Source organism: Hypanus sabinus, chromosome 5 (genome assembly GCF_030144855.1).
Source record: "Hypanus sabinus isolate sHypSab1 chromosome 5, sHypSab1.hap1, whole genome shotgun sequence".
NCBI classification, from domain to species: domain Eukaryota; kingdom Metazoa; phylum Chordata; class Chondrichthyes; order Myliobatiformes; family Dasyatidae; genus Hypanus; species Hypanus sabinus.
In genome coordinates this window covers 125,454,099-125,598,277 of record NC_082710.1, presented here as the reverse complement: position 1 = coordinate 125,598,277, position 144,179 = coordinate 125,454,099, and positions in this window count along the sequence as shown.

Here is a 144,179-nt window from a genome sequence, read left to right as displayed (position 1 = left end):
TAGTCTGAATTAATATATGAAGGAAAATACTTTTGGGGAGTTTCTATTCACAACAAGATGTACAGCAGAGAAAGCAAAATCGTTTTGTGTTTTCAAATAAATATATTTGAGGTTTATTTCCAGATCAGGAGAGAAATACAGTTTCAGAGCCATTTCAATGGCCAAGCAGGGCCAATGGACTAATTGGGAGAGCCTAGAAAAGAGGAAACTCAGTTGGCGTGACATCTGGAAGATGGAGAGATCTCGGCTAAGTTTTGTCATCAGAACCGCTCATGACCTCCTACCAACACCTCAAAACCTGAACCAGTGGTGGGGAGAAGACCCCACTTGCTCTCTTCGTCAAGCACCTGGATAACACAGGCACAGTTTAACAGGATGCACCATGAGCCTCAGCCAGGAGAGGTATATTTTGCAGCATAACCAAGTTCTCAGACAGCTGACATCAATCTTGGAACAGAGGCAAACCACCGTAAATGCTCTCCCACAAAGATTGGCAGGATATATCCACATTACATGATTTGTACCAGCAGGCCAACCTCCGGATAACCAAGTAACATCAAAGGATATAAGCATTCTGCATGTTGCTCAGGATTGGAAAATGGACTTGGACTTGGAGAAAAAGCTTGTGTTTCCCCCTGAAACTGTGGCTACAACACTCTGGCCAGACATAGTCCTGTGCTGCACAACAGCCAAGCTGGCATATGTTGTGGAATTGACAGTACCATGGGAAGATGGTGTTGAAGAAGCTTATGAGAGGAAAAAGACCAAGTACTCTGAACTGGCAACTGAAGCTGCTCAGAACTTCTGAGGGACCAAGATTTTCCCTGTAGAAGTGGGATGCGGGGGATTCATTGCTACATCTACGACCAGTCTATTGAAGAAGGTGGGGGTGAGGGGTGTCTCCCTCCAACAAGCAATCAAGTCCTTGTCAATTGCAGCAGAAGAAAGCAGCAATTGGATTTGGATTAAAAGGAAAGACAACAACTGAGCTGCAAGATGAAGACAGAGGGGTATGGAACTGAGGGGGGTGTATCTGGGACACCAGGTAGCACCGTTGAGCCCTCTGGAGACATCGTGGGCTTATCAATGAAGGCTTATCAACGAAACGTCAAAGAAGGAGGGTGCCCACCTGATGACTCTGATGACATAGCTACCCTCCTCGTCACCACTCCAAGCCTACTGACAACATCGAAAGTGCCGACTTTATCATTGGGATTGAAACATCAAGTCCTAGTAGCTCTAATCTACTGTTACATTCACTTCAAGTTCTGTCTGTGGTAGATGAGTGAATTCTAACTATTATATGATCACTAAACACAACGGAGCACTCTGTGAGAAAATTCATTGTGTGCTCAGTGAATATTATATAAACTTGCACAAACTATGAGGATACGGAGTTATGTAATTCCATATGTCATAGAAGTAGGCCATTTAGTCCTTCTAGTCTTTCCCAGCTCTCAGAGGAACCCAATTCTCTCTTATTTCCTTGTCGATGTTCAGAATCTGGTTTAATATCACTGACATGTCATGAAATGTGTTGTTTTGCAGCAGCAGTACAGTGCAATATATAAATATAATATAAATTACAATTTTATATATATATATATATATATATAAATTAATTTAAAGAAGTAATTCATAAAGGGAGTAAATATAGTGAAGTAGTTTCCATGGGTTGGTTAATTGTCTGTTCAGAAATCTGAAGGAGGGGAAGAAACTGTTCCTAAAACACTGAGTGTTTCCTCTTAGGCTCCTGGACACATATTCCATGCATGATTCAATGCAGTTGCACAGGTTTCTGCCAAGTATATATGAACATTTTAACCCTGAACACTAAAGCGATCCCAATTGGAGGTTTGAGATCTATCTCTACGTAAGCTAGGTGGGTTGTCCGCATCTGGGAAATTGTCAGAGTTTCGAAAATGCTGAGTTTGCCCAAACTCTTCTTTTTCAAATTTTTCATGCTTAGTTCCCACTGCCATATGCCGCCTTGAATCTCTACTTGGCACTGTATTTGCTCTGCCTCCAGCCTACAAAATCTCATGAGCAGTGTCACTTATTTCTAGTCCTTCCTGCCACAATCCAGTGCCCAATCCCTAGAACTTCTCACTGAGCAGATACACATACCCCAGCCATTCACCTCAGTGTTTATCACCACTTTTGGCATCATCTTTGGAATTACTCCAGAGCTCCTTACAATGACAGGACAGGGCAGGAGGAAGACATGATGGCCAATAGTGTTACACAGGACAAAAAAGAGGGAGAATGGGTGTTAACATATGAGGGAGAATATGTAGCAAGATACAGAAAGAGAGGAAGCATGGTTACTAGAATGGACACCCTGTAAAATGGCATTAACCCAATGGGCAATATGGCTTCCTTCTCTGCTGTTACATGTATATGAGTTCAGAGAAATGTTGTCTTATTTCTATATACATTATATATGTTATATACATGTATATAGCTAAACGACAATAAACTTGAATTGATATGGAAAAAAAAGGCATAATGAGAAATGTGATGCTAACAGAAACATCTCTTTACAACTTATTTATTGATTAGATTGAGCAACATACTTGTGAAAGATTGGCAGTGCTTTACCAATAGTGGCATTTTACAAGTGATGCACAAATGAATCTCCAGAACCTCTGCCTCCTGTTCAAATTGGCTCTGCTATACTCAACACAGAAGATGTATGGTCCACTTCCACTTCTGTTTTTCAGGTTCTGGTCTGAAACAAATCGGTGAAGGGCCATTAGGAGATCTATTCCTATGACTATTACCAATGGATGCTGGAAATTTGCTTTCACCGTTGATCATGTGTCCATGTACATAGGTTTAGTGCTGCTGTGCTATTCATAAACTCCTGTACATTAGGATTAGATCTTCAGAAAAATGCTAAAGCTATAGATGTTAATCTTGTTTGATTAATCATCTGCAATCCTGTTTAAGGATTAACAACAACAACTTCACCTTGAATATAGGGGAAGTCATCATTATTCATTCTTATTCCAGTGTTGTCTAGGGGCTAGAATTGATATGATGTACAGGATAGAAGCAAGTATGTTAACGTGGAACTGGGGAGGGCACCCTATGGAATATCCTTCCAGTTCTATGCACACATTATGCAAAGGTTTGCAAATGTAAGTGGCACAAATCCCAGGTCTTCATCATGATTACATATTGTAAACATCCATCATTTTGGAAATGACATTAGACATGTGTGGTGAACTATGTGCCTGTCTGGACACGCCCCTGCTGACTGCTCCTGTAGCTCCTCCCACAGGCTCCTGTATAAAGGCGATCTGAGGCCTGACGCTCGGCCTCAGTCTCCAGGACATGGTATGATGGACACTCACTCCTGGTTCCTTCTTCCAGTCAATAAAAGCCGATATCTCGCCTTTCGTCTCAGTGTGAGTTATTGATGGTGCATCAATTTTATTGACTGGAAGAAGGAACCAGGAGTGAGTGTCCATCATAACGTGTCCTGGAGACTGAGGCCGAGCGTCAGGCCTCAGATCGCCTTTATACAGGGGCCTGTGGGAGGAGCTACAAGAGCAGTCAGCAGGGGGTGTGTCCAGACAGGCACATAGTTCACCACATTCACCCCCCCTTTGTTTGAAAGAGTCCCCATGTGGCGAAGTTTCTTACAAGTCAAGTCTATCAGGTGGTCGAATCTGACGCTGCGATCTACGTAGCACCGGCTGTGATCGCATGGATGCCGGCGACATTGGTGATTGCACAGGGGACGGAGGTTGCGCTTGTTCCTGCCCACTAGGCGCCGGTGATCCCTCACGCATGTGCGAGGCGCCTGGTATAAATGCGTACGAAACGCCCGGTATACAAGTGTCGTGAGGAGTCTGTGTAGGGCCTGGTGAGCATGGTGTCACCTCTGGTGCAGGGTTCATAGTTACTGGAGAGCCTTCAGGGTAGTGGTCTGCTGCACCTGCGGGTGCCAGGTCGCAGATGGAGACCGTGTCCTCCCGCCCATCAGGTAAGACCACGTAAGCATACTGGGGGTTCGCATGTAGAAGGTGAACCCTCTCTACCAGAGGGGAGTATTTATTGCTCCTCACATGTTTCCAGAGCAGCACTGGCCCCGGGGACGTCAGCCAAACTGGTAGGGTGGTCCCAGTGACAGACTTCCTGGGAAAAGAGAATAGGCGTTCGTGAGGGGTGGCATTGGTGGACGTACATAACAGAGAGCGGATAGAGTGCAGTGCCTCAGGGAGGACCTCCTGCCATTGAGAGACCGGCAACCCTTTTGACTTAAGGGCTAAAAGTGTGGCCTTCCACACTGTGGCATTCTCCCGCTCCACCTGGCCATTACCCCGGGGATTATGATAACTCACCTGTATTATTTCCTGTCACAGCAATGTGGTTGCTCTAAACAGGAACTATTACTGTAGGTTACTTGGTGTTGAATCAGGTGACCAGATACTCATCATTCTGGGAGCCCAACGGGAGTAAACCCCTTACATGTCTGATTGCCTATTCACATCACAGAGGTTGCATTTGGGAAAGCAATGGAAATAGTTAGACATTCTCCTCCATAACAAAGTTATTAGAACTCTTTCATACTAAATGTGCATACTACAGCTCCTTCATTACTATAACAAAGAAAAATTAATGCTTGTCTCAGAGCTGAACTTGCAAACTTTAGTTAAAAACTTTCCTTTTAATTACACTTGAAGTATCTTTTCTCCTTTCAGTAGGTTGCTCCCTAAGTCAAGTTTCATCACGTGTGCCTTTGGAAGCAATGGAGACATCGATTCAATTTCATGTTGGGTGCTCATCCCTCATAAAATTAACAAACACATTTAATAATCCGTCCTGATGCAATGTTTGACTCAAAGCACTGGCAATTCCCCACATCCCTCAGATTCTCATTCACCATCTGAATTCTTTCTGCATATTGTTTGTGCTCCAGATTCCCACATCTGTATTCTCTTCTATCTACATTTAAGTTTTACTCTTCTATTCCAATATGCAGTACATAAAGCATATATCCTACACAGCTGAAATTTTCCAGGGCTCCGCCACTTCCATGTTGCGATAAGGAAGAATAGTGCAAATGTATTAAATCTGCAGGTTCAAAGATGCAAGCAAATTTCCAGCATCCATTGAATAGGAATACTACACCTGATAGCCCTTCAACAACGCAGTTTCAGGCCATAACTTAAAAAAAAAAACAGAAGGAGAAGGAGCCCATACATTTTCTGTGTTGAGTATAATAGTGTCAATTAGAAACAATTCACCTGCAAGAGGCAGGGGCCCTGGAAATTCACTTGTGCAGCACTTGTAAAATACCATTGATCCTTCCAAGAAGTTATGGTGCTTAGTGTAAAATTACATTGATGTGCATTAAACCGTGTGCATGATGTAGCTTTGTATGGAGGCCATTAGGAGCATAATGATGTCAATCAATATCACACTCTTAACATCCATTAATAAGATTATGTCTAGTCTTCTACTTCAAATGTAATTGCCTTCCCAATCAAGTAGAACACTCCTTCTGTCAATATCTTCTGGATAGATCATGAAACCATACATTTCATTTTTTTTACATGTAATTTTCGTCTTGAATGTGATTCTGGAACCGTTGGAGCGTGTGATTTTTAATTCAGAGATCATTTGTGTGTTTCAGTGCCCTGCACTCTCAAAGTGGATTCCAGGAGGAAGGGGCAGCATGCAGGAACTTTGTGGTGAGAAGGCTGTGAGCCGATGTTTGACTCCATTTCACCTACTAAAGCTTCTATTGGTCACCGATTGAAGCGACGAGAGTTATTGAAACATTGAGGTGAATGTGGAAGGTGTGCGTTGGCTGCCTGCCTTTTTAATCTGGGGAATTTGCTCTGCTGTCAGAGAGGGGAGACTACCTTTTTATTGCTGGTGAAATTGCTCTGCTGCCGGAGAGGGCTGCCTTTGATCACTGGGAGAATTTTTCACATCTGGAGAGGGAAAGACCCATTGCTATGCCTGGAGAATTTTACCCAGGTTTTCTACATTTCAGATATGGACTTTATCTACAGACTTCTTTCAGTTTTTTTTTGTTTTATAATTCCATGTATTTTGCCTCATCTTTTTCTTTTTTTGTGTGTGTGCACTGGAGGGGTTTTTGTGGGGTGAATATGCCTATTCAGTTTCATTAATTTTCTTGTGTGGAGAAGAAGGTTTTGGTGGTTGATGACCATGCTGCTGTTCTTCCCTTTCTTGGATTTATGGCTATCTGGAGAAGAAGAATTTCAGAGTTGTACAGTTTGATAATAAAGTAACCATTTTATAAACCAATAAACATTTTTCTTTAATCAAGTAGAATTCGGAATCTAAGTCACAGTTGATTTTACTTATTGCTGCAACATCCACAGCTCTGATGAAGAGAAATCCAAATATTCACAATCCTTAAAGGAAAGAAGTGTTCCATATCTTAGATCTGAACTGTAATTTTGAGAATGGTGCATCAACTTTTAGGCTCAGTAGTATCCACATCAATTTTTTTCATACATACATATACAAATTGATTAATCTTCCAAAATTGCAGTGAACTTTTACAAAATCTAAGTCTGTGGCATTTAAGATCCGAGATCCAAAACTAAACAAGAAGTCAAGGTATGATGTACAGGAGGTCATTTTAAAAGCAAAAATACAATTCTGACGGATGTTAGAGACAAAATCAGAGACATGTCTCAGAAAATGTGTTGCTCAGGTGGTTGGTGGTTGAGCTGAGTTGTTTTCCAATCTTGACAATCCATTTGCAAATGTTTCATCAGTGCGCTTGTGGTGCGTCCTCTGAGTGCTTGGCCTTTATATACTTAACAATCAATTAATTGATCATCATTAGGGAAACCTAATTGTGAAGTAGGGAGGGGGCGTGTTCTCATTGGGGGAGCTGATTGGTTGTGGCCGAACACAGGATTTTTGCCTGTTTTGGCTTAACCAGGATTGTGGTTTCCATGTCTGCTTATAGAGTTGTTTGTGGGAAATCATGCTTCCAGTTTTCTTTCATGCAGTGTGTTTGATTGCATCATGAATTTCACCAATGCCCATCGGTTTTGTGCCCCTCTCAATCTACATAAGTAGAACTCTCCCAAGAGTTTGCCCATGAAGATTGAGAGGGAGCACAAATTCAACTGCACGTAAGTTCAAGGACATCTTCAGTCTCTCACTACCACTGTCGGAGGTTCCCATCTGTTTCAAAATAATGACAAAAATAGCAATGTCCAAGAAGAGCAAGGTGAGCTGCTTCAATAACTGTTGCCCACATGTGCTCATATTTACTCTGATGAAGGGCTTTGAGAGATTGGTCATGGCCAGAGCATTGACCCACTGCAATTTGCCTAAAAGGGCTACTGTGGATGCAATCACACTCACTTTCCTATCAGCCTTGCATCACCTGGACAATAGCAATACCTATGTTAGAATCAGAATTCAGAATCAGGTTTATTATCACTGGCATGTGATGTGAAATTTGTTAAGTTAGCAGCTGCAGTTCAATGTAATACATAATATAGAAGAGGAAAGAATAAATAAGATGATGATGATAATAATAATAATAATAATAATAAATTAGTAAATCAATTACAGTGTACATATGTTGAATAGATTAAAAACATGCATAAAACAGAAATACTGTATATTTTTTTTTAAAAAGGGACAATGTTCAAGGGTTCAATTTCCATTTAGGAATTGGATGGCAGAGGGGAAGAAGCTGTTCCTAAATCACTGAGTGTCTGTCTTCAGGCTTCTGTACCTCCTACATGATGGCAGCAGTGAGAAAATGGCATGCCCCAGGTGCTGGAGGTCCTTAATAATGGATGCTGCCTTTCTGAGACACCCTTCCCTGAAGATATCCTGGGTACTTTGTAGGCTAATACCCAAGATGGAGCTGACTAGATTTACAACCCTCTGCAGCTTCTTTCAGTCCTATGCAGCAATCCCTGCACCCCCCACCCCATACCAGACAATGATGCAGCATGTCAGAATGCTGCCTCATTGTACGCCTATACACTGTACACCTATAGTTTTTTGAATGTATTTGTTGACATGCCAAATCTCTTAAAAATCCTAATGAAGTATAACTGCTGTCTTGTCTTCTTTATAACTACATCAATATGTTGAAAGCAGGTTAGATCCTTCGAGATCATGACACCCAGGAACTGGAAACTGCTGTCTCTCTCCAATTCTGATCCTTTTATGAGGATTGGTATGCGTTCCTCCATTTTACCCTTCCTAAAGTCCACAATCAGTTCTTTCATTTTACTGATGTTAAGTGCCAAGTTGTTGCTGCAGCACCACTCCACTGGCTGGCATATCTCACTCCTATATGCCCTCTTGTCACCAACTCAGATTTTACCTACAATGGTAGTATTGGCAGCAAATTTATCAATGGTACTTGAGCTATGCCTAGCTACACAGTCATGTATATATAAAGAGTAGAGCAAGGGACTAAGCACACAGTGTTGATCGTCAGTGAGGAGGATATCTTATCACCAATCTGCACAGACTGTGGTCTTCTGGTTAGGAAATCGAGGATCCGGTTGCAGAGGGAGGTACAGAGGCCCAGGTCCTGCAACTTCTCAATGAGGATTGTGAGAATGATGTTATTAAATGCTGAGCTATAGTTGATGAACAGCATCCGGACATAGGTGTTTGTGTTGTCCAGGTGCTCTAAAGCCATGTGGAGAGCCATTGAGATTGTGTCTGCCATTGACTTAATGCAGTTTCAGACAGCTGTTTATTGGTTACATCTAGCATTCTACACCATCATACCATCAGTACTAATCAACAATCTCTAAAACCTGGGCTTCTGCAACTGGATCCTTGACTTCTTCATTGAGAGATCACAGTCAGTGTGAATTTGAAATACCATCTCCTTGATGATAACCAACACTGGTGCACCTCAAGGATGCCTGCTTAACCTACTGACCTATTTTCTCTACACCCACAACCGTGTGGCTAGGCACGGCTCTAATGTCTATAAATTAGCCGATTACACAACCTTTGCTGGCAAAATTTCAGATGGTGAGGAGGAGGCATATGGGAGTGAGATAGATTAGCTGGTTGAGTGGTGTTGCAACAACAACCTTTCACTCAATGTCAAGCAATTGATTATGGACTTCAGGAAGGGAAAGTAAAGGGAACACACAGCAGTCCTCATCTAAGGATTAGCCCTGGAAAGGGTGAGCAAGTTAAAGTTCCTGAGCATCAAATTCTCTGAAGATTGATCCTGGGCCCAAAATATTGGTGCAATTACAAAGTAGGCACAACTGCAGCTATATTTCATTTGAGGAGCAAACACCAAAGGCACTCACATATTTCTACAGATGCACTGTGGAGAGTATTCTATTTGGTTGCTATACCATCTTGTATGAAGAAGCCACTGCACAGGATCAGAAAAAGCCGCAGAATGTTACAGACTGAGCCAAGTCCATCATGGGCACTAGCCTTTGTAACGTCAAGGACAACTTTAAAAAACATTGACTCAAAAGGCAGCATCTATCATTATGGACCCATATCACCCATGACATTCCCTCTTCTCATTGCTACCATCAAGGAGGAGGAACAGGAGCCTGAAGTTTCACACAATCAATGTTTTAGGAAAGCTTCTTCTGCTCTGCTCTCAGATTTCTGAATGGACAATGGACCCATGTAAACTACTTCTCTACTTATTTTCTCTTGCTCTTGTTTTGCACAACTTATTTAATTTATTTTAATATGCATTTCTTATTATAATATACAGTGTTTTCCAATATGCATATGCCAGTGATATTTAACTTGATTCTGAATGTGGTACTAACAAGAAGATGCAAGGGATAGCTCCTCTTCAATCGCAGTCCGGTTTATAGTTAGCTTATTGCAGCTTAGGTAATAGGTAGATATTAAACTCAACATTCTTGGCAAGAATGCAGCTTGAAACTGCTTGCTGAGCAAGGAAAGAAACAAAAAGTCATCAGTTTCAATGACCAAAGAGAAATCATTGTTCAGTATTTTATTTTCTTAATGACAGTCAGTGATGAGACGCAGAAAAGATAGCTGCTTGGGCAAAGAAATGGATGTGATATGTAAAGCTTGATTATTATGATTTATTATTTTAGAGATAGAGCGTGGAACAGGCACTTCCAACCCATTGAACTATGCCACCCAGCAACCCAACCCTAGCTGGATCATTGGAGCCTCCTCTGGGGGAGGTTTGACCTATACAAAAATGATGGGTTACACCTGAACCCAAAGGGGTCCAATATCCTAGCAGGCAGGTTTAATAGAACTGTTAGGGAGGGTTTAAACTAATTTTCCAGGGGCATGGGAACCGGAGTGATAGGGCTGAGGAAGGGGATAACAGAAATAAATTAAAGATAGCGTGCAACAGAGATGATAGAATGGACAGGCAGGAGATGAGTCATTATCACAACCAGTGGCTGAGTTACAGGGCAATAGAGGCATGGTGCGGTTAAAGCAGAAAGGAACAAATACAGGACTGGAAATGTTACATTTGAATGAACGCAACATAAGAAAGAAAATGGATGATCTTGAAATTCATCTACAGATTGGCAAGTATGATGTTGTGGCCATCTCTGAAACTTGGCTAAAGGATGCCTGCCATTGGGAGCTGAATGTCCAAGGACATACTGTGTTTCAGAAAGATAGGTTAGAAGGCAGAGGGGGTGGTGTGGCTCTGCGTATAAGCAATAATATTAAATCATCAGAAAGGGATGACATAGGATCGGAAGGTGTAGAGTCTCTACGGGTTGAGCTAAGAAATGGCAAGGGTAAAAGGATCCTAATGGCACTTGTATACAGGCCTCCAAACAGCAGCCAGGATGTGGATTACGAATTATAGCAGGAGATAGAAAAGGCATGTCAGAAGGGCAATGTCATGATAATCGTTGTGGATTTTAACATGAAAGTGGATTGAGAAAACCGTATGGGACTGCAAGAGATGGAATTTGTAGAATGTCTAAGGGATGGCTTTTTAGAACAGTTTGTCGTTGAGCCCATTAGGGGATTGGCTGTGCTGGATTGGGTGTTGTGTAATAATCCAGAGGTGATAAGAGAGATTAAGGTTAAGGAACCCTTTGAGAACAGTGATCACAATATGATTAAGTTCACTTTAAAATTTGAGAAGGAGAAACTAACTTCCAATGTGTCGGTATTTCTGTGGAATATAGGAAATCACAATGGCATGAGAGAGGAACTGGCTATGGTTGACTGGAAAGATACACTAACAGGAAGGACAGCAGAGCAGAAAAGGCTGAAGTTTCTTTGAAAAATTAGGTTAGTGCAAGACAGATATATTCCAAATAAGAAGAAATTTTTGAATGGAAGAAGGACACTACCGTGGCTGACAAGTGAAGTCAGAGTCAAAGTGAAAGCAAAAGAGAGGGCACATAATGAAGCCAAAGCTGGTGGCAAGATGGAGGATTGGAAAGCTTTTAAAAACTTGCTGAAGGAAACTAAGAAAGTCATTAGGAAGGAAAAGATGAAATATGAAAGGAAGCTGGCAACTAATATCAAAGAAGATACTAAAGGCTTTTTTAAGGGTAAAAGAGAGTTAAGGGTAGATATAGGACCAACAGAAAATGATGCTGGAGATTTTGCAATGAGAAATGCAGAGATGGCAGAGGAACTGAACATGCATTTTGCATCAGTCTTCACAATGAAAGACATCTGCATTATAACGGGCATTCAAGAATGTTGGGGAAATGAAGTATGTACTGTGAAAATTACGACTAAGAAGGTGCTCCGTAAGCTTAATGGTCTGAGGGTGGATAAATCTCCTGGACCTGATGGAATCCACGCTTGGGTTCTAAAGGAAGTAGCTGGAGATATTGCAGAGGCATTAACAATGATATTTCAAGAAATGATAGATTTAGGCATTATACCGGATGACTGGAGAATTGCAAATATTACTCCACTATTTAAGAAGGGTGGGAGTCAGCGGAAAGAAAACTATAGACCTGCTAGCCTGGCATCAGTGGTTGGAAAGTTGTTGGAATTGATAGTTAGGGATGAGATTGCAGAGTACCAGGAGGCACATGACAAGTTAGCCAAAGCCAGCACAGTTTCTTGAACAGAAAATCCTGCCTGACTAAACTACTGCAATTTTTTAAGGAAATTACAAGCAGGGTAGACAAAAGAGATGCAGTGGATGTGGTGTACTTTGATTTTCAGAAGGCCTTGGACAAGGTATTGTACAGGAGGCTGCTTAGCAAGATAAGAGCACATGAAATTACAGGACAGTTACTAGCATGGGTGGAGCATTTGTTGATTGGCAGAAAGCAGGGAGTGGGAATAAACGGATTCCTATTCTGGCTGGCTGCCAGTTACCAGTGGAGTTCCACAGGGGTCAGTGTTCGGTCCACTGCTTTTTACGATTTATCTCAATGAATTGGACTATGGTATTTATGGATTTGTGGCTAAATTTGCTGATGATACAAAGATATGCAGAAGAGCAGGTTGTGTTGAGGAAACAGAGAGCCTACAGAGAGACTTTGATAGTTCAGGGGAATGGGCAAAGAAGTCGCAAGTGAAATACAATGTTGGAAAGGATATGGTCATGCACTTTAGTGGAAGAAATAAACAAGCAGACTATTATTTAGATCGGGAGAGAATTCAAAATGCAGAGATCCAAAGAGACTTGGGAGTCCTTGTGCAGGATACCTTAAGGTTAACCTTCAGGTTGAATCGGCGGTGAAGAAGGCGAATGCAATATTGGCATTCATTTCTAGAGGTATAGAATATAAGAGTAGGATGTGATGTTGAGACTCTATAAGGTACTCATGCAATCACACTTGAAGTATTGTGTACAGTTTTGGTCTCCTAATTTTAGAAAGGATATACTGACATTGGACAGAATTCAGAGAAGATTCATCAGAATGATTCCAGGAATGAAAGGGTTACTGTATGAAGAATATTTGGCAGCTCCTGGGCTGTAATCCTCGGAGTTCAGGAGAATGAGGGGGATCTCACAGAAGCATTCTGAATGTTAAAAGTTATGAACAAACTAGATGTGGCAAAGTTGTTTCCCATGATAGGGATTCTAGGACAAGAGGGCATGACATCGGGATTGAAGGATGTTCATTTAGAACAGAGATGCAGAGAAATTACTTTAGGCAGATAGTGGTAAATCTGTGAAATTTGTTGCTATGAGCGACTGTGGAGGCCAGGTCACTGGTACATTTAAGGCAGAGATAGATAAGATCTTGATTAGCCAGGGTATCAAAGGGTATGGGAAGAGGGCAGGGATGTGATGGCTGGAAGAATTGGATCAGCCATGATTAAATGGAAGAGCATACTCGATGGGCTGAATGGCCTATTTCTCTATTTTATTTTCTTACATATGGTCTTCACCTGCGGACTCTAATGTCTTTGGACTGTGGAAGGAATCTGGAGCTCCTGGAGGAGTGCTTCATAGGAAGGACAAACAAATTTTCTTACTCAGGACACCTGACTTGAACTCTGAACTCTGACACCCCAAGCTGTAATAACCACTGCATTACCATGGCACCTTATTTCATGGACAAAAACAAAAAGTGCAGCAAATGACAGACAAATATTTGTAGAAGTTGCTGCCCAACAAGTGGCTCTGGTGAATAAGACTGAAAAAAAACTTAAATTAGGTGCAGAAAAGGAAGATTAACGAAAGACAACGAAGTTCAACTAAAGACAATGGAGTCATAGAGTCACTCAGCATGGAACTATGCCCTTCAGCCTAACTTGTCTCTACCAACTATCTTGCCTAGTGAGTTAGTCCCATCTGCCCCTGCTCATAGCCCCCTAAACTCCTTGTGTCCATCTTCTGATCTAGTTGTCTTAAATATTGCTAATGTGCCTATCACAACTATTATTTCTGGCAGCTGATTACAAATATGCACCACTTTTTGTGTGAAGCAGCTGTCTTTGAAGTCTGTAGTAAATCTCTCACCTCTAATCTTCAACCTATGCCCTCTTGTTTTCAGCACCCCCTACCTGGGTAAAGGTCTTGTTGAGTCATAGAGAAGTACAGCACAGGAACAGGCCCTTCAGCCTATCTAGTCCATGTAGAAACTATTTTAACTGCCTACTCCCAACAACCTGCACTGGGACCACAGCCCTCCATATTCCTACTATCCATGTGTTTAACCAAACTTCTCTTAAATGTTGAAATCAAACTTGCATGGACCAATTGTTCTGGCAGGTCGTTCCACACTCTCACAATACTCTGAATGAGTATGATTGCCCTCATGTTCCCCTTAAACTTCTGTCCTTTCACCCTTAAGTCATGACCTCTGGTTGTAGTCCCACTTAACCTCAGTGGGAAAAGCCTGCTTGCATTTTGCCCTATCTATACCCCTCAAAATTTTGAATACCTTTATCAAATCTCTTCTCAATCTTCTACATTCTACCAAATACAGTCCTAACCTATTCAATCTTTCCTTATAATTCAGGTGCTCCAGACCCAGCAACATCCTTGTAAATTTTCCCTGTACTCTTTCAACATTGTTTTCATTTTTCCTGTAGGTAGGTGACCAAAACAGCACACAATACTCCAAATTATGCACCGTTGTTTTACGCAACTTCAACATAACATCCCATATCCTAAACTCAATACATTGATTTGTGAAAGCCAATGTGCCAAAAGCTTTCTTAATGACCCTATCTACCTGTAAAACCACTTTCAATGGATTATATACCTGTATTCCCATATCCCTTTGCTTTACCACACTCCCACCATTCACAGTGTAAGACCTATCCTGGTTGGTCCTGCTAAAGTGCAAAACCTTGCAAATTATTGCATTAAATTCCATCTGCCATTGTTCAGCCTATTTTCCAACTGATGTAGATCCCTCTGTAAGCCTTGACAACCTTCCTAACTGACAACTACAGCCCCAATCTCAGTGTCATCCACAAATTTGCTGATCTAGTTAACCACAGTATCATCCAGATCATTGAAATAGATGACAAACAACAAAGGACTCTATTAGTCACAGGCCTCCAGTCAGGCAGGCAACCATCTACTACCATTCTCTGGCTTCTCCCACAAAGCCAATGTCTAATCCAATTTACTATCTCATCCGAATGTCTTCACAATATATGAAAGAAAATAAATATTTTAATCAAGAACTGACTAAGGTAAAGCCTGAACTAGTCTCTAATTGTTGTTATTAATAATATCAATTTAGTTATTTTTGCAGAGACTAAAGTCGAAGCAATGGTTCAGTAAAATTTATGTAATAACTAAAATACCAGATTCTCTTGAGAGCTAAAAAAAAATCCTCCAAAATGAATGAAAATAAGAACAAAAATAGAATCTCAAATATAAATCAGTGTTCTGGGAATAAAATAACATTTTAAGTGGTTCATAAATACAAGAAAGTCTCTTGATGCTGGAAATGCAAAGCAACACACACAAAATGGTGGAGGAACTCAACAAGTCAGAATTATGGAAATGAATAAACAGTCAACATTTTGGGCGGAGACCTTTCTTCAGGACTGAAAAGGAAGGGGGACGATGCCAGAATAAAAAGATGGGGGGAAGGGAAGAAGTCTGGCAGAAGGTGATAAATGAAACAAGGTGGGTGGGAAAGGTAAAGGGCGGGAGAAAAAGGAATCTGATAGGAGAGGGGAGTGGACCCTAGGAGAAAGAGAAGAAGGACGGGACCCAGGCAGGGTAAGTGAAAGACTAAGTTGCTTTAAGTGGTTGAATGTAAAACCCAAGCTAACAATAGCTCATTTCAATGTTATGTGCAGTTATGAAATAAAGCCTGCACTATTTGAAAATTATACTTTTGAAACCGTATGCAACTGCTGGTCACATTATTTTCCTCAAATTTTCCATCTGGTAATTACACCTGCCCAGTGCCAATTTTCTGATTCAAATAAATTTATAACTAACCCCAGTGACTGGATCATGAACTTCAACTGTGCAGAACTGGTCCACTTAAATGTGAATCCAATTTGCAAATTGACAAAAAAATAGCAATATTCCAGTCAGACAAAATGTAAAAAATGGTCAAGTATTAAATCTTCTGTTACATAAGCTACTTAATGAGTCCCCATTGTGTAATATTAATTTATAAATATTAATCATTATTTAAAAAAAATTCTGCTCTAATACATAGCCAATTTCACCATTTAACTAGTAAAATATAAACTTATTTGTTTAAAGTTTCATACAGTCAAAAAAAGGACGGCACAGAAATAAGCCTTTCAGCCCATCTAGTCCATGCCAAACCATTTAAACTGCCTATTTCCATTGACTTGCATAGGGCCTGTAGCCTTCCATTTCTCTACCAACCTTGCACCTATCCAAACTTCTCTTAAATGTTGAAATCGAACATGCATGCTCCACTTGCCCTGTCTACTTGTTCCTCACTCTCATAACCTTCTGAATGAAGAAGGTTTCTCTCATGTTCCCCTTAAACGTTTCAACCTTCACCCTTAACCCATGACCTCTAGTTGTAGTCCCACCCAACCTCAGTGGAAAAGGCTTGCTTGCACTTACCCTATCTATATCCCTCATAATCTATACCATTCATAATACTTCTACTCACCCAATTATCCTATGATAAATAATCTGTGAAAGGAAGCTTAGAGAAAAGAAAACATTTTAATAGTTAAGTATTTTCTTTGTTTTTTTTTCCCCCTTTGGTTTAGCTGCATTACTGCTGGATGAGTGTTCAGACAACCTGAATTAATAATCTAAAGGACTAGTAGACACCACAGGGATTGAAGTACATCTTGGATGATGATAACAGTCTAAGTTTAATAGTTCGATTGCTGGATGCATAGATTATTTATTGTGGGGTATTAAACCTGGAAAGAAAAATAACCATGTGGCATATTCATTAATTCATAATTTGTTAGAGTTATAGAATTTAAATTTAAAAGAGTAGAAATATTACAAGTAATGCGTAGGTCTGCAGAGAACAGCTTATACTATGGCACTGTCTAGGCTAATGCACTTGTTACCATTTCTTGGTTTGGCATGCATGTTCCAGTCAATAGGGTCATCTGTTCCAATTCAACTTTCAGTTATACCAAATTGTAGTTGGTTGGTCACAAAAGGCAGTGTCCATCTTCTCAATTTAATCTCTAGATCTCAGCCTTTCTAAAATCATCCATTTCCCAGGTATATCTTTTGGTAATATGCCAATAATTAAGCAATGCAGATTGAGCCTTGAGTCAGGAATGTTAAACACAGGAGATTCTGTAGTTGCTGGAAATCCTGAGCAACACACACAAAATGATATACAATACCTTTCATCTGCACCTAGTGAAGAATTCTGATGAAGGATCTTGGCCCAAAACATGAACTGTTTATTCACCTCCATAGATGCTGCCTGGCTTGCTAAGTTCCTCTACTATTTTGTGTGTGTTGCTCATGCTTGAGTTAAAAGGGTATTATTAATCTTTTACCCCTGTTGGCAACCGTGCAATTCAATTGGGCAGTGGATATTCCAACACACTCTTGATTTAAACTTTGTCAATAACAGAGAGTGTTTGGGGAGTAAAGAGGGAACCTAATACCAGCAGTATATATAATATCCCCATGAAGAGCTATGGCAATATACTCCTTTATTTCACTTTGTAAAATGATTATTGCATGGCCTGTACGTTGCTGCAGGTTGCCAAAGGAACATCCTTCACTAATCACAATGAAACTACAGTCCAGCTGGTACAACAATTACAAAGTATCCTCAGTCATTAAACAGATTTTATTTCTGTGAGGTGTTAAAGGAAGGAATAGAATATTGGGTGACAAATTGTTAAAGTGGAATTTAAAATAGCCAAAACCTTATTGTGGATTTCTGACATGGTGAAGGTAATAAAAGTCAGTGAAATTTTCTCCCCAAAGTATGTATATTTAAAGGTACCTTGTGCATTGAAGAATTTATTAATAGCACACATGTGATCTATGAGAAAATGCAGAAATATAAATCTCAATTCTGATTGTAAAATCATCTATTGTCATAGTTGCAATCTTTCCCTTTCCAAGACTTGAAGATACATGTGACGGCTATCCTACTCTCACTGAGGTGAATCACAGCAGTAATAGAGCCATTGAGTAAAACAATATATGGAAATAGGACCATCGGCTGACTAAATTGCCCACCCAAGCTAGTCCTATTTGCACACATTTGGCTCTAATCAGTGTAAACCTTTCCTACTCACTTACATATCCAAATGACTTTTACATATATATTATTGTTCTACCTGCCTCAAGTAATTGTTTCCCCTCTCTCCTTAAGTCTATGCCATCTTGTTTTTGATTCCCTTTCCCTGGAAAAAAACTGGTGTTTAAGCAGCCTATCAATGCCATTCATGATGTTATACACACTTTACAACTTTTATGGTCTACTGTAGCAAGAATGTTTTTTCTTCTCTGTTGCTACAACAGCTGCCATGCCACCTCCACCTATAAGAATATATAAAGCATTTTCTTCACTGTACAAACTATTTACAACAAAACTGCAAATTATTATATTCCTTCAAGAGAATGAATTGATTCACTAAATTTGCTTCCTTTTTGAATAGAACAGAAATAATGTTCAGCAGAATTAGAATAGTAATTTTTCGGTCCTAACCATACAAATACTACCAAAGATAATTACATGGTTCCATTTAAACTGTAGCCCCAAAGTGTTTTATGGAGTACTTAATCAACTGTGAGGTAAATTTTGCAATTTAGAGCACCAGATGCTGTGTTTTACTTATGGGAGTGCACATTGGGGACTTGAGTCTGAGGTCTATGAATCCAATTTTGAATCAATTTCATTTACAGACTGTTAAAATGAGTGAGTTCTGCAAAAGAAGTATCAACTGTGCCTAATATCCCAATGTGTGCTCCCTTTCCACCAATAAATTTAAATTATGAAGCTTAAACTTTTATCTTGAAATTATTTACAAAATAAAAAGAATTCTGTCCTTTGTTAACAAATCATAGAGTTACACGTTCAAGCTGGTTGTTGACAACCATACTGTGCTTAAGACCAAATTTATGGCAAAGTAATCTTTCCATTCTGGGAAGATCTTTATTAAGTTATTAATGGATGTACATATCATTTTTGAATTAAAAAAAGGTTATTATGAAGATAGTTCTTGTTTAACAGACAATCTTAGTCAAAGTTTTATTTTCACTTGTAACCAAAAATGTGAATGCAACATTCTTGACTTCTTTTCTGAGTTTGACGTGAATTCAAAAAAGCCTCACAGATTCTGGAGATGTAGATGCAACTGTTTTAATTTAAACCAAGCACACAGATAAGCCAAACCAAAAACTCATTTAGTTTTTGTACTTTCATCAGATTAGCAGGTGATTAAATACAACTTTGCTAACTTCAATATTTTGATTGTGGTTGAATGACTATAGAATTGTGTTTTTTTATAAATGAGATGGCATGTTAAGTGACCAGAATATTCAAAGACATTTATTGAGACTGGATAGTTCACATGCCAATATTATAAAAGCTTCAGACAACAAAGCAAAATCCAAGCATCTACAATGTGCTTCTTTTCCTTCTACAAAGTGAATAGTGGCTCTTTGGATACACAACTAACTCAAATAACAATTAACTAAACAAATATGACAATATTTGTGGTGTTAAGTAGCAAAGTAGGCAGTCTGGAATCTTCCTTGATCTTTCTTTCTGGACTTAAAGACATAGCTTCCTCTTCAGTTATTGCATCCCGTGGTCTATAGCACAATGCTGCACAACTCAGGATGTTCCGTTTCTGGTGCATGGTTGTATTGCCCAGAACTTAGTCTACTTAGTTTTCAGGGGTGTCTGAATTCTCTCTCAGAGGTTGTTGCTGGAGTTTCAATGTGATTTAATTAACCTACCGCTTGTTGTCTATATATTGGGACAGTGGCAAGGATGTCTCTTTTGCCTTGCCACACTATTAAGCAGAGTAACTTTATGTGTAGCGGTGTGCTACATGCAGCGCTTCAATAACAACACGGAGTCGGTGAGCTGCAGTTACAAAAGAGGTTTATTCAAACTTTGCGGCCTCGCTTTAAAGCCTTCCTGATCCCGCCCTCCCCGGGCGGGAATGCTGCAGGGGGTGCGTATTCACAGTCCCATCCCGCGCATGGGCTTTTCCCCTTGCTGGTGAAGCAGGCTTGGTGCCCTCTTTGGGACCTGCCTTGATGCCGGCATGCGCCACTTTGTGAGCTGGTTCGAGTGCGCTAGGAAGCGGGTCGCCACATAACCCTACCCCCCCCCCCCCCCCAATGTCCACAGTCTGGGTTGGAATCTGTTTGGGAGGTCTGCCTCTGCGCTGCAGTGTCTGAATCTCGACCGGCTGCGCCAAGTCGACATGGGCCGGATTGAGTTGGTCCAGCGTGAAAACCTCCTTTTCCCCCCAACGTCCAGCACAAATGTGAACCTGTTGTTTCTGATCACCATAAACGGCCCCTCATAGGGCCGCTGTAGCGGTGCCCGATGTCCGCCCCATTGTACAAAAACAAACTTACAGTTTTGCAGGTCTTTGGGTATGCAGGTCGGGTTCTGCCCATGCTGCGAAGTGGGTATGGGGGCCAGGTTACCGAGCCTCTTGCATAGTCTGCCCAGGACTGGTATGTACTCTCCTGGGACGACCAGGGTTGCGCTGTACACCAACTCGGCCGACGAGGTGTGCAGATCATTTTTGGGCGCTGTGCAGATTCCGAGCAGGACCCAGGGAAGCTTGTCCACCCAGTTAGGCCCTTTGAGGCGAGCCATGAGAGCCGACTTCAGGTGATGGTGGAAACGCTCCACCAGCCCATTCGACTGTGGGTGGTAGGCAGTTGAATGGTGCAGCTGTGTCCCCAAAAGGCTGGCCATAGCTGACCACAGGCTGGAGGTGAACTGGGCACCTCTGTCGGAGGTTATGTGGGCCAGTACACCAAAGCGAGATACCCAGGTGGCAATCTGTGCCTGGGTGCAAGATTCGGAGGTGGTGTCAGTGAGCGGGACAGCCTCTGGCCATCTTGAGAACCCATCCACGATAGTCAGAAAGTGCCGCGCTCCTCACAACACTGGCAGGGGGCCCACAATATCCACATGAATGTGGTCGAAATGCCGGCAGGTGGGGTGGAACTGCTGCGGCAGAGTTTTGGTGTGCCGCTGCACCTTGGCTGTTTGGCAGTGCATGCACGTTTTGGCCCATTCACTGACTTGCATGCCGAGTCCATCCCAAACAAACCTGTTGGAGACCATCCAGACGGTTGCCCTGATGGAGGGATGCGCTAAGCTGTGAATGGAGATGAAAACGCGCTGCCGCCAGGCTGCCAGAACGACGGGGCGGGGTTGGCTGGTGGTGATGTCACAGAGTAGGGTCCTCTCACCTGGGCCTATGAGGAGGTCCTGGAGCTGCAAACCGGAGACTGCTGTCCTGTAACTAGGGAACTCCTCGTCTGCCTGCTGCGCCTCCACCAGTGCTTCATAGTCTACGCCCTGGGACAGGGCTTCGATGTTAAGGCAGGAGAGGGCGTCCACCATGACATTGTCCTTTCCCGAGACATGCCAGACATCCGTTGTGTATTCAGAGATGTAGGACAGGTGTTGCTGCAGGTGGGACGACTGGGGGTCGGATGCTTTTGTGAACGCAAAGGTAAGTGGTTTGTGGTCCGTGAACGCAGTGAAGGGCCTATCTTCTAAGAAGGTCTTGAAATGCCAGATTGCCAGGTATAGCGCCAACACTTCCCGGTTGAAAGCACTGTACTTGAGCTCGGGTGGTCATAGGTGTTTGCTGAAAAACACCAGGGGTTGCCAGCGACCCTCGACGAGTTGTTCCAGCACTCCACTGACTGCCGTGTTAGATGCATCCACTGTGAGGGCGGTAGGGACGTCCGTTCTGGGATGCTCTAGCATCGCGGCGTTTGCCAAGGCTTCTTTGGTTTTAATGAAAGTGGCGGCAGACTCCTCGTCCCAGGTAATGTCCTTGCCCTTACTGACATCAGGGTGAACAGGGGGCACATGATTCAGGCTGCTGAGGGGAGGAAGCGGTGGTAGAAATTCACCATACCCACGATTTCCTGAAGGCCTTTGATTGTGTTGGGTCGGGGGAAATGGCGGACCGCGCCTACCTTGGCAGGCAGAGGGGTTGCCCCGTCTTTAGTAATCCTGTGGCTCAGGAAGTCGATGATGTCGAGCCCGAACTGGCATTTGGCCGGGTTGATTGTCAAGCCGTAATCACTCAGTCGGGCGTAGAGTTGATGGAGGTGGGACAGATGCTCCTGACTACTGCTGCTGGCTATGAGGATGTCATCTAAATAGATGAAACTGAAGTCCAGGTCACGTCCCACCACGTCCATTAACCGCTGGAATGTCTGTGCGGCATTCTTCAGGCCGAATGGCATGCAGAGGAACTCGAAAAGGCTGAAAGGGGTGATGAGTGCCGTTTTGGGGATGTCGTCAGGATGCATCAGGATTTAATGGAATCCCCGGACAAGGTCTACCTTGGAGAAGATCTGTGCAGGTTTGCTGCAAAGTCCTGAATGTGTGGCACAGGGTAACGGTCCGGTGTTGTAGCCTCGTTCAGCCTGCGGTAGTTGCCGCATGGTCTCCAGCCCCCTGTTGCATTGGGCATCATGTGCAGGGGGGAGGCCCATGGGCTGTCGGACCTCCGTATGATCCCCAATTGATCCCCAATTGTCTGAGGGAAGCCTTCGAGCACAGGCGTGGAGGGGTGATCCTTGTGTCGGGATGTGGTGCTGTACGTCATGTCTGGGCATAGCTGCCGTGAACTGCGGAGCCAGAACCGATGGGAAATCCGCCAGGACTCTGGTGAAGTTGTTGTCGGACAGCGTGATGGAGTCTAAGTGTGGGGCCGACAACTGGGCTTCACCCAGGGAGAATGTTTGAAAGGTCTCGGCGTGGACCAGTCTCTTCCTTGGCAGGTCGACCAGTAGGCTGTCAGCCCGCAAAAATTCCACTCCCAGGAGTGGTTGGGCTATGGCGGCCAGTGTGAAGTCCCACATGAACCGGCTGGAGCTGAACTGTAGCCGCACCGTACGGGTGCCGTAGGTCCTTACTGTGCTGTAAGGACAGTTCGCGGCCCTCAAGGTGGGACCCGGTTTTCTGTTGCGGGTGTCATAACTAGTCGGAGGTAATTCGCTGATCTCGGCTCCAGTGTCGACCAAAAAGAGGCTTCCTGATTGCTTGTCCCACACATACAGGAGGCTATCCCGATGGCCAGCCGCCGTAGCCATCAGCAACGGCTGGCCCTGGCGTTTCCCGGGAACTTGCAGGGCGGGCTACAGTGGCGGGCTTCTGTGCCCCACCGCTGGTGGTAGAAGCACCATTGTTCATTGGCCTCCTCACCTCTGCCTCTGGGGTTAACGGGCTCTGCAGCTGGGCCTGGTCTGGTTTGCTGCTGGGAACGTGGCCTGGTGATCTGTGCGACGGACGCCCCACTCTCCTTCTTGACTTCCCACAGCACGTCCGCCTGGGCCGCCACCTTCCAGGAGTCACTGAAATCCGCATCGGACAGCAGCAGGCATATGTCCTCGGGCAGCTGCTCCAGGAACGCCTGCTCAAACATAAGGCAGGGCTTGTGACCTCCAGCCAGGGACAGCATCTCGTTCATCAATGGCGATGGTGGCCTGTCCCCCAAACCATCCCGGTGCAGTAAGCGGGCAGCTCGCTCATGCATTGAGAGTCTGAAAGTTCTTATGAGCAGGGCTTTGAATTCTGTGTATTTGCCATCCACTGGGGGCGATTGTATGAACTCTTCAACCTGGACAGCTGTCTCTTGGTCGAGGGAGCTCACCACGTAGTAGTAACGTGTGGCATCCAATGTTATCTGCCGAATGTGGAATTGGGCTTCTGCTTGCTGGAACCATAGGTGAGGTCGCAGCGTCCAGAAGCTTGGCAATTTTAATGAAACTGCATGAACAGATGCAGTGTCGCTCATCTCCGGTCCAATTATCGTTTGTGCTGTTGGGTCACCAATTGTAGCGGTGTGCTACACGCAGTGCTGCAATAACGACACGGAGTCTGTGGGCAGCAGTTACAAAAGAGATTTATTCAAACTTCGCGGCCTCGCTTTAAAGCCTTCCTGATCCCGCCCTTCCCAGGCAGGAATGCTGTAGGGGGCGCGTATTCACAGTCCCGTCCCGCGTGGGGGCTTTTCCCCTTGCTGGTGAAGCAGACTTGGTGCCCTCTTTGGGACCTGCCTCTATGCCGGCACGCGCCGCTTTGTGAGCCGGTTCGAGTGCACTGGGAAGTGGGTCGCTACATGTGTAGTATTTATTGAAAGAGTGAAGTATTGTTCTTTCAGTATCCAATGCATAATACTTAAGTTGAAGAATACAAGAAACAAGAGCTGTAGCCCAAATGGCAGATTGAGTCTACTTCACATTCTGTCAGAAACCTTGAAGTCAGGTTGTCATGGTAGAACTGACAGTTTCTTAGGAAGACTGGATTGTGGAGGTGTTTAAGCATAAGAAAGCCGAATACCAGGAGCTGGTAGAGCAGGACCAGACACAGAGGTGGAGGACAATTTGCCAGCTGGTACAGGACAGGTGTAGAGGTTTGGCTGCCTGTTTGCTGTGCCAAACTATTATTTCCTTGGCATTATGGGGACTACAAAGAAAAGAGCAATCAGGACTACCACAGAGGCTGCTGAGTGAGCCTCCAGATGGTTGTGGATCAAGAGATGTGACCCACGGATCAGTGCCACTGGGACCCAAGTCGGGGCCTGATCAACCTGGCTGGGTCACTCCAATCAGAATATCTGATGTTGAAGGTCTCAGAGCACTCAGTGACTCCAGGTTACATCACTGGTGATGGGTCATAGCACATCCTAGGATGTATCTCAGCATCATATTTTTTAAAATCACAGATGATCAAGCTGTAGACTCAGTTCCACCTACCTGCCTTTTCTTGATAACCCTTAATTCCACTGCTATCCGAAATTATACACAATTATATTTTGAATATATTTAATAAGACCATAAGCTATAGGAGTAGAAGTAGGCCTTTCAACCTATCAAGTTGAATCATTTAATCATGGGCTGATCCAATTCTTCCAGTCATCCCCTCTCCCCTGCCTTCTACCCATACCCTTTGATGCCCTGACTTATCAAGAACCTATCTATCTCTGCCTTAAATACATCCAATTACTTGGCCTCACAGCCACTGGTGGGAACAAATTACACAGATTTACCACCCTCCCTCCCCTTTAATGAGTTAGCATCTACAGCTTACCTGGGTTAAGACTACCACCAATTCACTACTCTCTGGGAGATACACTCAGTGGCCCCAATGTATGCAGATAGTCTTCTGTGGCTGTAACCCACCCACTTTAATGTTCAACCTGTTGTGCATTCAAAGATGCTTTTCTGCACACCACTGATGCAACATGTGGCTATTTGATTTACTGTCACCTTCGTGTCAGTTTGAACTAGTCTGGCCATTCTCCTCTGACCTCCCTCACAAACAGGGCATCTTCGCCCACAAAACTGCCACTCACTAGGTATTTTCTTTCTTCCTTCTCATGGCGTTCTAGAGACTGTTGTGCAAGATAATCCCCCAGGCATTCAGTAGTCACTGAGATACTCAAACCTTCCCATCTGACACCAACAATCATTCCATATTCAAAGACACATAGATCACATTTCTTAACCATTCTGACATTTGGTCTGAACAACTGTATCCGTTGACTATGTTTGCAAGCTTTTAAGCATTGAGTTGCTGCCACATGATTGGTAAATTATACAGTTGCATTAATGAGCTGGTATACAGATGTATCTAATAAAGTGGCCACTGAGTGTGTGTTGCCATATTGTGATCTAGTTCTCACAGACAACATTTGTTTATGCAGCTCAACTTACAATTTTAAAACAGATTACTGCTTTTAAGTTACTTTTGCTTGCCCATCGAGTCTGCTCCACCATTCAATCATGGGCTGATCCAATTCTTCCAGCTATCCCCTCTCCCCTGCCTTCTCCCCATACTCTTTGAAGCCCTGACTAATCAAGAACTTATCTACCTCTGTTCTTGGTTGCATTAATGGGATCAATATTTATTCCAACTACATACATACCTCTTCATACTTCCTTGTAAGCTTCATTTTGTGTGTTTTGTTTTTCCATTTTATATTTATCATTTCCATAGTTACCATTTGGGATACACATTGATAATCCCCCACCTCCCCAATAGCCAAGAGGACATTGAGGAACAGATATGTAATCAGATTAAGGAAATGTGTAAAAATAATAGGAGGATTTCAACTTTCCTAATATAAACTGGGAATTAATTAGTGCAAAGAGTTTAGAGGGGACAGAATTTGTTAAGTGTATCAAGAAGGGTTTCTTAAATCAATAAGTAGATGGTCCAAAGAGAGGAGAGGCTGCACTGAACTTGCTGAAGAGAAATGAGCCTGGCCTGGTAATGGACTTTTCAATGGGTGAACAGTTAGGGAACAGTGACCACAACACTTTAACTTTCAGGACAGCTATAGATAAGGGGCAGTATGTCTAATACCAGAGGGCTTGCATCGAAGGTGAGAGTGGATAGCTTCAAAGAGGATGTGAGGACTAAGTTTTTTTACTCAGGGCTGATGAATGCCTGGGAAGCACTGCCTGATATAGTAGTAGAGGAAAGCACAGTGGAGGCTTTTAAGAGATATTTAGATAAGCACATGAATTTGAGGAAGATGGAGAGATATGCACATTGTTTAGGTAGGAGGGACTTGTTTTTGTATCATTTATTTACTTCTTAGCCAGTTCACTACGATATTGTGGGCTGAGGGGCCTTTTCCTGTGCTGTACTGTTCTATGTTCTATTTGTTGTTGATTTAAAAACTGAAATTACTGATAGTAAATTATAATCTAAAGTTCTACAACATAAACTTCCAGTTTATTTTTCTATTCCCCAGCATGCTCAGGAACATTATTTTACCAGTGTTTAAATGATTCCCTTGGCTCATGTTGGAGTCACAGTTAGATTAATGTTCCATTTGAGAACATTGAGCATGCTAATCTACCTCAGTATGGTAGTAAAGTACTGTTGCTTTTTAGTTGAGTTATGAAGCCAAAGCATCATCTAGTCTTAAATGGGTTTAAAAGAGTCAACACTACTATTTGAAGAAGAACAATGGAATTATTCCCGTATCCTTATAAAAAGCAAATCAACATTCATCCCCTAAGACCTTAAGAGCATTAGGCATAGGAGCAAAATTAAGTCACTTGGCCCATCATATCTGCACCACAATTCAATCATGCCTGATTTATTTATCCTCTCAAACCCAATTTGCTTCCTTCTTCCATATGTCTGATGCCCTTACTAATCATGAACCTGTCAACCTTCACCTTAAGTGACTTGGCCTCCATTCAAGAGATTAACCCACATTCTTGCTGAAGAATTCCTCCTCATCGCTGTTCTAAAGGGATGTCTTTCTGTTCTGAGGCTTGCCTTCTGGTCCTGGGCCCACCCACTGTAGTAATTATTCTCTCCACAGGCACTCCAGCTAGGCCTTTCAATATTCGGTAGATTTCAATGGGATCCAACCTCAGACTTATAAAGTCAAGCAAATAAAGGCCCAGCGCTATCAAACATTCTTCATACATTAACCTTTAATTCTTGGGATCACTCATAAATCTTCTCTGCATATTCTCCAATACTAGAGAATCCTATCATTGATATGAAGCCCAAACCTGCTCACGATACTCCAAATGTTTTCTGACCAATGTGGTATAAAGTCTTAGCATTAAATCCCTTCCTTTTATATTCTAGTCCTCCCAACATAAATGCAAACATTGCATTTGCCTTCCTTACTACAAACACAATCTGCAAGTTTATCTTTACGGAATCATGCACTAGGACTCCCAAGTCCCATTGTACCTCCAGTTCTTGAATTTACTACCCATTTAGGAAATTGTCTGTACCTTTGTTTCTTTAACCAATGTGCATGGCCACGCAGTCCCCTACACAGTATTCCCCTTGTCACTTCTTTGCCAATTCTCCTGAACTGTCCAAGTTCTTCTGCAGACACCCTGCTTCCTCAGAACTACCTGTCTATCCACCTAACATTCAAAGCAACACAATAGAATCCACAAAAAACACCCCCCCCCCCCACACACACACACACACACAACAAAGACTGACACATATCCAATGTGCAGAAGAGGTCAAATTGCACAAATAATTAAAAAAAAACTAAACAAGGAACACATGCAACATGAACTGCAGTGTCTCAGCAAGTGAGTCCACAGCCTCTGAGCTAGTTCAGCACTGAGGTGAGTAAACCACCTCAAGCTGCAGGGCAACATCGGCTCCTGAACCTATTGGCATGGAACCCCAGACTCCTGCTTCTCCTGCCCAATGGAAGGAGCAAGAAGAGAGAAGGACAAGTCAAATGCAGGCAGATAGTGCTGAACATCTATTAATTTTCTGCTGTTGGTCTCAACGATTCTAACTATATTCCAAATTTTAATTGGTGCAGATTAATGGAACAGAGCACAGGTTTTTTTTTCTTTTCTTGGGTGCTAATCGCCCTGTGCAGCATTGGCCATAGATGACCTCCCTTCTACATCATCCTCAGGAGTCGATGGTATGTTGAAGTTCATCAATGCTTCTGCAATCCATTGCATTGACTGTACAGGGGTTTGGCCTAAACAGCTTCACCAGAGCCCTACTGGCTGGCCTTACTCTTTCCACCTCTCAAGGAGGACACGTTGGGTAGGACTTCGAGAGGCTGAACCCAGGTTCACCCTCCACTAGCAGTTCTTGACATAGGGTCCACCCCCAGTGATGGCCATACCAGCATTCTCAAGAATCTAGTTCGCTGAATCCCCCAGGAGATGGCAGAAGTGTCTGTCTGTTTAGGCTATTCAAAAGAATAGCCTAAAGGGAAAGTAGAGATTACAGACTGGAGCAATTGCAGTTCAGAAAAAGTATATCTACTGGAGTATCTAGTAGCTTTATGAGCTGCCTGCAAAACATCCCTGTTGGTCTCCAGCACCATTCTGCAGATTTGCACTGGTATTTGTAGCATCCACGAACTTGGTCAAAAAACCATCAATTCCTTCATCCAAATCATTGACACATACTATGAAAAGGAGTGGACCTAACACCAAACCATGCAGAACACCACTACTCCCCAGCAGCCAAACAGAAAAGAAAAACAACATGGAAAACCTACAGCACAATACAGGCCGTTCAGCCCACAAAGTTGTGCCGATCATGTCCCTACCTTGGAAATTACTAGTCATACCCTCTATTATTCTAAGCTCCATGTACCTATCCAAAAGTCTCTTCAAAGACCTTATCGTATCTGACCCTGCCAGTCAACCAATCTTCTATCCATGCTAATATCTTTCCTGTAATACTCTTACCTTGTTTAGCAGGTTCATATGAGGCAAAGACCTTCTGGAAATCCAAGTAAACAATATCCATAACTCACCTTTCTCTTACTTGTCTGTTATTTCCTCAAATAATTCCAATGGATTTGTCAGTTAATATTTCCCTGTAAGCAAACAAAGTTGACTTTGGCCTATTTTATCATGTGTCACCAACTGCGCCAAACCCTCATTTTTAATAATAGACCAACATTTTGACAAGCACTGAAGTCAGGCTAACTGGTCCATAATTACCTGTTCTGTCACTCTCCCTTCTTAAAAGGTGGAGTGACATTTGCAATTTCCCTTTTCTCCAGTACCATCTCAGAATCTATTATAAATCCTAGCCATATTCTCATTGTTGTTTGTGGGATCCTGCAACTGGGAATAGGATGGCATGTTTCACACACCACATTGAAAACTGTCTTCAGAAAACACAGTGGGAAATGTCAGGTTATACAAAAAGCTATATAAAGACAAGTGGTTACACTTCATTTTAATCAAATTTCTCTTATACATAATACATTATATTTTGAAATCCTTAGACTTTTTAAGTGAAAGTTTTTGAACAAAATATTGAGACATTGTCACTTCAAGTGTAAATATAGAAGTCATTTATGCTACACAATGGTTTTGAACCTGAAAGTTTTTGAACAAAATATTGAAACATTGTCATTTTGAGTGTAAAGTACTGAAGTCATTTATGCTACACAATGGTTTTGAACCTGAAGACCAATTTGTGGAAGCATTCGGTAACTCAATGCATGCATGCATAGCATACTATGTTAAGTATTATCACAGTCCTCAATGTGTATGGTGTGTAAGGAGATCATTGTGTGGCAATGATGGTGATTAGTGTTCAAAATGTGATTTACACTGGTATTGCAGAACAAATACGTACACACTCCATAAATAAGCCTCAGAAGTTGGTCTTTGTGGGATAGCCCACTCTAGTGAAATTTAAACAGACTGTTGTAAGGGCTCTCTGCATCAGTGAGTCCTTGAAAAATCAACTTATGTCACATGACCTTTTACACGACCTCTGTCACTCACTACATTTAACATCATGCTGTTAATAAATTGTTCCTTTGTGTCACAAAGCAAGACCCTGATCAATCCAGATTAATGAATTGTTTCATCTCATCAAGTAACAGTCTCTGATTTATTGAAGAAACACTGAACAATGCTGCTTTACTGTATAAAGCATGTATGGCTTAAATGAGGTGAGGATAGCCAGCTGGCTTCATTTCCCAGTGAGGTAAGATCTTTCCTGTACTAGCATGAGAGTTCAACTCCAGTGTACTGGGTAGCTGAGATCAACAGTGAGATCCTACAGCCAGGAAAAGGTTGTTCAATGCTTCCTGGAGAGTGAAGGGCATGACAAGGCACAAAATATGTCATGATCATCCACTGTGTCATTCAGTTATGCCTTTTAATATACAGTTACAAACTACAACAAACTCAGAATGGATCAAATTATAATCATATTTATTACTTGCAAGAGAAAGTCTATCTCCATATGTTAAGTCATTGGTAGGTAACTTCAGTTTTACAGCTCAAAACAGATCATTTTATACACTTACAGAGTCTGGTAATTCATCCATAACTGTATCCCTTCATTATCTGCATCTGTCTTAAATGAGTCACATTTGTTAACTAGTCCATTTGTCTTTTGAGGCTTCTCTCCATACCCTCCTCCCCCCAAATCAACTAGGTCCTGGTTTTCTCTGTTCTCAACACACTCACGGCCATGAAACACACATTGTGCTACAAAACACACACTCTTCTTTCAAGCCTTACATCCAACCAACAAAACACTCTGGGATTACGCAGGTTCCATTTTGAGGCCTTACGTTTTACAGTTACAGTTACAGATATATGCCCACAACTGCAAGCAAGGAAGACCCTAGTTTGTGCCACGTGTTCGTACCACTGGACCCAGACTTCTGAGATTGAGAGTGGGATTGCCCCAATGCAATAGCATTTCCGATATAAAAATCTTTCCCACAGAGGTTTCCTGTCATTATCAGATGGGACTGACAACCACCACATATATCCATCTTGAATTAAAAGCATTGAGATGAAAAATTGGGAAAATTACAGTTTGACACAGTAATTGAAATAGATTTTATACCCATTGGGCTGGAGTGAGCCCTTGATTCATGTCAATTGGGATACTCAAGATTCTCACTGGGGTACTCATAATTCTCATTGTAGATTCCTTAAACATTATAGTTTATGAGTGTTGCAAATTGTCTATGGTCATGATGAAAGCTTTTAAGTTTTTACCCATTGAACTGTTCATTAGGCTGTAGTTCCTTCTACTAGTTTACAACTCATCCAGAGGAACAGTGTGAGGAATTGAAGACAAAAAAATCCTTGTATTGAAAGTTTTCTGCTCTTTTCCTAGTTGTGAAGAAAATTGCAAAATACATAGTGATACAACTGTTCAATAGAAAGTTGTAAGACATTTAGGCCAAGAAAAAGCCTGATGTTCAAGTGCAGATATTAAAACTTTAAAAAAAAAATTCTGAAATAAGTTGTGCTTATGATGTCAGAAGCAGAAGTGTTCATTATTCTGTATTATTATGCAAAGACAAGTTATACTGATTGGATTCATTTATTTCAATCATAAATGATGCTCTTTATATTCATGCACTGTGAAATGAAGCAGGTTAATGAATCGTATCAGGCCCCATCTCATCAAGTAACGCCCTCTGATTTATTGAAGAAGCACTTGAGCAAAAGACATAAATATCCATTTCAGAACCTAGCTGGTAACCCCTGGGGGTTATACTTCATACATTCACATATTAGGCAGGACGGACTTCACTCAAAATTTATATGCTTTCACCACTTACAACATTGGTGTAACACATGGAATATCTAAGGGAGACTTAAATTTATAATAATTGAAATTCATGATGGCAGTTTTCCATTTAAGAATTAGGGAACATCCATATTGACCTTTCCATAATTCTAAGCTTCTCACTTTTTGAGAAGTGTGACTAGTACATCCTGAAACATACTTAGTCCAAAAAATGAATTGCATTTGAAGTTGTAACATTAATATGACAATTCTTTAGATAAAAAAGAAATACAATTTGTTAACACCACATGAAATTTCTATCTTGCAGCATATACTATTTGTCTTATAATGCTTATTAAATTTAACTAATTCTTTGAGTACTTTGCTAAAGTAATACTCAGATATACTGAAGTCCCATGATGTAAGATTAATTTTAATACAGAAGGGGAAGTAAATATATTGTATTTAAAATTAGCAGGGATAACTTAACAAGTTTAAAGACAGATTAGTCTGGAAAAAGTAATGAAGATTCCTCCTACATCTGAATGTGACCATATTCCTGTGTCTCCACCTGGGATTTGTATGACTGACAGTAGTGCAAACCAAGAGGAAGCTACTGACATGATGAAGGAAGCCTTGAGATGGAGGGTTTTCATTGCTGCCCTAAACACTGGTGGCATAATGGGCAATAAGTAAAAAAAGCAATCTTCAACAGATTCGTAAACATTTATCAAAGGTCAGACAAAATGTAAAACCTTCAATTTATAGATTATCTATAACTGAAGTGATGTATCAGCTTAAATAGATTTGACAAGTCCTAATTTACTACATATTATCGGAATCATTCACCCAAAAAAAATGAAAAAAGGCCAATAAACATGGATACGAGGCATTTCTTTCACTGTTACATGCATTTTTGAAATTAAATATGAGTAAGCATTTTCAGTTTGAACTGATTCACAATTGTTTCAACTAACTGATGGAAGAAGTCAGTGTTTCAATAGGTTGAAGACAATCTGCGGAGTCAATGTGTTGGATCGTGATGCATCTTTGATGAAGCATCATAACCCAAAAAGCTGATGATGACCGGTCGTTTGATTCAAAGGGAGAGAACCCCAACCATTACAGGGCAGCCAGAACAATCAGATGGTCATGATACTTGACTTCTTACCCAGTGTCCTTCGGCTGAATTTCCATCTTACATATACACCGTGACAAACAAAATGCTGGTGGAACTCAGCAGTTCCGGCAGAATCAATGGAAATGAGTAAGCAGTCGACATTTCGGGCCAAGACCCTGCATCAGCACTGGAAAGGAAAGGGGGAGATGCCAAAGTAAGAATGTGGGAGGAAGGGGAAGAAGTAAAGCTAGAATGTGATAGGTGAAGCCTGATGGGTGGGAGAGGGGAGGATGAAGTAAAAACTGGGAGATGATAAGTAGAAAATGGAAAGAGCTGGAGGATAAAAAATCTTGTAGGAGAGGAGATTGGACCATGGGAGAAGGGGAAAGAGAAGTGGCACCAACAGCCAGAGGATGATAAATCTGAGGAATTCATTGCCACAGATGGCTGTGGAGGCCGAGTCATTGAGTATATTGAAAGCGTAAGTTGATAGGCTCTTCATTAATACCATCATAAAAGGTTATGTGGAAAAAGCAGGTGAATGGGTTTCAGACAGAAAACAACTCAGCCATGATCGAATTGCTGAGCAGACTCATTGGATCAAATGACCTAATTTTGCTCCTATGCTGTTTATGTATTTTGCATTTTCTCAACTTGTTCTCTTCTGCACTCTGGTTCATCTTTCACTGATTCTGTTATAGTTGCTATTCTGAGTATGCCTGCAGGAAAATGAATCTCAGGGTTGTATATGGTGACACACAATATGTACTGTACTTGGATAATAACGTTTATTTTGAACTTTGAAGTCTTATGGTCCTATACTGTCTTGTTTAAGGAAAGTCCGATTAGTTTTACTGTGCTGCTCTTCCCCTCTGAAAATGTGGATGTTTCCTTTTAAAATATAATATTGATTCTCCTTCTCACTGCAGGCATTTCAAAATCACAAGAGTTAATTCCTTGTTTTTATTTTACCCTCCAGTCTCTTTTAAATATCTTGTTGGTTACCTTAAGACAGAGACATTTGGTGACCGATGCTTCTGCCACAGGATGCATCTACTTTATCGAAATTGTCATTCCAATCTGCTCTCCGCTAACCTGTGTCAGCTTCTGCACTGAATTGAGATCCTGTATTAGCAGTACCATTCCATTAAAACTCCTCTTCTCCCTCTCAAAGGCTGTGAGGATGGTTCTAAAGATTGGGACTCACAAATGCAGGCTGGATGTTGGTCATCTATGGATTGGAGTGGATTTTGTTAGTGTAGTGGATGCAAAGGGATGGAAGGTTATAGCAGGAATGGGTGCAAGGAGTGTAGGAGTCAATGTTGTATTAGTTTCATAGCATAGGATATGTGATGGTAGCTGGTAAGTTAAACGATCACCATGTTTTATTAAACAGAATCATCTGCTAACAAATCCAACCTTATATTCTAAACTAGTTCCCCTACAGGGAAGTCTGAGGTTGTAAGATTATTTTTAATACAGAAGGAGCATTAAGTATATTGCATTTAAAATTGACAGGGATAACTTAACAAGTTAGAATAGTGATCTTTGATAGGTTTATAAAATCCCATCAAAGGTCAAACAACATGCATACACTTCACTTCATAGATTATCCGTAACTGAAGTGATGTATCTGCTTAAATAGACTTGACAAGTGCTAATTTACTACATATTATCAGAATCATTAACAGGAAAAAAATGAAAAAAAGTCCAATAAATATGGACAAGTGGCACTATTTTTTTCAGAGCTATGTATATTTTCCAAAATAACATGAATGATCATTTTCAGTTCGAATTGATTCACATTTTTTTTTCAACAAACTGACAGAAGAACTCAAAGATAAGTTAAACAATCACCATATTTTATTAAACAGAATAACTTACTAACAAATGCAGCCTTATTTTCTGAATTCTAGTTACTCTACAGAGAAGCTGTTTGCAGTCTGTACAAAACTAACGATATTGCAATACAGGCAGAGGTAAAATTTCTGAAGAGGTCCAAGCATTTACATATCCTAATAAATAAATTCTTCTCCTATTCCTCTACATCCCACTCTAAACTGTTACCTCTACTCACTTGCCTATAACTTCCCTTTCAGGTCCTCTCTTCCTTCCTTTTCTCCTGTGACCCTCTCTCCTCTCCTATCAGGTTCCTCCTTCTCCAACCCTTGACCTTTCCCACCCACCTGGCTTCACCTATCACCTTCCAGCTAGCCTCCTTCCCCTCCCCCTACTTTTTATTCAGAATCTGGTTTATTCTCACTGGCACGTGTCATGAAATGTGTTAACTTAGCAGCAGCAGTTCAATCAATACATAACATAGAAGGGAAAATGAATAAGTAGATAAATCAATTACAGTATATGTATATGAATAGATAAAAAATTGTTGAAAAGCAGAAATAATATATATCAAAAAAGTGAGTTAGTATTCCTGGGTTTAATGTCTATTTAGGAATCGGATAGCAGAAGAGAAGAACCTGTACCTGAATCACTGAATGTGTGCCTTCTGGCTTCTGTACCTCCTACCTGATGGTAACACTGAGAAAAGGGTGCTGAGAAAAGGACTTTGGGTGCTGGGGGTCCTTAATAATGGACACTGCCTTTCTGAGATACTGTTCCTTGAAGATGTCCTGGGTATTTTGTAGGCTATTACCAAAGATGGATCTGACTAAATTTACAACCCTCTGCAGCTTCTTTTGGTCCTGTGCAGTAGCCACCCCCCCCCCCACCCACCAAACCAGACAGTGATGTAGCCTGTCAGAATGCTCTCCACTGTACATCTATAGAAGTTTTTGAATGTATTTGTTGGCATGCCAAATCTCTTCAAACTCCTAATGGAGTATAGTCACTGTCTTCCCTTCTTTACAGCTACATTGATATGTTGGGACCAGTTTAGATCCTCAGAGATCTCGACACCCAGGAATTTGAAACTGCTCACCCTCTCCACTTCTGATCCTTCTATGAAAGTTGGTATGTGTTCTTTCACCTTACCCTTCTGAAGTTCACAATTAGCTCTTTTGTCTCACTTACATTGAGTGCAAGGTTTTTGCTGTGACACCACTCCGCTACTTGGTATATCTCACTCCTATATGCCCTCTAGTCTCCATGTGAGATTCTACCAACAATGGTTGGATCATCAGCAAATTTATAGATGATATTTTAGCTATGCTTTGCCACACAGTCGTGCATATAGAGAGAGTAGAGCAGTGGGCTAAGTATATGCCCCTGAAGTGCACCACTGTTGATTGTCAGCGAGGAGGAGATATTATCATCAATCCGCACAGATTGTGATCTTCTGATTAGGATGTTGAGGATATTATTGCAGAGTGAGGTACAGAGACCCAGGTTCTGTAACTTATCACACAGAATTGTGGGGCTGATGGTGTTAAATTCTGAGCTATAGTCGATGAACAACATCCTGATGCTGATGTTTGTATTGTCCAGTGGTCTAAAGCCATGTGAAGAGTCATTGAGATTTCATATGCTGTTGATCTATTGTGGCAATAGGAAAATTGCAGTGGGTCCAGGTCCTTGTTGAGGCAGGAATTCAGTTTAGTCATGACCAACCTCTCAAAGCATTTTATCACTGTAGATGTAAGTACTGCTGGGCAATAGTTGTTAAAGCAGCTCACGTTACTCTTCTTAGGTACTGGTATAATTGTTGCCTTTCTGAAGCAAGTGGGAACTTCCACCTGTAGCAGTGAGAAGTTGAAAATGTACTTAAGTACTCCTGCCAGTTGGTTGGCACAAGTCTTCAGAACCTTACCAAGGTTCTGGCATCTTCCCTCTTCCTTCTCAGTCATGAAAAGGGTCTTGGCCCAAAACATTGACTGTCTATTCATTTCAATAGATGCTGCCTGACCTGCTGAGTTCCTCCAGCATTTTGTGTGTATTGCTATGAATTACATATTCTTTTTTTTCCTCATGAGAAATAAAACATACAAATTAACTGCCCAGTTTAACAAAGTCTTTCAGATACTGACATCAGTGGATTGTGCTTTCAGATCTTGTATTTCAAAGTTTCAAAGTGGACTTTATTTCATATACACAAATACAATATGCACAGGCGCTATGAAATACTTATTTGCAGCACCATCACATAGGCTGTCCTTTTAACTTCAGACTGTTTATTGCTTGACATTTACAATAAGAACTGAAGGCTGGTTCCTATTTACAACAAGAGCAAGAGATATTGGTTAGAAGTTTAACTTTGTCACAAACAACTCTGACCCTTTGAAAAGTCATGCTGGTGTAATAGAAAGCCAAGGTTAGCAATAAACCTCTCAGAGGTGAACATCCATCACAAAATTATATAGATTTAGTTCTTTTTTTCTTTCCCAGTGCTATGTCTTCCTTCACATGTAAACTTTTTATTTTATACCCTATACTTATTCACCTCACAAAAATAAATTTCTTCACATTTCTCTTCATTAACCTTCACCTGCAATGCTTGTTCCAATTAAAGTGGAAGCGAAGAAATGGGATTGGATCACAGATCTGGCATTGGAGATTAAGCTCAAATGGCTGACCTCTATGCTGCATTTATGGTTAAGTTGCAGTACGAGTATTTATAAGGGAATAATAGTGATCAGTGAGATTGTGCGAGGAAGATGGTGCTAGCGGGCGACTTCTCTCAGCTCATCAGAAAAACAGTTAATTTCTTCCAATTCTATTGCCTCTACTTTCCTTTTCAGGGCAGTTGAGGGTCTTATTGAGATCGTTGATTTTCAGTGACACTCAAAAACCACGGTTCTGCACGACAGTGCATTCTTACCTTGCCACCCTTCAATCCAATCGGCCACATTTCAGTACATCCAGGTTCAGGTTGCGGCCAGGTAACTTTGGGACATCTGCGGCCCTTCGGATATGAATTCTCACCGGTGTTGCATACCGAAGCAGAGTGAGAGATTGAACTTTGAAGTTAGTGAGAGTCGCTGTCGGAGGGCTCTGCACTCAGTAATCTATTCGGCGATTCTCGAGTTGGAAAACTCAAAATAAAAAGCACACTTCAGACTGACTGTAACATTGAAATAGCGACTGTAGTCTCCCCTTTCACTGTGGGAAGTGAATTATCTGTCTCTTCCTTGACAATGAGAGAGAGAGGCTGTAGGCTGCCAAAAATGTTGGAGTGATTAGTTAGCTTTTGACTGACTGTACACCATAGTTTGTTCTTGGGGTCTTTGTTTTTGCAGGCATATTGCATGGTGGGCATGTTGTTGCTTTATGCTCGAGGAAATGAGAGAGGGGTTGATGCTGTTTTCTGCTGTTTGTGCATGGGTGGGGACAGGGGCTTTTGGGTTCTTATGTCTTTTTGTTATCCATTCTTTGGGGCTTTTTTCTTTTGTTTCGAGGGTGTCTGCGGAGAGTAATAACTTCAGGTTTTATATTGTATAATTTCTCTGATATCAAATAGAACTATTGAATTTAATATTTAACAGTCAAACTTGTATCATTTTACAAAAATGCATTATGAAAAGAGTTATAAGAATGCTGGTTAATTGAATGTTTAGCTTTTCATAGGGAGCAGCACACCTTTCAGTACCAGCAACCCGGCACATGTAAAGAGATTGTATATTCTCTCTGTGATTATGTGGATTTCCTCTGGGTGCTCCTGTTTCTCTTCTCAGTCCAAAGAGGTACCAGTTGGTTGGCTACTCGGTCATTGTAAATTGTCCCGTGATTAGTCTGGGATTAAATCATGGTGCTGCTACAATGGCCAGAAGGGCTTAATCTGTGCTGTATCTCAATAAATAAAAAAAATATATTTTTTTTGTTCAGAATTGCATACATAAAGCAGGGTATGGAGCATCATGATGATTAAAAAATGTTACAAGCCAACAACAACAAAATCACTTTGCCAGCATCATAAGATATAAAAAAATACCACAGGCTCCTTTGAGGTATGTGGTAATTGGTGATGCTAATACATCACCATGGTAACTAAACTTTCACTGAATTGAAGGATAGTTTTGGGATGAGACCACCAGACCACAGTCTGTGTAAATACAAAGGAAGGTGATGTCAGAAGCATCTCAGCATATTCCTTCTTGTCATGGGTGCCCAAGAAATAAAAGCAGAAGTTTTGTGTTGATGGAGATGCAGCTCCTTATCTTTGTATGGCAATTAATTTAAATGTTTTACACAATTAAAGAGATAATTAGCAAACTGCACCCAAAAGATGAATAGGTCTCTCCTTTTCTCCTTAAAATGAAAGACTGATCAAACAAATACGCTTCTGTTTGACCTAGGACAGAATGCATTCAGTGATTTTCCATGCTTCACAACATGTGGTACAAGCAGAAAACTTTGAAGGGTATGCAAGTCAAGTCTTTGATTTTGTTCCCTTTAAAAGAGCATTATTGTTTCATGCCTTGATTTTGGTTGTATCTTAATGTGATATTTGGTAGAACTAATCAGTTTATGCCTGTCATTACTTTATCTTATCAATTAACATGTTAATTGGATCCAATTAGGAAATGATGTACAGATTTTGAAGGAGTTGTATACAAAGAGGTTAGTGGGCTCAAAAGCAAGCATGTTTAAATAATAAATCTTTCAAAAGGAGTGGTTCAAATCCAACAGAAGTCCTAAAAAAACACTGTTAAGTTCAATGAGGAGTCTGAAATTTCATTCAACTTATTCTGCTCTTGCGTTGTCACTCAATAAAGGGTTCTTGAGTCTGTTCAGAGACTTGCAAAACGTGAATTGACTGAAATTGATTATTTATATTATTATTAAATATCCCATAATGGTGTTACAAACGTGCTACAACTCTGAGGGGCCGAAGGGTACAAAGTTGCCCCCTCTTTTGTGAGAATTGCAAGATCGCTATTAATTCGGGTCTGGGACCCAGGAAATGATAGAGAGACACGCAGAATCCTCAAGGTTTGGAATGTGTCCTGGGCCTCTGAGTGACAAAGCCACGGATAACGGTCATTGTCTCTGGGAGACAGAATTGTGTATTGAGTACTGTCCTGTTCATTGAAGCCCGCAGGCAATGACCAGAGTGGGCTGGTTGAGGGATTGCATCTTCCCAACCTGATTGACATCTGAGATCCCGTGAGTAAGGATAAAAGAGGGTATGGGGAACAACCCGTTCAGACACAGCAGGAGAAACGCTAGAAATCCCGTGACAGTGTTTACTAGCGACAGCCAGTGGGGCTCGCATGCTGCCTAGGAATTGGCAGGCTTCCATGGAGCGGCTTAGCTAAAGGACCGACTACAAATACGGAACTCTCGAAGGATCGACATCATAAAAAGGAAAAGCTGGCAAGTTTCTAAAATCACTCTCTTGACTCCAACCAAAAGCCTGAATGAACTAAGTGACTTTGATATTTCCATCAGACAATACATCATCCCCTAGACAACGATAGAGCTTATTTCTTATTGATTATCATTATACCTGCACTTTTAGGTTTAGTATTGATGATGTGTAGTATCTGTATATTTGCATTGATATTATTTTTGTGTATTTTTACCAATAAATACTGTTAAAAATAGTACCATCAGACTTCAACGGACCTCTCTATCTTTGCTGGTAAGTGACCCAGTTATGGGGTACGTAACAATGGTAAAAATGGAATGCTGTTATGTGAAGATTGTAGAGTTATACAAGGCAGCATACATAGTGCCAATATTTTGAGTACATAGTACTAATATACCCCACTTGAATGAAGTTTTTTATCTTCCACGTGAATTTTCTTTCATTATTTATGCGTACTTCTATCAGCAAAAATCTCTATTCCCCATATATCTTTACTTGGACTTCTATTCGATACACCTGTACAGCACGATTGGGGTCTAGTCTATGAGATCATATAGACACCAAGTGAAACTGCTGAAAGGAATAGACCACCTCCCAATTTATCCACCCCCCTTCACTGTCAAGAATCTCTTGTCTCACCTGTGACCCAATTTATAGATCTCAAACTAGTTCCTACACGAAAAAACCCTGATGTTTCAGTAGGTTCATATCATCCTCAATCCCAAGGGACCATCAAAGATACCTCTGATCTTTTCGCTATTCTCCAGACAAGGGAGTTCCTCTTCAATTTCCTTTATATAATACTGTGCTGATGATCTCTAATTTTGTGCCTTCCTCCAAATGGAAGTAGTCCATGTCTACAAAATCTTTGTTTTTAATATTCAAACCTCCATCAGGACAATCTCAACATCTCTACCATAACAGAGAAGGAAAGAGGAACCTATACAACCTATTTCCACTCCTGACAACTGTTGTCTTGATGACAGTGGTTGGGGGTGTTGTGGATAGTGTGGAGGCTTGTCAGAGGTTACAGCAGGACATTGATAGGATGCAAGACTGGGCTGTGAAGTGGCAGATGAAGTTCAACCAGGATAAGTGTGAATTGGTTCATTTTGATAGGTCAAATATGATGGCAGAATATAGTATTAATGGTAAGACTCTTGGCAGGGTGGAGGATCAGAGGAATGTTGGGGTCCGAGTCCAATGGATGATTAAAGCAGCTGTGCAGGTTGACTCTGTGGTTAAGAAGGCGTATAGTGCATTGGCCTTCATCAATCATGGAATTGAATTTAGGAGCCAAGAAGTAATGTTGCAGCTATATAGGAGCCTGGTCAGACCCCACTTGGAGTACTGTGCTCAGTTCTGGTTGCCTCACTGCAGGAAAGATGTGGAAATCATAGAAAGGGTGCAGAGGAGATTTACGAGGATGTTGCCTGGATTGGAGAGCATGCCTTATGAAAACAGATTGCGTGAACTTGGCATTTTCTCCTTGCTGTGACGGAGGATGAGAGGTGACCTGATAGAGGCATATAAGATGATGAGAGCCATTGATCTTCTGGATAGTCAGAGGCCTTTTCCCAAAGCTGAACTGGCTGCCACAAGAGGGCACTGGTTTAAGGGGCTTGGGTGTAGGTACAGAGGAGATGTCAGGGGTAAGTTTTTTACACAGACTGGTGGATGCGTGGAATGGGCTGCTGGCAATCTGCTGGTGGAGGTGAATACAATAGGGTCTTTTAAGAGACTTTTGTATAGGTACATGGAGCTTAGAAAGATAGAGAGCTGTGGGTAACCCTAATAATTTCTAAGGTAGGGACATGTTTGGTATAACTTTGTGGGCTGAAGGGCCTGTATTGTGCTGTAGGTTTTCTATGTTTCTATGTTTCTTGACAAGCATTATCTCATATTTCTGGTGTTGCATTTGGCAATGTTATTAACAACCTTCTTGTGCTTTTAATCATTTTTTAAAATAATTTGGCAACTACAGCTATTTTCAGGAGATGCAGGAGACTGCAGATATTGTAACACAGAGTAATACACATTCTGCTCAGTCCTGACATAAGTCATGAAATTGTTGCTTTATGGGAACAGTACAGTGAAAGAGAATAACAATTACTTTAAGTTACAATTCAAAATAACATAAATAAATATGGGAAGATAGTGTTTGCGGGTTCAGGAGCCATTCAGAAATCTGATGGAGGAGGGAAAAAAGCCATTCCTAAAACATTGTGTAAACGTCTTCAGGCACCTTTACCTCCTCTCTGAAGGAAGTGATGAGCAGAAGGCCAGTTCTGAATGCCAAGAGTTCTTAATGATGTCGCTGTCCAGAGATACTTCCTTTCGAAGGTATCCTCAATGGGTGTGATGGTGCTGACTGATTCTATAATTCTATGCAGGTACTTGTGATCCTGTGCATTGTCCATGTCAGCCAGTGATGCAGCCATTCAAAATGTTATCCATGGTACATCTGTGGAAATTTGTCAGAGTATTAGGTGGCATACACAAGCACAGTATAACCACTGTTCAATGAATGTTTCATGAGCATTATTATTTGTGTTTACCTCAAAGAACTTGAAGCTTTCAACCCTCTTGACCACACTACATTTGATGTAAACTGGAGCAGGTTCACAAACCCCTCTTCCAAAGTCAGTTACCAGCTCTTTAATGCTGACATTAAGGGAGATGCTGTTGTCATGACAGCAGATTACTAGGCTCTTTATTTCATTTCTGTACTCCAATTCATTGTTGTTTGAGATTTGGCCCAGTATAATACAAACTTATAGATAGAATTTGAACAAAACTTGGCCACATTGTTGTGAGTGTAGAATGGGAGAGCTGAGGATGCAGCTTTGTTAGGTATCATTGTTGAGAATAATCATGCAGGAGATTTTGCTGCTTAACCTTACTGATTGTGATCTGTTGTGCAAGTAGTGTAAGAGCTAGTTGCAAAGGAAGGTGTTGAGTCCCAGGAATAGGAGTTTGGTGATGAGTTTGCTTGGAATTAGACTATTTAAGATGCAGCTAATCAATAAAGAATGGACTGACGTAAGTGTTTTATTGTCCAGAGATGAAGATAGAACCTGGACGATGACATCTGCTTTGGACCTGCTTCACAGGTATTGAATTGCAGTGGGTCGAGGAGTCTGGGAGGCTGGAGTTAATGGCATACCATGACCAGCCTCAAAGCACTTTAGGATGGTGGATGTAAGATCCATTAGGCAGCAATCAATAAGGTGTGTCAACTTATTTTTCTTGGGTCCCAGGTTGACAGTGGTTTTGGTAAAGCAGGTAGGATCCTCAGATTGAAGCAATTAACTGTTTGTTATGCCACTGGTGTTTAGGGCAGCAATGAACATGCTCCATCTCTGGTGGTGTCCAGGGCTTCCTTCATCATGTCACTAGCTTCTTATCTTTTTTCACTACTGTCCGTCATGCAAGCCCCAGGTTTACACTCAGGAATACCATTGCACTTAGATGTAAAAAGGTTCTTCATTTTTGTTCCCATAATGATTTTGTTTCACTATTCAGAACTATTGGCCTTGAGCTGAACCCCTGTACCTGGAGGGCCAGTGCACTACTCTTAATCCAGCCTTCACCCACTGACAAGATTGGCCTGGATGACCCTACCAAAATTCAAAGCATAAGGCACTGTCTTCAGCCAACAAATCTCTCCAGGTCATTGAGGCACACAATCCTCCAAACAACAACAAGGTTGAGGAGATTGAATCAAGAAGGGATTAAAAATATCTGCAAATATTCCTGCTGGATGACCTGTGCAAAATCTGAGGATATAGCCAAATGGGCCAGATGCTTTTTGTGGGTTCACTCTCCAAAATTTTGGCCTGACTTCTGCAATGGTGGGTTTGTTCAAAAGTGAAATTAATCTCATCAGGAAGGAATGTGCTGTTTCATTTTGTAACCTGTGTCATGCAGCCCTTGCCTGAGCTGATAGCAGATTTGGGACACAATTTTGGATTAGTGTTGTCTCTTGACAAGAATGCTAAACAAAAATTATTGTTTGGCTACCTAAATTACATCTACTACCTCACCTGACCTATTCTTCCTGTTACTCTTTCAAGGAATTCAATATTGGTCAAGCAATGATGTACCTTTTAAAAAAAATGGATAAAGTAAACAGAATTAACCTTTGAGCTCAATAATACTTCATCAGGACTGGAGTAATTGTAAGTCTTAAGTAGTTGTAAGTTAATTGACATGTCGAGCTTGTATTTAAATTCCTGAATATAGAGGCAGATGATAATGAGACACTGTCAGAATGACAGTGACCTGACCTGAAACATTAGCTGTATTTCTCTGTCTATATTCAACTTTCAGATTTCCTACATTTGCATTTTTCTTCTCTGACCTGAAAAATTGAACATATCAGGACTTTATTCTTTAGAATGTAAAATATTGGCAGAAAATTTGATAGTAATACAAAATTATAAGGGGTATAGATAGGGCAAATGCAAACAGGCTTTTTACACTGAGGTTAGGTAGGACTACAACCAGAAGTCATGGGGTAAGGGAGAAAGGTGAACAGTTGAAAGGGAGCACAAGAGAAAACTTCTACACTCAAAGGGTTGAGAGAGTATGGAATAAGCTGCCAGTGCAGGTGCTGCATACAAGCTCAATTTCAATGTTTAAAAAAAGTTTGGATAGGTACATGGATGGTAGGGATAAGGAGGGCTATGGTCCAGGTGACCAAGCAGTTGAAAAGCTCAAACAAATAAATAGAGGGTTACCTCAAGCAAAGCAGCCAGTGAGTGAGTGAACCAGTGAAGGAGTGGAGATTTGAGGCTTTGACTCGAGAGGCTTCGACGAGAAGAGGCTGAGGACGAGCTTCACTCCAAGTGAGGTACGGCTGGGTAAGTTACTTTCAACGGAGAAAGTTTCATAAGTTGAGGCAAGTATTGGGTAGGTCATGGCAGCTGAGATCGGCCCCGTGGTTTGTTCATCACGTTCAGAGAGTTGGCCACACTGCAGGTAAAGGCTACACAGGCAGAACGGGAAGGGGTGGCCACTAGACAGCGGAGCAGTAGGCAGGTAGTGCAGCAGTCCCCTGAGGTCATCTCCCTCCTAAACAGATATATTGTTTTGGATACTGTTGGGGGAGATGTCTCATCAGGGGAAGGCTGCAGCAGCCGAGTTCATTGCACCATGGGTGGATCTGCAGCACAGGAGGGAAGGAAAAGGAGTGGGAGAGCTATAGTGTTAGGGGATTCGATTGTAAGGGGAATAGATAGGCGTTTCTGCGGCTGCAAACGGGACTCCAGGATGGTATGTTGCCTTCCTGGTTCAAGGGTCAACGATGTCTCTGAGCGGCTACAGGACATTCTGGAATGGGAGGGTGAACAGCCAGTGGTTGTGGTGCACAAAGGGACCAATGATAAAGGCACAAAATGGGATGAAGTCCTACAAGGTGAATTTAGGGAGTTAGGAGATAAACAAAAAAGTAGGACCACAAAGGTAATAATCTCTGGATTACTACCAGTGCCATGTGCTAGTCAGAGTAGAAATAGGAGGATATTTCAGTTGAAGACGTGGCTTGAAAAATGATGCAAGGGGGAGGGATTCAAATTTCTGGGGTGGGGGAGATGGGACCCGTATAAACAGGACGGTCTGCACCTGGGCTGGACTGGAACCAATGTCCTAGGGGGAGCATTTGCTACTGCTGTTCAGGAGGCTTTAAACTAATGTGGCAGGGGGATGGGAACAAGTGCAGAGAGACAGAGGGGTGTAAAATGAGGGTAGAAGCAAGAAGTAGTAAGGTGAAAAGTAAAAGTGGCAGGCAGGCAAATCCAGGGCAAAAAGCAAAAAGAGCCACTTTTCAACATAATTGTATAAGGGCTAAGAGTGTTGTAAAAACAAGCCTGAAGGCTTTCTGTGTCAATGCGAGGAGCATTCATGACAAGGTGGATGAATTGAATGTGCAGATAGTTATTAATGAATATAATATAGTTGGGATCACAGTGACAGGGCCCCAGGGTGACCACGGATGGGAGCTCAACATCCAGGGATATTCAATATTCAGGAGGGATAGACAGGAAATAAAAGGAGGTGAGGTAGCATTGCTGGTTAGAGAGGAGATTAACGCAATAGAAAGGAAGGACATTAGCCTGGAGGATGTGGAATCAATATGGGTAGAACTGCATTACACTAAGGGGCAGAAAACGCTGGTGGGAGTTGTGTACAGGCCACCAAACAGTAGTAGTGAGGTTGGGGATGGCATTAAACAAGAAATTGGAAATACATGCAATAAAGGAACAGTAGTTATAATGGGGGACTTCAATCTACATATAGATTGGGTGAACCAAATTGGTAAGGGTGCTGAGGAAGAGTTTTTTCTTGGAATGTATGCGGGATGGTTTTCTGAATCAACATCTCGAGGAACCAACTAGAGAGCAGGCCATTCTAGATTGGGTATTGAGCAATGAGGAAGGGTTAGTTAGCAATCTTGTCGTGCGAGGCCCCTTGGGTAAGAGTGACCATACTATGGTGGAATTCTTCATTAAGATGGAGATTGACATAGTCAATTCAGAAACAAAGGTTCTGAACTTAAAGAAGGGTAACTTTGAAGGTATGAGACATGAATTAGCTAAGACAGACTGGCAAATGATACTTAAAGAGTTGACGGTGGATATGCAATAGCAAGCATTTAAAGATCACATGGATGAACTACAACAATTGTTCATCCCAGTTTGGCAAAAGAATAAACCAGGGAAGGTAATGCACCCGTGGCTGACAAGGGAAATTAGGGATAGTATCAAGTCCAAAGAAGAGACATATAAATTAGCATAAAAAAGGTGGCACGCCTGAGGACTGGGAGAAATTCAGAGACCAGCAGAGGAGGACAAAGGGCTTAATTAGGAAAGGGAAAAAAGATTATGAGAGAAAGCTGGCAGGGAACATAAAACCTGACTGTAAAAGCTTTTACAGATACGTGAAAAGAAAAAGATTGGTCAAGACAAATGTAGGTCCTTTACAGTCAGAAACAGGTGAATTGATTATAGGGAACAAAGACATGGCAGACCAATTGAATAACTACTTTGGTTCTGTCTTCACTAAGGAGGACAGAAATAATCTTCCAGAAATAGTAAGGGACCAAGTGTCTAGTGAGATGGAGGAACTGAGGGAAATACACGTTAGTAGGGAAGTGGTGTTAGGTAAATTGAAGAGATTAAAGGCAGATAAATCCCTAGGGCCAGATGGTTTGCATCCCAGAGTGCTTCAGGAAGTAGCCCAAGAAATAGTGGATGCATTAGTGATAATTTTTCAAAACTCCTTAGATTCTGGATTAGTTTCTGAGGATTGGAGGGTGGCTAATGTAACTCCACTTTTTTAAAAAAGGAGGGAGAGAGAAACCAGGGAATTATAGACCGGTTAATCTGACATCGGTGGTGGGGAAAATGCTAGAGTCGGTTATCAAAGATGCGATAAAAGCACATTTGGAAAGAGGTGAAATCATTGGACAAAGTCAGCATGGATTTGTGAATGGAAAATCATGTCTGACGAATCTCATAGAATTTATTGAAGATGTAACTAGTAGAGTGGATGGGGAGAGCCAGTAGATGTGGTATATTTAGATTTTCAAAAGGCTTTTGACAAGGTCCCACACAAGAGATTAGTGTGCAAACTTAAAGCACCCAGTATTGGGGTATGTATTGATGTGGATAGAGAATTGGTTGGCAGACAGGAAGCGAAGAGTGGGAGTAAATGGGACCTTTTCAGAATGGCAGTCAGTGACTAGTGGGGTACCGCAAGGCTCAGTGCTGGGTCCCCAGTTGTTTACAATATATATTAATGATTTAGACGAGGGAATTAAATGCAGCATCTCCAAGTTTGTGGATGACATGAAGCTGGGTGGTGGTGTTAGCAGTGCAGAGTATGCTAAGAGGATGCAGGGTGACTTGGATAGGTTAGGTGAGTGGGCAAATTCATGGCAGATGCAATTTAATGTGGATAAATGTGAGGTTATCCACTTTGGTTGCAAGAACAGGAAAACGGATTATTATCTGAATGGTGGCTGATTAAGAAAAGGGGAGGTGCAACAAGACCTGGGTGTCATTGTACACCAGTCATTGAAGGTGGGCGTGCAGGTACAGCAGACGGTGAAAAAGGGAAATGGTATGTTGGCATTCATAGCAAAAGGATTTGAGTACAGGAGCAAGGAGGCTTTACTGCAGTGGTACAAGTCCTTGGTGAGACCACACCTGGAATATTGTGTGCAGTTTTGGTCCCCTAATCTGAGGAAAGACATTCTTGCCATAGAGGGAGTACAGAGAAGGTTCACCAGATTGATTCCTGGGATGGCAGGACTTTCATATGAAGGAAGACTGGATTGACTAGGCTTATACTCACTGGAATTCAGAAGATTGAGGGGGGATCTTATTGAAACGTATAAAATTCTAAAGGGATTGGACAGGCTAGATGCAGGAAGATTGTTTTCGATGTTGGGGAAGTCCAGAATGAGGAGTCACAGTTTAAAGATAAAGGGGAACCCTTTTAGGACTGAGATGAGGAAAAACTTCTTCACACAGAGAGTGGTGAATCTGTGGAATTCTCTGCCACAGGAAACAGTTGAGGCCAGTTCATTGGCTATATTTAAGAGGAAGTTAGATATGGCCCTTGTGGCTAAAGGGATCAGGGGGTATGGAGAGAAAGCAGGTACAGGGTTCTGAGTTGGATGATCAGCCATGATCATACTGAATGGTGGTGCAGGCTCGAAGGGCTGAATGGCTTACTCCTGCACCTGTTTTCTATCTTTCTATATTTAAGTGAAGGTCAATGGGAGTAAGCTGGCTCAGCATGGTCTAAATGGACCAAGGGACCTGTTCTGTTCTGTACTTTTCAATGGCTCCTTGACTTCATGACTAATATTTCCATGTTTCCTTTTTAATAAGGACGTTGGTTATTTTATGTTTGTTGATGCATTGTTCCCTCAAATGTTATATGTCATTGATGAGTTGACTCAGCTTTATTGGCACTGATGTGCAGCATTTAAACAAATCACCACTTTTATTATGGGGAGTCTTAAAGGAGCTTTGTTAGCCTACTAACATTCCATATAGTATAGATCACCTGGGCACCTGCTTACCATAATTGAATAAGTTTGATTGAGTTTATATTGTAGAATATTCCCAGTAGGTTGGTGATATTTTTGGACTGAATAATATGATCTTGTGCGTGTTTTTTTCTGTAAAATGTACATCAGTAGCCTCATTAATTATCATTGGTGTAACCTTGTTGTTGCTTTCACTGTGATAGCAGAATCAAAGTCAAGCAATATTTGATTCCCTGCCTTTCTGCAAGTATTATGTTGAACCTTAGAATTCGTGTAGATTTGCATTATAATGACTGAACCGCAGTATACCAGAATCAGAATCAACTTTAATATCTCTGATATATGTCATGAAATCTGTTGTTTTTGTGGCAGCAGCACAGTGCAATACACTATAACAAAAACCGTGAATTGAAATAAATAAATAAATAAATAAACAAACAAACAAATAAATAAATAAATAAATATATATATATATATATATATACAAACACATATAGCAAGTAACATTAGAGCCATGCAAGTGCCAGGGCAATGACTATCTCCAACAAGAGAGGCTCTAACCATTGCCCCTTGACATTCAGTGGCATCGGCATCACTGAATCCCCTATTATTAACATCCTGGGGGCTATTATTGACAGGAAACTGAATTGCTCTAGCCATATAAGCACCGTGGCTTCCAGAGCAAGTCAATGACTAGGAATCCTACTGTGTGTAACTCACCTCCAGACCCCCCAAAGCCTGTCCAACATCTACAAGGCTCAGGTCAGGAGTGTAAGGGAATACCTACCACTCGCATGGATGAGTACAGCTCCATCAACACTCAAGAAGCTTGACACCATCCAGTACAAGGAAGCCCACTTGATCGGTACCCCTTCCACAAGCATCCAATCCCTCCACCATTGATGAACAGTTGCAGCAGTGTGTACTATCTACAAGATCCACTGCAATAACACACCAAAGTTTCTAAGGCAGCACCTTCCAGACCCACAAACACTAGAATCTAGAAGGATGAGAACAGCAAATACCTGGGAACACCACCACTAGGAAATCCCCCTCCAAATCACTCACCTTCCTAATTTTGAAACATATCACCATTCCTTCATCGGCACTACATCAAAATCATGGAATTCCTGACCCCAAAAAGCACTCTGTGTGTACCTACACCTCAGGAACTGCAGAAGTTCAAGAAAGGCAGCTCCTCACCACCTTCCAACGGATAACTAGGGATAGGCAATAAATGCTGGTTTAGCTGGCGATGCCCACATCCTGTAAGTGAATAAATAAAAAAGAAAAAAATGCACGTGTGGGTATACATATAGTTAAATTACATAAGAAGTGCAAAGAAAAACAGTGAGGTACTGTTTACCATTCATGGGTTCAATGTTCACTCAGAAGTCTGATGGCAGAGGGAAAGAAGCTGTTTCTGAATCATTGAGTGTGTGGCTTGAGGCTTCTGTACCTCCTTCCTGATGGTAGCGATGAGAATAGGACATGTCCTTGGTGATGTTGTTCCCTAATGATAGATGCCTCCTTTCTGAGGCATTGCCCCTTGAAGATACCTGGATGCTGTGGAGGCTAGTGCCCATGATGCCGCTGAATGAGTTCACAACTTTCTGCAACTTCCTTTGATCCTGTGAAGTAGCCCCTGCCCAAATACCATATGATGATTCAGCCAGTTCGATCTGTATAAATTTGCAAGTGTCTTTGGTGACATACCAAGTCTCCTCACAACTCCTAATCCAAAGCATGATGCATATCAGTGAGGGAGAAAAGAGGTATGAGGTGGTACCATTAAGATACTGAGGTACCTGAATCCCTGCTTGACTGAAGAACTTCACTTCCAAATGTTCAAATCACTAACAATCCGAACAATATACAGTATAGAGCATATAACAGTTACCTGTTCTCCAGAAAGCTTCTGTTATGTTCTGCCAGTAATTGACTCTTGATCCTTTTATCACATTAAGTCACATTAAGTAAGCTGATTGAATTTTTGAACAAGAATTTGCAGCCAAATATTAATGATGATGATATACTCCGGTATGCTGTTATACAGAAAACAGGTTATAAAGAGCACACAGAAGTGGACAGTTCACTGGAACTAACAGCATCACTGTTTAGTATTGCCAAGTTTCAAGGGTATTCAAGCACAAATTAGAGTATCTGCTAGGAACAGAGAGCTGTATGTCAACGAAAAGGGATTTGTTATCTTGTGGTTGACTCTATGATCGTAAGTGTTCGACGTTGTGAAATAACACTTGCCTGCATTGTGGTCATTGTGTGAAAATCACTTTAGTCTGATGTTTTCCAGTAGGACAATGATATTTTGCCTAAGGCCCAAGACATTGTGCACTGTTGAATATCAGAGGCCCCATCTTCATCCATTTCACAATTTACAAAAGAAATCATGCAAATTCAGGTGCTGTGGATATTGATAAGGGAGTCCTGGAGGAAGATGAGAAATTGGTTGGTAAAGTGCACACAGAAATGGGATGATGATTGCGTAGAGTGGAAGAGAGTTGTTTCTGAAAAAGACTTAATAAGTTATTGTAATATGTCTTGTAGATGAGAGAGGGTAACAATAAACCTATTGGCATTCAGCTCAGGTAACCGATGTGTAGGCAAAACAATCTCAATAATTGTGGGGTCTTGAGGGTGAGATGGACAAAATGCCTATGTTGAAGTAGACCAACCAGCATGGATTCAGCTGACTTGGGAATTCAGGACCCCTCCGGACCCCACAGTATTTCATCAGAAATGAAAGTTCATTTGAAAATTAATTTTGTTATGACTATCTTGTTCTTGCAAGCATGACATCCTATGTAATACTTCCAAACATTGGGTGACTCATAAAGAAAATAATGTTTGAATTAACCTATCTTGCATATATGAAAAGTATTATCCATTAATATGATTTTAATTAGATTAACCTATTTCTTTTCAATACAGTAAATGTACTTTTAAAGAAAATAATAACACTAACACTCACGAATAGAATAATTCTTCAGATCGTATAATGTTCAAGAATCTTCTGCAGTTATAGATGTTTTAGACTCTTTCTGTGATTTACAAGGTATATTTAACAGATTTCTGTCAAGAGAAAACTGTTTCCTACGCAATTAGTTTTACTTCTCATTTAAATAATTGCTGAACCAATATTCAAAACAAATTGTTTGATGACTATCCATTTGCACAATAAAGTTATTAGAAAATACATCAAAATACAAGTTGAAACTCCTATGAGTGGCATGTTTTGAAACTAGTACAGATCTGTACTAATTATGTAATTCTAACTAATAACTACAGTACTATGCAAAAGTCTAAGGCACCCTGGAGTTTTTATATAGTTTCCGATCGTATGGTCTCCACAGATCCCTGATTTTAACATCATTGAGGCTCTGAGATTACCTGGAGAGTCAGAAGTAAGATAGGCACCCAAAGTCTGCAGAAGCATTGTGGCAAATTCTCCAAGATGCTTGGAACAACCTACCGGCTAATTTTCTTTAAAAACTGCACAACAGTGTACACAAGAGAATTGATGCAGTTTTAAAGGCAAATGGTGATCACACCGATTAATGATCTGATTCAGTTTCTCTTACTGTTTACTGATCTTTATACTAATATTTTTCATATTTTGAATCTTTTCATTATTTTTGAAAGCATCTTCACTTTACAGAATTTTTTCTTACATGTGCCTAAGACTTTTGCACAGTATTGTAACTAGCACGTTAATTGGCAGGTTAGTTGGTAGCTCATGTCTATACTGGGAAAAAAAAACAGTGCTTCTATTCAGAGGATGATGATCTTGGGATAACTGCAGTGATCCTGCACTGGTCAGATCCCAAAGGTGGCTGAGGAGACAGCTTGAACTTGTTTAAGATTGTTTCACAGTTTTTAATGTATAACTTTATTGGAATGTCCTGTTAGACTCCATTTAAAGTCAAGAGAGATGGAGGTCCATTTACAGGATTTATCTTCAGATCTGAATGAATATGCAATCATCATAACTGAATTCATCAAGCAATGTGTCCCCATTAGTTTATGGCACATGGCAAGATACTGTACATACCTAAATGAGCAGCCATACACTAGATGAATTAGGCATTTAACAGATGGGTGGGGGCTAGATTTATAGCATTTAAAACTAGTTGAAACAGCATAAATGGTGGTTATTCTTTATTCCATAATTACTCCAGCACCTAATATGCATGGCAGAATAACACTACACTCGTGCAAATACCCACACTGGAACCAACAAAGATATTTCTTCAATAATTCTGCTACAGAAAGATCATGCTGTATTTAAAAAGTTTTTTTGTTCCTGATAAATTCATTTCTAAATTTGTTGTAACTATTAATCATGTGTTATAATCTTCAGGATTTTCTCTTTCCATTGTTTTAAAGGATTAAAAAGGCTCCCTGCAGTCGCCACATTTATTCCCCCCCTGTTGTTTCATCATAATATTTTGTCATATATCCTTCTCCTTGGTACAAGTTCAACAAGGAAAGAACATTGTAATCTGATTAAAGATTTTATTGCCTATTACCCATCTCTCCTTGGTATTTTAATGTTTCAAAGCACTTCTTTTTATTTATTCATGAACAGACAGTCCTCGATTTAATGCTTATCTTGACTGCCCCTGAGCTGAGTGAGTTGCAAGGTCATTTCAAAGGGTAATTGTCACAGATAGGCAGAATTTGGGAACGGTGGCATGTTTCATAGAAAAATAGAAAACCTGCAGCACAATACAGGTCTTTCAGCCCACAAAGTTGTGCCGAACATGTCCCTACCTTAGAAATTACTAGGCTTAACCATAGCCCTCTAATTTTCTAAGCGCCATGTACCTATCCAACAGTCTCTTAAATGACTCTATCATATCTGCCTTTGTTACTGGCAGCCCATTCCATGCACTCACCACGCTCTGAGTAAAAAACTTACCTCTGACATCTCCTCTGTAACCACTCCCCAGCACTTTAAACCAGTGCCGTCTTGTGGCAACCATTTCAGCCCTGGGAAAAGGCCTCTGACTATCCACACGATCAATGCCTCTCATCTTATAAACCTCTATCAGGACACCTCTCATCCTCTGTCGCTTCAAGGAGAAAAGGCCAAGTTCACTCAACCTATTCTCATAAGGCATGCTCCCCAGTCTAGGCAACATCCTTGTAAATTTCCTCTGCACCCTTTCTATGGTTTCCACATCCTTCCTGTAGTGAGGCGACCAGATGTGAGCACAGTACTCCAAGTGGGGTCTGACCAGGGTCCTATATCGCTGCAACATTGCCTCTCGACTCCAAAATTCAATTCCACGATTTATGAAGGCCAATACACTCTATGCCTTCTTAACCACAGAATCAACTTGTACAGCTGGTTTGAGCGCCCTATGGACTCGGATCCCAAGATCCCTCTGATACTCCACACTGCCAAGAGTGGAGTACCCGTCCCAAAAAAATCATATTCAAGAACCAGGTGGGTTTTTATGACACCTCTCAGGAGTTTCAGAGTCACCTACTTTTAATACTCCAGTGTTATTTAATTGCTTAAATGTAAATTCACTCGCTGTCATGACGGAGTTTGAATTTGAGCCTCCAGATCAATTGTCCAGGCCTTTGACTAGATGCCCTGTAACTTAAACACAATGCTACCCTACCCTGTCATTATCATAACTTGTAGTAGTGGATATTAGATAATTATATACTTATACTCAATAAAACAACTCATTGGACAAATGCAGATACCATCCTCATTCTTTCAGTGTTTCAATGGTTCCATTTAATAACAGACAATGTACATGTCAAGGCTCCAAAGGTAGTCATAGCTGAAGGGTAATATTGAGGACAAGTTCCCACTACTAAGCAAATGCTCTTCATGGCGTGCTGCTCAAACAGCCTCTGACAACCAAGTCCAACTCCTGGCCTTCACGTGCGGCGTAGTTCTTATGCCCAGCAAAGTTGTTCTCACTGACAGAAGGAGGGGCAAAGGCGGGCCACTGATATCTTAAAACCAGTTACTTCAGGCAGATGGGGCTCATTAACCACAGATGGTAGCTCATCTAGGTGAGGGAAACTCCGATTTCAAACCTCCTTGCAGCTATACCCGCTCACGGGAAAGGCTTTGGGAGTAAACCCCAAGGAAAAATCCGGAGTTGGAGTCCTGAAGGCGGCTGGCTGCCGTACCCAGCACCGGCACGGCAACTCCTGCGATGCTACTGACACCAAACTGTATCGACATTTGTCGTTCCTTTGCACCTGTCATCAGCATGGAGAAGGGGGGGGGAAGTCCCACTGCATAGGCAACAGACAGATCTCCATATCAACTCTGCCCTGGCTTGCACCATGGAGAGGCCACTCCCCAGTGACTATCAGAGGCGCAGTACCCACGGTGGACCATGACCGAGAGACAGACAGACACACACACACACACACACCAACCTGAAATTCTTGTCCTTCACAGAAATCCACAAGAACAGAAGAGTAACCCCCAATAACTGAATGACAGTAAGACATTAGCACCCCAAAGAACCCTCTTCCCTCTCCCACGCACAAGCACAGAAAATCATCATCCCACTCCACCCCACCTCCCCCACTTATTTTAGCAGGAAGCATCTGCACCACCAACCAGCAAGCAAGCAATGGAAAAGCCTCCAAAGAGAGACCAGGATCTGCAATTCAACAAAACCTAATATTTCTATCCTAAGGGTGGGTAAAAATCCAAATGGAGCGTAATGATGTCCTGTCCTTATTGAGTTATTAGATGCACCCAGCACTGGTAATACTTTAGCATATGTTCACTGTATTGTGCTGAGCAATGTTTTAGAGTTGACTTTTCCCAAATTCACCCATGGTTGCTCCTTGTGTTTCTTTGGCTCTTCATTTGATTAGCAAATCATGCAATGTGAAAACATGGTTTACCAAGCAACACAACTGTAAGATGGCGCCACGTTTGGCAGCCATATTGCAAGCTCAGTTCCAACATTAGAGTATTCAGCTAATCTCTGCGACTTCCCTTGCACTTCTTGTTCAAGTAGCTGATGGTCGCATCAGATATGATAGACTGACTCTTCCATTCATTTACCCTGCTTGCATGATCCATGGGAAGCTTATCTATTACACTGCTGCTATCTCGGAAGCAGCGTAGAAGGCGAGGGAGAAGGGCCGGAGTCCTAGTGAGGCAGAGACAGTGTGCTAATTGGTTGTCACTCCCTAGTATATTCCTGGGTAATCTTCAGTCCCAGGACAATAAGCTGTGTGAACTGAGAGGCAGAATCTCCTATCAGTGAGAAACAAAGGAATATAATATTTTGTGCTTCGTGGAGACCTGGCTGACGGGGGAGATTCCAGATCACACTATCAAACCCTGTGGGTTCTCTCTATTCTGGGTGGACAGATCTAAAAACTTCTCTGGGAAGAATAAGGGAAGTGGGGTATGCTTCATGGTCAATAATGCTTGGTGTGACCCCTGGAATGTGCATGCCCTCAAATGTTTTTGTTCCCTGGATCTGGAGTACCCAGAATAGAACTCCTGTGTCGACCTTACTAGCTGCCTAGGGAATTCCTGGCTGTTATTATCACAGCTGTGAATATTCCACAGCAGACTGATACTGACCTGGCTCCCAAGGATCTCTACGCGACCATCAGCACCCTGGAAACTGCTTATTCAAAAGCTGCCTTCATTGTCATTGGTGACTTTAATAGAGCATCACTGTCTAAAGTCCAAAGTTTTGTCAACACTAATAGGTGAGCACATGGGAAGATAGCATACTCAACCACTCCTACTCTTCCTTCTGCTAAACGCTCCTCCGCCCGCTGTTTTGAAAGTCAGATCACTCTTCCATCTTGCTGCTGCTGAGGTACAGGCAGAAGCTGAAATAAGAGGTGGCCATAGTTAAAACCCTCTACTGTTGGCCAGACCAATTGGCCTCCATGCTACAAGGCTGCTTTGTTGGCCTCAATTGAAATGTCTTTCATGATGGGGATGTCTCTGAGTTCACAGAAGGTGTCAGGAGTTTTATCCAGAAGTGCATTGAGGTTGTTGTCCCCCAGAAATTGGTCAGGGTCTTCCCAAATCAGAAATCCTGGATCAATAGTTCCGTGTGAGCAGCACTTACTGTGTTACACAGAGCCTGCACTGGTGATAATCAGCAAGAACTCAGAAATGCAACTACGATCTGTGCAAAGACATCAAGGCAGCAAAACAACAATACAGGGACAAGATCCAGACACAACCCTCCACCAACAACACACGCAACTTATGGCAGTGGTGTTTCCAACATTGCTGTCTCTCTCCCAGAGGAACTAAACCTTCTTTACTCTTGGTTCGATATTAACAACACTGAGCCCCTGAGGAGAGCCACCGAAAAGACCTGCACTTAGTTCATCTCTGAGGCCAAAGTACACAGGTATTTCCAATGAGTGGGTAGTCTCAAGGCTGTGGGACTGGATGGCATCCTACAGCAGGTACCAATAGTGTGCATGGCACAATTGGCAAGTGTATTCACAGACAGTGTTTAATCTTTCCCTCTCCTGGGGTAGAGTTCCCTTCTGCTTCAAATTATCCACCACTGATCCTGCACCTAAAAAGACCAAGGTAACATGTCTGAATGACTGGCGTCCTGTTGCACTTACCTTAATAATAAGCAAATGATTTGAGAGGCTGGTCAAGGACTACACCTGCAGCATACCCAAACTGCACCCCTTACAATTCATCTACAGACACAACCGATCGACAGATGACGCACTAGCCAGAGCTCTACACACTGTCCTTACACATCTGGAGAAGGAGGATGCTTATGTGAGAATGCTGTTCTTGAACTACAGTTCAGCATTCAACACCATAATTTCCTCCAGGCTTGACAAGAAGCTCAGAGCCCTCCACTGGCAGGTGATAAGAGTGGGCTCCCTCACCTCTGCCCCTATGATCCTCAACACAGGTGTCCCTCAGGTCTATGTCTTAAGCTCCCTCCTTTACTCTCTGTCTACCTATGATTGTATTACCACACACAGCTCCAATCTGCTAATTAATTTTGCTGATGAAACTACATTGATTGGCCTAATCTCAAATAATAATGAGGCAGCCTACAGAGAAGAAGTCATCACCCTGACACAGTGATGTCAAGAAAACAACCTCTCCCTCAATGTGGCAAAAACAAAGGAGCTGGTTGTGGATTACAGGAGGAATTGAGACAAGATAATCCCTATAGACAGCAATGGATCTGGGGTTGCGAGGGTGAACAGCTTTAAGTTCCTTGGCATACACATCACTGAGGATCTCACGTGATCTGTACATACCGGCTGTATGGTGAAAAAAACACAACAGCGCCTCTTTCACCTCAGATGGTTGAAGAAGTTTGGTATGGGCCCCCAAATCCTAAGCACTTCCTACAAGGGCATAATTGAGAGCATTATGACTGGCTGCATCACTGCCTGGTATGGGAACTGTACTTCCCTCAATCACAGGACTCTGCAGAGAGTTGTGTGGACAGCCCAGCGCATCTGTAGATATGAACTTCCCACTATTCAGGACATTCACAAAGGCAGGTGTGTAAAAAGGGCCTGAAGGATCATTGGGGACCTGCGTCACCCCATCCATAAACTTTTCCAGCTGTTACCTTCTGGGTAATGGTACCACAATATAAAAGCCAGGATGAATAGGCTCCGGGACAGTTTTAATTCATACTGATCTAACTGTATTTCTATGTTATATTGACTGTTCTGTTGTGCACAATACTGTACATGTAACTCACACACAACACATAAAGTAATATTGCCACAAATTAATTTAAAATAATAAAGTGCTTTTATGACAAGAGTTAAAAAGTATACACTTCATATGTCTTGAATCTGGATGGTGGCAGGGACTTCAGTAGTCCCACGGCCTGGGGGAGGAAGCTGTTTTTCATCTCAGCAGTCCTTGTGCTAATGCTATGGTACTTCCAGCCTGATGGCAGGGGTCAAAAGGATTGAAGTACAAGAGTTCTTGTGAACCTAAAAGATTTCAACAAAAACATATGATCCTATCACCAATTGCTCCTCAGTATTTAACACTAATCATATTTCAGTTAATCTCTTAATTGTTCATCATTTATTAATTTATTCCAGTTTTGAAATTACTCCCCAAACCTTAGTGTAGTGAACTATCACTCCTGATTGAAAAAAGCAACTATTATTTACAATATCCCTCACTTTTACTCTTTTGCATTATTTATTTATTATATTTCCTATTGTAATTTATTGCAAATTTTCATGACTTGCACTTCTCTGCAGCTACAAAATGGCAAAATACTTGACATAGAGAAGGTCAGTATTCTGATTCTGAATGAGCCCTTAATACGCATAAAGGTAGTTCCCAGAAGCAGAAATCTGACATAATTGTAGGAATTATTGGAGAGAATTTTGAGGGACAGCAGGAATTATCACAGAGAGAATCTCGAGCACAGTCACCACGGATATGAGATGGGATGGATGGAAATGGTTTGATTATTTTTCAGGTGAGTTGATAAACGGAGCAAAGTTTAATCCTAGCGAGAGTGTGGTGTTGCACTCTGTGAGCTTAAATATAAAGGGAAGGTTCACGTTTAATGCCAGAACTCTTAACAGCATTGATGTATAGAGTAATCATGGAGTCCTTGTCCTAATTCTCTGGTATCTTCTGCCTGATTCAGGAAATCATGAGCCAGTTGTAGGAAACTTTAGTTATGCAGCATTGCAACATTTGGAGTATTGACTGCAGTTCTGGTCCTTCAATGGCAGGAGGATATGGAGGCTTTAGAGAAGGTTGCAAGGCCTGCTGAGAAGATCATTGGGGTCTCATTTCCACTCATCTGTGATATTTATCAGGAGCACTCATATGCTGGGTCCTTAGCATTATTAAGGATCCCTCCCATCCATCCAACGATCTCTTTGACCCGCTAACATCAGACAAGAGGTACCATAGAATTAGGACAAAGACTGTTAAGATGGGAAGCAGTTTCTTTCCCCAGGCTGTGATATTATTCAACTCCCTGCATTCACATAGATCTCACCAATTATGAAGAGCAAAAAGTGTTATACTCTTTACTTTTCAACTTGTGGCTAACAGCTCCTTAAGCTAAATGTCAATGTGGTGGAATTTTTTTTTTACTATTTGTTGATTTATTTGTGGTAATATTACTTTCTGTGTTGTCTCAGATATATGTACTGTATTGTGCACCTTGATCCAGGGGAACCTTGTTTTGTTTGGCAGTATACATGTATACAGTTGAATGGCAATAAACTTGAACTTGGTTCTTCGGAGAGCTAGGCCAGGATGTTGCCTGGATTAGAGGGCATATGCTCTAAATATATTTTGGACAAACCTGGATTTGTTCTCTGGAATAACACATACAAAATGCTGGAAAAACCTATCAGGTCAGGCAGCATCTATAGAAAGAAAAATCGAGTGACATTTCAGGCCAAGTCCCTTCATTAGGTCATCTACCCAATAAAGGTTGACATTTTGGAAATGGCCTAATTCAAAGCCACACAGACACATAGGAAATGGGTGCAAGACTAATCCACATGGGCTCTCAAGCTTGTATTGCTGTTTTTAAGATCATGGTCAATTTGAGCTTGGTTTGGCATCCAACTTTTCCTCCAATCGTCATAACCTCTGAATTCTTGACAGTCCAATAATCTGTCTGTGTCATCCATAAACATACTCAGTGGTTCAGCTTCACAGAAATCTGATGCAGAGAATTCCAAAGATTAATAACCTCAGCGGAAGAATTATACCTCAGAGAAGGAAATTCCTCCTTATCTCCATTTTGAATGGGTGCCTCTTAATTTTAATAAGTTAACCCTAGCTTAGATTCCCGCATGAAGGGAAAGCTCTTCGCGATGTCTACCCTATAGTCTTAGATTTCAATAAGATCACTTCTTATTTTCTAAATTATAATGAATTTAGGTGCAATCTATTCTTCTCTACTCGTAGGTCAATCACATTATTTCCCAGAGACCACCTCAGAAATCTTCTTTAATCCATTTTCAATGCAAATACAAGACTTCTGAAATAACAAGGCAGAACTGCGTGCAGTGATATTGATGCCAAGTTTTTGCAGTTTAGTCATCAGCTGTTTTCTCCCATTTTATGAACTGTGCAGTATTCAATTTTCTTTTGAATACACTGATCAACCATTAATCTCAACAAATTCATCTGCTTTTTTTTCCAATTTTATATCATCCTTAATTCTGTTATTAGTCACAGATGGTTCACCCTTCATATTGAGTCTTCATTTCTCAGTGGAATACATAATTGTCAAAAAATATGAAGTATTTCCTTAAATGTCACTACTAATCTTCCTTCTCTGAGACTATAGCTCTAAAACACAGACTACTTGAAAATGAGCAATGCAGCAGACATAAGGAATATTTTATTCTCATCACTTTGTACTTTTGGATATGTCTTCTTGATATCTTTACCCCTTTCACTCTGTCTTAATGGACGCAGTAATATCTGGATGGCTTACTGATGATTCTGTAATCACCAGACGGGATCTGGAAACAGCTGTAATCATTTGGAGACAAGAAATGCTGTAAGTTCAACACAACCAGCAAGGTACTGAGGTCCTGAGATTAGTTTCTGAATTTTGGAGATCTGCTGCATTTGAAAATAACTGAGTTGATAGGCTACTGTTAACTTTATTGTAAAACCACCAACAAAGATTCCACCACACAGGCTATGTTCTTTTCTCACTGCTGTCTTTAGGTAGAAGGTACAGGTGACTCTGGACTTGCACCACCAGGTTCAAGAACAGCTACGATCCCTCAACCATCAGGCTCTTGAACAAAAGGGGAGAGCTACACTCATTTATGAATTATGATGTATTGTTCTTTCATGGTCACTATTTTTTGCTCTGTTTTTGCTATTTATTTACATCTGCATTTGCACAGTTTGTTTATAGTTAACAGTTCCTGATACTTACAATCAACAGTTCCTGTTTTATAGATTTGCCAAATATACCCACAGAAAAAGAATTACTTTGAACTTTTGAACTTTGAACTTTGAACCTGCCTGCAAATAGGAAACAAAGCAAACAGGCAACTGTTTTACAAATGTCAGTGTACCTGACTGTTCCCACAGCTGATGTCATTGATATTCCATTGAGTCAGTCAAGAGTTAAGGAGCCTTACAAATGTGTGTGACAATAAATAATTCTTCCTTCACAAGTTAGTCTTTGGTTAGTTGTTGTTATTAAAACTTATTTACAATGCAGAGCTTTATATTAATGTGTGCTAATGAAGTTAAAAGGAACATGCAAATCTTAATGAAAAAGAATCACATTGGTCTTCATAAATCAATGTATTGAGTACAGGAGATTGAATGTTGTGTTGAAGTTTTATAAGACATTGGTAAGGCCTAATTTGGAGTATTTTGTGCAGTTTTGGTCACCTATCTACAGGAAAGATGCAAATAAGATGCAAAGAGTACTGAGAAAATTTAAAGGACATCGCTGGGTCTGGATAAGCTGAGTTTCAAGGAAAGATTGACTAGTTTAGGACTTTATTCCTTAGAATGTAGAAGATTGAGAGGAGATTTCATAGAGGTATATGTAATCACGAGGGGTATGGGTAGGGTAAATGCAAGCAGACTTTTTCTGCTGAGGTTAGGTGGGACTACAACCAGAGGTCAAGGCTTTAATGGTGAAAGGTGAAAAGTTTAAAGGGAACGTTAGGAGAAGCTTTCTTAAGTGGTGCATCGAGCTTACATGCAGCACAAGTGGTGCATGTAAGCTCGATTTCAACGTTTAAGTAATGTCTTGATAGGTACATTGATAGTAGGGATATGGAGGGCTATGGTCCTGGAACAGGTCAATGGGAGTAAACAGCTTAAATGCTTTCGGCAAGGACTAGAAACATAGAACCATAGAACACTACAACTAGATGAGCCAAAAGGCCTGCTTGTATGCTGTACTTCTCTACAACTCTATGACTCTATATATGATCACTTTCTTTGCACCAGAATTGTTTGATACAGTAAAATAATTTGTTAGTATTTAAACAACATTCTTAATCATATGCATGGTATCACATCCTCTGGTGTTCAAAATGTTCATTACATGACATGTCATACGATATAGGGAATCATGGTCTTTCCTGGCAAATTTTTCTGCAAAAGTGATTTGTCATTCCCTTCTTCTGGGCAGTGTCTTTACAAGATGGGTGACCCCAGCCATTATCAATACTCTTCAGAGATTGCCTGTCTGCAATTTACAATCATATAACCAAGACTTTGATTCACACCAGATGCTCATGTGAACATTCACCACCTGCTCCCATGAGTTCACATTACCCTGATTGGGGGGGGGGGGGGGGGCGGCAGCGTGTGCTGAGCCAGTGCTTCACTTTAACTAATGGTGACCTGCAGGCTCGTGGAGGGAAAGAGCATTTTACACCTCCTTTGGTAGTGAGGTATCTCTATTTTGTCACCTGATCTGCTGTTACAAACTGTGCAAAGAAGGCCTAATTTTCAGGCTGTTTGTATGTTTATTCCAAGTATGACAATAAAAATAAACATGTGCTTCATAATTTACTGAGAAATTTAAGACCCTAGTTTTGTGATAACAATCCATCCAGAATTGATTTATTTGTCAGTAAATCTGTGACCCTAAAAAGACTCAATTTCTCTTGTCTTGTGAGTATCTGGACAGAACAATTTTCAGGGTAAATCTTCAGCACAATCTCTTGGCACATTTAAGAGGAGCAATCTACAGTCGTAATGGTAGAACATAGACATTGAATGGATCCAGGTATCTTCCAAATTTATGCACCTCCTCCTTTAAAGCTTTTACCCTCTTTTAACACCATTCATACTAGTATACACCCACAGAATGAGGGGAAGGTAAGTAATATGAAATAAGATAATGAATAGCAGAGAAAAACTATTCATGCTTCATTCCTCTGAATACTTCAATCATTCAAAGGTTTCAAAGTACATTTATTATCAAAGCATGCATGCTGTATACAACCCTGAGATTTGTTTTCCACAGACAGCCACAAAACAAAGAAAACCATGGAAATCATTTAAAGAAAAGCATCAATGTGTGTAAAAAGAACAAATCACACAAACGGCAGAAAAAAGTGTGAAAGGCACAGAATACAAAACAATAAATCACAAAGGCATTGAAAGAGTCAAGGCATAAATTCAGTTCTGTTTAATCCAGTGCTGCATCTCTCACTATCTGTAGGCACTGGTCTTATATTGCAGCATTGCGCTTATTTTGACGCTGAGCCATTCTTACTGAACTCTCCTCCCAGAGATTGTCCCTTGAAAATGCTAAGCTTGTTTGCTAGTTCAGATCTCCTTGTGCTATCACTGCAATGCAATCGACCATACGTGGGATTTTCTGTGTTATTGAACTTTCCAGCAATAAGCTCTTGAGCAGGTTGATCAACCTACCACATCACAACAGTTTAGAAACATCTTTACCAAAAAGGTTTAATTTCTGAGGACAACAAAGATCAATTTTATTTTATCTGTGCAGAATCCTTTCAATCATTGTTGCAGCATCTAACTGTATCTCAACCATTTTCTGAGACTGCACTCTGACAGTGAACCATTTTCATAACGTTATTTAAATTTATGTTCTAAAATACACATTTTCCATTCCATTTGCACTTCTCTTACATTTGCGTTTTTCTTTAAGTTCATCTCCCCGATGCCTTCTTTCCCAAATGAAAGTTCCATTTTTTCCAGTGTTTCAGATTCAGAACAATCAACACAATGAATTTTTTTCATCTGAGAGGTTAATCCATAATCTGAATGTGCAACCTTACACATCACAGGCAGTTTGGTTGAACATTGATCATCGCAGCCTGCTGACTCTCGTCTTTGATATTTCTCATTGGTGATACTCAAAGCATTGCAGGTTGTGGATCATGTAACAGCATGTTAATGCCACAAGCCTTCAGTCTGAGAAGTTGGAGTTACAGGTATTGAACCGATGCTTATTTCAACAGAATTATGCTGTATGTGGGGATTTATATTCCAAAGAATCCACAATATCTTTAACTATAGTAAAGACAAATCTCAAGGGAAACTTTAAAAATCCATACAACGAAACACTTAAACTAACATGAAATCTGTAATGTTTACTTACAACATAAGCTGACATACTCCAATATCAGTTTCGTGATTATTCACTTTATTGATAGTAAATTTATATTAGTAAATTCTTCATATCTTCTTGAAATGACTTTTAAAAATAACCATTAAATAGTATATTTCAAGTTTTTATTTGTTGCAACTTGTTTGCCATCATTTTGATTATGCATTTCAGTCATCTACTTGATCTACATTAATACTGCACTAATATAGGTCAGGTTATGCTTGAGATGGCTAGCAACCTTCAGTCTTCAAATATTAACTTGGATACTTCAATATTCACCATGAGATATCATCTGTGTTTAATATCAACAGTTATTATTAGCACACTTCCTTATTTTGTTTAATTCATCCTGTTTTATCTAATTTTGCTTTATGTTGTCCTATCCATCCCAATATAGCTTGCACTGAGATTCTGAATCCAACTTATTTAAAAAAGTATCAATCGCACTCCAAGGCTTAAATACCCCAGTAATCCTTAATTGATTTTCTGGCCAGAACCCTCATTTTTTTCAAAATCTCTAGTTACACTCTATATTCCCAGATAACTGTTTTTATATGATCCTAGGTCAACTGCATTTTGGAGGCCTAAGGGTATAATTTTTGACTATTTACCAGATCGCATTTTATTTCCTTATGGAAGTCACAAAGGTCAACCACTCCACCTTTCGAATTTGTTTACAGGATAAAACCTCCTTTGCACCAAAACTTTCAACAATTTGTTCTGCACAGTTGGATTCAGCTAACTGTTCAATGGGGACAGTCTTTTCCTATATCATGTGAGAAAATTTAAGCCAAAACTTGATCTACTTTCCAAGATGAACATGTTGCTCCTTTCAGAAATTTATCCTGGGGCTTCAGTGTATATATTTTCAGATGCACAGAGACAATGATATCAAAAACATGCAACATAACTTGGCAAAATCTGCACAAATTTCATCCTGTCATCCAAAATGCAAGGAGTCAAACCATAGTTGGCTTTTTCTTGCCAATTTAATGTCACCTTCAATTCCTTATCCCATCTTATCAAATGATACTTATCATTCTACAGCCTACAATCATCCACCTTATTGTCAATATCTCTACCAATGCCTTCCAGGGCACCAATTAGGCACTGATAAGTTATGCAGCCAGACAGAATTATAACTAAACCAATACTACCCTTACCAAATTTCCATGCATGCCATGTGTCTGCCAAGATGATTCTTCATGGTCAGTCACTTGGAATAGATTTGTTTCCATTCTGGCTCTCTTGGTAGAATGGCCCTCACAAGCTTTAGCTTAGATTCTGTATGTTAAGGCCTGCTTAGAAATTGGCTTGGTATTTATCTGAATTGCTTATATAACTAGTTTGACATTTACTAAGTTGCTTCCTAGGTCATCTTTCATTATTTTTCTTGGGATTCAGACTAACCTTCCTAACCCTTTCCACACCATATGCTGACAATGTCATTGGTATTCTCTATTATACTTTTAACTTCTTCCATCTTCTCAAATATCAGTTTGATCAGATGTCCAACCCACAATGTCCCAACACCAATGCTACCCTTTCACTTAATGTCATTCCTTCCCTTGAAAATGCCTGTAGATCTTGTCTCCAGATCAAATCTTCCTACATGCTCTGGTTTTCTCTAACACCATCTCTGTTCCGCAATCTGGCTACCTAATTTCCTCTACAAGTTCTGCAATGGGGAAGCTGGAATAAAATTATTTTGTGCTCTTTTGTACGTGCAAGGTCCTTTCTATTGAACATGTCTTGAGTTCTGCACGGAACAGGCTATTTCAATTTGACATGGTATTGATATACTGTAGGTCTCCCCAACACCAACATTTTAATGAAATATTTCTCAGCCATATTTATTTGTTGGACAAAAATAGACCCTATATGTTAGATAGATATTAAGTCTGAGCTTTTGGCAATGAAGCTGTATAAGCTGTCACTATAAACTCTAGCATGATCTTATTGGTCTTTTGATAATTTACTTTTGTGTCCCAGTTAATTAATTAACTAAAGGAACTAATTCCCATTTTTTGCCATTCCAGTTAATTAAGCTAACAGGGTAACTTGTCTGATTAATTCATTATGCCAATAATTTCAAATGCCAAAAGGTGACCATGACTTTGCAAAGCAAAGGCAACATTACAATCATCTTCATGAATTAGTTGGAAGATCATTCCAGTCAAATGAAGATACAAGGAAAATCGGAGGGAAAATTGCTTGCAGCAACATCATGGGCATGTAAGTACAAAAATATAAGTTACACAGTACAAGACAATAAAGATGAACATACAAGTCCAAAGCAAGATATTAGTGCAAAAATAACACTATCTCCGTCAAGTCCAGAGTAGTGCCCAGTTGCAGCAGTAAGAAGAGGGCATGGCCTGAGTTGGGGGAGGGGAATCTTTGAAGCAGCTCATCCTGTCAATGGTGGAGACGGCTGTGTCTACGATACAACAGAATAAGTCCATGATTCTCTACAGCCTCTTGCATTCCTGTGCAATGGTATTGCTGTTCCAGACATGATTTACCTTGAATGAAATTTTGGATGATGACATAAATTTTTGAGCCAAGACTTTAGCTATTACTGGCAAGTTTTCTACCTTAGAAAATCAATCAGAATTGCATTTAAAACTGATGGTCATCAAATTAAAACTGATATAATGCAATCCTGCTATATTGTTTTTGTTTTACTTGATTCAAGGTTTTGCATTGACAATTACACTTGCATAGCTTGGATAGCTAACTTTAAGTTGCAGCCTGGTGGTATTATTGATTTCAGTTCATCTGTCAGTCAGCTTTTCAATAGGCAAATGGATAGACATTGCCAACAACCACTCATGGGGAATAAGAAACTGAGAATGGGTGAGTTCCTTCACACTTGAGGGAGCGTTTCAATCTTAATTAAGAAGCCATGTAAATTAGATTCTTAAGACAGCTTTTCACAATATTTCCAACAGAATGTTTTTATGTATACATAATGAATTCTGTGTTGGTGAAACAGGGAAAGCTGTCACTTTTAACAGTAGTAGAGAATTAATGAGGCATTGTGAGAAAGAATACCGAAACTGTCTGCAAAATGGTTATATCCTAATTCTAATAGCATTAAATTAATGGTGCCACATAATAACCGCAGTTCAAAGATCAGCTTAGCATTCCTATGTGCTTGGTGATGGGAAATACATAAAGAAAGCAGGAGAGAGAAAGATAGTGAATCAAAATGTCAGGTTTATAATCTGTATATTAAATATGCTTCATATTTTTAGAACTAGAGTTTCAAACTTGGTCACATGCAGTAAGTAAGTAAGCAAAGTAAAGTCATTGCAAGTGACTTTTTGGATTTGGGCATTGGATCTATATTCTCTCGAGCTGTAAGAAATCAGAAGTGAACTCATAGCAACATTAAAGATTTTGAGGAATTTGACCAGCTGTGAGAATGCATTCTCATGTACGGAACCTACAGTGGCATGCAAAATTTTGGCCACACCTGGTCAAAATTTCTGTTACTGTGAATAGCTAAGTGAGTAAAAGATGACCTGATTTCCAAAACTCATAAAGTTAAAGTTGGCACATTTCTTTATTATTTTTTAAGCAAGATTACTTTTTTATTTCCATCTTTTATAGTTTCAAAATAACAAAAAAGGAAAAGGGCCCGAAGCAAAAGTTTGGGCATCCTGAATGGTTGGTACATAGTAACAACCCCTTTAGCAAGTATCACAGCTTGTAAATGCTTTCTGTAGCCAGCTAAGAGTCTTTCAATTCTTGTTTGGGGAATTTTCACCCATTCTTCCTTGCAAAAGGCTTCTAGTCCTGTGAGATTCTCGGGCCGTCTTGCATGCACTGCTCTCTTGAGGTCTATCCACAGACTTCCGATGATGTTTAGATAGGGAGACTGTGAGGTCATGACAAAAACTTCAGCTTGTGCCTCTTGAGGTAGTCCATTGTGGATTTTGAGGTGTATTTAGGATCGTTATCCTGTTGTAGAAGCAATCCTCTTTTCATCTTCAGCTTTTTTACAGTCAGTGTGATGTTTGTATGTATTTAAACATATATGTACTTGCACATAAACATTATGTATTTTTTACAGTCAGTGTGACGTATTTAATTGAAATCATTCTTCCCTCTACCATTGAAATGTTCCCCATGCCACTGGCTGCAACACAAGCCCAAAGCATGATTGATCCACCCCCATGCTTAACAGTTGGACAGGTGTTCTTTTCACGAAGTTCTGCACCCTTTTTTCTCCAAACATGCCTTTGCTCATTGCGGCCAAAACGTTCTATTTTAACTTCATCAGTCCACAGGACTTATTTACAAAATGCATCGGGCTTGTTTAGACGTTCCTTTGCAAACTTCTGACACTGAATTTTGAGGTGAGGATGCAGGAAAGGTTTTCTTCTGATTACTCTTCCATGAAGGTCATACTTGTGCAGGTGTCACTGCACAGTAGAACAGTGTACCACCACTCCAGAGTCTGCTAAATCTTCCTGAAGATCTTTTGCAGTCAATTGGGGGTTTTGATTTGCCTTTCTAGCAATCCTATGAACAGTTCTCTCAGAAAGTTTACCTGGTCTTCCAGACCTCAACTTGAGCTCCATCGTTCCTGTCAACTGCCATTTCTTAATTACATTACGAACTGAGGAAACAGCTACCTGAAAACACTTTGCTATCTTCTTATAGCCTTCTTCCGCTTTGTGGGCACCAATTATTTTAATTTTCAGAGTGCTAGGCAGCTGCTTAGAGATGTTGATCATTGGGACAAAGTTGGAGGAGTCAGGGCATTTATAAAGCTTTAAAATTTGCATGACCTGGCCTTTCCTAATGATGACTGTGAAAAAGCCATAGTCGTAACAAGCTAATTAAGGTCTGAGACCTTGGTAAATGTTATCTGAGAGCTCAAATCTCTTGGGGTGCCCAAACTTTTGCATGGTGCTCCTTTCCATTTTTTTTTCACTCTAAAATTGTCGAAAACAAAAATAATACACTAATCTTGCTAAAAATGTTGAACAGAATGTTTCATCTTTAACGCTATAATTTTTGGAGATTAGTACATCTTCAACTCACTTAACTATTCACAGAAACAGAAATTTTGATCGGGGTGCCCTAACTTTTGCATGCCACCGTATAGAGCCAAGGACATAAACTCAAACTAAGGTATCACCTAGATAACTTAGAATTCAGTTGAGGAGGATTTTATTCAACATTTCATGGGTTGAGTACCTTTGGAATTTTCCATTGCAATAACCAAATAATTAGCTTATTCAAAGCTAAGATGCGTAAGGTTTTGGGCAACAGGGAAATCAAGGCTTATGGGATCAAGCAGGCCAATTGGCCTAAAGCCAGAAAACAGACCAGCTAAGATTTTAATGAATGGATGTAGATCAGAGGAGCCATTTGACAATTCCTGAGAGCATTCCTGGCATTCTGTCTCTCAAAATTCACTCCACTGATTTTAACTTGTGTAGTGTAGAAGGTTCCTAAATGATACAGCGAGGTGTAGATTATTTGTAAATATGGGCAGAGTAATAGCAGATGGAAATTAATCTGAGCTAGTGTGAGATGTTGCATTTTGGGAGATCAACTGTGAAGGGAAAGTGCACGTTTAATGGCAAGATATATTGTACAGAGGGATGTTGGGCTCCAAGTCTACAGAAATTGGCTGAACAAGCAAATATACTTTATAACAGTGATTCCCAACAGGGGCAGTTACATATCCTGAAGGGGTTTAAGTGAAATAGAAGTTATCAGTGGGCATTCAGAATTCCTGGGGGCATGCTAAGTGGTACCTTAGCTTGAGGCACAAGACCTGTCCGACTGTTAGTTGAGCAGGCACTTCCTAAAAAATGGATGGAACACAGGAAGATCCATAGCCCTGCAGGTGGTAAGCATTCGTCGTCACCACACATCTGAAAATTGGCAATCTCCTCTGACCTTAGCAACCAAACAGATATTATTGGGGATGCATAAAATAGCAACCAGGGAGCCCAACAATTCCCCTTGACTCAAGGCACAGATCAAATTCATGCAGTTTAATAGTTAGTAAGTCAAGTATACCATTGCTACTTTCTCTAAAGATCTACAGAAAACAGGTCACACAATGATACAGCATTGGCCAGAATCAAATGGTGAAACAGAGCCAAACAATGAACCTGCCGATCCTAAGGTGTTAAAAGTGACTTCGGCTTCATATATGTGGTCAAGAACCAGTTTTGAAGATTATAAGACCTTCATTGATTGGTCAATCATACTCACTGGAATAGTATAAAGGTAGCTTGCCAAAATCTGGCTCTATCCCAACTACCATTCAGATTTCAACCTGAATTGTTGTCAATATACTTTTTGCTGTTGTGATTGTCTTTATCTTCGCCTTGCCATTCCTTTGTGTGCTACTACCATCAATCCATTTGTGTCAACCCACTGCCGGTGTCAACAAATGATAGGCCTTCCCAGTGTTTTATTTTAAATTAGCCCCATTACTGATGGAGAAGTATGTACAGTTTGATCTCTATGAGTCTGAAGCTGATGAAACCTTGAATCCTAATCCTGCTAAGAAAGAGAAACAACAGAAAGTGCATCAGTACAATGTTACATACTTGGAGAATGATTTTATTCCATTTCTGTCATATCAGCAATACCCCATTTGTCTTAGTTATAGAACTGTACCATGTAATGAAGCTATGAAACCATCAAGATTGCAGAAACACTTTTGTAAAGGACATCCTGAAAAAGCTACTTAAGGCATTACTGAGTTCCAGAAAATGAAAGAAGAATTTGAAAAGTGCTGCACACTTGAGTGATTTTTGAGGAAAGCTAAAATGACCTTGATAGTGGTCTCACAGCTTCTTATAACTTTTCCAAAATAACAGCAAAGTATGGAATATCTCATACATTTGCTAGAACATTAATAATTCCTGCTGTATCAAAAGTGCTCACCACTGTTCTCAAAATGGACACCAGTATTTTAAAATACAGTCCTCTGAGTAATAATTCTGTAGCCCATCGTATTGACTAAATGAGTATCAACTATGCAAGACAATGAAGCATTGCTAATGGCATATTACGGTTTTTCAAAAAAGGGAAAGTTTATGAAGAGATTCTCTTTCGTAAAAAATTAAAATAAATATCATAGAGAATCAATCTACAATGAGCTCAAAAACGTATATTGAGGATAATAGTATTCTGATTAGAAACATGATTTCTTGTGCAACAGATGGAACACTGTATATGATAGGCCATCATGAGGGTAAAGCGGCATTTATGAAAAATAAATTCCAAGTCTGTTTGCAATCCATTGTGTAATTCATCATCAATATCTCTCAGCCAAAAACCTCGGCCAGTGACATTCTTCCAGTGGGACTCTTGTAACATCTGCTATCAGCAAAATTAAAGCTCATCCATTAAATAGCAGAATATTTCATCAATTATGTTAAGATAATGATGAAGAGTTTGAATGCTTGTTTCTTTGCACTGAAGTGCATTGGCTGTCAAAAGGCTGCCGCTTAAAATGTTTCTTTGATCTTTTTGCCACTGTGGCTGAATTTTTGCTCAAGGTCGGCAAGAGATTAGGAAACAAGACTGAACTTCTACATGGACATATGGTATACTTAGCCAACCTGTATAACAAAATGAACATTCTAAATTTGAAACTGCATGGTGAGAACTTATGTTTATTCCAGGCAAAGTGCAGTGTCCACTTTTATCAGAACATTGGAAATATATAAGTAAAATATTGGGGAAAAAATGTCCTCACAGTTTTCATGCATGGGAATTATGGCACTCTCTTTTACAGATGGTGATTTGCAGGAGTACTGCTTACACCTGAAGTTACTGAAGAAGGACTTTGAGAAGCAATTGAAGGATTTGAACAATCTGAAAATTCTGTGCTGGGTAGTTAATGCATTTCTTTGCAAGGTGGAAGAACAGGAAGAGAGCATGCAAGAAGAAATTATTGAAATTCAAAATTATGAACAAGCAAAAATGTTTTCAAAAATGTCAGCTTTTGTGGTATGTGGCTACACTGTCATATATAGTTTCCTGTTTTTTGGAGAAAATCCAAACTGCATTTCAATGCATTTCCATCTTCCTACCTTGTTGAAAGAGGGTTCAGTATAGTGAACCACATACTCAAAAAGAACAGGAATCACTTGGACACTGTTACACTAGGGGACTCAAGGCTTTTGCTTTCACAACTTGAATCAGATATTTCAACCCGTGCTAAAAACCATCAAGTTTAAGGATCACATTGACATCAAAGCAGCTGGACAGAGCACAGGTATTGTAAAAGCCAGATTTAAAGACAAATAAAAATTTAAAGCAGATTAATTTTCATCATGTTAGCATATGGTAGACATGTTTTTACACTATGGCCGTGCCAGAAAGTATATTGTGTCTAATAGGTGTTTTGGGAAGTATAAAAAATGCTTTAGGGGGGCATTGGGCTAAAAAAGGTTGGGAAACACTGGGTAATAAAGAGAGGCTGGATAAAGAGGTTTTTTCTTGTCACTGGAATGGCTGAGGGAAACCTGATAGAAATACATAAAAAATTGATGGAGCAAATAGGCAGTATTTCCTACCCACCCCCCCCCCCCATGACCCCAAGGTCAGAATGTCTAATACTAGAAAGGTGAGAGGGAGTAAGTTCAAGGAACATATGCAGGCCAAGTTTTTTTTAAACAGAGAGTAGTGGGTTTCTGAAATGCACTACTATGGGTCATATTGGAGGCAGTTATAGTTGATGTATTTAGGAGGCTTTTACATAGGATAATGAATATGAAGAGAATTTAGTAATATGGACCATGTGCAGGCAGAAGGAATTAGATGCTATCAGCTTAATTAGTTTGGTGCAATATCATGTGCTTGAGGACCTGTTCCTATGCTGTACAGTTGATCTCCCAAAGTGCAACATCTCACGTTTGCCCATTTTTATCACCATCTGCCATTTCTCTATCCATATTTGCAAATAATCTGTACCTCATTGTATCCTTTGGCAAACTTCTGCACTATCCACAACTTAAAATCAATTTGGTCAACTTTGAGTGGAGTGACTGAATGTAGGGACATTCAGTAAAACCATTGCTGGTCTGTTTTTTGACTTTAATCCCGTTTGTCTGCCTGATTCCTTAAGCCTTGACTCCCATCTTGTCCGATATCTTATGCATCTTCTACTTGAAGAAACATAATAACTCAGTGCTCATTGCAGCAGAAAATCCAAAGATTGGCAATCCCTGAAATATAGAGCAAAATTCTTTCCATAAATCCTATAGGAGGCATATGATGTTATGCAATGCATGGAGACACGTTTTCAGATATTTCCACATCTCTTCCTGCATCCTGCAGCAACACTAAATCACTTTACAAATAACCACTTAAGGAAGAATCCACCAGAAATGCATTAACAACTAACCTGTAGCTGGCACATGACTCCTTTCAATAGTGCTGTCATCGTTCCTCCTTCCTGGGGACCTTTGTGGAGTTTAGATAGGATATCTGTAGAATTTCTGACCATCAAAGTGGCAGAACTGCCTGTCATTAGGTATATCATGTTAATTTACATCTTAATAAAATACCTGGAATAACTTGCAACAACAGATGCATGCATGCATAACAGCATTATCTGGAACAATATTTGGGCATCCGAAGCTCCAAAAAATATGAGGAAGGGATTATGTCCACCATCTCCAATTCACAGCCGAGGGGAAATAGAAAATAATTCAACCATACCTCATGGTCTTTTACCATATTACACCTTATCAATCATTTCAGTGACAACCATCTGCAATCTTTTATTAACCCTCTTTATTCCAATTTCAAGTTTCAACCAAGTGGGAGAGGCTTACAGGAACCTTGCAAACTCAATACATTGGAATAAGGATCATAGAATAACAGTTAAGGTATGTAGAAAAATCTAGTTTTAAAGTAAATATTAACGTGTGAAAGAAAACAACTTGCATTTATTGTGTTTCATAATTTTCTCTAGACATTTTAGAGTGAACTACAGTTTATTAAGTATGTTTTGAGTCTGGTCACTTTAGCAATGTACAGAACACTACAGGCAATTCATCTGACAAGGTCATTCAGAGAGTAACACAATAATCCCAGGCAATCAGATTTTCAGTTGTTGGTTGAGTTATTAACATTGACAGAGCATCCAAATTAACTTTCTGCTCATCTTTCAACGTGTGACATTGGATCTTTTACTCTTTTACCTAGGAGGCTTCAAATCCTTTACTTTAATCTCCATTTTGAAATACAGCATTGCTAACAGGGAAATTCTCCTTCACTATTGACCGAATATGTCAGCCTCGATTTGCTGATTGATCACCAGAGTGCAAATTGAATCCACAGCCTTCTATTTGACAGGCAAAGATGCATATCACAATTAACACCGAACAGTAGAATACGGTAGAGTACAGCACATTACGGGCCCTTCAGCCCATGATGTTTGTCGTACTTTAACCTACTTTTTGATCAATCTAACCCAGCCTTTTTCAACCTTTTTTTGCCTGGAGATACCCTTGAAATAATTTTCAGGTTTCAGTGAATGCCGGCATAAAAATTATAACTACAGCTCATGGTATGTTAGCTGAATCAGTAAGGTAGATATAATAATCCAAAAATAATTGTAATTGAGTAGAGAATGAGTTTTTACCCAGTCTTTCTTGAAAAAGGTAGTTAAGCTTAGCTTGCCTTTCTTGAAGTTAATCTCTTTCTTTCCATTTCATAAATTTTTAAAACTCTTGATAAATTTCTGCTTTCAATAAGGATCGAGGCTTTCTGATATTGTTCCTCATTCTGAAGCCTAAACAGCAGTGAAAACATTTCAAGATTTCCTTTTGCAACAGAGATTCAGTTTCCTTTTAAATCCAAGAATCTTATATGAAGTCAAAATATTTTCTACAGGGCCTTTCAGAGACTTGTGTAGTTGATTCATATGATGAAAAATGCCTGCTAAGTAGGCTAGTTTCTGCAGCCATTCTTCGTCTTCAAAGTACTTATCAATATCTGGCTAACTAGTTTTCTTGAAAGTACTCCAGCGATTCAACTTTCAGCTCAAACACCCTGCTGAAAACTCTTCCTCTGCTAAGGCACAGTATTTCTGTATGCAGCAGGAGATGTGCGTGCTCTTTAGCCAAGTATTCAGTTTTTAAACATTCATGAATGAACTGGTCTTTGTTTAATAAAGTTAACCATGTTTGTATCATCATACAGAACTTCCTTCACTTCACCTCAAAGAGTTGTTGACATCAGCACCTATGTTGTGAAAGCAACGTGTTGTGACAATGTCAGGAATTTCTTTTTACTTTCTAAGAGAAACAAAACCTATCATAGACCCAACCACTGATGGGGCACCATCAGTACAGATGCCAGCACAGTTCCAGGTATGAAGAGAAAACATTAAATATGTCTTGGTCTTTGCTTGTTTCAAGCAACTCTTTCAAAAAGAGAAAATTTTCTTGAATTCCACCATTATTTACAAACCTTACAAATGTTGCAACAGACATTTTATTAATGAAATCTGTTGATTCATCAATCTGGATAGAGAAGCTGGTGCTTTTCCAGTTTATCACACAAAACCTCTTCAGCGTCACGTGACATGGCATCAATACGTGGACTTATTGTTGTCAAGGTTCCGGATGGCCATTCCCCTTTCTTCCCGATTATGCCCCAATTTCACTCAATTGTTGCTAGTTACCTAATTACCGTACATCTGGCTTTCAGCAGAGACTGGGAAATAAATACGATGGTGACTCTATCGCAGGTTGCTTGTAATATACGATAAATGATCTGGATGATGGGGTGGTAAATTGGATTAGTAAGTATGTCGATGATACTAAGGTAGAAGGTGTTGTGGATAATGAGGTGGGTTTTCAAAGCTTGCAGGGAGATTTATGCCGGTTAGAAGAATGGGCTGAACATTGGCAGATGGAGTTTAATGCTGAGAAATGGCATTTTGGCAGGAATAATCCGAATAGAACATACAGAGTAAATGGTAGGGCATTGAGGAATGCAGTGGAACAGAGAGATCTAGGAATAACAGTGGATAGTTTCCTGAAGGTGGAGTCTCATGTAGATAGGGTGGTGAAGAAGGCTTTTGGAACACTGGCCTTTATAAATCAAAGCATTAGTACAGAAGTTGGGATGTAATGTTAAAATTGTACAAGGCATTGGTAAGGCCAAATTTGGAATATCGTGTGCAGTTCTGGTCACCGAATTATAGGAAAGATATCAATAAATTAGAGAGAGTGCAGAGACGATTTACTAGGATGTTACCTGGGTTTCAGCACTTAAGTTACAGAGAAAGGTTGAACAAGTCGGGTCTCTATTCATTGGAGCGTAGAAGGTTGAGGGGGGATTTGATCGAGGTATTTAAAATTTTGAGAGGGATAGATAGAGTTGACGTGAATAGGCTGTTTCCATTGAGAGTAGGGGAAATTCAAACGAGAGGACATGATTTGAGAGTTAGGGGGCAAAAGTTTAAGGAAAACACGACGGGGTATTTCTTTACTCAGAGAGTGATAGCTGTGTGGAATGAGCTTCCTGTAGAAGTAGTAGAGGCCAGTTCAGTTGTGTCATTTAAGGTAAAATTGGATAGGTATATGGACAGGAAAGGAGTGGAGGGTTATGGTCTGAGTGCGGGTAGGTGGGACTAGGTGAGATTAAGAGTTCGGCACGGACTAGGAGGGCCGAGATGGCCTGTTTCCGGGCTGTGATTGTTATATGGTTGCCAGTTCGTTGGTCAATTCTTGTGTGATACTTCGTTCCCTGTTCCGATTAGAACCAGTAGTTCTAAGTTCCGCTCTAGTTTCTAGAGAGTCCCCAATTGAGTTGACTTGCCAGTGTCCTGCATTTGGGTTCTCCTCCGTTGCCCCCGTGTAACAATTGTACTGTTTGAGAGTGAAACCTTTTCAATTCCTCGTAATGCCAATATAGGGTTAATAAAATATAAAATATAAAATATAAAAAAGAACAGGATAATAAATAACTAAATGAGGACATTGCAAAAATACAAGAACTTCAACATACAATTTACTTCTAACCCACACAATGTATCTTTTGCAATGTTTACAACAACAGCAAAGTGGCAGGCCATCTGCTGAGTCACAGTGTGTAAAACTTACCTTCTTTAGTATGAACATTTCCCTCCAACTTTCTACTAGTAGAGTCTGTTAGCTCCCATAAGTCAGCCAGTGGCACATAAGGGGAAGGTGGGAAAGGTAATACGGGAGGGAGGGGCTGACGTCACAGCCCAGATTGGGCGAGTCCATTCAGTGCTTGGAAAATGCACTTCATCAGCCCACTGTGCTCCTCTCCATGCAACACAGCACATATCATCAGCCTAACATCCTCCCCTCCGTGCAATACAGCGCTCAACCATTATCAATAGTCTCCACTACCTCGCGTCAAAAACTGAGAATGAACTCAACCAAATAAACACGGACATACCGTGCACTGCCATACTGGGCTGAGGGACCTCAAATGAGGATGCTAAAGGGGCTGCCTGGTCACTGTCCACCTCTGTGAGTGCTCACATCTCACATTATATGCTGTTCAAAAAACAACGTTTAATTTCTTTAATCAAGATCTCTTGTGGAACCCCTTGCGACCTCTTGTGGAACCTGAAGGTTCCGCGGTAGTCCAGTTGAGAAACCCTGATCTAACTCTTTCCTCCTACACAGCTGATAACTCTCCATTTTACATTAATCCATGTGACTGCATGAGAATTTCTGAAATATCCCTATCGCATCATCCTTTACTCCAGCAGCGCATTCCAGTCACTCTCTGTGAGAAAAAATCTCCCCTAAACTTTCTTCCACTCATCTTAAATGAATGTCCTCTGGTATTATTTCTGCTGCCCTGAAAAAAAAGGTTTGCCTGTCCATTCTGTTTATGCCTGTCATAATCTTTTACACATCTATTAAATCACTTCTTATGCTGCTGCACTTCAAAGAGAAATGACATAGCTTGCTCAAGTTTTCTGCATAAGATACAGTTATATCATTAAGTGCTATATCGTAAGTTCATATGTTCTTTACACTGTTATTTCTGATTAGGTTGTTGCACAACAATATGTTACAACTGAAGCAACAAAGTATTACCTAATTCTGATATAATGAAACTAACGATTCGGAAGTACTTCAGACAAGACTACCCTAGCCAGGAAAGAGGTGGCTGAAAGTTAATGGACAATCGGACCCAGGAGAAAATCTGGGGATCTAGAGCATCAGCAACTCCCTCAACTCTGAGCACATCATAATTTACTTGTGCAAATTCTTTTTCAATGTGTTAAACTAGCAAATATTCCTTGTCAGCATTGACATCTGTTCTCTTGTTAAAGAGAGATATACCAAGAAATATATTCCACCCAAATAAGGTGTTATTTTCATTTTAGTAGCAGGATGCAAATGTTTCATTGTTCAAAATCACCTCTGAATTTTATTAGCTACTTTTTATGATGAGGAAGATCATGGGAAAAATAAACACTAGATGAATAATTTCAAAGTATACTTCTTTTGAGTTTTGGGTGCTTGGAACATCATGTAGTGTTATGCTATTAAAGACAAGATTTACTAGATGGTGAAAAAGAATGTTTTGACTCCCCTCTACCATCACCCTCCTTTGTCTGGTGGAACTGGTCCTAACACTCAACAATTTCCCTTTCAGCTCCTCCCACTTTCTCCAGTCCTAAGGTGTAGAGATAGGAACCTGCATGGGCCCCAGCAACGGTTGATTTTTTTGTTGGCTATATGGAACATTCACTGGAAAATTCTTTCTGTACTACTGCTGCTCGATGCACCCATGCTGAACTTATCAATTTTACCAGCTTTGCCTCCAACCTCCACCCATCTTAAATTCACTAAGTTCATTTTAGACACCTCTCTCCTCTTTTTGTCTATACACCTCGGGACAGGTTGTCTGCTGATATCTTTCATAAATCCACAGACTTTTACAGCAATCTTGACTATACTTTTTCCTACCCTATCTCCTGTAAAAATGCCTTTCTCTTTTCTCAGTTCCTTTATCTCCATCACATCTGTTCCCAGAATGAGGCTTTCCTTTGCAAAACATTGGAATGTCCTCCTTCTCCAAAGAGTGTGATTTCTCTTCCTCCGCCATTAACATTGCCCTCATGCGCATCTCCTCCAATACACACTCACCCCATCTTTCCGCTGTCTTAATAGGAATAGTTCCTCTTGCCTTCCCTTCCACCTCATAAGCCACAGCATCCAACACATAATTCTCTGAAATTTCTCCCATTTTCAATAAGATCCTACTATCAAAAATGTATTTAACTTCCCCCATCTCTCTGCTTTCCACAGGGATGACTACCTCCATGATTCCTTTGTCCATTCATCACTCCCCATTAATTTCCTTCCTGGCACATATCCCTGGAAATGAAAGAATGAGACCATTCTCAGGTTGGAGGAAAAACACCTCATATTCTCTCTGGGTAGCTCCAATCTGATGGCATGAACATTAATTTCTCTAACTTTCATCTTCCATTCCCTGCTCTGCTCCTCTCTTGACTCTTCTTTTCTCCTCAGCTGCATATCACTTCCCCCGGTGGCCCAACTTTTTCCCTTGCTCCCATAGTCCACTCTCCTGTCTTATCACATTCCTTCTTCTCCAAGTACTATTCCTTTTCCACCTATCACCTCCCAGCTTCTTACTTCATTCCCCCACACCCATTCATCTGGCTTCACCTATCATTTTCCATCTTCTACTGTTTCTATTCTTCCCACCTTCTTATTCTGACTTCTTCCACCTTCATATCCAGGCCTAACAAAAAGACACAGTCCAAAAATTAGAGGGACCAGTCTGACCTGCTGAGCATTTTTTTAATGTGTTATTCTGGATTTCCAGTATCTGCAGAATTTCTTGTGTAATTGCTTCATTTTGAAGTTTATCATCATAATATAATCAACATCAGAGACAATTATGTACTTGATATTTCAGTAATATTTGAGCAATATTGTAAATACAATGCATTGAGGGTTATATGTAAGGGTATGTGAATGGTATACTGGACATTATCACGTCAACATGTCTCAAGACTGTACCTTGCTAAAAGTAAAAACAAAACTAGGACATGTGTCTTCCAGATCTGTGTTTTTTTTTCTTTCAATTAGTTTTATATTTTGGAGTTACAAAACAAAACTTAGACCGTTTGCCTTCCATGGCCACATTTGTATCACTGTCAAAACATGATTGAAACAATAGCTGAAGATACTTAAAGAGGACAGAAATAAATATATTCATGCTAACAGTATTTCTTCTTGACATAAATAGCAAATGTAAATTACAGTCTCAAAATTTTACCATGATTGACTTGAAAAATGAATGGCATTTTGAACTCATTACTGGGAACTGAATAAAAATGCAGATTCCTATAAATTCCTAAATTTATTCCTAAATTTTCCCTCTTGTTTATGATGTAGCAGCAGCCTGATTCTGCGGCAGCTCACTCACCTTTGGACCCCACTGGACACTCAGTTCTCTCTTGTGGCTCCAAGTCACAACAGTCATGCAACAGCAGCCACACCCCAGTATACAGCTTCGAAAGGTTGGCTAAACCAGATGTGAGTAGCTGGCAGCCATACCCAGGAGAGGTAGGGACAAACTTGTCTTAACATGCAAAGTCACCTTTGGCGGACTGGGTGGATGAGATCCACAGTGAGATCCAATGGCTAAGAAGGAGGTACTGCAACATGCTGTGGAGAGTGAAGGGCAAGACAAGGTGTAGAAGATATCATGGTCAACAACTGCAAACAAGGAAGACCACAGTTTGTGACCTTGTTCATACCAGTGGATATCGAATTCAAAAGAATGAAACTGTCCCAGTGCAATGGCTTTTCCACTTTAAATTCTCTCTTGCAGAGTTCTCCAGTTATCATTGGACATGATGGACAACCACCACAACAGCAGGAGCCTAATTCTGAGAGCAATTTTATAATCCCCTTTGATGATTTATTTGCCCTTGCATTCTCTTTGATTTTCCTATCAACATCGCCCTGGTTCTCTTGCCACTCATCAGGTTAGGTGTAATTTACAGTACCCAATTAACTAGCATATCTATTGGCCTTCTGAAGCTTTCCATTGACATGCAGATGTTTTCCACCAACCATCCAATGTTACAAGTCACATCGTAGCATTATACTTCCAAGCAGAGGGGTGTCCACAAGCAACGACTACGACTCGGGCAACAGAATCTAAGGCCCTACCTATATTAAATTGGCATAGCCAATTAAACAGTCTTCTCTGCTCCTCCCAAATGCTTTTAGTGATCAAAGCAGTTGTAAACTGAGCAAAAGCTTTTACATTTTGAGAAAGTGATCAAAACATTGCATGATGAATAAATAATATTTACACTTTAACATTTAACTAAAATAAATTAATTACAAATGATTATAGTAATTACAACAAAATTCAAATCAGAACACATGCACACATATTTGCTCACCTTGTAATGAAAGTCATTGGTGCCATTTATATGAATGAACCTCTCACATCACTGGCTACAAAATGTCCTTTGACATAGTGGGGATCTAGAATCTGAACAAAAGCACCAGCATCTGACCTACAAACCTGTTCCATCTTATTCTTATTATACACTCCCTTGAAATCACAAATGACTACAGGAGACTCTAGTTTTGTGGGTTTAGATATGCATTTTAGGAACCAAGACTTGAAGTAATCCACAGATAGGGAAGAATTGGTTGAAGGTGTATGCTGTTTGAGAACTTATAAGATGGTCTCTCCTTCTGATGTTTATGCAGGACATCTGATTGCTCTCAGTGCATGAGAAAGTTTCCAATGCCATCTCAGATATTCCAAATGTACTTTCAGCAGTCGTGGACCAAAGATTCCCAGGAGTTAATGTAAAAGTTGTTTTTTTTCTTTACAAGCTTTGAATACATGCTACATACTTCTTTTAGGCCTGCTTAGTAACATTTTCCCACAATGGAGATCAGAAATTAAACTTCTATTTAAAGAATCTTGTGTCAGGCATATGCCCAAAATGGCTTGCCCTGGATGATCAGGAAAATGTGACCGCCTGTCCAAGACTAGGAAGTTGGCTTTGGAGAGGACAGTGAAGTTGGTTTGCTGGTCATTCCAATGAAGTTGGGGGATGCTGAGGAGATAGTATTTCTATCAGTACTTGGAAATGCAGTTGTAGGTCAGTCAGATCACAGATGCATTCTGCCAAGGATCACTGCTGCCCAATAGACCATTAGTCTGATACTAATTATTTTTGTTTAATTGACTAAATATCATACTGACACATTGATAATGGTAAATTTATTGATAGCATTGTCTTCACTGAGTTGTGGCTAATGAAATACAGGAAGTGGTCCATATTTTTCAGGATCTCATTCTGACGCTTTATTTTCTAGGATGGAATGGGGAGGGTTATTAGTGGATTTTTATCTAGTAGATATTAAGTGGAAATATATACATGTTTTTGTGGAAGAATAGATATTGGCTTGAACTTTAGCCTCTGAGCAAGTGTAAATGCATCACCGGTATACTGCGGGTGAAGTACTGAGGTATGGGTAACTTTTATTTTGAACTGTGTTGGACCTGAATTTAATAATTTCTCTCTAGTTCTGAAGATTAGGTATACTCCTGAAGGAAAATTACTTGAGGTGAACTTTGCAACAAGGAAGATTGAGAAAATCAGTTAGGCAGCCTTGTTGGACTCCCACATTCCCTAAGAATGGTTCTGTTGAATGTCCATTGGTTAATATCATAGTTCAAATTCAGAAGTAGATGAATTTCTCTAGGCAGTCAAAATTCAGAGAAATGTTTCATGATCCCTTATGATTGATGGAGCCCAAGCCTTTATTAGTTTGCAAGATGCCATTTATAGTAACTGGTGTTAATCTTTGCATAATTCTCCACTGTTCATTGAAGATCATGACTGCTTTACCCCAGATGGAGAGAATTCACCCTGTGACTTGGAGAAGGAAGGAAGATAGTGAAAATGACTTTCCATGCTGCAGACAACAAGGAGATCACTCGGCAAATGCCACAAGTGGAGTTAAGTGCACCACTTTCTTGGTGTACCAGACATCTACTTACCAGCTGAGGGGATGCTAAGATTGTGAGTGTGTAACTGAAGTTCTTCACACAAGCACTGAGACAACTTGCTTTTGATGTCTTGCTCTTTTAAAGCTGGATTAAGACTTTTGTAGCCTCTGATCACCAAGGAATTGCAGCAGGGTTGGGCTGCAGTAGCATAGATTCACATCAGGTGTGCTTTACCCTCCAGTACATGTTATTACATCCAGCTGAAACCTCCCAATGGAGTAATCAGATAGCAATTTGTACAATACCAATGACTGAAAAGTTTCTAGTTGGGTGTAACCCTTTCAAGTGGCTCCAAACCTAAGGAATGGAATTCTCCTCACTGTGCTAATGGTGTGCTAATAATTGAATTCAGATTGAAAAGGTCACTTTAGTCATAACCTTTTTTGTTTTACATCATTACCTTGGACTCACATAAATCCATATTAAATTGTGTATATCATCAAGGCATGTCTGTGTGCTGACTAATTAACTCAAATGCAATAAAATAAGCTTCATCAGAATATCTTTTTCTATGCCATAAGGCACATTAGAAATAATATTCAGTACTCAATTGTGAAAAGTACTACATTATAGACCACTTTGCAAGATTAAGTACATTTGATTGAAGTAGCAGTGACAGCATAGAAACAATATTGGCTAAGAAATAGAAGCTGCAGAGTAGTGATGGATGTGTTGTGCTTCACACTGGAGGGAAATAGACAATATTGTTCTTTAGATGTTTATCTTTGAATAATTGAAACTAAGGAGAACAAGTCTGCTTAATTTTAAAGCTTAAAAAGAGTAACAAGTTACAGGATATAGAAAGAACAGTGCAAAGGGTTATCACAAGGCAGGTGAAATATAAAGAGATACAAAAATGTAAGGACACATGAGAATGAATAAAATGACAGTGTTAAGTGTCTGTAGGAGGAAGAACTCATCACAGGGTGTAGTTTAAGTACAAGGGCAAACTAACCTTTTCAAATGGAGGCAAGGAGCAGAGCATGAATTGGTCCTGCATACTCCTTCTGAGAGTCAGTTTGGGGAGATCCAAGTCTGAATGCAAGGGATGACCCAGGAACAGCCTAGCTGGTGAGGAGCTGGTTGTAGAGTATGCTGCATTACAGCGTGCAAGGAGGAAATTGGGGAGAATCTAATTCAGTGTCAGTGTAACTTGTTCTGCTGACATTGCTTGCAATGTGTTCTTTAGACTCTGGACAGACCTTTCTGAACAAGACATTTGTACCTGGGTAGTATAGTACAGATATAATATGTCTTATTCCATTCATTATCAGGAATGACAGAAACGGTTCCAAAACAAACTCTGCTCCTTTGCTGCTGACTAAGTGTCCCTGAGAAGAGGCTATACAACATGTCAACATTGTGTGAGGGTGTAGTGGAGGCTACTGGGGATACTTATAGCCACTTTGTAGCTGCTTCCACTATTACCTTGAAATTTGTGCCCATGAAAGGTCCAGCAAAATCCAGATGAATCATCTGCCAGGACAATGGAGATCATGGATGGAGACGCATGGTTCTTAGCAATGTATTGGCATCCCAAACAATGCATGACAAACTGTTCAATTTTCTGATATATCCCAGGCCACCAGTCAAGGCTTTGAACTAACACATTCATTTTAACCATGCCTAGATATAACTCTTCCAATATTATAGCTCTCCGCTTGGATGGTACAACAACTCTCAATCCCCACATAAGGCAACTTCCATCAAGTGCAGGTTCATCCCAGAGCAGGTAAAAATTGGGGAAGTGGAATTTCTGCTGCACATTCTGGCTATTTTATGTGACTATATAGACCTGAGACAGTGTTGGGTTTTTTCTGGTTTCCCTTTGCACCAACTCTACTGTAAAAGGAAAGTTTTCAGCTCAGAAGAATGAGTCAAGAGGAGTGTCCTCTTTCATAATTTTATCAAGTATTTCCTTTCCAAGTGGTAGACAGGACAATCTGTTAGCACTTCCATGATTAGTTGTCATCTTGAATTCAATCTTGTAATTGTGTCCTCCAAGAAACAGAACATTTGTGCAGTTGCTATTGATTGAACACCCTTCTGTGGATTGATTAATGGTTGATGATCAGCAACGAGGGTAAAATTTCTCCCACATAAGTATTAATTGAAGCATTTTGCTCTGCAAACCAGATTCAAGACCTTTCCATCAATCTGTGCATAATTTTTCCCTGCAGTGGTAAGGGAATGTGATGCAAATGCTATGGGCGTTCAGTTCCATCGCTCATAACATGCGCCCACAATAACATAAGGTAGGGTATCATAGGCAAACTTCACTGAATGATATGGATCATAATGTAAGAGTACAGTGACTACTATCCTTTGCCTTTTGGAAAGCCACTTCACTCTACTTTGTCCATTGCTCTTTCTTTCTGATTCCTTGTCATGAGTTCAAGAGGTTGATCACTGTAGCTAGATTTGGCAGGAACCAGTTATAGTTATTGACAAATCTCAAAAAGAGCACAACTCTGAGATATCTTTGGGGCATCCATCTCTGCTTGAATTTACTCTGCAAACTTGTGTAAATCTTATGCCTCAATGGAGTGACTACAATAGCTGATGTTTGGTAAAAAGAATTCTCACACCGCATTGTGCTTTAATCTTTTTAAAAACTATGTGAAATTTTGGAGATGTTCCTTGTCATCTTTGTTGCTAACAATAATGTCATTCAGGTAACACTGGACAGTCCTGCTGCACATGGTCCATAGCTTTCTGCCAGAGAGCAGGTGCAGGCGTCACTCCAAAACTAAGCCTTAATGATAATGCCTTTTGTGAGTGTTTAAGCTAAGAAACATTTTGGACTTTTTGATTTGTAGTCAGGCCTCAGCTAAGTCCACTTTGCTGAAGTGTTTCCCTACAGAAAGGTTTGCACAGATATCCTTTATCCTGAGCAGAGTGTATTGATCTACTTTCAATACTGGATTGATGGTGAGCATAAAATCATCAAGAATCCTCACAGACCCATTCTTCTTGGCAACAGACCCAACTGGTGTTGCCCATTGGCTCCACTCAAACTTAGAGAGAATCCAAGTGATCTATCTCACTACCTATGAACTGCATAAGAAACCAGATGAGGTTTGTAAAACTTGGGTGTAACATTTTCATTTAATGCTATTTTAACTTTGATATTTTTGAGTTTTCCAATCCCAACCTTCAGCACTGCTCTGGCACAATGCAGTAAATTTATTTTTTGCTTTCAGTTGATTCTAATTCGGGGATCTAGCATGGAAATAGAGTCATAGAGTCATGCAGAAATGCACCTTCGGCCCAACGAATCCATGCCAAAACCATTTATCTGCCTACTCCCATTGACCTACGCTGAGACCATAGCCTTCCATATCCCTACTATCCATGTACTTATACAAACTTCTCTTAAATGTTGAAATCAAGCTTGTATGGACCTCTTGTGCTGGCAGCTCATTCCACACTCTCACGCCACTCTGAATGAAGAAGTTTCCCCTTATGTTCTCCTTAACTTCTCATCTTTCACACTTAAGCCAAGACCTCTGGTTGCAGTCCCACCCAACCTCATTGGAAAATGCCTGCTTGCATTTGCACTCTAATTACCCCTTATAATTTTGAATACCTCTATTAAATTGCCTCTCAATCTTCTATATTCTGAAGAATACAGTTCTAACCTATTCAGTGGTGAATGGATCTCCAATAAAATTGTTCTTGTCTCAGCCAATCACATCACACAATGATGAACTACCTGTTTTTACCACATAAAAGCTCAATATGGCTTGTTGGTTGTTTTATTGCACTGTTACAAATGTCATTCTCCCAGGATTTATTTTGTCTCCAGTATGATTTTTTAGTTGGATGTTGACTGGCTTTAGTTCAGTTTCTTCAAAATGCAGTTCAAACTCAATTTGTGCTAATGAATAAAACAGCCGAGCCAGTGTCCAATTCCATTTCAAATAATTTGCATTTTACTTCAGGTGTAAGCCATTCGTTTATCTCCTGTTTGTTTTAATATTATAAATTTCAATGCTACCTAGTCATGTATCACTCTCACCATTATCTGAATTTTCAGCAACAGCTTGCAGATGAGTACTCTTTTGTAACTTGACATTCTTTCTTTCTTCAATTCCATTTCCAGTCCATTTATTTTTGTCTGCCTAACATGCTCTTTGTATGTGCCCTTTTTTATGTAATTTCTGTAATTAAACCTGCATTGGTCTGGTGTATGTGAGCCCCTACCACAAAAGTAGCACAATTTGTATGGGCAGGCAGGTTTCTGTTCAGATGTTGCAATTTTGTTCATGCTCACTTTCATTCTTAACTGCGACTCATTTGTGTCTCTGGCTGATGTTTTCATTGATACAGCAATTTCAACTGTTGTGAAGAGCCTGTAGCGATGTGCTACACACAGCGCTGAAATAACGAAATGCAGTCGGTAAGTCGTTTCGAGATTAGTTTATTCAAACTTCACGGCGCTGGCATTTAATCCCTAGCACCCGCCCTCTCCGGGCGGAAATGACATCAGAGGTGCATTACCAAAGTCTCCCCTTGCATGTTGGCTATTTGTGAGTCGGTTCACCTGTGCAGAAATTGGGTCGCCACATAAACCCCCCCCCAGAACGGGCAATACACCCCCCAATGTCCACAGTCTGGATCAGCCTCTGTTTGGGAGGTCTGCCTCTGCGCCGCGGTGCCTGAACCTCGACCAGCTGCGCCAAGTCCACATGGGCTGGTTTGAGTTGGTTCACCATGAAAACCTTCTCTTTCCCCCCAATGTCCAGAACATGCGTGGACTCGTTGTTGTTGATCACCTTGAACGGCCCCTTGTACGGCCGCTATAGCGGTGCCCGGTGTCCACCCTTTCATACAAATACAAACTTACAGTTCTGCAGGTCTTTGGGTACATGGGTCGGGATCCGTCCGTGCTGTGAAGTCAGTACGGGGGCCAAGTTGCTGAGCCATTTGCATAGTCTGTCCAGGACCACTGCGGGTTCTTCATCTTGCCCCCTTGGGCTGGTATGAACTCTCCTGGGATGGCCAGGGGTGCGCCGTACACAAACTCGGCCAATGAGGTATGCAGATCCTCTTTGGATGCTGTGCGAATTCCAAGCAGGACCCAGGGAAGCTCGTCCACCCAGTTAGGTCCTCCCAGGCGGGCCATGAGAGCCGACTTCAAGTGACAGTGGAAGCGTTCCACTAGTCCATTCGACTGTGGGTGGTAGGCAGATTGTGGTGTAGCTGCGTTCCCTACAGGCTGGCCACAGCTGACCACAGGCTGGAGGTGAACTGGGCACCTCTGTCGGAGGTAATGTGGGCCGGTACCCTGAAGCGTGCTACCCAGGTTGCGATCAGTGCTCGGGCACAGGAATCAGCAAATGTGTCGGTGAGCGGGACCGCCTCTGGCCACCTCGTGAACCGGTCTACCATAGTTAGGAGGTACCGCGCTCCTCGGGACACTGGTAGGGGGCCCACGATATCCACGTGAAGGTGGTCGAACCTCCGGTGGGTGAGTTCGAACTGCTGCGGCAGGGCTTTAGTGTGCTGCTGCACCATGGCTGTTTGGCACTGTGCGCACGTTCTGGCCCATTCACTGACCTGCTTGCGAAGTCCGTGACACGCAAACTTGCTGGAGACCAGCCAGACGGTTGTCCTGATAGATGGGTACGCCAAACCAGGTATGGAGTTGAAAACTCGCCGCCTTCAGGCTGCCGGGACGATGGGGCGAGGCTGGCCGGTAGCCACATCGCACAGGAGTGTCCTCTCACCTGGGCCTACAAGAAAGTCCTGTAGCTGCAAACCCGAGACTGCGGTCCTGTAGCTGGGCATCTCGTCGTCTGCCTGCTGCACCTCTGCCAGTGCTGCATAGTCCACCCACAGGGACAGGGCCTGGACAGCTGGTCTGGAGAGTGCGTCCGCCACAACATTGTTCTTTCCCGAGACATGCTGGATGTCTGTCGTGTACTCGGAGATGTAGGACAGATGTTGCTGCTGGCGAGCCGACCAGGGATCGGACACCTTCGTGAATGCGAAGGTCAACGTTTTGTGGTCCGTGGACGTGGTGAACGGGCTGCCTTCTAAGAAGTACCTGAAACGCCGGATTGCCAGATACGGTGCCAACAGCTCCTGGTCGAAAGCACTGTACTTGAGTTTGGGTGGTCGTAGGTGCTTGCTGAAGAACACCAGGGGTTGCCTGCGCCCCTCGATGAGCTGCTCCAGCAGCCCACTGACTGCTGTGTCTGATGCGTACACTGTGAGTGGACTGTGAGTCGGAAAGTCCGTTCTGGGGTGCACTAGCTTCGCAGCATCTGCCAAGGCTTCCTTGGCTTTAACGAAAGTGGCCGTGGTCTCCTTGTCCCAAATAATGTCCTTGCCTTTACCCGACATCAGGGTGTATAAAGGGCACATGATATGGGCTGCTGAGTGGAGGAGAATGGGCAGAGGTGTTGCCCCGTCTTTGGTAATCCTGTGGCCCAGGAAGTCGATGGTATCGAGACCGAACTGGCATTTGGCCGGGTTGATCGTGAGGCCAAAATCACTCAGGCGGGAGTAGAGCTGGCGGAGATGGGACAGATGCTCCTGGCAACTACAGCTGGCTATAAGGATATTGTCCAAATAGATTAACGCAAAGTCCAGGTCACGACCCACTGCCTCCATTAGCCGCTGGAACATCTGTGTGGCATTCTTCAGGCCGAATGGCATTCGGAGGAAATCGAACAGGCCGAACGGGGTGATAAGTGTTGTTTTGGGGATGCCTTCAGGGTGCACCGGGATTTGATGGTATCCCCGGACGAGGTTTATTTTGGAAAATATTCTTGCCTCATGCAGGTTTGCTGTAAAGTACTGTATGTGTGGCACGGGGTAGTGGTCTGGAGTTGTAGCCTCGATCAGTCTGCGGTAGTTGCCGCATGGTCTCCGAACCCCCAGCTGCTTTGGGCACCATGTGCAGGGGGGAGGTCCATGGGCTGTCAGACCTCCATACGATCCCCAATTCCTCCATCCTCTTGAACTCCTCCTTTGCCAGGCGGAGCTTTTCCGGGGGAGCCTTTGTGCGCGGGCATGGAGGGATGGTCTCTGGGTCGGGATGTGGTGCTGAACCCCATGTCTGGGCATGGCTGCCGTGAACTGCGGTGCCAGAATCGATGGAAAGTCCGCCAGGATTCTGGTGAATTCATTGTCCGACAGCGTGACCGAGTCCAGGTGTGGGGCCGGCAACTTGTCTTCACCCAGGGAGAGCATCTGGAAAGTCTCGGCATGTACCAGTCTTTCCCACAGCCAGCAGGCTGTGAGCTTGCAAGAAGTCTGCCCCCAGGAGTGGTTGGGCCACGGCGGCCAGTGTGAAGTCCCACGTGAACCGACTGGCGCCAAACTGCAGCTGCACTGTGCGGGTGCTGTAGGTCCATATCGTGCTGCCGTTTGCAGCCCTCAGGTGGGTCCTGGCTTCCTGTTGCGGGTGTCATACCCTGTCGGGGGCAAGACACTGATTTCCACTCCGGTCTCAACCAAGAAGCGACGTCCCAACTGTTTGTCCCAGACGTACAAGAAGCTGTCCTGGTGGCCAGTCGCCATAGGCATTAGCAGCAGCTGGCCCCGGCCCTGGCAGGGCGGGCGGCAACGGCGGGCTTCTGTGCCCCACCACTGGTGGTAGAAACACCACTGTTCACTGGCCTCCTCACTCCTGCCTCTGTGCTGTGTGCACCCCCCCTGCCGGGCCTGGTCTGGTCTGCTGTTGGGCGCGTGGCCTGGTAATCTGACCAACGGACGCCACGCTCTCCCTCTTGGCTTTCCACAGCATGTCTGCCCGGGCCGCCAACTTCCGGGGGTCGCTGAAATCTGTGTCGGCCAGCATCAGACGTATGTCCTTGGGCAGTTGCTCTAGGAATGCTTGCTCGAACATGAGGCAGGGCTTGAGTCCGTCAGCCAGGGCCAGCATCTCGTTCATCAATGCTGACGGCAGCCTGTCTCCTAAACCGTCCAGGTGAAGCAGGTGAGCACTCCACTCATGCCGCGAGAGGCCAAAGGTCCCAATGAGCAGCACTTTGAATGCTTCGTATTTGCCTTCTTCCAGGGGCGACTGTATGAAATCTGCAACCTGGGCAGCTGTCTGCTGGTCAAGGGCGCTCACCATGTGGTAGTAACGCGTGAAATCAGAGGATATCTGCCAAATTTGGAACTGGGCTTCTGCTTGGCTAAACCACAAGCGTGGTCGCAGCGTCCAGAAAGTCGGCAGTTTTAGCAAAACTGCGTGAGCAGATGAAGAGTCGGTCATCTTTGGTCCAAATCCCATTTGGACCGTTGGAGTCACCAATGTAGCGATGCGCTACACACAACGCTGAAATAACGACACACAGTCGATAAGTCATTTCGAGACTAGTTTCAAACTTTGCGGCGCTGGCATTTAATCCCTAGCACCCACCCTCTCCAGGCAGAAATTACGTCAGTGGTGAACTACCAAAGTCTCCCCCTGCGCGCTGGCTATTTGTGAGCCGGTTCGTCTGCGCAGAAAGTGGGTCGGCACAAGCCATTTTTTTAAAGGTTTTCTCCTATGATTCCACAAATGAAAAGATCTTTCAAAGCATCACTAACCCATCACTGTGCAAATTTTCAAGCAATGTAATATTGTCACAAACTGTCTGAAACCTTCAGTTTCAGCTATCAGTTAAAGACTTTCAATGTAAACAGCATCACTATAGGAGCTTGCAAAATAAACCATTGACTTTCAACATGTTTGTGAAGACATTATAAACTTGCAGTGGGAATGGTAGTTTACTCTCAGGATTTTAGAATTATATTGGTTGGTTGAGCTTGGTAAATATCGAAAGAAGTTTCAACACTCGATTTGATTCTTTTTTGAATGGAATTTTGTTGTCTTAAGTTTCATAGAACAAATGAGAGAGGTTAACACAGTAAACCACAAAAGCATCCACTGGAACATTACAAGGACTATTTAACCATGTAAATATTGAGTAGCTCTAGAGCAAAATGATTGCTCCAAATTGAATACATCAGAAGCCAAAGCATGTATGGCTATTCTTGTAAACCATTTAGCTTGGATATCAGATACATGAACATATAATTCAAATCAAACAATATCCTAGAGCTTATAGGAGAAGCTGATATTATGTGAGAACAACAGGTTGTGATTAGTGAGCATATTAAAAAAAAAACATCCCTAAAAGACTAGTGCAGAAAATGTTGCTGAACAAGTTTTCTTTGAAGATGTGCAGGAACTAGAATCTTAAATTAATTCATAATCTAAATCTATTAAGGATAGTGCAAGCCATATGTTTGAGAAGAGGAGCTAGAAGCAGATGGAGATATTTAAGGAATGAAATATTCCAGTAAAGTGTATTGCTAAACATTGTAGTTCTGATACATTTTGGGGTAATGCGTTTTGCATTACCTTTGTGTATGACCGAATGAATTCAGTTAAAGCTGCTTCAGATTAAGACCTGTAATTAAACTTGCGCGTAAGACTGCTGGCAAAAAATTGTATCAGGCGATGTCATATAAATTTGTCTGTCATAAACAACTGGTATAACTGCAGGCCTCTTAGAGCCAGAGCAAAATCCAAACCACTGGACAACTGTGAGTACATTTTAGTCCATTTTTAATGTTGCTATGTCTGCCAATTACATCAATCATGTAATTTTAGAACAGCAAAGTGTTTCATTTCCCAAACCAATTCACATTTTGATAGCCTGTAGATCCAATATATGATTATTACTGCCCATTACGCTGTTGGTGTTTCGGGCAGTAATGCTGGTTCTTCATCTCTGGTGGTGTTCAGGACTTCCTTCATCATGTCATTAGGTTCCTCTTCATTTTCACTCATGTCAGTCCAAGTCTCCAAGTTTCATTTGGAGACTCAGGAATACCGTCAACCTCACATGTAGAAGGATTCTTCATTACTGTTTCTGTAACAATTTTTTTACCAGTCAGGGTTGTTAGCCCTGAGCTAAACCTGCGAACCTGGAGTGCCAGTGGACCACTCTCAGTCAGGCCTCTACCCTTTGACGTGTTAGGTATGGGTGACCCTCACAAGAACCAAAGAATAAAATCCTGACTTCAACCAACATAGCTCTCAGGGTCATTGAGGCACACAGGCCTCCAAACCCTACGAGAATGTTGTGGTCCTCTTTGAGGAGATCCAATGTGAAGCAATAAATAACTATTCCAGTGGCATCTCACAGCAAGAAAAAAAAGGAGGGCAATAGCTTTAAAACTTCAGACAATGATGTCCTGGGTTTGTGCACTATCTGTGTCACAAAGAAGTAATGACTGGTGCATGGACATGAATTGACACTACCACAAATAGTTCAGCTGTAATTCAAGATACTTGCTCTCACAAATACCATGAGATACCATACAGTAAGCATCATCAAGCCGGAAACTTACTTTGGTGGTTTTATTGATACTGGAACAAAATCCAAAAAAGTTAGAATTAAATTAGTCACTCATCATGCATGAAAGAAGGCAAAATTTAATAGACTGGGAAAGCTAATCCATGCTGGTATTTATGTATATTTTATTTCATATCTGTACTAATATAATTCTTATATAATTCTTTATTCTGTATAATTGTTGCATGTTGTTATTTTTGTTGCACATAGCTCCGGTATACCATAGCTGTTTCTTAATACATGTAAATGTATATGTGACAAAGTTGATCTCTTGATCATTTGAATTATTGGAACAGTAATAAAATATACTCAAAGACAGCTACGGTGTCCTAAGAGGAACAATGAACATGAAACCACTACTCTTCGCGTTATATCGGGAATCATTAGCTCAATACATCAGACAGAATGAAGATATCAGGGGGAATTACTATTAAAGGGACAGAGCATAAATTGGCTTGTTATGCAGAAGACATCTTGATCTATCAAGGGCAACCAACATACTCTTTGCCGAAATTGATGCAATCCTTTGAACAATATGGTCAATTAGCAGGGTACAAGATCAACATAGATAAAACCCAATTATTTTCATATTACTATAGCTCACCAAGAGAAATTGAAATTCGATACCCCTGAGCATGGCACACAGAGTATTTCAAATATTTTGGCATCATTATACCAAAAGATTTGGCAAAATTATCAGAATGTAATTATCAGCCTTTATATAAAAATTTAAGGAAGATGTGGCAAGATGGAACCTGATACCTTTTCTCAGTCTCAGTTTAAGGATTGAGTATATTAAAATGAATGTACTGCCCAGACTATTATATCTGTTTCAGACCCTGCCAACAGAGATTAATCAAAATCAATTCAATGAATGGAACAAGATGCTATCAAGGTATATTTGGCAGGGTAAAAGGCCTGGAGTTTGCCTCAAAACCTTGCAATTAGCAAAGGGAAAGGGGGGATGGGGCCTACCTTCTCTTAGAGATTATTTTTTTGCAGCACAGTTGAGAGCTGTGATATGTTGGTGTATCCCATCATATGACACTCAATGGAAAAACATTTAGGAGCAGTTACTTCCCATCCCCATGCAAGCAATTTTGGCTGATAACAACCTGCAAAGGTACATAAATACTATTGATAACCCATGCGTGAAATTGACTCTTAAAATATGGAAAAATACTATAAAAGAATATAATCTAGAGGGAGATATTGCAATTCTTAAATGGTGAGCATATGACTTGAATTTTACACCAAATAAATTGGATGCTAGATTTAAGGACTGGACAGCTAAAGGAATAACAGTTCTTTGCAACATAATGAAAGAAGGAACACTCTTTAGTTTTGAAATGCTTAAAGAGGAACACTTATTAGAAAATCAAGATTTTTGTCGGTATTTACAGATGCAATAATATGTTAATAAGATGCTTAAAAATGTAACCAAGGCAAATACATGCTTTATAGAGCTCTTTAGAAAAGCATATAACTCAGATAATGGTAGTAGAATCATTTCAAGCATGTATAAGGGGTTGTCAAACCTTAAAACACATTCGACTTCATACATTAATACAAAATGGGAGAAGGAAGGAGGGATAATTATATCTGAGGAAGAATGGACAACAATATGGAAATATCAATGGAAGTGTACCAGTTCACAGAAATGGAGGGAGTTTGGATGGAAAAACTTGAGAAGATATTTTATTACACCGTCTCAGAAATCCCATTATGATAGTAACCTCCCTGTTGGCTGGAGAAATTGTGGAAATCAAAATGCAAATCATTACCATATTTTTTGGGACTGCCCTGTTATCAAAAACTATTGGATGGGGATACACAATGTCCTACAAGACATCTTTAAATGTGAAATACCCTTAGAGAGTAAGGCCATATATTTTGGAGATATACCTCAAGAATGGTTGAAAAGAGATAAATATTTAATAAATATATTGTTGGTGGCTGGTAAAAAGACTCTTACTAGGAAATGGTTATCACAAGAGAGCCCACCTTTAACTACATGGATGGAAATTACAATGGACATTTACAAAATGGAGAAGATAACAGCATCTGTTGACCATAAGCTGGAACAATTTGATTCAGACTGGGAAAAATGGTTTAACTACATAATGCCTCTTAGGCCGGATTTTATTCTCACAAATCAATGAATCTGTTGTAAAAAAAGATCACTTCCTACTTGTACATAGCTCTTTCCTTTTGCTTGTTTTTTCTTTCCACTCTTTTCTACAAGTGTATACCTCAGACAAATACTTTGTGGAGATTTGTGATATATATGATTATATGATATATATGTCCAATATCTGAAATACATCTTATGGAAATGTTTGATGATGAACTTAAATAAAAAAAATAAATTACAAAAAGAAATAGAAGTGCAAAATACCTGTTGCAGGCTCAGGCCTGTACTCGATGCTCAATAGTCCAAAGGTGAGAAGAATTAGCATAAGATAGAACACTAGCCAGAGTGAGTAGCAGGTACCAAATGTGACTGAGCCTAAGTGAAGTAAAACGTGAATGTGAGAGAGTACCAGAAAAATCAAACCACAGTGATTTCTGTCAACTACTTTACAGGAAATGTACAACGTGTTAGCAAAAATCGAATGAATTCATATAACTGGATTTCTCCCTTGTGTACTCCAAATCCAATGCTAACAAAATGGTCAGAAATGCCTAACCATCAATGTACAAGGTTGCCTAATGGAACAGATGTCACTCAAGATTTTTCATGCCGTGATGGGTGATTTCAAATGAAGTTGATCATCAAATCTGTCATTCAAAACAGTAATTGATTGCCAAGAGTACAAAAAACAGAAAATTTGATTTTTCAATGAATGTGATTGACATTATATGAGTACAGTGTGAATTTGAAGCAAAGCAAATGTTTTTCTTGCCACAAGAAGTAGTATGCCATGGCTTGAAATTTCCTATCAATGTTCTATAATAAATGGAAGATAAAGGTAGACAGCTTTCCACAACACGTGATAAAGTAGCATATCTAGCAACTTTCATTAGAATGTGGCAACATGAAGATAAACATTTATAATGGCACTCGTATTGTGATGCATATTCACTTTCCAGGCCTGAAAGGCTTATTGCAAACCTTAGCTTTCTAGCGTAACAGCATGACCTTTCCAAAGGTTCAAAGTAGTTTGTGACAGATTTAAACATCTAACCAATAGTCCTTGCTCAGCTTCCTCTTGTAAACAAGAACCAATCTTCAGTTCTTCATGTATATTGCAAGCAATAATCAGTCTGAAATAAAAAAGACAGCTTTGCAAATAAACAGCACTGTCTGCAGAGTATAGGCTGCTAGCCCACAGCAGGGAACTCGCGGCTCAGGAGATGTGGTGTACAAAGTGAAATGACTATGATTCATTCTCACCTGTATCAGTTAAACATAAAACAATTGTTCCAGACCAAACTTATGTTGTCACTGACCATATCAAAGATATTCACAGATATGATCAATCAATAGTTGGGATATTTGTGTACTCAGAGAGTCAGCCCTCACATCATTGATTTTGGATGTCTGAAATCTCTCCCCGGAAGCTTTAGACCATCTGTGTGAGTTACATTGCCCCAGAAAACATATCCAAAAATACATCATCACATGAAAATAATGTCAACCAGTAGAAAAAAGGAGTAAATGTAAGAAAGCATTGGGCATTGTCAGGAATGTCAAAAAGAGTGATGAAAGATGTGACAGAAAGAAGAACTAGAATTTGTTCATGTACTTGAATTTTCAGAAGGCTTTTGGCAAGGTGCCAAACATGAGGCTGCTTAACAAGCTACAAGCCCATGGTATTAGAGGAAGGATTCTAGCATGGGTAAAGCAGTGGCTAGTTGGCATGAGGCAAAGTGTGGGAATAAAAAGAGCCTTTTTATTGGCTGCCGGTAGCTAGTGGTGCTCCACAGGGGTTTGTGTTGGGACTGATTCCTTTTATGTTATATTTCAATGTTTTGGATGTTGGAATTGATGGCTTTGTTGCAAACATTGCAGGTGATATGAAGATAGGTGGAGGGGCAGGTAGTTTTGGGTACATAGAGAGGCTACAGGAAGATTTAGACAGATCAGGAGAATGGGCAAAGAAATGTCAGATGGAATACAGTGTTGGGATGTGTATGGCCATGCACATTTGGTATAAGAAAGGGCTGACTATTTTCTGAATGGAGAGAAAATACAAAAATGGAGGCACAAAGGGACTTAGGAGTGCTTGTGCAGGATTCTGTAAAGGTTAAGTTGCAGATTGAGTCCATGGTGAGGAAGGCATTTCAAAAGGATGAGAATATAAAATAAAGATGTAATGCCATGACTTCATAAAGCACTGCTGAGGCCTCACTTGGAGTATTGCGCACAATTTTGGGCTCCTTATCTTAGAAAGGATGCGATGAAACTGGAGAGGGTTCAAAGAAGTTTCAGGAAAATGTGTCCAGGATTGAATGGCTTGTCACGTGAAGAGTGCTTGATGGTGCTGAGTTTGTATTCACTAGGATTCAGAAGAATGTGGGGTGACTTCATTGAAACCTATCTAAAGGTTAAAGGCCTTGATAGACTGGATGTGGAAGGGATGTTTCCTATGGTGGGAGAGTCTAAGACCAGAGGAAACAGCCTCAGAATAGAGGAGTGTCCTTTTAGAATGGTGATGAAGAGGAATTTATTTAGCAGGTTATGATAAATCTGTTGGATTGGTTGCTACTGGCAGCTGTGGAGGCCAGTCTTTATGTATATTTAAGGCAAAGGTTGATAAATTCTTGATTGATCAGGGCATGAAAGGATGTGGGAAGAATGCAGGAGGTTGGGACTGAAAGGGAAATTGGATCAGCCATCATGAAATACAGAGGAGACTCGATAGGCCAAGTGGTCAACATATACCAATACCTTATGGTCATTCTTCAACCTACTGTTTCTGCAGTAGATGACATGCTTGTCTACATCTTGTTCATATGTTCATAAGAATTGTATCTGTTTGAAAATCCTTTGTCATTTATAAATCTTGTGGAATTAGTTTTTTTTTACAAACAAGAATTCCTCTCAGAGTTATGTGTGTTAAAATGTGAGTCTAAATTTAAATAAGCTGTGTTTGAACTACTTGTTAGCTGAAAGTATCTCCTACCTGGTAAGGAAGGGAAATCCACCACTCATATAATAGGTATTAGCAGCTAGATCTCTCTGCAGAGAAGAGACTGTGATGTAATCTAGTCTTTGAAGAGAGATGAATACTTCTGTTCTGGAGTTTTCCTTGGTATTTCCTCCAAAAGCCTTCCCCATGAGTGGGTATAAATGGAAGGCAGCAGAGATTTGAAATCAGACTTTTCCTTCTCCTAGATGAACTGCCAGCCACAGATGATGAGCCCCATCTGCCTGGAGCAACAGATTTTAAGGTGCCAGTAACCAGCCTTTGTCCATTCTCCTTTCAGTAGAAATGGTTCTGCAAGGCTTAGTAGCTAAGCCACAGGTGAAGGCCAAGAGCTGGGTTTGGTTATCAGAGGCCATTTGGGGCTTATATCATTGTGAACACTTAATAGGTAGGAGGAATTCATACCCACAACAACCTTCCCTCCTAGTTATGACAACACTAGCAAAATAAGGAATACTGCAATATATTAAAAAAAATGATATATGAACAGGATAGTATGGACTGGTGGCCACAGTCAAGTGATTGTGTGAGGAGATTCAACAAGCCAAGAAGCAGTTCTCTGTAAATGTAATCAGCTGTGAAATAACAGCTGAATCTGCTATTTGCAGCTGCTGGGGGTTGAATGTCAAATTGCTTTTGTTGGCATCTGTTTATTGAATGCTCAGAGCTAATGATCATGCAACAGTACAAGAGTAGATCATTTCTGAAGTTTTGGTCAGCCATTTTAATGGCTTTTCTATTATATTTTCTTTAATAATAAGTGTATACAGGTGAAGCAGATGCAGTTGGTTCAACCATTCATATATTGATCTTCAAAGTAAAGTTAACAGAAGGGGATCATGTCAATCACAATCCTTCCTGCTAGGTTATTTTTGGAGTTTATGATACTTTATTGCTCTATTGGTGACAGTTCATAATGATTGTAGCAAAGTGAAAAGCGTTCAATCCACTTCACCTTTCTCCTTTCAATGTGAATGCATCTTCTGTGGTACTGCTCACACTTTATACCCTCTAGATGATGCTGTTTTTCTCTTTGACTCTCCATTCCTAATGTTGAATTAGTTATTTTTGTTCTCATTACTTCAGCGAGTGCATGGCTTGTAGAATCAGTTCAGAGTTGAGTGAAGTTATTCTCACTGGTTCAGGAGCCTGATGGTTGACCTTTCCTGAACCTAGCACTATAGGACCTCTTAGCTCATGTACCTCTTTCCCAGTGGCAGCACTGAGAAGTGAACATGACCTGGATGGTGGGAGTCCTCGATGGTGGATGCTGCTTTGTTAAGGCAGTGTTCTTCCCAGATGTGCTCAGTGGTGGGGAGAGCTCTGCAGATGACAGACTGGGCTGTACCATCACTTTTCAAAGGCTTTTCTTTTTGAACTTTTAAAGAGTGGACATAATTTGATCAAATATGGATGAGGCGCTGAAACCATTTTGTTGTCAGTGCAATAAATTGTCATCTGAGCAGCGATGCACCCGATATTGGTCAAACTTCATACCAAATGTAGAGTTTTGTTGGAATGAGCTTTCAAGAACTCAATGCAGTCACGTTTGAGTAGTAGCATAAAGGTGAAATATGTGGATAGAAGGTAGATTTCTTTCTAGTTTCTGTACTGATGTGAGGTCTCAACAATTATTTTCCCATCCACATTTGCTACTTTATTTACTGATTTCCCCCAGCAGTGATGCTTTGTTCAAGATTTCAGTATCTACAGTCTCTTGTGTCTCCATTTTAATTTATTGTGTTTGGATACTTTATAGAATAGAACATTAAACACCCCCTTGTTCTTTTACATTATCTGGCTTCAGGTGGAACAGCCAAAAGATTAGTAGAATAACTAAAAGAGATTACAGGAAACACCTTTGGCAAGGATACTAAAAGCTTGGCATGAATTTTGACTTGATCAATTTTTTACTGAAGTATAAAATAATTCCAGACGTTACCATTGGATACAAAACTTTAGAGCTTGGGTGTAGAGTGGTGAGGAACTGGGGCAGTGGCAGTGTTTCATGCTCTTGGATCATTCAAACGTCTTCTTGGGCAAGGGTGACCTGTATAAGAGGAACAGGTTGCATCTAAACTGTATGGGAACCAATATCCTTCCTGGATGTTCACTATTGCTCCTCAGGAAAATTTAATTTAGTTTGGCAAAGGGATGGGATCCACAGCACCAGATCAGAAAGTGAAGGGACGGGGAGGAAGTTAGATGTCAGGCCCAGCATAAACAGGCAGGAACAAAGTATAGATATGATAGTTGGAAATGTGTGTATTGTAATGCCAGGAGTATTATGGGTATAAGTGATAAACTTAGACTATAGTTCAGTACATAGAACTATGATGCTGGAGCCATTACAGAGACTTGGTTGAGAGAAGTTCAGGAATAGGTGCTTAATGTCCCAAGGTTTTGATATTTCAGAAAAGATAGAGAAGGAGGTAAAAGTGTAGTTGTGGGGGTGGGGGATGCTCTACTAATCAAGGACTATATCACAGCTACACTCAAAAGTGACAGTATGCAGGGTTCCTCCACAGAGTCTATTTGGGTAGGAAAGGTGCAATCTCTTTGATGGGATTGTACTACAGGGTCCCCAATAGCCAACAGGGTAACAAGGAACAGAAATATAGGCATATTAAAAAAGGTGTAAAACAATAGGATTGTTGTCATAGGGACTTCAATTTCCCTAATAATAATTGGGACTTCTTATGCAAGAAGTAGAGGTGAAGCAGAATGTATTAGTTGCATTGAGGAGGGTTTCTTAAATCAATATGTAGATAGTCCAACAAGAGGAGGGGCTGTACTGGACATATTGTTGGGTATTGAGATTGCTAGGTAAGTAACTTTTCTGTGGGTGAACGGGTAAGAAACAGTGACCACAACTCCTTAAGATTTAAGACGGATATACAGAGGATAAGGTAAGTATGTTCCAGTCAGATGGAAAGATAAAAACTGCAAGGTAAGAGAACCTTGGATGTCCAGAAAGGTGATGAATTTAGTTAAGAAGAAAATGGATATGTATGCAAAGCTTAGGAAACTAGAATCAGACAGAGCCCTTGAGGATTATGAAGAAGCCAGAAAAGAACTTAAGAAGGGAATTAAGAAAGCTGGGGGAGCATGAAAAGTCCTTGGCAAATGGGATTAAAGAGATTCAAGTGCAAGAGGATAAATAGAGAGGGGGTAGGAACACTCAAGGGAAAAGGGGGAAACATTTTGTTGGATGTGGAGGATGTGGGTGAGGTCCTAAATGAGTACTTTACATCAGTATTTACAATGGAAAAAGACACGGAGGATAGGGAGATCAGTGCTGAGTGTATATTTTAAATATATTTTAAAATATATTTAATACCTTTAACTAGACAATTAATAAATATGCAAAGCTGGTCTACTTCACACACAAATTCTGACGTATTCACGGTGGTTAAGACTTTACAGATGATATGGTTTCTCAATAGTCCATGGAACTATTTAACATCAAGTTTGGCAAGCTTGACTCTCAGACGTGCAGGTCAGCTCTTTAAGTGGATGAAGATTTTCTATCATTGGTAGAGAAGGACTTCAAACCAGATTAAAACAACAGGTACTGTGACTATCTTTGCCTAGCATATTGCTATCTAATTTTCAGTCACAGGAGTACAGGACAGAGGATCTAAAGATAAGATTGATGCATCAGAGGGAATTGAGGGATTGCTGTGTTCTCTGTATCACTGGGACATGGCTTCCCCCAACACACTGGTCATGGTGATCTATTGAGAGGTTCTTAGTCCACTGGATGGACTAGACTACATATTCATGGAAGGTGATGCTCAGAGGAAGCAGTCTTGTTGCATTATTATTCTCCCAAACTGGAACATCTAATGATTAAGTGCTAACCATTCTTCTTATTGAGAGTGACTTCCGCATTAATTCTGACCTCAGTTACATATCATAACAGACAAATGTCAACCAAGCTCTTGATGTATGAATGTTATGATTAGCAAACATGAAACAGCCTACCCTAATGCTTTTCAAATTCTTGCTGGGGACTTCAACCAGGCTAGCTTCAAGAAATCATTGCCCAATTATGATTGGTACACCATCTAGAGCACCAGGACTCCCAGCTCACCCTGATCATTGCTAGACTACCATCCAGAATGCCTGCTGTTCCATCACTAGATCACATTTTGGGAAATTTGATCATTGGGCTGTCCACCTCCTACTTGCATATGGGCAGAGGCTAAAGGGCAAGGCAACAGAGATGAGAACAACAAAGAGAAAGTTATGGGGGGCAAAGGAGTGACTATTGAATTGCTTTGAGTCAGAGAACTGGACCAAGTTCAAGCACTCTGTCGAGGACCTGAATGAATATGCCATAGTTGTCATGGATTTTATAAAGACACTTGTGGATGAATGTGATCCTATAAAATCATTCAGTGTCTACCCAAACCAAAAGCCATGGATGGACTAAGATTCACAATCTGCTAAGAGCTAGATTGGCGGTTCTGAGGGCTAGTGATCTAGGAAAGTACGAGAGGACCAGGTGTAACCTCTGGAAAGTGATCTCACATGCAAAATAGCAATTCTGGGCCAGACTTGAATCACATAAGGATGCCCAGTAGCTATGACAGGGATTGAATGATGTTACCTCATGCAGACTGAAATCAAGCAACATAGGTGACGACAAGGTTTCATTCTCAGATAAGCTTAATGCAGTTTATGCTTCTCTTGACTCACAGAACATGGAGGTACCTTCATGACCTCCTATAGTTCCCAACAACCTTGCAATTTCAGTCTCTGAGGCCAGCATTAGAGCATCTTTCAAGAAGGTGAACCAACAGAAACATCTGGCCCAAACGGGTACCTGCCCAGGTACTGAAGATCTGTACTAATCAACTGGCTGAAGAGTTTACTGAGATCTTTAACCTCTCACTTCAGCAGTCTAACGTACCCACCCACTTCAAGCAGGCCTAAAAAATCTGGTTCCCAAGAAGAATGTGCCTCGATGACAGTGTCCTGCCATCAGTGGTTATAATTCAGTGGCTCTTATATCCATTGTGATGAAGTGCTTTGAGACATTGATCCTGACTGAGGAGTGCCTTGGATTTGCTCCATTTGGTTCTTGACTCAGCTCAGGAACATCTGAATAGTGAAGATGCATACATCAGGATGCTCTGTTGCTGGATATTCAACACTATCATCCACTCAAAACTAATCAATAAGCTCCAAGACCTAAGCCTTGATACCTCCCTGTGCAACTTGATTCATAATTTCCTCACTTGCAGACACCATTCAGAACAATTGATAACAATATCCCCTCCATGATTACTGTCAACAAAGGTGTAGCACAAGTTTGTGTACTTACTTACCTGTTCTACTCGGCTTACACTTATTTCTGTGAGGATAAGCACAGTTCCAAGGCCATATTTAAGTTTGCTGACAATATCACTGTTATTGGCCAAATCAAAGGTGATAATGAATCAGCATATAAGAGTGAAATTGAAAATCTGGTTAAATGGTTCCACAACAACCACCTCTCACTCAATGTTAGCAAAACCAAAAAGATGGTTATAGACTACAGGAGGAAGAAACCACAGTTTCATGTGCAGGTCCTCATTGGAGAACTGGAGGTGGAGAGGGTCATTAACTTCATTGGTGTTATCATATCAGAGGATCTGTCCTGGGACCAGCAGCTAAGTACTACTACAAAGAAAGTATGATATTGCCTCTACTTTCTTAGAAGTCTGCACAGATTCAGCAAGTCATCTAAAACTTAGACTAACTTCTATAGGTGCACAGTGGAAAATATGCTAACTGGTTGCATGGAGCCTGCTGTGAAAACGCCAATACTCAAGAATGGAAAAGCTGACAAAAAGTAGTGGATAGAGTCCAGTCCATCACATGAAGCCCTTCCCACTAGTGAGCACATCCATAAGGAGCGCTGCCAAAAGAAAGAGGTAGCCATTTGCAAGGAACCCCATCATCCAGACCACGCTCTCTTCTCACTGCTGCCACTGTGACAAAAATACTGGAGCCTTAAATCTCACATGACTAGGTTCAGGAACAGTTATTATCCTCCAATCATCAGGCTCCTAAACTAGTTTTGGATAACTTCACTCACCTCAACACCAAACTGATTCCACAGCCTATGGGCTGACTTTTACAGAGTCTACAACTCAAGTTCTCAGTATTATCTATTTATTTATTTTTATTTGCACATATTGTCAAGCACATTTGTTGTCAGTCTTTGTGTGACATTTTTTCATTGATTCTTCTACTGTTATTTATTTGTTCTGTGAATGCCTGCAAGAAAGTGAATCTCAGGGTGGAGTATGGTGACATACTGCATACTGTAAGCACTTTGATAATAAACTTAGTTTCTTGCATGGAATAAGGAACTGAAAACTCAACTCTTAAGATAAACTGCTATACAACATGAACAACATGCTTAGCAACCAGCCACATTTATAGACCTGGCATTCTTCTGTTGTATTACTGTCACATTTTCTGGCAATTTTGAAATTTAAGTGAAGAAACCAAATGGCCTTTTAAGTTGTAAAGTCCTTGAAGCAAAAATAGGCTGATATGTTACAGGTGCCAGTTTTACCTCTGTCACTGTACCAAATTTACAATTGTGATTTCCGTTAGAAATGTTGCCTAATTTGTGGATTCTCTGAGAAGTCTTAGGTTCATGCAACATATACCATCTATTGAAAGAGCTGAACACAGAATATTATGGTGAGATGGTCTAGTTAATAAATCAGACCTTATATGAGCTTTACGAAACATTAAAACTACTTTAATTTCCACAGATGTGTTATTCAGTATTTATAGTGAAGGAATTCAGTTTACATTTAAAAGTAAAAATAGCAACATCTAAAGTTGACTAATTAATTATGTGAATTATAGTTCCTTGGGAATCTAAGCAGTGCCTGATTTTTTATTCACAATTTTTATTTAATGTAGACATATAATATCCTTCATTAGTAACATTAAAAGACAAATATATTTAAGATGAAAGGTTGAATCCTTCCATTACAAAGGCACACAGGGGAACTGCATGCTAATAAGCTAATACTAAATCTCTATCCACTGCTTTCCATGTATTTTTGGAAAATACGAGGGAAAGCATATGTAAAAATTTCTACTTAAAATAAGCAGATGGGTTATTTAAACAGTGATTTGATGTTAACTCCATTTGATGACGTTTAAGTCTGTAGGATGATAATTCTTAAATACCACCCATGCAAATAACAGCAACAGCTTGCATCTATATCATTGATCTATTCAGGTAAGAATAAACTCAAATGTTTCCATTGCAATGTTGTCAGAGGAAGTCTGATGCTGTGCCACGTAATACGCTGGCATTTAGTCACACAAACAAAAAAAATATTTACACAAAAGTCCAGGGTTTACCATCAGAACAAACTTTAAAACAATAAACATGAGAAAGTCTGCAGATGCTAAAAATCCAGAGTAGTGCATACAAAATGCTGGAGGAACTCAGCAGCTCAGGCAGCATCTACGGAAATAAATAAACACTCAACGTTTCAGCTGAGACCCTGGTTCAGGACTGAGAAGAAAGGGGGAAGATGACGGAATAAAAAGGTGTGGGAAGGGGAAGGAGGCTAGTTGGAAGGTGATAAGAGAAGCCAGGTGGGTGGGAAAAGTCAAGGGCTGGGGAAAAAAGAATCTGACAGGAGAAGAGGGTGCACCATAGGAGCAAGGGAAGGAGGCGGGGCACCAGGGAGAGGTAAGAGGCAGGTGAGAAATAGTATAAAGTCAGACTGGACAATAGAGGAGGGGTGAGGGGAGTTTGTTTACCAGAAGGAGAAATCAATATTCTTGCCATCAATTTGAAGGTGTTGCTCCTCCACTTTGAATGTGGTCTTATCTGGGAAGACTATGGACTGACATGTCAGAACAGGAATAGGAATTGGAATTAAAATGTTTAGCCACCGGGAAGTCACGCTTGTGGCAGATAGAGTGGAGATGCTCAATAAGGTCATGCTCCAATTTACGGTGGGTCTTACAAATGCAGAGGACACTGCATCAGGAGCACCACGCACAATAGACAATGCCAGCAGATTTGCAAATGAAGTGTTGCCTCATCTAGAAGCACTGTTTGGGGCCCTGAATGGAGGTGAGGGAGGATGTGTACGGTCAGGTGTAGCACTTAGGCTGCTTGGAGGGATGAGTGCCAGGAGCCAGGTTAGTGGGGAGGGATGAATGGACAAGAGGATCATGGAGGGAGTGATTCCTGCAGAAAGTAGAGAGTGGGGAGGGTGGTAAAAGTATTCTTAACGGTACTTGTCTGTCATGATGCATCAGTATGATGAGCCCAGGGTACATTCTCCGGAATGTTAACAATCTGGAACTTGAAGCTGCCTACCCATTCCACTGCTGACACCTCAATGAAGCTTGCTGTGTGTATACTATTTGTTATGTATATTTTCTCTCCTTATCTCTACCCCACAAATGCAGTGTTATATGGAGTGAGTTTATTTTTATATATCTTGAAAGGACTAGAGGAATATGGCCTGCATTAACAGCATTAGAATGGCTTCCATCTTTTCTGGAACATCTAATCTCTATCTGCTTCAGTTAGTGAGGGTGGATCCTACAGAACTGATAAAGGTGTAAAATCAGGTCTGGTTTATTATCAAGAGGCGACTCAACTTCCATTGTACTAACCAAATCAAGAGGAAAGTAAGCCCATGGTTATTGAAAATCATTCAATTAAGATTTTGGTTACTTCTGGTAAAAGGTATAGTTATCTATATCTTTAGTGAGTCTATCTAAAAAAAACAACATAGCATGGAAATTCACAACCATGAGATAGGAGGAATTCAACAGGTCAGGCAGCATCTATAAAAATGAATAAACAGTTGACGCTTTGGGCCAAGACCCTTCTCAGGACTGAGAAGGAAGGAGAAACACACCAGACTAAAAAGATGAAGGAAGGGGAAAGAGGCTAGCTAGGGGATGATAGTTGAAACCAGGTGGGTGGGAAAGGTTATGGCCTGGAGAGGACGAAACTTGAAAGGAAAGGAGAGTGGACCATAGGAGAAAGGGAAGGAGCAGGGGATCCAGGACGAGGTGACAGGCAGGTGAGAAAAGGTTAAAGGCCAGAGTGCAGAATGGAGGAAAAGAGGAGGTGGGGTATTTTTTTTACCAGAAGGCAAAATTGATAATCACAGTATCAGATTGGAGGTTACCTATGCAGAATATAAAGTGTTGCTCTTCGGCTCTGTGAGTGACCTCATTGTGGCACAAGAATAGCATGGTCATTAATAACCAAAGGCTTAATTTAATTTAAAATGTCATAAATAATGTCTGGAGTTGCTGACACATCGATAATTGTGGGGAGCCTTTAGATCAGAATCAGATTAATAATCATTGACTTATTACGATGTCAAATGTTTTGCAGCAAGTATATAGCAAAAAGACATAAAATTACTCTAAGTTGCAGAAATAAATAGTGTTCAAAAGTAAAGGAAATAACAAGGTAATGTTCATGGGCTGTCATTGTGGAGTTCCACTGTTGCATCTAGTTTTTGAAGAATAACTGTAGTTTCTGTTTGCCTTACAGGGCTGACATAGTTTATGAAGTTGATAGTAGATATGTGAAATTTCATCATCTTCATAAAAATCAGGAAATGATGTATAATGACACAGGACCTCCTCCCTCAGATGTATTTGAATTGGCACCACTACACTCCAGCATTCTAAAATACTGCCTCGTCTACAACTGGCCAGTGGTTTACTTTTTGGCCTATTTCTGCCAGTCAGTTCTTCCTGCTCATTTCCCTTTCAGTCCTGACAAATCTGTTAAGTTATTGATTATTTGCTTGTTCCTTTCTTTATTTAATTTTCAGATACGGATATTGTTTCAAGGTCATGATTCATTGGCTATCGCAAATTTCAGAAGGTAATAAAAATTAATTATGTTGCCAAAGTACTGCAGTCACTTCAATACAACAGTTGAATTTTTTTAAATAGCTGTCATCCCGGGTTATTACTGATATTACCTTCATTTTAAGTTCAAGAATATGTAATTAATTTAATTGTCATATTTGGTGTGATATCATTTGAGCTTATGGTTGATAGGCCTTCTGATCTTCTCGGCTTTTATATTGACCCTGAATACTTGTCTATTTGAATTAGAATAAGTTTCTCTTACAAATTTTTGCTTAGATTCCAGGGTTACACATACCTGTCATAATTTGAAACAATTACGTATCAATAGTTTAAGAAAGGACTTATGCCAATCTCAGCTTTTTAGTGCAGGTAATCAACTTTGTCACGCTGAGAACAAAAAAGGACACCTTTGTTAGTGGGTAGAATGAGGATGAGAACATGAACAACAATATGAGATCCGTAGACTGAAACACTATTAGTGGTAACAGTGCACAGTACATTAAAGTCCAGCCCAGAGAATATAGGTGACATGAATATTATTACCTGATTGTGTAATGACAATTTAATTCCCTTTGGCAATTCTGCCACTTGTCCAGTGATGACTTAATCACTTACAAATATGCATCAAAGCATTGGCTATAAAAATGGAAAAGAGCATTTATGAGCCATCTTGAAACTCTTACATGATAGCAATCAGTTAACATCTCCAGCAATCACTGACCAGGGTTTGATTCCCCCTGTTGTATGTAAGGATTTTATGCATTGTCCCCGTGAAAGCATAGGTTTCTTCCTGGTGCTGTGGTTTCCTCCCACATTCCAAAGACATACAATTGTTCTGAGGATTAGTAAATTGTGGGCATGCTTATGGACTGTCTCTGGCAGATTTTTGGAAGGACTGTGTTGGTCGTTGAGGCAAAAGGACACATTTCACTGTATGTTTCAGTGTTTTGATGTACATGTAATAAACAATTGAAATCACTTTATTTTTTAAGCACATTAATGTCTTTAATTAATTCCCTTCTCCATGACACTGGGGTAAAATAATACTTAGAATGACAATGGTGGAAGAGGATATGATATTTCCACAGAATTGTGGAATTCCCTATAGAATAGAGCTGACTGGAAAAATGCATGCCGGTTTAGAAGTTGGAAAGGTAGGAGGAGAAAATAGGATAAAACATGAGTACGAAATAGGTGTAGACTACTTGATCTCTTGGGTTGCTTAGTAACACAGTGAGATGGCGACTGATCCAATCTTGGCCTCAACTCTACATTTATGCCTGTCCAGAGTAATCCTTCCCAATAGTCTGCATCAGCTGTTTACATCTTTTGCTTCTAAAAGTGCAGCAAACAAATATCATTCACATAAGATATTTAATTTTGTCCAACTTGGCCATAGTGCATATCCAGGTTTGTTTGAGGCCTCATTGGGAATAAAGAAATGAGAAATCTAATATTGTGGTTATCAGACGTTCTACTTAAAGTCAAATTGGAATGATGAATTTGGATGTGGATGGATGGCATGTTCAGTATTTTGCAAAACAAAGGTGACTTGTTGAACTACATGAGCTCAGTCAATCTGTTCCAACATTTACTTCAGCGTGAAATTAAGCAGCCAATTACTCCCATATGGACAGATCAAAAAGAATTTTCATAAAAATCACAAAACCCAGTTGAGATTATAAGAGTTTTCCATCATTGCAATCTTAGTTATGAAGTCTTATGTTTACATTGAGGTTACATCAAGTCAATTTTGATATAAGTGAGAAACTGTATCCTTAGGAAAGTATCTGTCAGTGAAGGGAAGGAGAATTATACCAATCCTGTTTTCCTTTGAAGTACAAAATCCTACTTCATCATTGGTAGTATCTTACATTTAGTGCTTTCTTTTGGCTTCTCAATTTCACTCGAACTGTGAGTGTATGAATACAAGTATCAGAAACCAGCCTAACATCTGTTCCTGCCAATGTTGTAAAAATTTAATAATCCATTTGAAGAAAGGTGGAAATAGCCCTCAAATAGTTAAACTGTCTTTTGCATTTTTCATAGTAAGTTCCAAATCACAATTATTCCAGGCACAATTAATCATCTGTTGGAAATGAATAGGTAAAACACACACAAAATGCTGGTGGAACTCAACAGGTTACACAGCAGAAAAAAGTACAGTCGATGTCTCAGGCTGACACCCTTCGGCAGGACAGCAGAGAAACAGTTGAGGAGTAGATTTAAAAGGTGGGGGGAGGGGAGAGAGAACCACCAACTGTGAGTTGAATCCTGGAGGGGGAGGGATGAAATAAAGAGCTGGGAAGTTGATTGGTGAGATGAGTTGAGAGAGGGAAAAAGGAATGGGACATGGCGGGGTGTGGGTGTTAGGGGTCATTACCAGACATTTGAGAAATCAGTGTTAATGCCATCACGTTGGAGGCTACCCAAATGGAAAATAAGGTGTTGCTCCGCCCGCCAGAACAAACGGGATCTCCCAGTGGCCTCCCATGTTGACTCCACTTCTCATTCCCATTCTGATATGTCCATCCATGGCCTCCTCCACTGTCGGGATAAAGCCACACTTAGGCTGGAGGAAAAACACCTTATATTCGGTTTGAGTCGTCACCAACCTGATGGCATTAACACTGATTTCTCAAACTTCAGTAATGTCCTCCAATGCACCCCCCTTCTCCATTTCTCATCCCCTTTTCCCTTCTCCCCTCATCTCCCTAATCAATTTCCCAGCTCTTTACTTCAACCCTCCATCTCAGGTTTCACCTATTACCTAGTGGTTCTCTCTCCCCCCTGTCCCCACCTTTTAAAACTTTTTTTCCCTCTAGTCCTGCTAAAGGGTTTCGGTCCAAAATGTCAACAGTACTTTTTTTCCATAGATGCCACGTGACCTGCTGGGTTCCTTGACCATTTTGTATGTGTTGCTCAGATTTCCAGCATCTGCCGATTTTCTCTTGTTTGTGGTGATGAATCGGTAACCATTTTATTTTCAATTCTAATAGGCTGTCTATTCTATCTCTATATCCAGTAAGATAGTTTGATTTTCTTTCTTTTCCCATCCTGCTGAAGGGTTTCGGCCCAAAATATCAGCCTCACTCTTTTCCATAGATGCTGGGTTCCTCCAGCATTTTGTGCGCGGTGCTTGGATTTCCAGCGTCTGCAGATTTTCTCTTGTTTTTATTTCTACTATTGTCCATTTTGGGAGTCAAAATATCACTGGCAGCTGATGTCAGGGTTCACGTGATCATTCTGAACATTCCTTTCCTTTCACTCTTCCTGAATATCAGAGGCACTATCTTCCATGTTCTCTCTGCTCACTTCCTCAATGTGGAAGCTAAAGTCAAACAGAGTGCAAAGTTTCATCCCTCTTCAACATTAAACCTGCACTTTAAGAAATTACCTGAAGAATTAAAATTATTTTGAAACAGTGTTTGTTCTAGTGCTATACACTTCTGGCGTTAAATTCTCCACAATACATTTTGCAATACTTAAGTGTTCACTCTTATTTTCTCTTTATGTTATTCAACTTGCCAATATTCTGTAGTCAACCTCCTCCACTGTTAACATTTCTGATGACTGATTCACATCTTGCTCTTGCAAAGTTTAATTAACAAATTAAAAATACTGGCCATAATCACAGCCAATGACCTCTGTTCTTTGGATGCAATTTAGAGTAATTAATAACCACAATCTTTCTAAACATAATTACCTCAGAGGAATATCCAGATCTAGTGATAACTAATTACATTGATTTGTTACTTTTTACTGTTCCATTTATTTGAGGTGATTTCAATTCCATGTTAAGGGACAAAATCTGCTTCTACAGATAATACTATGATAGAAAAAAAATAAAGAGTACACTGGATTTGAGGATCTAGAGCATTTCCAATAATAAACTAGGCCATTCAGCCCATCAAGTCTGCTCCACCATTCTATCATGGCTGAATTATTATTATCTCTCTCAGTCCCATTCTCTTGCCTTCTGTCCTACAATCTTTGACATCCTGATTAATCAAGAACCTGTCAACCTCTGCTTTAAATGTTCCTAGTGACGTGGCCTGCACAGCCATCTGTGCCAATGAATTCCACAGATTCACCACCCTTAGCTAAAGGAATTTTTCCGCAGCCCTGCTTTAAATGGGTGTCCCTCATTTCTGAGGCTGTGCCCTCTGGTCCTAGACTGCCCCACAATAGAAAACATACTCTCCAAATCCACTCCATCCAGGCCTCTCAATATTCAATAGGATTCAATGAGATCTGTGCTCATTCGTCTAAACTCCAGCTAGTATAGGCCCAGAGCCATTAAACTCTCCTTGTATGTTAAACCTTTCATTTGTGGCATCATTCTCGTGAATCTCCTCTGGACCCTCTGCAAAGCCAGCACATCATTTCTTAGAAAAGGAGCCCAAAACTGCTTACAACATTCTAAGTGCAGTCTCACCAAAACCTTATACAGCTTCAGCATTACTTCCTTGCTTTTGTATTCTAGTCCTTTCAAAATGAATGCTAACATTGCTTTTAACTTTGATACCACTGACTCAATCTGCAAGTTAGGAAATACTGCATGAGAAAACCCAACTCTGAGTTTTGCTCTTCTCCCTCTGCAGGCACCCTGATTCCGCACCACTACCTGCATCTCCACCTATAAGAACATAAGATACAGGGGCAGAATAAGGCCATTTTAGCCTATTGAATCTGCTCCACCATTTCATCATGGCTGATCAAATTTTCCTTTCAGTCCCAATTTCCTGCCTTCTCCGCATATCCCTTCATGCCCTAACCAATTAAGAATCAGCCTTAAATATACATAAAGATTTGGCCTCCACAGCTGCCTGTGACAAATAATTCCATATATTAACAACATTCCAGCTAAAGAAACTCCTTCTCATCTCCATTCTATAAGGATGTCCCTCTATTCTGAAGCTGTGTCCTCTGGTCTTAGATTCTCCCGCCATAGAAAACATCCACGCCACATTCACTCTATCAAGGCCTTTCACCATTCAATAGGTTTCAATGAGGTCACCCCTCATACTTCATAATTCTACTGAATATAGGCCCAGAACCATCTAACGTTCTTCATATACAAGCTGTTCAATCCTGGAATCATTTTCATGAACCTCATTTCAACTCTCTGCAGTTTCAGAACATCCTTTCTAAGACAGCCATGGTTGTGTCGGCTTTCCTTTAGAGTTGTCTTTTCCTTTGTCTTTGGGATGTATATATTCTTTCCCTTCCAAATTTCTTCCAGAAATTCCAGCCATTGCTGCTCTGCCTTCATCCATGCCAGAGTTCTTTTCCAATCAGTTCTGTCCAGCTCCTCTCTCATGCCTCTTTAATGCCCTTTACTTCACTCTAATACCGATACCGCTGCTTTTAGCTTCTCCTTCTCAAATTTCAGTGTGAATTCGATTATCACTTTCCCCAAAGAGTTCTTTTACCTTAGGATCTCTAACAATTCTGTTTCATTGCACAAAACCCAATTCAGAATAGCTAATTCAATAGCGTGCTCAACCACGAGCTGCTCTAAGACATCATCTCATAGGCATTCTAGAAATTCCTCCTCCTGGAATCCAGCACTTATCTTTGTATCATCTGCAAACTTGGTTGCAAAGCCATTACTTTCAAATAATTGACATATAATATGAAAAGAGATGACCCCAAACTCAAGCCCTGCAGCACACCACTTATCTCTTGCAGCCAACCAGAAAATGGCCCTTTCATTTCCACTCTTTGTTCTATGCCGGTAGCCAATCTTCTATCCATGTTAGTACCTTTCCTGTAACACTATGGGCTCCTGGTTAAGTAGCTTCATGTGCAGCACTTCGTCAAGAGCCTTCTTGAAAGTGCAAATAAACGATATCTGCTGACTCTCCTTTGTCTATCCTGCCTGCTATTTCATCAAAGAATTCCCACAGATTTTTCAGGCAAGATTTCCCCTTTTGAAAACCATGCTGACTTTGCCTTATATTATCATGTAGCTCCAAATACCCTGAAATCTCATCCTTAATAATGGACCCCAACATCTTCCCACTCACTGAAGTCAGGCTAACTGCTTTATTATTTTATTTCTTATTCCGCCCTCACTCTTAAAAAATGAAGTGAACATTTGCAATTTTTCAGTTCTCTGGAACCATTCCTGAATCTAGAGATTTGTAAAAGATCACTATTAATGCCTTCACATTCCCTTCCACCACCTCTTTTGGAAACCCTGGGGTATAGTCCATCTGATCCAGGTGATTTAACTATCTTCAGCCTTTTCATCTTTCCAAGCACCTTCTCCTTTTTAAACACAATGACACACAGCTCTGGCCCCTAACACCTTTGCAATTCTAATCTTCTGCTAATGTCTTCCACAGTGAAGACTGGCACAAAATACTTATTAACTTCATCTGCCATTTCTTTGTTCCCCATTACTACCTATTCACATCATTTTCCAGCCGGCCAATATCCATTCTTGCCTCTCTTTTCTTCTTTATAATTGTATCTAAAGAAAAGCATTTTGAATCATCTTTATATTATTGGCTACCTTGTCTTTATATTTCATCTTATCTCTCTTTATGGATTTCATTTGCCTTCTGTTAGTTTATAAAAGCTTGCCAATCCATTTCTTTTTGCTGCATTATATATTCTCTCTTTTGTTTTTATATTCGCCTTCTATCTTATTTCATCCAATGTGTCTATCTAAGAACCTCTTAAATCTGCCTGTACAACCAGCCCTGGCAGAAGTGCTGACTCTTTATTCATTATTAAAACTGCTTTGCGCTTTAAGGTGCCATTCTTCCAAAAAATCTAAAGAGTTATGCTCAATGGTTCTTTTTTTCCTTCATAACAGCAATATACAGATAATTAGGTCATCCAGGAACATCACTGAAGATGTGTCCAGAGGTAGCAGTAGATATATGTACACAACACGTCAATGTCACATTGCTGTCTGCAGAGCTTGCTGTGCACTAATTGGCTAGTGTATTTTCAATTTTAAAATGAGTGTTTAATTCTTACATCCTGAGGTTGAGAAAACACCAGATAAATAGTGATCTTTCTTTTTGTCAGCATTATTATGTTCCCATATTCTATACAAAGTTTGTTATGTACAGTATAAGGATCAAACCCAGTGAGGCAAACATACATACTGTCCATCATATCCAAGTAAAACTAAGCCTGCATGAAGACAAGCAACACATTAGAAATTAATATTACCCTTATGACTATATGGCTAAGCACAACTTCAATGCCACATTCAAGTTTACTGACAGCATCACTGTTCTGCCCTTCAATCAATTGATTTATGCTTTACTATGCAGTCTACTTTTATTTTGAACCGTGTATTTCAGATTTGTATTAGGTCGCTTCTTGTGCAAAAAGGAAATAGTAGGTAGGAAAGCACATTAGTTGGTAGTGGGCCAAATGTTTATGTTAGGAGCAAAAGAGGTTTATATCTAAAGCCATGCTGTTGTATTCTCCAGCAGAAGCATTGCTTGTAAGTTGATGTTATGTTGTTTAGAAGTTAAACTAAAGGTATCATAAACATTTTGCTGAAATAGAAAATTATCTTTGAGTTTATTAAAAACTAACCTAGATGCTAATGGTTTACACATTCTGATACTTGTCGGAATCATATACTGTACATTCTTACTTGCCTATGTATATTTACTTCTGTGAATGGAACAACTGTAGAATATAGAACAGTATGGCACAGGAACAAATCAAAAGCGCCCAAACACTAATCCCTTCTACCTACACAATGTCCATGTCCCTCCATTCTCCTTATATCCATGTTACTATCCAAATGACTCTTAGAAGTCCCTAATGTATTATATTTTGCCTCTAACACCATATCAGGCAGTGCATTCTAGGCATCCATGACTCACTGAGAAAAAAATATTCTTTGTCCACTCTATCTATTCCTCTCATAATCTTAAAAGCCTCTATCTGATCTCCCCTCAGCCTCCGATGTTCCAGAGAAAAAAAAACAAGTTTGTGCAGCCTCTCATGATAGCACTTGCCCACTAAACCAGGCAGCATCTTAATGAACAGCTTCTGTGCCCTCTCCAAAGCCCTAACATCCTTCCTACAGTAGGATGTCCAGAACTGTATGCAAATCTCCAGATGTGGCCTAAATAGAATTTTATAAAGGTACAACATAACCTCTTGACTTTTGAACTTAAAGCCTAAATAATGAGAGTAAGCATTCCTTAAGCCTTCCTTATTGACCTGAGTAGACACTTTCAAGGAGCTATGAACTTGGATCCCAAGAACTCTCTGCTTGTTAACTCTGTTCAGGACCTTGCATTTATCCTAACGAGGTGCAATAACTCACATTTATCTGGGATAAGGGCATCTGCCATTTCTCAGACAATATCTGCAACTGGTCCATATTGTGCTGTATTCTTTGCTAGTATTCTGTACCATCCACAATTCCTTGAATCTTGGTATCATCTGCAAATTTACAAACCCACCCATCTGCATTTTCATCCAGGACATATTTACACATTTCAAACAGCAGAGGTCCCAGCATAGATCTCTGCAGAACTCCAGTAATTACTCCAGCTCAAATCAGTCCCTTCAACCACTACCCTCTGTCTTCTATACGCAAGCCAGTTCTGAATGCAAACAGTGAATTTGCCACGGAACCAATGCATCCTAATCTTCTTGATTAGCCTCCCATGAGGGTCTTTGTTGAATACCTTACTAAAATCCATGTAGACAACTTCCACTGCCCTACACTCATCAATCTGTCTTTCCACCTTGGCAAAAAATTCAATCAAATTGGTAAGGCATGATTTGCCATGTACACAACCATGGTGGCTCTTCTCAATTAGGCCATGGGTTTCCAAATGTTCATACATCCTATCTCAAAGAACTTTCTCCAGCAGTTCCCCTGTAACTGATGTGAGTCTATTGTTCCCAGGATCTTTCCTTCTGAAAAAGAGGTACCACATTAGCCCTTTGCTGGTCCTCCAGGACCTTGCCTTTGGCTAGAGAGGTCACAAAGATACTGGTCAAGGGCTCAGAAATGTCATCTCTTGCTTCTTGGGGAAAATCCATCAAGCCCTGGGGGACATCCACCTTAATACTTATTAGGAGATCCTACATGTTTTCCTCCTTGCTTTCTAAACTCCGATTGTATTTATACACTCGGTATTAATCTCCTGGTCCTCCATACCCTTTTCTTTGGTAAATACTGAAGCAAAGTACAAATTAAGTACCTCATTCACATTCTCTGCATCAAAGCAAATGTTCCTCCCTTTATCCTAGTGTGGTGCTACCCTCTTCTTAGTTATCCTTTTACTCTTGATGTATGTATAGAATGCCTTAGGATTGACCTTAGTCCTACTTGTCAATGACTTTTCATGGCCCTTCCTGGTTTTCACAATTCCTAATTGATCTTTAAACATCCTTCACATGTCTGATGTGGACTTGCCTGAGAAACTGTGTTCTTAATTAATGCTTCTTAGTCCCTGCATAATGCCCTTGTAGTTTTCCCTACTCGAATTTACCTATGGCCCTTCTCCCGCAGGGACAATACCTACCCTTATCTATAGCTATCCTGATAGTTAAGGAGTTGTGATCACTATTCCCTAACTGCTCACCCACTGACAGGTCAGTTAGCTGGCCAGGCTCAGTACCCATCTCCAGGTCCAGTACAGACCATCCTCTCATTGGAACACCTACATATTACATAAGAATGTAAGAAATAGGAGCAGGTGTAGGCCATTTGGCCCATTGGGCCTGCTCCACCATTCAATGAGATCATGTCTGATCTGGCCATTGACTCATCTCCATTGACTTGCCATTTCCCCATAACCTTTAATTCCCCTACTATGCAAAAATCTATCCAATCTTATCTTGAATATTTTTACTGAGGTAGGCTTCACTGCTTCATTGGACAGAGAATTCCACAGATTCATCACTCACTTGAAAAAGCAGTTCCTCCTCATTTTCATCCTAAATATGCTCTTCTGAAGCTATGTCCCTAGTTCTATTCTCACCTACCAGTCAAAACAAATTTTCTGCCTCTATCTTATCTATCCCTTTCATAGTTTTATATGTTTCAAAAGATCTTCTCTCATTCTTCAGAATTCCAGCGATTATATTCCCAGGTGACTCAATCTCTCCTCATAGCCTAACCCCCTCATTTCTGGAATCAACCTGGTGAACCTCTTCTGTACCGCCTCTTAAGCAAGCACCACCTTCCTCAAGTAAGGAGACCAGAACTACACACAGAACTCCAGGTATGGCCACAGCAGCACCCTGTGTGGTTGCAGCACAACCCTCCTTCTCTTAAATTCAATCCTCCTAGCATTGAAAGTCAACATTCCATTTGTCTTGATAAACAGCTGCACTGGCAAACTAACATTTTGTGATTCATGCACAAGCACTCCCAAGTCCCTCTGCACAGCAGCGTGCTGCAATTTTTTTACCATTTAAATAATAATCTGCTCTTTCATTTTTCCTTCCGAAGTGGATGACCTTGCATTTAACAACATTGTACTCCATCTGTCAGACCTTGCCCACTCACTTAACTATCTCTCTGCAGACTCTCTGTATCTTCTGCCTAATTTGCTTTTCCACTCAATTTAGTATCATCAGCAAACTTAAATCCACTACATTCTATCCTCTCTTCTAGATCGTTAACGTATATCGTGAACAGTTGTGGGCCTAGCACTGACCCTGCAGCACACAGCTCACCATTGATTGCAAACCACAGTAACACCCATGTATCCCAACTCTCTGCTTTCTATTAGTTAACCAATCCTCTATCCATGTTAATACATCACTCCCAACTCTTATGCATCCTTATATTATGTGTAATTCTTTAATGTGGCACTTTATTGAATGCTTTCTGGAAATCTTAGTAAATAACATCCATTTGTTCCCCTCTATCCACTGCACTCATTATATCCTCAAAGAACTCCAGTGAGTATGTCAAACAAGACCTGTCTTTGTTGAATCTATGCTGCATCTTGCTGATAGATTCATTTATTTCCAGATGCCTTGCTATTTCTTCTTTAATGATAGCTTCAAGCATTTTCCCAACTACAGTTATTAAACTAACTAGCTTATAATTACCTGTCTTTTGACTACATTCTTTTTTGAACAGTGGCATGACATTTACCATTTTCCAATTCGCTGGGACCTTTCCAGAGTCCAAATTTTTTTGATAGATCATCACCAAAGCTTCTACTATAACTTCTGCCATTTCTTTCATTATCCTGGGATGCATTCCATTAGGACCAAGGGACTTATCTATCTTCAGGCCCACAAGTTTGCTCAGCACTAACTCTGGTGATAGCTATTGTATTGAAGTCTTCATCTCCCATCACATTCATAACATCTCTCTTTGTCATGTTAGATATCCACCACCATGAAGACTGACACAAAATAGTCTTTCAAAGCCTCAGCAATTTCCTCATTACCCAATATCAATTCCCCCTTCTCATCTTCCAAGGGACCTAAATTCACTTCAACCATGCTCTTCTGCGGTATGTGATAAAACATTTTACTATCCATTTTAAAATTTTGTGCTAGTTTTTTTTCATAATCTAGCTTCCCTTTCTTTATTGTTCATTTAGTTGCTTTATTAAGTTTTCCTAATCTTCCAGTTTCCCACTAATCTTGGCGACTTTTGTTGATGATTTCTTTTATTTCCTTAGTTATCCAAGGCTGGCTCTCCCCACCTTATGGTCCTTGCTTTTAATTGGAATATACGTTTGTTGAGCACAATGAAAAATCTCTTTGAAAGTTTTCCATTGTTCCTCAACTGTTCCACCATAATAGCCTGTGTTCCCAGTCTACATTAGCCAAATCCTCCCTCATCATATTGTTTAGGCATAATGCACTGTTTTTAGATTGAACTACTGCACCCTCTATTTGTATGAGAAATTCAATCATACTGTGATCACTCATTCCAAGAGGATCCCGAACTACAAGATCACTAATTTTATCTGTCTCATTGCACAGTACATATCTAAAATAGCATGTTCCCTTTTAGGATGAGTAACATCCCATTCAAGAAAGCTACCACGGATGCATTCTATGAACTCCTCCTCAAGACTGCCTTGACTAACTTGATTCACCCAGACTACATGCATGTTAAAGTCCGCCATGATAAACTGCTTTTCCATTCTTACATGCCTCAGATATTTCTCTGTTTATTGCCTGAGCCACTGTAATGCTATTATTTGGTGGCTGACAGACAACTCCCACCGATGATTTTTTTTTCTCCCGTTACTATTCCTAATTTCTTCTGAGATGCATTCAACATTCTGCTCCTTAGATCTTATATTGTCTCTCACCATACTGGATTGAAAATGTTATATTTGAATGCACGCAGCATAAGTAAAATGGACAGTCTTGAAATTCAGCTGCAGTTTAGCAAGTATGATGTTGTGGACAAATCAGAAACTTGGCTAAAGGATAGCTGACATTGGGAGCTGAATGTTCAAGCTTATACAGTGTTGGAAAGATTGGTTAGTAGGCAGAGATGGTGGTATGGCTCTGTGTACGAATAATAACATTAAATCATTAGAAAGGGATAACATAGGATCAGAAGGTGTAGAGTCTCTGTGGATGAGTTAAAAAAATGACAAGGGTAAAAAGACCCAAATGCAATTGTATACAGGCCTCCAAACAGCAGCCCAGATGTGGATTACAAATCACACCATGACATAGAAATGGCGTGTTGGAATACATTGATAATTATTGGGGATTTTAACATGAGTGGATTGTAAAAACCAGGCCAGTACTGGACCTCAAGAGACAGAATTTGTAAAATGCCTAAGGGATGGCTTTTTAGAACAGCTTGTTGTTGAGCCCACTAGGGGATTAATTGTTCTGGATTGGGTGTTGTGCAATGATCCAGAGGTGATAAAAGAGTTTAACTTTAAGGAACCCTTTGGGAACAGTGATCATAATATGATCGAGTTCACTTTGAAACCTGAGAATGAGAAACTAAATTTCAATGTGTCAGTATTTCAGTGGAATGAAAGAAATTACAAAGGCATGAGAGGGGAACTGGCCAAGGTAGACTGGAAAGAGACTCTAGCAGGAATGACAGCAGAGTAGCAGTGGCTGGAGCTTCTGCGAAAAATGAGGAAAGTGCAAGACAGATATATTTCAAATAAGAAGAAATTTTTTAATGTAAGAAGGACACTACCATGGCTGACAAGTGAAGTCAGAGGCAAAGTAAAAGCAAAAAAGAGAGCAAACAATGAAGCCAAAAATAGTGGGAAGATAGAGGATTGAGCAGCTTTTAAAAACTTGCAGAAGGAAACTAAGAAGGTCATTAGGAAGGAAAAGGTGAATTATGAAAGGAAGCTGGCGACTAATAGCAAAGAAGATACTAAAAGCTTTTCTACAAATGTAAAGGGTAAAAGAGAGTTGAAGGTAGATATAGGACCAATAGAAATTGACACTGGAGATATTGTAATGAGAGATGCAGAGATGGCAGAGGAACTGAATGCATATTTTGCATCAGTCTTCACAGAGGAAGGCATCTGCTGTATTCCAGACATTCAAGAGCGTCGGGGAAGTGAAGTATGTGCAGTGAAAATTACGACTAAGAAGGTGCTCAGGAAGCTTACTGGTCTGAGGGTGGATAAATCTCCTGGGCCTGCTGGAATGCATTCTTGGGTTCTGAAGGACATAGCTGGAGAGACTGTGAAGGCATTAATAATCTTTCTAGAATTGATAGATTCTAGCATTGTATTGGATGATAAAAACAATTGTAAATGTTTCTCCATTATTTAAGAAGGCAGCAGAAAGGAAATTATAGACCTGCAAGCCTGACATCAGAGGTTGGGAAGTTGTTGGAATCGATTGTTAGGGTTGAGATCATGGAGTACCTGAAGGCTCATGACAAGCCAGGCCAAAGCCAGCATGGTTTCCTGAAAGGAAAATCCTGCCTCACTAACTTACTGCAATTTGAGTCAATTACAAGCAGGATGGACAAAGGTGATGCAGTACATGTGGTGTACTTGGATTTTCAGAAGGCTTTTGACAAGGTGCCACACATGAGGCTGCTTAGCAAGATAAAATCCCATGGAATTATAGGGGAGTTACTAACATGGGTGGAGTATTGGCTGATCGGCAGAAAACAGAGAGTGAGAATAAAGGGATCCTATTCTGGCTGGCTGCTGGTTACCAGTGCAGATCCACAGGGGCCGGAGTTGGGACTGCTGCTTTTTACGATTTATCTCAATGATTTGGACTATGGGAATAATAGATTTGTGGCTAAATTCACCAATGAAACAAAGATATGTGGAGGAGCAGGTAGTGTTGAGGAAATGGAGAGCCTGCAGAGAGACTTAGATAATTTAAGGGAATGGGGAAAGAAGTGGCAAATGAAATACAATGTTGGAAAGTGTATGGTCATGCACTTTGCTGAAAGAAATAAACATGCAGACTATTATTTAGATGGGGAGAGAATTCAAAATCCAGTGATCGGAAGGGACTTGGGAGTTCTTGTGCAAGATACCCTAAAGGTTAACGTGCAGGCTGAGTTGGTGGTGAAGAAGGCAAATAAAATGTTGGTGTTCATTTCTAGCAGTATAGAATAGAAGAGCAGGGATATGATATTGAGATTCAAAAAGCACTCGTGAGACTACACTTGGAGGGTTGTGTGCCGTTTTGGGTTCCTTACTTTAGAATGGATATACAGTACTGACATTGGAGAGGGTTCAGAGAAGCTTCATGAGAATGATTTCAGGAGTGAAAGTGTTGCTATGTGAGGAACGTCTGACAGCTCTTGGGCTGTATTCCCTGGAGTATCATCCTCAATACTATCATTCCAGGGGACCTGTCCTAGGCCTAGCATATATGTCCAATTGTGAAGAAAGCATGTCAGCATTTCTACTTCCTTAGGAGTTTATCAGGATTCAGCATGACATCTAAAACTTTGACAAAATTCTATAGATGTGTGGCTCTTATGGTATGGAGACACCAATGCCCTTGACCAATAAATCCTGCAAGAAGTAATGGATACAGCCCAGTCCATCATGGGTAAAGTCCTCTCCACCTTTAAGCACATCTAGATGAAATGCTATCGCCCACCCAGATCACGGTCTCTCCTCATTGCTGCCATCAAGAAGAAGGTACAGGAGCTTCTGGACTGACACCACCAGGTTGAGAAACAGGTATTACCCCTCAACCATCAGGCTCTTGAATCAGTGAGAATAACTTCATTCAACCACACTTGCCCCATCACTAAATGTTCCCACAACCTATGGACTCACTTTCAAACACTCTGCATCTCATGTTCCACATATTTATTGCTTATTTATTTGTTTTTATTACTGTTGTTATTTCTTTATTTTGGTACTTGCATAGCTTGCTGTCTTTTGCACATTGGTTATATGCCCAGTTTGTGAGCTCTTTTATTGATTTTATTATGGTTATTGGACTTATTCTGAATTTTTGCAGGAAAATGAATCTCAGGATTGTGACAAATATGAACTTTGATAATCAGTTTGCTTTGAACTTTGAATTTTTTTGGGGTTTTATTATTGGTCAATGAGAAGGTGAGAGAAGAATGATTATCTGGCACATGTAAAATACAAGGAAGGCCAGTGAAGAAGATAAAAATATCTATCCAAGAGTAAGGAAAGAGCTGCATTTGATTCCTTCTTGTTATATGCCAAAATGTGTAAACCAAAATGAGAGCTTGAAAGACAAAATGGTGTCACAGCTTGAAATGGAGTAAAATGCTGAAGATGTGCAAGAATATAAATCCTTAAGATTAGATACTGGTGAGAAATATATTCATCCTTAAATACCTGTTGTCCCTGTTTGCCTTTTATGTGTCCAGACTGAAGGTACAGATAAGATGGCACAGGCTGGTACCACAAGGAGATGGAAAAGCACTATAATAGATTTTTGAAAGGTATAAAAAGGGGCAATTTCTATGAGAAAGGGGAAATCTTTTCCTAGACTGGGTCACAACTACTCTCAGTGGCCACTTTATTAGGTACCTCCTGTACATATTAAATTGGCCACTGGGCGTATGTTAGTGATCTTCTGCTGCAATAATCTACCCACTTCAATTTTGATGTGTTTTTAGAGATTCTCTTCTGCTCATCACTGTTGTAATGCATGGTTATTTGAGTTACTGTCGTCTTCCTGTCAGTTTGTATCAGTCTAGCCATTCTCCTCTGAACTTTTTCATTAACAAGGTATTTTCACCCACAGAACTTCCACTCACTGGGTGTTGATTTTGACTTATGCACCACCATTCTCTAGAGATCATTGTATGGTTAAAATGCCAGGAGATTGGGCATTCCTGAGAGATTCAAGCCACTCCATCTGGTATGAATAATCATTCCAGTCAAAGTCACATATATCACATTTCTAGCCCCGTTCAAATCATTGGTCTGAACAACAACTGAGCTTCTTGACCTGCATGTCAGCATGCTTATAAGCATTGAGTTGCTGCCGCATAATTAGCTGATCAGATATCTGCAATAATGAACAGGTGTATAGGAGTGTTTAATCACAAAGCCACTGAATTTAATTCATCAAGCTGGAAAGAGAGACAAGGAGACAGAGAAAGATAGATTAGATAGAGAGATATGTAGATAGAGGAAAATAGAGAAAGAGATAGATAAAGAGAGAGAGCTGATAAATATTTTGTCTTTTTGCTACGTCATTAATCATTTTTCTTTCTATATAACTCTATTTTTTATATAACTCTAATAATGTAATATCTTATAACATTTAACACAAATACAATGCCTTCTTTGTTCACAGATCCCTCTTCCCGCTGAATCAGAAAAGAATAAGGAAAAAAATTTAAACAATATATGCAACACTCCATCTTTGGTTGATTGTTGACCAAATGGGAAAGCAACTATGCAAGAGAGTTTGCTAAGAGTTTATGTCGTTCTGTTCGGTACCTCACAACACTTCTTCAAAGGCCATTCCAGCAAGCAAGACTGAAGTATGTTCAGCTTGTTGAGTGGGACCAGGAAGCAGATGGATCACTAGAAAAGTGAATGATTCCGGCAAAGATATAGTACCATTTAGCACTGAAAAAAAATTCTATCAAACAATGCCCATTTCAGAGCAGGTGTACAAACTGAGCCAAGATCCTGTATTGAGTACAATATATAGGATGTCCTCTTAAAGTAGTATAAGACATTGGTGAGACCTAATTTGGAGTATTGCCTGCAGTTTTGGTTATCTACCTATGGGAAAGATGTAAAAAAGGTTGGAAAAGTACAGAGAAAATTTACAAGGATGTTTATAACCCAGGTTAATTAAACTCAAAAGATGTGATATTTGAAACATCCATCAGTGAGGGGATGAAAACCAGGTTTACCATTTTTTTTAAAAAAAGAGGACTTGAAAGAAAAGCTATGTGAGAATGAGGCATGGGTGATGAGGTGTGGACAAGTGACAGAAATGCAGCAAACTATAAAAACTAACTAAAGATATAAACTGTTAAGAGTGAAATTAGTATATAGTATCTCTACTCCATTTATTGGAAATCATCAGGGGGAAACCCCTGGAAGAGAGATAATATGGCCCTTGTGGCTAAAGGGATCGGGGGTATGGAGAGAAAGCAGGTACAGGGTTCTGTGCTGGATGATCAGCCATGATCATACTGAATGGCGGTGCAGGCTCGAAGGGCCGAATGGCCTACTCCTGCACCTATTTTCTATGTTTCTATGTTAATATTGATAAAATATTTATTGAAGCTATGACTATAACAAGCATCAGCTATAGGGAGACGTTATTCGCAGAGAGTAATGTCTAAGATCTCCACCGTGTAATCGGGAATTCGTTCTGTTAAATCATGCCAAGGGAATTGGTCGGGTTCTTTATTGTGTAACCATTGTGAACCAATTTTCTTTGAGTGACCAACCACTTCATACAACGAACCAGAAAACAAGATGGGGGGCCACTCAAGAATGAAGAATGAGCGGGAAAATGAAATCTTTCAAAATGTAGAGGATTTAATACGGTTGGATGTACAAGTTTATTTTTCATTTGAGTGATCTGAATTTGATTTTCTGGAAGAACTGATTACTTTTGCAAAGACTATAATGAGTTACTAAAGAGATTTACTTTGTTTAAGAGTTGTGATGGAGAATTTGATGTGAGAGTAGTTATTTATTTATTTGATTTTTTTGTGTTGAATTTGAATTTGTCGACATACTGACCTGAACTGAAACTAAAGTTAATCATCATACATATTAATGTTCTAACTAACTAGGGATAAATAAAAAGGAAAGGCTAGTCTGTAAACCTTTAAATAGGGAATAACATTAGGTCTACTTCATTAGAGAAACTGGAGTAATAAAGGTTTTTCTCGTGAATCTCACAGGTTCTAACTAAAAGGGAATTTGGTTTTCCTTTGATATCTGAGATTTGAAACCTAAATGGGAATTCTGAAATTGTACTTAGCCATGTAAATATTTTTTATATACTACTATTTTTATAAACAAATTTTACCTCCAGAAGTGTTTGTTTTCTATTTACTGCCTCCTTCTGATATCTAGAGCTTCTGATAGCCTTCTAGCACCTAGTGTAGTACTACGTAATTTGATTTTCTCATATATAGTGTGGCGACCAGTCAGATGATTTAAGATGTACGCTACACAGGTGTTACATGGAAATACAGAAACACTGCAGCACAATACATGCCCTTTGGCCCACAATGCTGTGTCGAACATGTACTTACCTGAGAAATTACCCGGAGTTACCCATAGCCCTCTATTTTTCTAAGCTCAATGTAGTTATCCAGGAGCCTCTTAAAAGACTCTACTGTATCCACCTTCACCACCATTACTGGCAGTGCATTTGATGCTCATACCACTCTCTGCATAAAAAAAAATTACCAAGGACATCCCCTCTGTACCTAATTCCAAGCAGCTTAAAACTATGCCCTCTCGTGCTAGCCATTTCAGCCCTGAGAATCCACATAATCAATGCCTCTCATCATCTTATACACCTCTATCTGGTCACCTCTCATCCTCTGTCGCTCCAAGGAAAAAATGCCAAATTCACTCAATCTGCTAAGTGTTCTACCATTAAGACTATATTCTACCATCATATTTGACTTACCAAAATGAACCACCTCAAACTTATCTGGGTTGAATTTCATCTGCCACTTCTCAGTCCAGTTTTTCATCCTATTAATTCCCACTGTAACTTCTGATAGCCCACCACACTATCCACAACACCCCCCAAATTTTGTATCATCAGCAGATTTACTAACCCATCCCACCACTTCCTCATCCAGGTCATTTATAAAAATCACAGAGAGAAGAGGTCCCGAAACAGATCCCTGAGGGACACCACAGGTCAACAAAATCCATGCAGAATATGACCTATCCACAACCACACTTTGCCTCTGTGGACAAGCCAGCTCTGGATACACAAAGCAATGTCCCCTTGGATCCCATGCCTCCTTACTTTCTCAATAAGCCTTGCATGGGGTACTTTATCAAATAGCTTGCTGAAATATATATACACTACATCTACTGCTCTACCTTCATCAATCTGTTTAGTCACATTCTCAGGTACAACCTACCTTTAACAAAGTCATGCTGACTAGTCCTAATCATATTATGCTTCTTCAAATGTTCACAAATCCTGCCTCTCAGGATCTTCTCCATCAACTTACCAACCACTGAAGTAAGACTCACTGGTCTATAATTTCCTGGGCTATCTCTACTCCCTTTCTTGTTCTGAGGGAACAACATTTGCAACCCTCCAATCCTCTGGAACCTCTCCCTTCCCCATTGATGATGCAAAGGTCATTGCCAGAGGATCAGTAATCTCCTTCCTCACCTTCCATAGCAGCCTGGGGTACATCTCGTCTGGTCCTGGTGACTTATCGAACTTGATGCTTTCTAAAAGCTCCTGCACATCCTCTTTCCAAATGTCTATATGCTCAAGTTTTTCAGTCCGCTGTAAGTCTTCCCTACAATCACCAACGTCCTTTTCCACAGTGAATGCTGAAGCAAAGTATTCATTAACTATCTCTGTTATCTTTTCTGCTTCCATACACACTTTTCCACTGTCACACTTGATTGGTCCTATTCTCTCACATCTTACCCTCTTGCTCTTCACATACCTATAAAATGTGTTGGGGTTTTCCTTAATCCTGCTCGCCAAGGCCTTGTCATGGCCCCTTCTGGTTCTCCTAATTTCATTCTTAAGCTCCTTCCTGCTAGATTTTTAATTTTCTATATCTCTATCATTACCTCGTCTTTTGAAGCTTTCATAAGTCCGCTCATTGGGAAAGCGGAGACACCTCTTTCTCCCTTATTAGGGAGAGAGGGAACCTGTGGTATGTCGAATACCGATTGGAACGCAAAGACTTTGGAGTAGCTGCAGGTCTGTATGTTTGCTATTGCTTTGCTCACACTTGAGTGCTCTATGGTGGTGCCAGTGCTTTTTTTGCCGGGGGGGGGGGGGAATTGTTACTCGGTGCTGCTTACACGCAGAAGGGGGGAGCTGGGAGAGCTTGGGGGGACTTTAGGGTCCTAACATATAACTGTCATTCATTCTTTGGGGCAGTCCTCTGTTTTCTTTGATGGTTATGAAGAAAAAGCATTTCAAGATGTATATTGCATACACTTCTCCAACATTAAATGGTACCTTTGAACCCTTGAACCTTTGAAGCTTTTCTTTGCTTCTTGACTAGATTTTCAACAGCCTTTGTACACCATAGTTCCTGTACCCTACATGGGGATATGTCTGGAAGATCTAAGTTTTATGGAAGGATTGAATACTTTAGGACTTAATTCCTTGGAATTTAGAAGACTAAGAGGAGATTTGATAAAGGTATACAAAATTATAAGTTAAATGCAAGTAGGCTTTCTCCACTGAAATTGAATGGAACTACAATCAAAGATCATGGGTTAAGGGAGAAAATTAAAATGCTTTTAAGGATTTAAACACTCAGAGGGTTGTGTCAGTGTGAAAAGAACTGCCAGTGCAAGTGGTCCATGCATGCTCAATTTCAACATTTAGGAGAATTTTGAAATTGTATGTATATATTAAGGGTATGGAGCACTATGGTCCCATTGCAGGCTGATGGAAGTAGACGGTTTAAATGATTCAATTCGGACTAGATTGGCAGAAGGACCTGTTCCTATTCTGAACTCCTTCTTTGGCTATACACAATAAATGTTTTTGCACCTCTTTCTATGGTCTACTTTTAGACAGTAATATTGAATCAAAAACCTTGTCATAACAGATCTAACTTCTCTGGTACTGCCAGTTACTTTAGAATGATGTAGACACATTACAGAGTCAATGGCTGTCTAACACACTGTTCATTGACATTTCCGTTGTTGTTCAGTTACTCCTTGTACTCCTAACCTTTTCACTATGTAACAAGAAGATATTTTGCTTACACAACAATTACTAACTGGCAGCAGTGAACTCAGCTTACTTTTCAGGAGTAGATGACATTCAGTATCCATCTTACTGGACCAAAGTGCCCTAATTTCCATGACCAGTCAGTGCATCATGACAATGTAAAAAATCAGAATCAGAATCAGATTTAATATTATTGGCATATGCTGTGATATTTGTTGTCTTTGTGGCAGCAGAATATTGCAATACATAACAATAGAAAAAATCTATGTGTGTGTGTGTGTATAGCAATGAGATCAAGGCATGATCTGAATGATGGGGGGGGGGGTCATTAATGATGGATGCCAGCTTTTTGAGGCATCACTCCTGGAAGATGTCCTGGATACTACTGAGCCCATGACAGAGTTCACAATTTTCTGCAGCTTATAATTGAACCTGTGCAGTAGCACACCCACCACCACCCCCCACCACCTCCACCACCGATACCAGATAATGATGCACACAGGTAGAACGCTGTCCACAGTACATCTGTGAAAAAGTTTGCAAATATTTTTGATGACATACCAAACCCCTTGAACTCCTAATGAAATATAGCCACTATCATGCCTCCTTTGATACAATACATTGGGTCCAGGATAGACCCTTAGAGATATTGCCACTCAGGAACCTGAAATTGCTCATTCTTTCCACTTCCGATCCCTATATGGGAACTGCTGTATGTTCACTCATCCTACACCTTCTGAGTCCACAATCATCTCTTTGGCCTTAATGACATTTAGTGCAAGAGTGTTGCTGTGAAATCATTCAACTACCTCACGTATCTTGTTCCTGTATGCCATCTTGTTACTGTCTGAAGTTCTGTTAACATTCATCACAAATTTATAGATGGCATTTACAGGATCACTTTTCTGGAAAAATCATTTACAGAATACAATATCTTTAAGGAACATTTATTACATATCTGTAGGGGAAAAAATATTCATAATATACAGTTTCTATTTTAGTTTTAATCTGTTGAAGAAACAAGGGACTCATGGTTCCATTCCAAACAAGATAATATAACTTCTTTCTGTAATAATGAGGAAAAATATATTAATCTGCCAAAGCGATATGTATTTGTCTAAAAAAAAACAGAACTACAAGCTGTTCAACTGTCTCAATTCATCTGGAAATAACAAATGTGACAATGAATGCATCATGTCAGGATTCCGGAAATAAAAAGTGATGCAACAGCAACGAATTGCACCATCATAAAATGCAACCCATTCTTGCTAAAAAAATCTGATGGTATAACTGTGAGTTTCAGAGAAGTGGAAATCTTCCAACATATGTGCTGTTAATCAGTCTCTAAGTAAGGGTACAGCTGGAAATAACAAAAAAAAAAGTACTGTCTTGTTAAAAACAAATGTACTGTATCATTGAACCAACAAGAAATGTTAACACTTGTGTAAGTATATTTTACCAGATGCACGATGGAGTAGTGACTAGCACAATGCTTTACAGTACAGGCCACCTGGGTTCAATTCCCATTGACACAAATTGTAAAAGTTTGGACGTTCTCCCCATTACCACTTGGGTTTACTCGAGGTGCTCAGGTTTCCTCCCACAGTCCAAAGGTGTACTGTTTGTTCGGTTAATTGGTCATTGTAGGTTGTTTAATGATTAGGCTTGGATTAAATTGGAGGATTGCTGGATGGTGTGGCTTGAAAGGCAAGAAAGGCAGATATCTTACACTGTATCTCAATAAATAAATCAGTACATACATAAAATATTGTTCATTTCAGAGGCAAGTTGCTGAAGTGATTTTCAATTAAAATCAAATGTGATTCATTCCATTTGCCTGCAACTTCTTAACATGAACAGGGACCTATTTGGCATTTTAAGAAATAGAGTATATCTCCACAGTATTTTTCAATATACAATGGTGGTAGAACGTTTGAACCCTGTAGAATTTTCTCTATTTCTGCATAAATGTGACCAAAATGTGATGAGATCTTCATGCAAGTCCTAAAACTAGATAAAGAGAACCCAATTAAATAAATAACATTAAACATATGGGGTTTTTTTGAGAAAAATGATCCAGTGTTACATGTTGGAATAAGTATATGAACCTCAGGGATGATGCCTTCCGCAAAAGCTATCTGGAGTCAGGTGTTGATTGTAGTGGTGCCCTGCCCTATAAAAAGGGGGAACACAAAGTCAGCTTACTGACAGAGCCTGCTCTTCACAAGAAAGATATTTTTATGTGTACTATGCCTCAATGAAAACAAGACCTCAGAAGAAGAATTCTAGAGATGCATGAAGCTGCAAAAAGCTACAAACACAATTCTAAAGACCTGACTGTTCATCAGTCCACAGTATGAGAAATTGCCTATAAATGGAGGAACCTCAATGCTGTTACTACTTTCCCTAGGAGTGGGCATTCTGCAAAGATCACACAAAGAGCAAAACGCATAATGCTGAAGGAGGTGAAAAAGAACCTAAGGGTAACAGCAAAAAACCTGCAGAAATCTCTAGAATTTGCTCAAGTCTCTGTTCATGTGTCCTCTATAAGAGAAACACTGAACAATAATGGAGTTCAAGGCAGGACACCACAGAGGAAACTACAGAGAAAACAAAACATTGCTGCACATCTCAAGTTTGCAGAAGATGTTCTACAATGCATCTGGGACAATGTTCTGTGAACAGATGAGACAAAAATTGAACTTGTTGGCAGAAATGCACATTGCCATGTTTGGAGGACAAAGGGCTTTGCATACCAACGCCAAAACCTCATCCCAACTGTGAAGCATAGTGGAAGGAGCATCGTGATTTGGAACTGCTTAGCTGCCTCAGGGCCTGGACAGCTTGCAATTGTTGAGGGAATAATGAATTCAAAATCGTATCAAGACATTTTACAGGAGAACGTCAGGGTAACTGTCCATCATCTAAAGATTAGTAGAAGTTGAATAACACAAAAAGACAATGATCCAAAAGACAAGAGTAAATCAACAACAGAATGGATTAAAAAGAATGAAGTTTGTGGTTTAGAATGGCAAGTTAAAGTCTTGATCTTAATCCTATAGAAATGTTATGGAAGGACCTGAAGCAAGCATATCATGCAATGAAGCCTACCAACATACAAAGCTGAAGCAGTTTCGTAAGGAAGAATGTTCTAAAATCCCTCCAAACCAATGTGCTTGACTGATCAACAGTTCCTGGAAACATTTGGTTGAAGTTATTGCTGTTGTTACATAATCCAGGGATCTTTTTTTTGTGGACTGTCACTTTAAAATGCCAAAAGAATGAAACTGACTTTTGGACACTGTTGGATTTCTGCTGACTACAAAAATTGCTCTGCTGCTATAGTAAGCCGCTCATGCTTACATTTCTCTGGATTTATACAAGGACACTACAAAACTGCTGTCAGCTTCTGGGTTACCATGGTGGAAGAGAGGTGGAGTTATTTGATGAACAATGAATGCTTATGGGTTCTTGCAGCTTGTGTTGAATAAGCAAGGTCACATTATCCTCTCACAGACAGACACAGAGAGATACATGTTTAGAGTTGAGATTCATTCAGTCAACGAAAGACACCAGTGAGTCGGTCGCTGGTTTAGATGCTCAGTAGCCCCAAAGGGTTGAGTTGAGATTGATCCAGAGTATTGATAAATGACTCTCACAAGTTGCTGCAACTAGAAGAAGTTTACAGAGAGAGAGGAGATGAGAGGAAGGTTTGAAACAGAAGAAACCTAGTGACAAAAAGATTTCCAAGTAGCCCATAAGGGTGAGTTGGTTTCCATTCGAATATGGGAGTGTGATTTTCAGATAGTTAATCCACAGGAGTGGGTTCTCTGGTGAGGGGAATACCTTTGTGAATATCACATGTGTGTTTACCCTTGGTCTGGGTGTGGTCATTCACTGAAGAAAGGCACCCCTGTGGCAAATCACTGTTGGAGCTATTTCATATGTTGTGGAACTGGATAAGTGGCTATCACATTGTGTGTGATTGGGGTAACCTTGTGGAATCCACTGGTGTCTTGACTCTTGTCTGGGTGGTGGTTCCCTTGAAGATGGTCCCCTTTGTGATAAGCTCCTGCTGGTGATATTTCATGTGAGGATTCGGAGGACACTGGGAAGATCAACAATATATTTTTATTTGTTTTTCTCCTATCGTGGGTTTCGCCTTGGATTACAGACATCTTCCTCATAACAACAATAACGAATCAGTGCATTTGAACTGAACTTTCTTACATACCATCATAAGACTGGAACTTTTGCCACCTGAGCTTGAATAAGCTTGGGAACTTTATTTTTACATCTATATATGCATAACACTGTTAACCCTTGGTTTACCTGGTTTAAGTTACTATATTATGTAGTTACTAATAAAATAGTGATTGTTAACAGCAAAACCAGACTCCTGCTGTGTTCTATTGCTGCTGAAACTTTTGTAGTGTTGTGTGCACGTAAGAGGTACTTTCTCCAGGGTTGCATGTATGTAAGACTGTACAAGGGGGTCACACCAGTTACTGAAGGGAAAGATTCACATACCTCTTTCCAACAAATACACATAATATTGGATCATTTCTTTCAATAAATAAGCAAACAAGTATAATGTCTTTTATAATTTATTTAATTAGGTTATATTTGCTTAGTTTTAGGACTTGCATGAATATCTGATCAAATTTTAGGTTATATATACGTGGAAATAGGGAAAATTCTACAGGGTTCACAAACTTTCTAGCACCAATATAACCACTTTCAAATATCTTGCCTGAGAAGCAAATCACTCACCAATAGACTCTGAAAATGGTCACATCTCTGTTAGGGATAAAGAAATTTCAAATTGTGAACAATTTTTTTTAAAACCTGCTTCATTGCAATACTCAGTGAACTGCTGTTTAACTGCAGAATGTGCACAGAAAATAAAGGAGTAATGGAAGATTTGTGCTTATAAAGGAGTTTTCAAAACATCAAATTGTTCTGTTTGTTGCAGTCATTGGAATTCCTTTGAAATGCAGGCACTACTGGAATGCAACAAATGGAGCAGCCAGCTCTACACTTTACAAGAGTAGGTTTGATGTGCAGAACTTACTCTCTCATTGGCATTAAGGGGGTTGAAAAGAAAAGAGCCATCCGGACTGTCTCAGAGGCTACTGAACAAGCCTCCAGAAGGCTATGGACCAAAAGGTGTCACCCATGGACCAATGCTGCTGGGGCACAAGTTGGAGCCTGAACAACCCTGGTTGGGTGGGTATGTCTGATGTCGACAGGCCCGATGATGCCGTGCCTCTTCGCATCCTGGGATGTACCTCAGCATCACCACCAACAGCAATGCCATAAGGAACAGCTAATCTGTTTTATTTTCCTTATGTTATTCATTGAAAGATAAATAATAGCAGGACACCAGTAATGATTGCTGTGTTTTATTTATGAAATTGTACCGTGAGGTATTTTACACCCACTTAAAACTATATTGGGAGCAAAACAGTCAAAATGACATGTAGAGTTAAAACTATTTCTTGAGAAAGAAAACTAAGACATATAATTTTCCCACTGGGGCATCCTCAATTACCCATTTTACTGTTTAAGTCTTGCTGAAGTATCCTCCCACTCATACCTGAGTATACCCAAACTTAAAAGGGGCATAAAAAAGTATCTTTTTTCTCTCTATTTCTGTTTCCTCCACATCTGTTCTCCAAATGATACTTCCTGCACTCCTGAAAAGCCTCCTCCTTCCAGAAGCTTAGCTTCAGCTCAGCCATAGTTGGTGAAGCCCTCATGCACATTTCCTCTATTTCCTTCATGTCTTTTCTCACCCTGTCTGTCCTTGATCTCCAGATACAACATATGTCCCTTCATCTCATTCCCTTATCACCATCAAGGAGCCTAGTTCAGCCTTCCTAGGTGATGCAGAGAGGGTATTCACTTCTCTTCTGAATTCAGTGCTCCTCTAAATTAATGAAACTAAGGATAAAATGGGAAGTCAAATTGCACAGCACCTGTTCTCTGCCCACAAAGGTCATCTTTACCATTTGGTTCCATATCATATTAACTAACCTCCCACTTGCACAATGACCTGATTTTCCTCAGTCTTCTCCATTGCTACTTAGAAAACAAGTGCATATTGGATGACCACATCATCAAGTTCGCTGATGACATGACTGCGATGGGTCTTATCAGCAAAAACGACGTGTCAGCATACAGAGAGGAGGTGCAGTGGCTAACGGACTGGTACAAAGCCATCAACCTGTCTCTGACTGTGAACAAAACAAAAGAGATGATTGTTGACTTCAGGAGGGCAAGGAGCAACCATTCCCCGCTGAACATCGACGACTCCTCAGTAGAGATCATTAAGAGCACTAGATTTCTTGGTATTCACCTGGTGGAGAATCTCACCTGGTCCCTCAACACCAGCTCCACAGCAAAGAAAGCCCAGCAGTGTCTCTACTTTCTGCAAAGGCTGAGGAAAGTCCATCTCCCACCCCCCATCCACATCATATTTTACAACGGTTGTATTGAGAGCATCCTGAGCAGCCGCATCACTGCCTGGTTCAGAAATTGCACCATCTCAAATGGCAACACCCTGCAGCAGATAGTGAGATCAGCTGAGAAGGTCATTGGGGCCTCTCTTCTCGCCATTACCTACATTTACGCTACACGCTGCGTCCACAAAGCAAACAGCATTATGAAGGACCCCATGCACCCCTCATACAAACTCTTCTCCCTCCTGCCATTGGAAAAAGGCACCAAAGTATTTGGGCTCTCACGACCAGACTATGTAACAGTTTCTTCCCCCAATCTATCAGACTCCTCAATACCCAGAGAGAGAACTGACACCAACTTACTGCCTTCCACTGTGCCTATTGTCTTGTTTATTATTTTTTGTAATGCCTGCACTGTTTCATGTACTTTATGCAGTCCTAGGCAGGTCTGTAGTCTAGCGTAGTTTTTTTTTTCTGTGTTGTTTTAACGTAGTGCAGTGTAGTTTTTGTATTGTTTCATGTAGCACCATGGTCCTGAAAAACATTGTCTCGTTTTTACTGTGTACTGTACCAGCAGTTGCGGTCGAAATGACAATAAAAAGTGATTTGACTTGATTTGACTTGACTTGAAAAACATCCCATATTCCACTTGGGTGTCTTGTTTTGCAACGTTATCAACACCAAGTTTCTAAAATTCAGGCAACTCCCATCCCTTGTGTTCTCATCCCACACACACTCACTTATCCACCTAGTTTTGCTTACTTTCTTTGTTCACCTTTCCCATCACATTCCTTGCCTCCCCTCAGTTCGCACTATTGTTCTATTATCTGTGGATTGTCACAGTCTTTCCTTTAGGTAGGGAAGTCTAAATCTTGAGAGTTCAGGGAGAATATTTAAAAGGGAGCTGAGTAGCATCTTTTCAACGCAGTAGGTGATGAGCATATGGAATGAACTTTCAGTGGTAGTGACAGAAACAGATATAATTAAAATGTTATAAAGGCATGGATAGGAAAGAGGCATGCACAGGTGCATGGCTAGGAAAGAGGGAAGAGCCTAGAGTGGTAAAAGGGTCCCGCTCAAATACTCAGCTTAATTGGCGTAGATGAGTTGGGCCAAATAGTCTATTTCCATGCTGTATAGTTCTGTGATCTATCACATAATGGCCTCTGTCTCATTCCTTATCTCTAGTATTATATAATACAGAATCTTTTCCTCCTCCCTCACAGGTCTGATGCGGGGTCTTAACCTGAAGTGTTGACTTAGACCAATTGCCTCCAAATCTGTTGTTTGATCTTCTGAATTCTACCAGTGCCCTGATTTTCTTCCAGATTTCAGCTTCTTCATTTTTATTTGTCCAAGCAGTGAACTACCTCTAACATCAAGACTAAAGCCTCCAGAAAGAAAGCATGACACTGGTGCATCAGCTTATATTTGAAAAAATGTGCAATTTACTTTTTAATTGAAACTGAATATTACAATATAACAAAGATGCTATTTAGCCCATAATCTGCATGTCTGTTCTCTGTAGGCTGATCCCATGCATCCCATTCCCTCTCTTATTATTTTCCTGAATAGCTACAATCTATTTTCTCCTTGTCTGCTCATCAATTCAACATTGATGCTTTAGTCACTTCTTTCCAGCAAAATGTAATGGAAAAACATCTTTGCCATGTGAAGGAGATTGATGTAATTAAAGAGGTCTCTTCTCTCAGTCACATTGGCTGTCATGGAGCTCAGAAGATAGGAAGATTCAGAAAACAAAATGGGAGGGTAGACCATCAAGCAGGGAGAAGGAAAACTAGTCCTGGTGGGTGGAATTTTACAAAGGTTGTGCACCTGGAGAAGCATTCAGACAGTGTGCTGTGTGCAAGTGTGCTGTGATCAGCCATGATGAAACTGGATAGGACAGCTGTAAACCCGGATTCTATTCATGCAACCTCTGAAAAAGAATAATCTGGAGCACCCTCTGCTTAATTAATTAATTGTTCAGAATCAGAATCAGGATTTAACATCACCGGCACATTTTGTGAAATTTATTGTTATGTGCCAAAAAAATAGTGAGTTTGTATTCATGGGTTCAATGCCCATTCAGAAATCTGATGGCAGAGAGGAAGAATCTGTTCCTTAATTGCTGATTGTGTGCCTTCAGGCTTCTGTAACCCTTTCTTAATGGTAGCAATCAAAACAAGGCATGTCCTGGATGGTGGGGGTCCTTAATGATGGATGCCACCTTTTTCAGGCACTGCTCCTTGAAAATGTCCTCTATGCTACGGTGTCTAGGGGCTAACTGAGTTCGCAACTTTCTGTAGCTTCTTCCAACCCTGTGCAGTGCCACTCACCTTCATACCAGACAGTGATGAAGCCAGTTAGAATGCTCTCCATTTATCTGTAGAAATTTGTGAGTGTCTTTGGTGACATACCAAATCTTCTCAAACTCCTAATGGAATGTTGCTGTTGTTGTGCTAACTGTTCCAATATGTTGGGCCCAGAATATCAGAGATATTGACACCCTGGAACTTGAAATGGCTCACTCTTTCCACTTCTGATGCCTATATGAGGACTGGTGTATGTTCCCTTGTATTACCCTTTCTGAAGTCCACAATCATTAATACAGTATGCAGTCATTGTTCCTTTAAATGACAGATTTTCATTATTTTTTGCTTGATGTACTGGTCAGCACTGCATACTAACATAGATTATAAAGTTTGGCTTCTTGTCGTTAAGGAACTAAAACACACCATGCAAAATGATGACATAATTACAGGCACAAGCTGCAGCTGGAAAGTGACATCAGCATTAGGCTGCATCATGCCAGGAAATGTTTGGACCAATTCAATGATAAGCAGGATTCCACTATAAATATAAGCTAACATTGAAACAACATGCCCAAAACCATGAACTGTGCATGATGTGCAAAATCAAGAGTTATGTATAAACAGTACCTTTGAAACAGACAGAAACAGATTTTCCATCATTTGCTTTCTAAGCACTTTGCAGGAGAGCCAGATTGCAGGTGAAAATATTTCCATGCAGCAAATTGTAATGATCTTGATGTATGTAAGTACTTTGAAATTACATGTTATGTTGGTTTATGAAAGGAAACTGAAAAGAAAGCAGTTGCAAAGTTTCATGGTAAGAGTCAGATCACTGAACCAATTAGACAACTCCTACTGAACCATGTCTATGCCCACCTGGACAAGCCAGTGAGCACTGTGAGGGTCATGTTTTTTTGACTTCTCCAGTGCGTTCAACACCATCCGCCCTGCTCTGCTGGGTGAGATTCTGACAGTGATGCAGGTGGATGCTTCCCTGGTGTCATGGATTATTGATTACCTGACTGGCAGACCACAGTACTTGCACTTGCAACACTGTGTGTCAGACAGAGTGGTCAGCAGCACTGGGGCTCCACAGGGGACTGTCCTGTCTCCCTTTCTCTTCACCATCTACACCTTGGACTTCAACTACTGCACAGAGTCTTGCCATCTTCAGAAGTTTTCTGATGACTCTGCCATAGTTGGATGCATCAGCAAGGGAGATGAGGCGGAGTTCAGGGCTACAGTGGGAAACTTTGTCACATGGTGTGAGCAGGATCATCTGCAGCTTAATGTGGAAAAGATGGTGGTGGACCTGAGGAGGGCTAAGGCACCGGTGACCCCTGTTTCCATCCAAGGTGTCAGTGTGGACATGGTGGAGGATTACAGATACCTGGGGATATGAATGGACAATAAACTGGACTGGTCAAAGAACACTGAGGCTGTCTACAAGAAGGGTCAGAGCTGTCTCTACTTCCTGAGGAGACTGAGGTCCTTTAACATCTGCTGGACGATGCTGAGGATGTTCTACAAGTCTGTGGTGGCCATTGCTATCATGTTTGCTGTTATGTGCTGGGGCAGCAGGCTGAGGGTAGCAGACACCAACAAAATCAACAAACTCATTCATAAGGCCAGTGATGTTGTGGGGGTAGAACTGGACTGTCTGACAGTGGTGTCTGAAAAGAGGTTGCTGTCCAAGTTGCATGCCATCTTGGACAATGTCTCCCATCAACTCCATAATGAAATGGTTAGGCACAGGAGTACGTTCAGCCAGAGACTCATTCCACTGAGATGCAACACTGAGTGTCATAGGAAGTCATTCCTGCCTATGGCCATCAAACTTTACAACTCCTTCCTTGGAGTGTCAGACACCCTGAGCCAATAGGCTGGTCCTGGATTTATTTCCAGTTGGAATAATTTACTTACTATTATTTAATTATTTATGGTTTTATATTGCTATATTTCTACACTATTCTTAGTTAGTGCAACTGTAACGGAACCCAATTTCCCTTGAGATCAATAAAGTATGTCTGTCTTTCTTCTGTAAAGAGTCAACATCAGCTGAATAGACACATTAACTTCCACCTGTACTATTAGCCAATTCAACTCTGACCCAGGATCGGAACTGGAATACTCCTGCCCCACATCACTTAGCTTATAATTGGATATATTATTATATTCTCCAAGGATCAGGAAGAATCAATTTGTAATTTAGCTTGCAGTAAACTGTTAGGAGGATGTTCAAAAGTGGTAAAGTGCACATCAGACTCTCTGATCACAAAGTGGAAAGGAAGAAATCAAAGAGAAGATTTCTTATATCACTTTTTGTCTCTTCTATTGTCACATGGGAGATGCAAGGGTATTGTAAATCCCTGGCTTTCTGTTGCATTAGCTGCCTGTTCCAGAGAGACAGGAATATTGGAGAGAAATATAGAGCCTTTTTTTAAATCATGTAATCAAACAATGCTCCCCACTGTTTGAACCCATTTAGCTTTGCTTTCAAATTCCTATTTCATTCTTCAGCATTAATAATAATAACACAGTGTTACTGAAGGATATTTCTAGTTCTGAAAGGCATTATGTAATTGAGCAATTGGAGCAGTTAGTAATGGTGGCAGACATTATGTGCAAAGAGGTCACATTGCAAAGTTTTATAAAATATTGAGGTCTGTTGAAAATGCTTTTTAGGTTTGTAGTTTAGTCACACATTTGAGTACGCATGAACATGTATGTAGGCACACACACACACACACGAAGATTAAGCTCCTAATACTTATTTATCTTTTGCAATAATTATTTATTTTGTAATTAATAGTGATTTTTATGCCTTTGCACTGTACTCCTGTAACAAAACAACATATCTTGCAGCATGTAAGTTCATAAGACCATAAGATAAAAGAGCAGAATTAGGCCATTCAGCCCAATGAGTCTGCCCTGACATTCCATCAGGGCTGATTTATTATCACTCTCAATTTGCTTCTCTTGCCTTTTCCCCGTAATCATTGATACCCTGCCAAATCAAGAAACCATCAAATTGCACTTTAAATATACTCAGCGATACTCAATGATCTGGACTCCATAGCTGCCTGTGGAAATGAATTCCACAGATTCACAATTCTCTGGATAAAGAAGTTCCCCTCAGCTCTATTCTGAACAGACATCCCTCTATTCTGAGGCTCTGCCCTTGGGTTCAAGACTGACCCATGACAGGAAACACACTACCCAAATCCATTCTATCAATATTCAATATGTTTAAATCAGCTCCACCCCTACCCACCTCATTCTTTTGAACTCCACTGAGTGCAGGCTCAGAGCTGGCAAATAATTCTCCCAGAATTATTCTTGTGAACCTCTGGACTCTCTCCAATGCCAGCTCATCTTTTCTGAGGTAAAGGACCCAAAACTTCTCACATCACTCCAAGTGCTGTTTAACGAATGCCATATAAAGCTTCAACATTACATCCTCACTCTCATATTCTAGTCCTCTCTTAGGAAGCAGTCCCTGATTCTTAAACACTATGTGCTCCTCCACCTATCTTTGTATTGTCCATAAACTTGGTGACAAAAGCAATATTTCCATCATCCAAATCATTGATTTTTAACAAGAAAAGAAACGGTCCTAAGAACCAATCCTTGAGGAACCCGACTAGGTAACCAGCAAACGCCCCCTTTATTGCTACTGTTTGCCTCCGGCCAGTCAGCCAATCATCCATCCTTGCTAATATCTTTCCTGTAATACCATAGCCTCCTATCTTGTTAAGCAGGCTCATTCGACACCTTGTCAAAGACCTTTTGAAAATCCAAGTAAACAACTTCTGCTGACTTTCTGTTGTCTATTCTGCCTGTTATTTCCTCAGAGAATTCCAACAGCTTCATCATACAAAATTTTCCCTTAAGGAATCTATGCT